Source organism: Choloepus didactylus, chromosome 4 (genome assembly GCF_015220235.1).
Source record: "Choloepus didactylus isolate mChoDid1 chromosome 4, mChoDid1.pri, whole genome shotgun sequence".
Taxonomy (NCBI): Eukaryota; Metazoa; Chordata; class Mammalia; order Pilosa; family Megalonychidae; genus Choloepus; species Choloepus didactylus.
In genome coordinates this window covers 66,544,911-66,666,806 of record NC_051310.1, presented here as the reverse complement: position 1 = coordinate 66,666,806, position 121,896 = coordinate 66,544,911, and the positions used below count along the sequence as shown (strand labels likewise).

The 121,896-nt window shown below is 45.4% G+C and overlaps 1 protein-coding gene and 2 pseudogenes across 5 annotated transcripts; all 3 read right to left on the bottom strand.

Moving 5' to 3' along the window:
- Positions 1–302: 302 nt before the first annotated feature.
- On the bottom strand, positions 303–67,821 carry CYFIP1 (cytoplasmic FMR1 interacting protein 1). Of its 5 annotated transcripts, none has more exons than XM_037832796.1 (30): positions 67,455–67,821; positions 67,286–67,375; positions 65,935–66,012; positions 65,695–65,796; positions 63,569–63,750; positions 62,807–62,903; positions 62,584–62,712; positions 61,083–61,187; positions 55,741–55,832; positions 54,533–54,650; positions 48,319–48,441; positions 47,123–47,248; positions 44,246–44,412; positions 42,825–42,972; positions 41,852–41,999; positions 40,280–40,436; positions 37,852–37,948; positions 36,604–36,680; positions 36,394–36,502; positions 34,324–34,443; positions 24,305–24,504; positions 18,216–18,303; positions 11,652–11,795; positions 10,378–10,468; positions 9,586–9,749; positions 5,398–5,470; positions 4,706–4,800; positions 3,729–3,967; positions 3,114–3,261; positions 303–1,095 (listed from the first exon to the last, which is right to left on the bottom strand). In XM_037832796.1, exons 1-30 carry the CDS (start codon positions 67,569–67,571, stop codon positions 931–933), a joined length of 3,789 nt encoding a protein of 1,262 aa, XP_037688724.1. In that variant the 5' UTR covers positions 67,572–67,821; the 3' UTR covers positions 303–930. The 5 variants fall into 5 exon arrangements, with proteins under 5 accessions (XP_037688724.1, XP_037688723.1, XP_037688727.1 ...); XM_037832795.1 differs by lacking the exon at positions 41,852–41,999 and adding an exon at positions 41,422–41,575 and having other exon boundaries at positions 67,455–67,820; XM_037832799.1 differs by lacking the exon at positions 41,852–41,999 and adding an exon at positions 41,422–41,575 and having other exon boundaries at positions 9,586–9,716; positions 42,750–42,972; positions 67,455–67,819.
- Positions 13,053–14,553, bottom strand: LOC119531494 (annotated as a pseudogene).
- A 53,404-nt stretch (positions 67,822–121,225) lies between the features above and the next one.
- The window catches only part of LOC119533227, an 843-nt pseudogene continuing 172 nt past the window's right edge, over positions 121,226–121,896 (bottom strand).

The following is a 121,896-nucleotide window of genomic DNA, read 5'->3' as shown; positions in this document are numbered from 1 at the left end:
TGCCTACCTCTGCAGGCCATGGGAGCCTGTGAAGAGTGGCATTTGGTATCCCCTAGCCCAACACACCTTCTGTCTGTCACTTTATTTGCAAGCCTCTTACTTCATCCCTGTGGACACCTGAGTGTGAAGCTCAGTGCTGCATGTGCTAGTGAGAACAGTGGTGGTTGAGAAGCGTCAGTATCTTGCTGCAGCTGACAGACCCATGTTCAAAGTGACCTGGTCTCCAAGCCCCTGGGGGCCCGGCTGACAACTCTGAGAATCAGAGAAGGACGCCTTGCCAAAGCCAGGTAGCAGAGAATGAATAAACAGGTTCCATTCGTTTTATTTCTATAACCTTTAAATCATACCTCACAACTTATATTTTGTCACAACTGGAGTAGAGGCAGAGGAATCAGGTTCACTATTTTCCAAAACACTGACATGTAAAAGGAAGGGAACAATGACTTAGAAAAGATTATTCATAAAATACCATCAGAAAAATCCCTAAACAAAAGCTAAATAATCATTTAAGTTTAATACTAATTCATAAGGGGTTTTATTACAATTAGCTGGTATTAAGTTCTTGCTTAACTTAGTGTCCCCTAAACAGTATCCATCCTTGCTAAGGGGTAAGTGGACAGACTTCCGCACTGTATGACGTACGTTGGAACAATCCGTGGGAGAGCTTGCAAGAATGTAAGGACGCAAGGACAACACAGCAGCCAGTATTCTCAGACTTCCTTATTACGAAAAGCATATAACAATTTTAGTCTAGAAAAATAGGTCAATTTTATAAAATTAAGCTTTTAGATTGAAAAGCACAGCTTTTTAACAGGCCCAGAGAAAAATACTCCCTAAAAATCTCACTAAATAGTTCACAGAAAGAGGAACATGCTGTTACGGTTATTAACTGCGGCCGGTGCTGGGACTCTTGGTGTGGGTGGGAGTGCCTCAGCTGCTGGCCAGGGACTGGTGGATGGGGGGCTGGAAGCAGCGCACGTGCTCCACGGGCGTGCTCTCCCCGTCCCCCAGCCTCAGGTACTTGTCCAGGATCATGATGATTTCATCATTGAGAATCTGAAACTTGCGAATTCGCTCCACCATCTTCTTCAAAGGCTAGAACGATTAAAATTAGAATGTTATACTATTAAAACATTTATTGCTCATGTTTCACAATGGCAAGATTTTCTTATTTTCTTACAATTACAGCAAACTATTGACAACACATATGCAACTACTGGAATAATGAGTATATATTTTGAATACAAACAAATTTCTTTGTGGGTTTCATGCTACTGATGGCATTAAGTACCTGTTGCAGGGCAAGAACTGGGAATGCAAAGATGATGATGACAAGGTCAGTAAGTAAGACCTGTAAACTAATACAGTGCTAGGTTTAGACTTCCAGTGTGGCAATACTGTGGAGAGGATTCTTTGACAGACCCTCCTGTGTTATGCTGTGATAGATCCTGGATAAGGAACACACACACACACACACAACACACACAACACACACACAAAAAACTGGAAAGCATTGCTGGATCTGCCTGTGCACGAGGTAAAGGAAACTCTAAGGCAAAGCAAAAGCCAGGGCTGCTTCTAGGGGCAGATGCCTGAGGCTGGGTTATACGGAAACTGGAAGATACCTGGGGACTTTAGATGTGCAGAAGCAAACGCAAAAAATTTGGAAAGCAATCCAAATTAAGTTCAGATAAGCTTGCAAGTAAAAAAAGAAAAAAAAAAAAATCCAATACACAAGAAAACATGTCAGTAGAAATAGATTTAGATAGCCACCCCACCCCCAGGCATTCAAATACTTGAACTATAAGATATAGAACAAAATGCATGGAGCATGTACAGAAATAGAAGATGGAATAAGGAAATTCAGTGAAGAAAAAATTACCAATGTCACTGAGAGCTGAGGAACCAAAGCAAATCTCAGAAATAAACTGATTGCTGAAAGCAAATCTTCAGCAGATTGTGACACAGCTGAAGTGTATCAGTTAGTTGAAAGACATACAAAGAAAAGTACAATAGATACAGCCCAGACAGACAAAGAAATAAAGTATGACAGGTGTGGGAGAGAGATGACTCCCCAAAGGTGAGTACATCCTCATCCCTGGACACTGAATGTTACTTTACACGCCCCAAGGGGCTCTGCAGATGTGGTTAAGGTTCCAGATTGAGCTGCATTGCTAGTAGACCCAATCTAATCACATTAGCAGAGAACTTCCTCCAGCTGGAGGTAGGATATGGTGGCAGAAGAGAAAGCCTGAAGTGTGAGAACAAACCTGACCTTTTTGTTGCTGGAGGGGAGCCACGTGGAAAAGCATGAGAAATGCAGAAGCTTCTGGGAGCAAAGACCACTGGCTGAGAGCAGGAAAGAAAACAGGGATCCTCATCCTACAACCACAACCAACTGAAGTCAGCCAATGGCCTGCGTGAGCCTGGAGGTGGGGTTCACCCCCGGAGCCTTCCGGACGGAACACAGCCCTGCGGGCACATGGGTTGCCTCCTCATGGAGGGTCTAAGCAGAAGACCCAGCTGAGTCACGGAGTACCCAGACTTCTGACCTATAAAACTGAGATGATAAACGGGTGCTACTTAAAACCATTAAGTCTGGGGTAATTTGCTATGACCGGAAGAGAAAACTAGGACAACCGGGAGAGAGACATGGAGAGCTGAATAAGGCCTAATATATGCCCAATTGGTGTCCCCAAAGAAAGAAATAGAATGAAGAAAGGCAATATTTGAAAAGATAATAATAACTTGGAGTACTTTTTAAAATTCAACTACAAGGGATCCATAATATGACAAAGATGAAAAGATCTAAGCAGCAGCCCAAAGAAGACAACATGCTCGGCAACAAAGAAGGAAGAAAACCGAAATGACATGCCAATAAATCCAAGTTCCCTGAAAAGAGAAGGAAAATGGAACAAGTATTTTAACTGCCAGACTGCTTTACTTCCCAGGTATATTTAGACTCATTTTTGGGAATGAAAAGAAAGCTTCCGTTAGCGTTACCTTATCTACTGGGATGAAAAACATTCCCAAGGAATGAAAGTTTTAAGAAATCCGAGGAAGTGTGCTTTTGTGAAACTTCTACATTTGTTGCATGACTTTTTCCCACATACCACGTTTTTGATAATCTCATCTTTGCCATCATGCTTCTGGACTTTAAGGAGATGGTAGCAGAAATCCAGCACAGCAAAGCGCCGCTGTTGCCCCAGAAGCACGATGATCATACAGCCAGCCCAGTGGAGCCCGTCACCAAAACACTGCCTAAAAAAGAAGCAATAAAGACAATGGGAGATCCTATAGAAATGTGTGAAGTCCTTCGTGAATGTGTCTTTATATGTCAGTGACCACGCTGTCTGCAGCCCTGCTCTCGGCACACAGACACTTCCACAGCCAGCTCTGCAAGTGGGTCAGGGAGAGAAGGCTAAGCAGCAGGCAATTTCTCCCTGTTTCTACTCAGCTCTTTTTCTAGGTTCCTCTGGACACTGTTTCCTAACCTGATTTAGATCACAGACCCGCCATGAGTATGACTTCATGAAGCCAGGGACTGCCTACTTGGAAAAATGCACTCATTGGCATACAATTCCCTTGGCCCTGATTCACCTCTTTGGCATCGAGTAGTGTTAAAGCAGCCAGGACAGCTCTGGTTTGGGTCCACTTCCAGGGGACTGCAGTCTTCCACCTCTGCCGATCTTTACCCTATGCCCAGTGTGAGACTAGCACACACTTACTCAACCGTGAACTCGTGTGTCCCCACAGGGATGCAGTAGACAAACTGCATGGCACTCCAGAGCCTGTGAAACTCCACACACTCGTCCACATGCATGACCCCGTTGCTGGGGAGGGGCCCACGCCAGATGGGGTCATCCAGAAAGGTCCGGATCCGCGTCAGGATGACCTCAAACATGGACAGACCGCAGCAGAGACGCTCCTTTGTCAGCAGGTCCCCCTCCCTCGCTATGGCAATTTGCTGTAGAAAGAAAGCGGTGGAGACGTCATCGGCCACAGCTGGAAGCTGGATTGCTGAAACCAGACTACTGGGGTTTGGTTATGGAAATGGAAAAGTTAATGGAAAAGTATCTTAGCTTGTAGGTGAGGATGTTTAAAAATAAGCATCAACAAAACAAATGTCAGCAGTTACCTATGTATCTTATAAAATGAAACATTTCACAGTCAAGGGGAATCATCTAGTGCAGCTGATCTCAACCGAAAGCAATTTTGTGCCCCTGGGAACACTTGACAATGTCTGGAGACAATTTTGGTCGTCACAGCTGGGGGTGTGCTACCGGCTTCTAATAGGTAGAGGCCAGGGATGCCACTAAACATCCTACAATGCACAGGACAGTCCCCAGAGCCAAGAATTAATTTGATCCAAAATGGCAACAGTGCCAAGGCTGAGAAACCCTGATCTAGCAGAAGTTGATATAGAATCATAGAACTCGAACCTGACACCTTTCCTCTTGTTTTAGAAACTTCCACAGCCTTCTTCATGAAGCAGTGGTTACTGGGCACATCGTACGTGCCAGGGGATGCTACACGCACCTCACACATGCTAGTTCGTTTAAACTCACAGCCACCTGGGAAGAAGTCCTACCGTGGCCCCTTTGACCCAGGCGCAGTTACCTTCGCTCGCCAGCCTCCCCCCAGCCGCCGGTGCAGGCAGCCCCATCAGAGCCCACCCAGACAGGCTGAGACCGACCCACTTTACCTGGGGGGTCCCCAGTCTTTCAATCAGAGGGACAAGGTGCAGGGGGGCGTACTTTGATTCTAGTCTTTTCATTTTGGCATCAAGTCTCTCTCCCTCTGCAATGGAAAAATATTTTATACTCTGTACTTTTGTACAGAAAAACGACTGCAAAAGTTCAATTTTTAAAAAACTCAATAAATGAATGAAAATGAAAAAAATGATTTTTTTAAAAAGCAAAATGTTAACATGTATACAGATTCTCTTGGAAAATTCATTCCTAGAATTGGCTGATTTGATATTTTAACTTGATCTGACAGCATTTTCTGTTCAATACTCATGTTTTAAAACTTATTGCAATTTTCAAGTGTAATCAAAAGTTGAAAACAGTACTATGAACCTCCTTATTGTTCACTCCCACAATCACCAACTCACAGTCAAGCTTTGTTTCATGTATACACCAGGCCTCCTGGCCCTTGTGTTATATTGAAGCAAATCCCAGATACCAAATCATTTCAGCCCTAAACACTTCACTTATCCAATACTCATTTAACAAGGTTATATAAACCTTTCCCAGTTATTCCTGGTTCAGACTGAACAGGTACCAAACTCACAAATAAAACTGGTATTTGGTTCTCTGGCCTGGCTCTGACCATGAACGGCCATCACGGAGGGCAGTCCGGACCCTGCGGCCCACAGAGCAGACGCACACTCACCCTTCACGTGGACTCGAGGCAAGATGTTCTGGAAAGGGGCCGCATGTAACAGGTCACACACTTCCTCTAAAGACTAAGAGCAAAGATAGGGAGGTTCCGTCAGTAAGTTGCTCTCCTGGCGAGGACAGAGAGAGCTGGTCCCGCGATGAGGCACGTCTGTGCAAGGCGGTGCCAGGCAGAGGCTTTCAGGAGTGTGGCCCAGCAGAGCCCTCTGCGGCCAGGGACATGCTCTCTCGTCTGTGCCGTCTCACACAGTTGCCATGACAAATGTGGGCTCTGCTTTCCAGCATTTACCAGTTGCAACCCTCCCGGCATCCCTTTCCTGCCAATCTGCTACTAGCCTTGTAGGAGCTTTTAATAAGACGTCTCTGGCAGAGGGGAGAGCACCTCCTTCGCACACGGACTGGGGGCGGAAAGGAAGGCTGAGCCTCGCCCTCTCTCCATCGATGCGCTGCCCGCAGAGCCTAAAACAAGTTCTGAGCCCTCATTCTGAACCTTTCTCTGGATCACAAAGTCCGTTAAAGACACAACAAAAGCTTGCACAAAGGTCCTTCCTCCAGAATAATGCACATGTAAAAAGAAAGTTTACCTCACATATCACAGGGGTTGCAAACCCCCCAGAACCCCACCACAAACCCAAAGATGCTCAAGAATAAGGCAACTGCTGTCCACCTAAATGAATCTAATGATTCTTAAACCAATGAGGAGAGCCCTTCTCAGAGGCAGGCAGAATGATGGCGAGCATTCGAAGCCTTCTATTCCATACCCACCCCTGGATAAAGCTTCTGGAAACGTCAGAGAAATAAAATGAGTCATTAAACAAAGAAACTGCTATCAGGCATACACTGACAAGAGATTCTGCCTTCTGGAAATAAATCTTCTGAGGATTTATTTCCCTAACTGACAAAACTCAGCCCCAGAGGAGGAAGGGAATCCTTTTCCGTCCCACGGGGGTCCTCCGTCACTGAGCACACGTCCCATGCCCTGTGGCAGCCAACCTCCCTCGGTCCCCAGGACGTGCCAACAGGAGGCTGACCCTGTGAGCCCTGCTGCTGTTTCAGAGGCCAGCGCCCGGCAGCCGCTCCTGAGTTCTGCATCGGATGCACATGGCAGGGGCCAGCTCGCGGCCAGGACACGTGGGAGGGAGAGGAGGAGGAGGAGGAGGTGGTGGTGGTGAGGGTCAAGCAGAAAACAGGGAGAGGGATCAGAAGGGAATGCGCAGAGCAGGGACAAGTCATTGGAACATGGCACGGCTTACAGAGGGACGAGGAGGGTGGCCGTGGCCTGGTCTCCCAGGCACCCTGCCAAGTGAAGAGAGCCAAGTGGAGGCAGCACCTAACCACAGACTCACAGACGGGGAGAGGGTGAAGAAAGCAATGGACGCTGAGAAGGTGGCCAGGCCGACGGGGGGAGGACAGGAGGTCTCCATAAGGGACCGGGCTTGCTGGAGGGGACCGTGGCGGGCGAGCCTGGGTGAGGAGGAAGGCCCTGATGTCTTTAAGTCAAGACTTTGCTGACAACCTCCCAATCAGCAATCTGGAAGCTTCCAGTTTCCATGTCAAATGAGCTCCAAATTTGCCCCAAACCAAAACCAAAAAAAAAAAAAAAAAACCACGAGTGGCTTAAAACAGCATTAAAAATAAATGAATAATCTAAAACTATTCTAAAATAAAGAATTCATCAAAAAACCAAAACTAAAGACCTAAAAACAAAACAAAAACCCTATAATACTAGAATTTTCAGGTTGGTTTAGGAAACAGGATTTAAAAAACAAAGAAACAAAAAAATAAACAAGCCTTCACAAAGCTAGAAGATGTATATACCCAACATATGGACTCAGGATAAGATCAGCATTCTTGGTTTTAAAAATGAACCGAGCCCTGTGGCCGCCCTGGCCACCACAGCAGGGCCAGTGGACAGGCCCTGGAGCGGTGTCCAGGCACCCAAAGGCGGTGGTCCTTGGTGTCAGGCTCCTGCCGTTGGGCAAGGGCCACCGCTTTTCTTACAAGACATGACGATGTGAATGACAGTTTCACCCTTAGCATCTCCCTTTATGATACTCGGTCACACAGATCCAAAAGGGGCTTCATCCCACCCTCCTCTGAGAGACCAAGATGGCCACCAGGAGCTGTGCGGGCACAGGAGGCCGCTGGGAAGGCCCCGTCCATCACCAGAGGGCCACCGCTCCCTCCAGGGAGGCTCCCATTTTTGGGCAACTACCAGGAACATGACCCCTTATTTCCAAAAGGTAAAAGCAGAGGGACAAACTGGGCTTGGGGCAGAAGCGGCCCAATGCAGGCACGTCCCTTCTCACCACCTCCACGGGCACCCGGTGGAGAGGGTGGGGGCTCAACGCGGACGGGGCGAACCAGGGTCCACGGAGGAGCCGAGCACAGTGCCTAGCGCCTCCATGCAGGTCCAAGGGTCCAGGGGACAGGAAGAGTGTCCCCAGTGGAGTCAGGAGACGGTCGTGTTTCATTTGTGTTTCAGACATAGCCCCCCACTCATACGCCCGTTTCAAGGTCAACTGGCAATTGTGCCTTCCCTGTGTGTGAGGGGAGCTGGGCCGGGGGAGACTCTGGATGGGCACCTGGTCTCGGTCTCAGGAATGGTTCTGAGAAGGGAGAGGCACTGGGGATCAAAAATGGGCGCCCACAGATCGAGAGAATCTTCTAGACCAACAGGGGGAAGTGAAATGAAACAAAATAAAGCTTCAGTGGCTGAGAGATTCCAAATGGAGTCGAGAAGTCACTCTGGTGGACATTCTTATGCATTATATAGACAACACTTTCTAGGTTTCAGTAAATTGGAATAGCTAGAAGTAAACACCTGAAACTATCAAACTCCAAACCAGTAGCCTTGACTCTTGAAGACGATTGTATAACAATGTAGATTACAAGAGGTAACAGTGTGATTGTGAAAACCTTGTGGATCTCACTCCCTTTATCCAGTGTATGGATGGATGAGTAGATAAATGGGAACAAAAAAACTAAAGGAAAAATAAGGTAGGACAGGGGGAGGATGGAATGTTTTAGGAGTTCTTTTTCACTTTTTTATTTTTATTAATTTTGGAATAGGGAAAAGGTTCAAAAATTGATTCTGGTGATGAAGGCACAACTAAATGATGGTGCTGTGAATAACTGATTGTACACTGTGGATGATTGTAGGGCATATGAATATATCTCAATAAAACCATATTTAAAAAACAAAACAAAACAAAAAAACTGGGCGCCCACAGACACACAGATTCACCCATGTCGCTGTAGCATCAGTTCCCACGGAGCAGTCGTGAGCCTTCAGGAACACGGGACAGTAGCCAGATGGGTTTGCTTGTCTCGAGAAACAGGGTGTGGGTGTGCCAGGGTCCCACCAGAACACAAGCGTCTTACACAGCGTCCCACCCCACCCGGAAGCCCACACAGCACGTGGCTGCCTCGGCGATGGATACAGACGGCTTCTCTGAGCTCTGCCCCTCCAGTTCAAGCCCCTGGGGTCTGCGATTACATGTCCCCATGACACCTGCATCGCATCTACTGACCAGCTGCAGAAACGCTTCTGACAGTTGATCTTGTATTTTAAAGGGCAGCTGGGCCAGGAGACGAGGAACCAGCCTTCCAGCCGCTCCCTAAACCGTCCCTCCGGCAGGTCCTGCCTCAGTGTCTCACCTGCCCTGTCTACTGAGCTGCTGGGAGGACCCGAAGGGCCTCCTGAGGGTCGGGCACACGCAGGCTGGAGGTAGACCTCACTGGGCGGTGAGATAAAGTCCCATAAAATTTAGAAATCAGCAACCTGGTCACACCAAGCCACAGTTCAAGTGCTCAACAGCCACGGATGGTTCCAGTGGGCAGCCACGCCTTACGCCTCACATATACGTCCCCTACGTTGGTTTGGATGCAGCAGATATTACACAGACATTTTTATGATGCCTGTATAAAAAAGCCTTTTTGAAACAATGCACTATACTGCAGTTTCATTTTTTAACTGTAGTGAACAAATTCAAATTAAACTCTAAATAGTCATGAGAAAAGAATGGTGCTTTATGGCATCCCATTCTCCCAATTAAATAACCCCCAATAAATCCAGTCTGTAAAGACAGCCTTCCTCTGTTACCAGTGGGGGTGGTGGGGGTCCCAGTGCCCCCAGACCCTGTTATCTGGGGACAGACCAGGGTGCGGGGGCAGCACTCACCAGGCCCTGCTCGACCAGCAGACAGAAGAGCACAGCGTTGCCCACCTCCCGCAGGTTCTGGAAGCACACGGTCTTCAGCTCTGCATACTCCACGATGTCCTTCAGCTGGTGGTGAAAGAACTCGAGGATGCCTGTGGCAGCGAGCACAGCACGGGGTTGGGGGGCTGGAGGAGGAGAGCCCGGCGGGCCGGCTGCAGGACACTCCGATGTGGCCGCACGCCCTGTGCCCTCCCCTCCCTGCAGGCACTCTGCAAACCACACGTCTGTGGGAGGGAGGGATGGGGTCTCTACCCCAACAGCTGTTTCTCAGTCAACCCCATTCTGTCAGAGGAGGCCATGGTGAAGGAGAGGGAGAGGAGGGATGGAGAGGACACGGAGGAGAGCTGTCCCTTAGGCTTGGTCCCTGTAAGCCCCCGTGCTGGGGCTGGACCTGGAGATGCTCTGCTCCCTGGCGGTGACTCCAGCAGTGTCCCAGGGAAGCCGGGGTGTTGGTCTTAGCTGTCATTCCCCTGCTGTCCTGCCCTTGGTTTCTCCACTTGCACAATGGGGGACCCTGCCGCCCGTTCCCGGCTGTATCTTCGGTTGGTTTGTTTTATTGTTAACACTCAGGCTTGGGTCTGGGCAAATCCTACCCTGCCCTCCTGGGGAAAGCACCTCAGTTGTTACTTCCCACTTGATTTCTTCTGGCTGCAGCCTGAGAGCTCCAGCACTCGCTCCCCTGCACGATGAGGGAGGAGCTCCAACCCTGTCGGGGGACTCCAGCCCCCAGCCTGCCCGCCGGGCTGTGCTCACCAGGGGAGCCATACTCGTGCCGGGGCAGGCGGCAGATCTTGGGCATCACCTCCATGAGCGTCTTCACATACTGCAGGATGGTTCCTTGCAGCTGTGGAGAGAGGGCCTGTGTGAGCCACAACCACCCTGGGAGGGACGGTGGAGGGCGGCGGCCGGTGCACAAGGTGGCCCCGTGACCTGCAGGTGATGGGACTGCAAGGGCACTTTGGCTGGGAAAGAGAACGTGGCCTTCGCCAGGGTCTCCACACAGCACCTGAGCCCACGGGCCAGAGCACAGCTCCCCTTTCAGCAGGCAAGCGGCCTGAGAGGTCAGTGAAGGAAGCCACGTGGCTCCCTGCATCCTCCTCCCTGGGCCGGGACGAGTGGACTTCGGGATGTCGGTCCGTCTGTGGGTGAACGGGGCGATCCGTGAGCAGGACCTGGAGGGAGAGGGGCCCAGGCGCAGCTGCCTGACCACCGGGCGGCAGGATGGCAGGACGCTTTCTTTGGATATCCAGGCAGGTCCACGGCATGCTCCTACCACCCTCCCCAGATGCTGGGGCAAGAAGACGCAGAGGACCCACCCTGCCCCTGCTGACCTCAACCCCCCACTGCTGTGAGGACGGGCTGGGCCCAGGCCGAGCGGGGCGAGAGGGGGTCCTGTCACCTTTGTCCACACCATCCGGCCAAGCACAGCGGGGGCTGAGGGCCACGGGATGAGGTTGTGCCAAGCGACCCAGCTCCTTCCCGCCCCAGCCAGCCCAGTGTCCTGCAACCCCATCACTGTCCACAAGAAGGTGGGGACGCCTGGCCTTCCCCATCCTCATTAACCCTCCCAACTCTTCTATATGACACAGGGAAATGGGAGTGCAGCAGAGCTGCGCCTTCTCACAGACCCTCCCAACCGAAACATGGGGAGAAGAGGGAAAGCTGGTGGAGGCAGTGACCCCCCTGGGCTCCCTTCGTCTTTCATTTCGAAAGCACTGTTTCCTCCTACACGGCTGGGCAACAGCTGCAGTCATTTAAAAGCGGGGGGAGGAGCAAACTGCTTCTGCATCATGTCAACATCACTATTCTGTTACAGGGAGGGCAGTATTGTGGTCAAAACTTTCCTCCATGAATCAGTCAAACATGGGTCTGCTCTCTTGAATTAGTAAACATGGAGGAGAAAATCAAACCACATGTGGTCAGGAGCGTCAGAGGCTACATTTACTCTCCATCTGTTAGAGAATCCAGTGCAGACAGAGGGAAGGCCCCGGCTTACCCATCCTGTGAGGGCAGCTGAGGGCACATACCAGGCTCTTGACGACCTTGAGCAGCTCCTCCATGACCACGGCGATGCCCTGGTACCCGAGCAGACGGCAGATGACCTTGAAGTGCGGCGGGCCCACGAAGTTCCTGTAACTGCCGTAGATGCTGGAGTAGGCCAGGTTCAAGGCCTGGGGGACAAAGAACACCAGTTTTCATCACGGTCCTTATGCACACCTGAAAGATGAAGAACTGCTGTGCAAAGCATCAGCCACACACGACACCGTTAGGTAAGGTATCCGGGAAACTCACTCATACGTCTGCCCAAGTGACTGGTAAGTCTTCAACCTGTTACAAAAAGCAATGCTGCCAACATAGAAAAAAGAAAATGAAACCACTGCTTTCCAACATTTATTGAACTTCCAATTCTCCAGAAGTCCTTGTGCTGGTCCGGGAGTGGATGGGAAATGAATAGCCCTCATCATAACCATAGACACAACCTTAACTGCTGCTTTCATGGAGCTGCTCCCCAAATCCGGGGGACGCTGAGGACAGACCCTACGGGGCAGTGGGAGACCAGCGTCCCCAGGAGTCGGGGAGAGCAGCCCCGACAGGACGGGAGGGCCAGCAGGCGGGTCGGGGGCTTCCTGGGGAAGGACCTCTATGCTGGCCTTCGGGGATGGCCAGTGTGCAGCCAGGGAGACCCCCAGATGACAGGGTGCTCGATGCAAACCGAGGTCCCCCAGGGACCCACCCATCTTCTCAGCCTCTGCAGCCATGGCGCCCCCAGCTTGCACTGAGCTGGCAATCGATCTCTCTCTGCTGAATAAACACACTCTTCAAGCAAACCAGAGATGGGCCACTGGGAAACAACTTAAGCAGACTTTTCAGTGGTGTCTTGGCCCTGGGTGGAAGATGGAATCCAAGCAATGCCCCTTGATTTCACCTTTTCTTCCATTTCTGGTGCCAACTAACAACTCACTCAGTTGCAGACGTTTATCGCCCGGCCAGGAACCCCCGAGGGCACAGGGGGCTGCTGGTGACTCCAGTTAAATGAGGCCGAAGGCTGAGACCTAGGAGCATTTTCCCAAGTCCGTCTTCTGTGAGCCACAGCCCTCACTGCAATGGTGCCCTTGTTGTGGGTCATTCCTGTGTCTTAACAACCTATGGCTGAAACAGTGCCACAGCGACACAAGGAACATAAATAACATGATGCAGGACAACCGTGGCAGAACTTAATAGCTTTCACACCCCAAGGTGGGTCAAACGTACAGGTGCGTGGCATGAACCGCCTTTGAAGACACTGAGGACATTTTTAAAATGTTCCACCCATGAGCTTTAGGGGTCCTGCGTAGACGGTGTCTCTGTGGAGTGGGCTGTGAGCCCCATCTCACGTCAGAGTTTTCTAAGAACTCTGCTCCTTAATCTGAGGCCAGGTACAGCCCCAGAGCACAGAGGGCGAATACACGCTGACAAAGCCTCAGACTGCGAGGACATTAGTCCATCGTCTGCACCAGGTGTGTTTCTTCCCATATACCACCCCATAATTAACGCCTTGTATTAGTGATGTACTTTTTTTTTCCAATGTTCAGTTTCCTTTAATGACCCCCATCTCCCTGAAGGGCAGGTGCAGGCAGCTATGTGACGGCAAGAGATGTTCACTTGAAGATCTTGCCCTGATTGAAGGCTTTGCCCACATGCTGGAAGGCCCCCTCCCAGGAAAACTACCCTCGAACCAGCGTCTGGGTCTCCTCGCTGCCAGGATCCAGCTTCTGCCATGTGAATGACTCATAGTCCACCTGCCAACCTGGACTCAGTGGACAGGCAAGCTCCTGGCCTCGGAAAACCCACACTCCAGAAATGGAGCTGCTGTTGTTGGTTCCAAAGAGGATGACACTGGCAAAGGCATTCTTCCTCAGCTTGTCTAATTGCTGGAACATTATCAGTGATGAGGCTGCAGCTCATGAAGGTCTGGGTGAGCTCCTCAGGGAAGTGGTACTCAGAATACCACGGGGACCAGCCCAGAAATATGGCAGCACCACCAAAAGCGTGTCCTCATTGGAATACTTGCACTTAAATTCATCCAAGAGAAAGATACTCTTCGGCAGGTGAGCAAAGGGGTCTTTGGCCTTTGGCTCAGCAGCCAACGCCTGCTCACATTCATCCATCTCGTCCTCAGGAGCAGGGGCAGCCGCCTCTTTCTCCTCTTTCCGCTCAGCCTGGGGCTTCTGCTTCTCCTCCCGTGGGCCTTCCGCTTTCCGTGGGGTGTCCTTTTTAGACTGGCTCTCTGCAAACTTCTTAGCATCAAACTGGGCCATCTTCTCACAGAGTTTCACCTCCCCCAACACAGCCCAGAACTGGGGCTGGTTAATGCAGGTAAGGAAACAGCAACTGGTGTCAGGGAAGGCCCGGCGAAAAGGCTCAAGGACCTGTTTGTAGAGCCACAACAGGGTGCAGACAACCGTGATGTCAGCCAGTGTCACACGTTCACCCACCAGGAAAATCCTCATCTTCAAGTGAGCAGCCAGCAGCCCTAGAATTTGCCTCACCTCCTCCTTCGTATTCTCTGTGGCTGCTTGTTGTGGTGTGTGGTGCCCGAGGTGGGGAACACCTAGGTACTGGCTGGGGGGACTTTGTCGCTGTCAGCAAAGCTTACCCACTGTGCCCCCTGGGCAGCTGCCTCTGGAGAACTTCCCCACAGCTCCTCACTGCTCACATAGCAGGCAATGGCATTGCTTTCAAACACACACAATCCATCCTCACCCTCAAATGCTGGAACCTTGCAGCAGGAAATTTGTGGAGAAATCCCAGAGTGTGGTTAGTTTGGCCAGCATGGAAGTGGGGTGGAGCGGAGAACACGTGGACCTAAGCCCCGCTGTACTGAGCAGCGGTGACGGCCTTGAGGGTCCTCTAGTTTTCCAGATATGTGTACAGGGTCCCAGCCACCATGGTGATTTCCTAGTGATGTACTTTTGTTATAGTTCATGGAAGAACATTCTTGTATTCGTACTCTTAACCCCAGTACTATTTTAATATCCCTTCATCAATTATTACAAAGGTACCACTTATGCAAAATGTCAACAATAGCACGGTATATGGGAATGCTGTATTTTTTACACGACTTTTATGTAAACCTTTACCTTCTGTAATTTAAAAAAGTTAAGATAATTAAAAAAAAAACATTATGCTAAGTGAAAGAAACCAGAAAAACAAACAAAACTGTGAGATGACTTTATAATCAGTCTGAACAAATCCACCCAACTGCATTGCTTAATTTAAAAAAAAAGAAACTGAAGTCACAGAACGCGCAGAGCTGACCACGATGTCTGGCTTTCTTTACCCCAGTCCTCATCATAAGGCTTAAAACAACCAACAAAACCCCAACTGACCCGGGCAGCATCATCCTCCAACCCACCCCTCCCCAGTGCCCCAGAGTCTCCCCGATTTCAGCACCCGGCGAGCAGGAGGCGCAGGGGTCAGCCTGGCTCTGTCTGGGAAGTGTCCCCCCCGTCAAGGCCCGGGTCAGGGGCATCCCCCTGCACAGAGCTGGCGGCATGACCAGGCCCCTCCATGGCAACCCAGGACGCCTGTGCTTCGGCCCATCGGCACAGAGGACAAAGCCTTTCATTGCTGAATTTTGTTTGCAAACATGTTTTACTAAAGCAAGAATACACAATGCAGATTAGCGATTCCTAATAAAATAGTCTGGTTCAGAAAAGGTTACCTGTCTGCAAGCCCTCGGCCTTGCAAATGCCTCTTTTTGGCCCCTGCACACCCCCCATCCTCCACGGGTCACTGGGGGCGGCACCAGGGGAGGGCACATGGAACAGTCCCCGGGGGCCCTGTCGTGGAGACAGGGCTGGAGGGCAGCTGCCACCCAGGGCGGGTCTGCTCCACCTCAGGCTCCCTCTACCGCCTGGTCCCCTTGTGCACAGAAAAGGGCTCACAGAGCAGGCCCAGGGCTACTGCCCCCGGGTGGCGAGTGGGACTTGGGTTTCAGGGTTTCCACAGTTCCCTAACGGGTAAAGGCGGCTCACTGTGCCAGTTGGTTTGCACGAACAAGGTGCTCTGTGCTGGCACTGGCTGTCCTGCTGGGAGCTTTAGACCGTGCCAGGCAGCGGGTGCCCATGTGACTGAGCCCTGAGAAGAGCCCTGGACAGCTCGACTCAGGTGAGTGCCCCTGGTGGACAGCGTATGCATGTACGCTGTCACACCTGTCACTGGTGAACTCAGCGCATCCTGCGTGACTCCACGGGGAGAGGATGCCTAGAAGCTTCTCCCCGGACTTCACCCCTGTGCCTTCTCCCTGTGATTTTGCTTTGCATCCGTTCACTGCAATAAATCATAATCATGACTAGGGCTGCATGCTGACTCTTGTGGAGCCTCCTAGGAAGCATCAAACCTGGGGCAGTCTCAGACCCTGATCCACTGGGCTGCCACTCTCCTCCCTTCCTACCCTAACTTCTGTACCCAAGCCAGATGAAAGTTATAAAAACTTCCCTTTGCTCAAATACCTCTAAAAGCTTCCCTCTGCTGACAGGCTGAGCTCTCAACCCTGTTCTGATTGTCAAAATCAAATCTGCAAAGAGAGCACTCAGGGGTGCCACATCCAGCCCTGTGTACAGAGCCAGGGCTCGGCAGGCTTTCCTGACAGGTCCCTCATCCCCTCCACACCCACCCAGGTGCACCCCCCGAGCCAGCTCGTCCCTCCTGAAACCCTGTGCATTTCTGCAGGACAGCAGCGGGAAGACACATCTGAAGAGCTGAAAGCAAAAAACTGCCACCCAAGAATTCTGTATCTGGCAAAACTGTCATTCAAAAATGAGGGAGGAGTTGAGACATTCTCCCAGATAAACAAAAGCCAATGGAATCTCTCACCACTAGATCAGCCCCACAAGAAATGCTAAAGAGAGTTCTGCCGGTTGAAAGGAAAGGACGCTGGGTTATCAACTGAGCCACACAGAAAGAACTAAAGATCTCTGGTAAAGACAAGGACATGGGTAAATACAAATGCCAGTACTATTGTATTTCTGGTTTGTAACTCCACTTTTTACTTCCTACAGGATCTAAAAGGCAAATGCATAAAATGTAATGAGAAATCTATGGTTTGGGTCTCATATGAACAGGAATGTCATAAAGGTGGGTGGATGGGGGAGTCAGGAACTTTGGCAATAGTACAGAACACAGTTTAGGTATGCTATTTTACGGGCAGAGAGTCGAGTATAAGTGGTGGGCAGCAAGTAGAGGAGTAATGGGAGCTAATGTAAAATGAGCGTAAGGTTTCTGTTTAGGAGGAAGGTAAAGTTCTTGTAATGGATGGTATAAGGGTACAATGTGAATGCAATTAATTCCACTGAATGGTAGGTGTGCCAGTTTGGATGTATTATGTCCCCCAAAACGCCATGTTCTTTAATGCAATCTTGTGGGGGCAGAAGTGTTAGTGTTGATTAGTTTGGAATTTTTGGATTAGGTTGTTCCATGGAGATGTGACCCACCCAACTGTGGGTAACACCTTTGATTAGATTATTTCCATGGAGATGTGGCCGCACCCATTCAGCATGGGTCTTGATTTAATCACTGGAGTCCTATAAAAGAGCTCAGAGAGAAGGAGCTCAGAGCAGCTGAGAGTGTCATTTTGGAGATAGCCGTTGAAAGCAGTTTCACTGACTTTTTGAAGATGCTATCCCAGTGTTTGTTCCCGAGAAGCCAAGAGAGGACAAAACACCCCAAGAACAACATTTTGAAGAATGCACAGGAGCTGAAAGAGTAGCTGGAACACAACCCAGGATCAGGAGATGCCAGCCACGTGCCCTCCCAGCTAACAGAGGTTTTCCAGACACCACTGGCCTTCCTTTGGTGAAGGTATATTCATGTTGATGCCTTAATTTGGACATTTTCATGGCCTTCAGACTGTAAATTTGTTACCAAATAACTCCCTTTATAAATGCCAACCATTTCTGGTATTTTGCATAAGGGCTGCATTAGCAAACCAGAACAGTATGCTTGAGAAGGACTGGGATGAGAATATTTATGTTGTATATATGTTTCCACAATTAAAAAAAAAGAAATAGAAATTAAAGACATAATGACAATTAAATGTAATATATGATATTGGATGGGATCTAAGAATGGAGTAGAAAAGAGGCAAAAAGACATCATTAGGTCATAAGAAAAAACTGGAATATAGAATGTAAGCTTTATGTTAACATCAAATTTCTTGAACTTGATAACTGCACTTAAGATGGTTACATAAGTGAATATTCTTGTTTGTAGAAAATGTACATGGAATATTATGTATACAAGGAGTATGATATGTACAACCTCAAATGTTCAGAAGATTAGATAGACAGATAGATAGATGGATGAATGGATGGGTTGAGAGAGAGAAAGGAAAGATGGAAGGAAGGTAGAAAAAGAAATAGTAAAGGGGGCAAAGTGTTAAAATTGGTGGAGCTGGGTATATGGGGGATGGGGGAATGCTGGAGTTCTCTGTATGGGGTTTGCAATATTTTTGCAACTGTCCTGAAGGTTCAAAATTATTTCAAAATAAAAAGTTTAAAAAATGCTTCATTATGAACTTAACTATGTAACACAAACAAAAAACAACTTACCTTTGATCCATGTAAATACTGGGGTTGTGCATTGGGCTGTTTATCTCTTTGAAATTCCTGAGAAAATGGCAATACTGTGCGAACAAATCTAAATGAGAAAGATTTAAAAATAAAAATGTAAAAGTGGTTTTTTAAAATTCAAAATTTTTCCATACTCCCATCTATATAAATCTTCCTCCCAGTTATCAGATATAATCACAAAGCAGGAAAATTCTGGTAGATCAAAAACCATAGCATGAATCAGATATAAATAACTCTGAAATACAGTATCCCTTAAAATCCAAAGCTCGGTGAGCAGAGTGAGCTCAGCCAGTGCCCCTCTTTCCACCAGATACTCTCCAGCCCAGGAGAGACGCACAGCGAGGCCACCTGCTCCAGAGCCACTTCCGATTAACCCACCCTTGGACAACTGATGATGAAGGCAGCCCTCCCGGGCCTTTCCTGCTTCCAGATGGGGCTTTAGGAGGGAAGCAGACACTGGCGGTGTGGTTACTCAAAGGGCTCATTATGAGCTAACAGGGAAAACCAAGGCAGGAGGAGCACTTATGACCATATTCCTTTAGTCCAGAGATTGTGTCATAATGGAGTCAAGGCCAATGAAACAAATGCTTGAATTTTAAGGCAGAAATGTCCAACTCAGCTAGCACTTTCAAAGCATTTAAACTCATAAAACTTTTGCAGAAAAGTACCATAAAGAAAACACATGGATTTGCTAATTATTTAATTCCAAGAACCCGATTAACACTCTAAGAAATTAAAAAAAAGGTCGCATCTCAGGACAGGCCAGCACACAGAGCGGAAGGCGTGCACATCTGAGGGCGAGGCCTGCACCCCCGAGCTGGTGTAAGCAGAGGATGCTTACTGGGCAGGGACAGTGCCCCCAGCCCAGCAGCTTACTGCCCTGCTGCACAGAACACCAACCACGAGAAGCACCTAAATTAACGCCCCAGGGCAAAGCAACACATTTCCCTCCATCGTGTATGTGTGAATTTTCCAAAGGGTCCAGGTTACCATGCTGCCAATATGTCATCATCCCTGGTGCACATCGTGCTCTTGACACATGTGTCTGTGTGCGTGCCTGTGCGTGTGCACACACGTGTCAGTGTATCCATATGCGTGTGTCTATGTGTGTGCCTGTGTGTGTGTACACACGTGTCAGTGTATCTATCTATACATGTGTGTCTGTGTGTGTGTCTGTGTCTGCTGGGTCTGTGCTCACGCCCCTGGCTACATGAAGGTCACTCCTTCAGGCATGGGCTCCCCGGCGAGGGCACTGTTCAGTGGAGGGAGCCCCGTCCTCGACGGCATCACAGCTGCAAAGGCACTGCCCACACGCCACCTCCACCCACCTTTGACGGGCAGACAGGAGTGAGTGGACAGCAAAGAGCCGAATGTTAAAACCAAAGCACAAATCACCCAAACGAGGCACAATTACTTACACTGCAAAAGTTTCCACCAAGTCTGCTAAGAACAGAAAATGTTTTCCCAGGGAGAGAATCTTCAAAACGCTGGTTGGATTTCGAAAGCAGGCCTTAATTTATTTAATCTATGATACAGCTGAGATGCAAAACTATTTCAATATAATGTAATCACTCCCTATAATGCTATTTAATATTAAAATGTTTAAACAAAATAATACATAAATTAAAAAGCTGAATGACATGTTGCAAAGCTTCTGAAGAAAAAATAGTCTTCTGTTACCTTTCTCTGCCTTCTCGAAACACTGTTCACCATTTCTTCTAGTGTTTCCTTAGATACTTCTAAATAATACACTTCTATAACTCTTTCTTGGTTTATCAAGTTTAGTTATTTACTGATTCCCTAATAGGAAAACAAGGCTTCAGTACTCTCATGGCATCCCCTGCCCACAATTCACACTTTTCAGCTCACCAGACACTCAGTTTTCATCTTATGATGCCCCTTTTGAGGGTCTTCTTATACAGTCCTCTCCTTTGGTGGCTGATTACCTCATTTTGTCTTCTTGATTATTTCTATATCACTATAACGTTTCTTTCTAAACTCTAAAGCACAATCTTTAAAAAAAATTTTCCCTTAAAACCAACTTTTTAATTGTAATTTAATGCAATAAAATGCATCTATTCTGACTGCACAGCGGATGGTTTAGACAAACATCTGCATCTGTGACATCACCGTCCTAATTAAGACAGAACATCTCCACCACTGCACAAAGTCCCCTGTGCCCCTTCGTGTCAACTCCCACCCTCAGGCATCTACCACCTTCTTTCTGTCACTACCCTGCCTGCTCTAGGCGTTTATATGACAGGATTATACAGTGTGTATCCTTTGTATCCAGTTTCTTCCACAGCTTTTGCAATTCATTTGCATTCTTTCTTGTATCAGTCAGCTGTTTCTTTTTACTGCTGAGTGTGGTGGTTGATTTTACGTGTCCAGTTAGTGAGGTTATGTGCCCAGTTATTCACTCACTCACTGACCTAGGTGGTACCACGAAGGTATCCTGTAGATGTGGTCAGCATCCACCATCAGTCGACTTGGTAAAGAAGTTGACCCTCAATAAGGCAGGTGGACTTTATCTAATCACTTGAAGGTCTTAAGAGCAAAAACTAAAGTTTGCAAAAGAAGAAATTCTTCAAGACTGCAAAATAAAAACCCTGCCCAAGACATGGGACACAACTCCCAGGAATGAGCCTGGCCCTGGCATCGAGGGACTGAAAATGCCTACTTCACCCAAAGGAGGAAAAGAAAGGTAACAAAATAGGGTCACAGTGGCTAAGGGATTCCAAATAGAGTTGAGAGGCTTTCTTGGAGGTTACTCTTATGCAAGGTCCAGCCAGACATCCCAAATGGCCACAGTATGCCAAGCCCTAACCAACAGTAGGCCCCAAATACCTAGGTCCCTATCTGAGATTCTATAAATGTTTCTCTAAGTTTATCTCTAAAAAACTTAAATCCACCCGAGTGTTCCTAAGCCAGACAAGTCCTAAAACCCAGAGGCAACAGCCTCTTAAAGAACAAAACAGATGCGGCCCTCCTCCCCATACTGTCGACACCCCTCTTCAATACACCCCTGAAGATGGAGAAAGTGATTAAATGAGAGGAAAGGTAGCAACAGACAAGACAGGATTTAAGAAAGGATTACCAATACTGAATCATTATATAAACATATATATTTTTAGATGCTAGGGTATTAGAATAGCTAGAAGGAAATAATTGAAATGGTGGAACGGTAACCCCTAACATTTCTTGAAATTAGCTATATAGCTACTCGTTAAATTGTACTTGAAAGTTATCATCTTTTTGTATATATCTTGTAAGGAAAGACCTGAAACTGTGGAACTGTAATCCATGACATTCTTTGCAATTTGCTTTATAGCTTCTCATTAAATTGTATTTTGAACGTTATTACCTTTCTGTATATATGCTATACTTTATAATAATGAAATAACTGAACTTTTGGAACTGTAACCCATAACATTCTTAGAAATTTACTCATTAACTTCTTTTTAAATTGTACTTTGAAAGTTATCACTGTTATGGATATAATGTTAAATTTCACAATTAAAAAATGCATTAAGAAACAACAACAACAACAACAAAACCCTGAGTTTCCAGCCTGCCTGGCCTCCCCTATGGATTTTGGACTTGCCGACCCCGACTGTGAAAGCCAATTCCTTAAAATAAATGTACAGCTACACCACAATTTGTTTACCCATTTTCCTATGGTCGGACATTTATATGTTTCCAGTGCTTGGCTATTACAAATAAAGTGGCTATGAACATTCTGGATCTTTTTATGAACATGTTTTCATTTCTCTTGGGTGTTGTGCCAGTTTGAATGTATTAGGTCCCCCAAAACGCCATTATCCTTGATGCAATCTTGTGTGGGCAGACCTATCAGTGTTGATTAGATTGTAATTCTTTGATTGAGTGTTTCCATGGACGTGCAACCCACCCAACTGTGGGTGATGATCCTGATTGGATAATTTCCATGGAGGTGTGGCCCCACCCATTCCGCGTGGGCCTTGATTAGTTTACTGGAGCACTATATAAGCTCAGACAGATGGAGCAAGCTTGCTACAGTCAAGAGGGACACTTTGAAGTATGCACAGGAGCTGAGAGGAGCTGCAGATGAGAGACATTTTGGAGATGGCCTTTGAAAGCAGACTTTTGCTCTGAAGAAGCTAACAGAAGACAAATGCCCCAAGAGTAACTAAGAGTGACATTTTTGAGGCACTGCAGCCTAGAGAGGAATGACCTGGGAGAAAGCTATTTTGAAACCAGAACTCCGGAGCAGACACCAGCCACATGCCTTCCCAGCTAACAGAGGTTTTCCAGACACTATTGGCCATCCTCCAGTGAAGGTACCCAATTGCTGATGTGTTACCTTGGACACTTTATGGCCTTAAAACTGTAACTGTGTAACCACATAAACCCCCTTTATAAAAGCCAATCCATTTCTGGCGTTTTGCATTCTGGCAGCATTAACAAACTGGAACAGGTGGATTTGCTGGGTCATATGCTAAGTGTCTGCAGGGTTCCTGGGGGCCCTGCAGGTCTTTAGGAGGGTTCCAAGTCGCCATGACCCACGGGAATGGTGTAAGGGCAGAGAAGAGGAAGCCGGGAAAGGGCCTTTTTGTTTGAGGGTGACACTGATGATAAAAATAGTTGACCAAATGCCACCATTTCAATCACAGAGTGGCATACGATTATTAGGCCTAATTCCCTGAAAAAGAACCACTAAGACAGGGGCCCTCAAGCCAGGGATACCTCCCACCAGCACTTTCTCAGCCTCCACCAACTCAGGGCCAGAGCAACTGAGAGAAGGAGGCACCCGTGACCCTCCATCCTGCTGTAAAAGCATTTTCAGAAAGCAGAACAAATACGCACGCTTCTGCTCTAACACGGCAAGACCCTGTGCACAGACAGTGGGCCTAATGGTTTTATTTTTGCAAAATTAAAAAATACACATGTATAGCTCACCACATGGGAAAAAACTCTAAAATGTAAACATGTTTTTTGCAAGGGAACTCCTTGGGTGATCTAATTACCTTCCCCCCTCACCTATGTACACAGGATTTCTAATTTTCCTTCAAGTTTGACATACAATTTGCCTAACAAATAAATTTTCACCATTAATTCACACGTTATAACAACTTAAAAGAATGTCTTTTTTTAGAAACTGGGCACCTTAACGCGAAATCAGCGTAGCCGGGATGGAGCACTCCTACCTGGGACGCAGCGGAGGAGCCCTGCCTCTGCGGCTCGGTGCAGGGCTCAGGCCCTGGCAGAAGGCCCCGTAAGGGGGCACTCTGCAGCTGGGGAGACCCTGACCCCACGGCCAAATCCCAGCCGCCCCCACACGTCCCCTGCCCGGCCTCACTTCTCTCCTCACTCCCCAGAGCACAAGATGCATGACCCCGGGCCTAAAACCAGTGACTCTGCAGCCGACAGACGCACGAGCATGTTCCACAGGTGGGATGCAAAGTCTACCAGCAAAGCTAAAGCAAAACAAAACCAAAAGCAGCTCAATTCTTCTATGGTCTTCATAAAAAACACGCACAGCCACTGACAATTCCGCCGCCCTCGGCCGGGCACGTGCCTCATCCCCTCCACGTCCCTGACCCGCGCTGACCCAGAGCAGGGCCCTCAGGAAGGCGGGCCGCGGGCCAAACCAGGCCATGCCGAGACCAGCTTCCATCCGAAGCGGGACCTGCTGCCGGTCGGCCGGTGTTCACCCACAGAATCAGCAACTTCACGTGCTCACCGTAACAGTGAGACGGGCAGCGGGTGGGGAGGAGGCTAACCCGCCCCAACACTCCAGCGTGGAACCACGGAAAGCACAGAGGCATCCACCGCAGCCGCGCACCAGGCACAGTTAGGAGGGTGGACATCGCTCGCAGGCTGCAGTGGTCACCCCACACTCTCGGCCTGGGCCCATCTCCACACTCACGGCCACGGCCCCTGCCCAGGGCTTGCTCGGAGCGGACTGGCCAGTGCCAGAGCCTAGGCTGGGGAACGGGGGAGCAGAGAAGGGGACAAGGAGCGGAAGACGGGGGTGCGGTCTGGGGACAAAGCGCCTCCTGCGTGCGCAGCGGAGCGGGCGAGCTCACCGGTTGGTGGACCCGTTGTAGCAGTAGTTGGGCAGGAAGTCGTAGTTGAGCTCCCAGAAGACGTGGAGGGTGATTCTGCCATACGGAGCCGACACGTTGTGGTTGGCTTCCCGGAACATGGCGTCGAAGCTGTCCAGCGTCAGGAACTTGCTGAGCAGACTGTGGGTCATGCGGTTTATTTCCAAGAGGCCGTCCAACTCCTGCAGGACGACAAGAGGCAGGGGTGTGAGATCAGGACTGAGGGGGACACGTAGGCCCTGACCTCCCACACAGGCAGAGGGCGATGGCCCACCCGTGGGCACCTCAGGACAGCAGGGAAGGGAGGGGGCTGGTGCAGAGACGTCCAACGATGAAACTCAATTTGTCAGTGAGGTTACGCCATGAATCCAAAGACTGGCTTCTGCTGGGGATGTAAGCTTACTCCTTACACCTGAGTTTATCACCTTGTGGTGTTCCTTCCCACAGTCGCCTTCTCCACTGAGGTCGCTGCTGCGCTGCCCGCCCTGCCTGCCCTCCTACCACGGGGCAGAGCCCACTTTCAGAAGGCAACCCGGACCTGCCACCTCCTCTTCACCCCCATCCCAAAGCCCTCCCAGGGGGCCTCTTCCCCACCTCCCCTGCCCGCATCTGAGCTCCCCCCACCCTGGGCCTGACACCCACCCTGGCCGTGGCCCCCCCTTTCTCCCTCTGGGAAGCTCCTCCACCCCAACTCCCCACCAGCCATCCCAGCGAGTGCCTCACAGCACGCAGGAGAGACGGCGTCTCGCACCTACTCACGGGATTCTCTGATTCTGGTCAGAGAAAGCTGAGTGCGGTGGCTTGGAGTTATGTGCCCCAGAAAAAAACATGCTCTTAAACTTAATCCGTTCCTGTGGGTGTGGACCCATTGTAAGTAGAACTTTTTGAAGAAGTTACTTCAGTTAGGTTGTGGCATAAACGAATCAGCTTGGGCTTTAACCTGGGTTACTGGAGTCCTTTATAAGCGGAGTGAAAGTCAGACAGAAATTAAAAGCCACAGAGGTAGCCAAAGGCTGGAAGTCACCAGGCATCAAGAAGCCAGGAGAGGCCGCCATGGCACTGCCATGTGACAGAAAAGCCAAGGACCAAGGATCACCGGCAGCCAGCCCAGAATGCCCCAGTCTTCTGGGAGAAAGCATCACTTTGATAACACCTTGATTTTCGACATCTCCTAGCCCCAAAATCATGAGCCGAAAAATTCCCATAGTTTAAGCTGACCTACTGCATTGTATTTTTTGGTAGCCAGGGAACTAAAACACTGAGAGATCTGCCTTTGTTCCCCCATTCTTCACTGCAGCCCCAAGGCTGGGTTACAATACAAACTAGAGGTTTAAATCAAATGATAAATAGCCTCTTACTATTTCTTATCATACCAGCTACTCCTTTTACTGAAATGCCTGCTCTCTTGGTCTAGCATGGGGCAAGTTTCACACACAAGGAAGATGGCAGAGCAGAGTGGAGCCAAAGGACATGCATCCCCAGGGCCCTGGAGATGTGTTTCTCCAAGGGGATCCCAGATCGCCCGGCAGATTCTCCCCTGCCCACTCAGGCTTGTTTGGAAAAATTTCAAGTGATTCCCATCGTTAGGAAAGTTTGGAAACACTGAACTAGGCCATCTCTAAATTAACACGTTCTGTGTAAGGCTGTACGAGGTTTGTAATGAAAACGTGCAGCCCACAATGTACTTTCTTCAACTAGGTAGGCCATAACCAACATTTAATAGTTTATAATTTTTGTTTTTACAAAGAAACATTAAATGTAAATATTTAAAAGAAAAAGTTGATAAAAGTTATGAAGTTGCTCCAACTAAATTGCTCTTAAGACAGTATGGATTTTCTCAAAGGCTTCACATTTTATTGTGTTTAAATAAGCCCTCTGCAGTTAGGAAGAGAAATTGCACAGCCTTCTATCATAACCACATTTAGGCAACAAACTTTCAAGTCACATCCTGATAGTTTTCCTATTTTTCAAATCAGACTATTACTAGGTCTTCGGGGATTTTTCAGATGTGAAGGACTGAAAAAGTTTTATTTGACTGCATGGGGTTTAGAAGAAACAAGTCGTACTTTTGCCAGGCACATGGGCTGAGAAGACTTAACTAACAAGGTGGGCCGGGAGTTATTTGAAAGTACGGCTGTGTGGTGGAGTGGGCAAACACAGCCACACAGGCTGCTAAAGGGCTTCACGTTTACTGCTCACAAAACTCGTCCAGCGCTGCACCATCCAACACGGCAGCCACCCCTGGTCACTGAGCACTTGAACTGTGGCTGGTGCAAACCAAGATGTGCTTTCCAAGTGAACCACCCACCAGATTCCAAAGGCTTACGAGTGAAGACAAAGAATGTAAAATGTCTCCAGAATTTTTATATTGATTACATGTTAGAATGGTAATTTTGCGATTTACTGGGTTAAATAAAACATATTGCTTGAACTAATTTCACAGTTTCCTTTCACTTTTTAAATAGGACCATTAGTACATTTAAAATCGCATCTCTGGCTAGCATTTTGGGCTCATGTTATATTTCTACTGGTCCATGCGGGTCTAGGTCAAAGCCTTAATCGATGAGTTTAATCAAAAGCAAGTACAGCCAAGGACTAAATTAAAATTCCATGGTACCAAAAATTTGTATTTTCTGTAGCACACTAAATAATTTAACTTGTACAGTCAATTTATTCAAATACCATAATTACATGGAATTTTGAATAGGGAGTGGGATCTGGTTGGTTTGTACAGGTTAGTGTGAAACCCCGACACATCCCAAAATAATATGGGCAGAGGATAAAAGTGTTTTTGCAAAGCCCCCTTGAGGGACTGGGGAAAAATGCAGAAATATTAAACTTCCTCACTTGGGGAATTCCTGAGATTCTCACAAGCATTGGGGGCCACGAATTTAGAAGGCCTAGACTTTGATCTTGGGGCTTGCCCTTAGGAAGCTTGTTACTGTAGAGAACAGGCTAAGTCTACTCATAATTGTGCTTGAGTCGCCCCCAGAGAATCTCTTTTGTTGCTTAGATGTGGCCGCTGTCTCGAAGCCAACTCTGCAGGTGAACTCACTGCCCTCCCCACTATGTGGGACATGACTCCCAGGGGTGTAAATCTCCCTGGCAACATGGAACATGACTCCTGGGGATCAGCTTGGACCCGGCATTGTGGGATTGAGAAAATCTTCTTGACCAAAAGGGGAAGAGAAATGAAGCAAAATACAGTTTCAGTGGCTGAGAGATTTCAAATGGAGTCGAGAGGTCATTCTGGAGGTTATTCTTAAGCATTATATAGACATCCCTTTTTAGATTTTAGTGTATTGGAATAGCTAGAAGGAAACACCTGTAACTGCTGAACTGCAACCCAGCAGCCTTGACTCTTGAAGATGATTGTGTAACAATGTAGCTTACATGAGGTGACAATGTGATTATGAAAAGCTTGTGGATCACACTCCCTTTATCCAGTGTATGGATGGATGAGTAGTAAAATGGGGACAAAAATTAAATGAAAACTAGGGAAGATGGAGGTATGGGATGTTTTGGGTGTTCTTTACTTGCATTTTTTTTTTTTTTTTTTTTTACATTTTATTCTGAAATAAATTCAAAGTTATAGGAACAGTTGCAAAAACAATACAAACCCCATACACAGAACTCCAGCATTCTCTGACCCCCCCCATACAATGATCCACTAACTTTAACATGTTGTCACACCACTATTTCTTTCCCTCCTTCCTTCCCTCCCTCCCTCTCTTCCTATCTATCATCCATCTATTGCTCTGTCTTCTGAACACATGAGAGCTAGCTGCACACATCCTTGAACAAACACTATAATTCACGTATACAATTCCCATGAACAAGAACATTCTTTTATGCAATCTCATTAAGTGCAGCTAAGAAGTACAAGAGATTCAACAATGATACAAAGCTTACATTCTATATTTCCTTTTCCTTATGTCTCAACTGTGTCCCTTTGAGCCTCCTGTCCTCCATCCTCAGATCCCATCCAGGGTCATCCTTGGCATTCAATTGTCATCTATTTAGACTTTTTTTTTTTTTTTCCTCAATTGTGGAAACATATATACAGCCTAAATCTTCCCATTCCACGCCCTCCCTAACATTCCATTAGTGGGATTAATCACATTTAGAATGTTGTAATGCTATCACCTTCCCACCATCCATTACTAGAAATTTCCCTTCACCTCAAACAGCAACCCTACACTCATTTCTTAACTTCCCATTGCCCCTTCCCCCACTTCTCATAACCCATACTCTACTTTTCATCTCTATGGTCATATTCTCTGATAATTTCTTTGTGTTTACTGTGGGGCTTAAAATTAAACTCTTAAATCCATAACAATCTTGTTTTTCTTTGATATCAACTTAATTTCAATAGGACACATAAACTATGTACCTATACTCCTCCATTCCCCCACCTTTATATAGTTCTTGTCAAAAATTACATATTTTACATTGAGTTCAAAACCACTGATTTGTCATTACAGTGTGTATTTTATATCATGTAGGAAGTAAACAGTGGAGTTACAATTCAAAAATCTACTTCTATTTGTATTCCATTGTGGTCAGAGATTGTGCTTTGAATATGTTCAATTGTTTTTTATTTATTTATTTATTTTTTTAATTTATTGAGGCTTGTTTTATGTCCCAGCATATGGTCCATTCTGGAGAAAGATCCGTGATCACTAGACAAAAATGAGTGTCCTGGTGATTTGGGATGTAAGGTTCTATACATATCTGTTAAAATTCTCTGTATCTCTTTCTCCTTTCTTTGTTTCTCTGTCAGTAAGGCTCCCTTTAGTATCTGAAGTAGGGCAGGTCTTTTATGGGCAAAGTCTCTCAGCATTTGTTTGTCTGTGAAAAATTTAAGCTCTCCCTCAAATCTGAAGGAGAGTTTTGCTGGATAAAGTATTCTTGCTTGGAAATTTTTCTCTCAGAATTTTAAATATGTCATGCCACTGCCTTCTCACCTCCATGGTGGCCACTGAGTAGTCAATACTTAGTCTTATGTTGTTTCCTTTGTATGTGGTGAATTGCTTTTCTCTTGCTGCTTTCAGAACTTGCTCCTTCTCTTCAGTATTTGAGAGTCTGATCAGAATATGTCTCGGAGTGGGTTTATTTGGATTTATTCTATTTGGAGTTCACTGGGCATGCTTTGTGTATTCATATTGTGTAGGTCTGGGAAGTTTTCCCCAACAATTTCTTTGAATACTCTTTCTGGACCTTTACCCTTCTCTTCCCCTTCTGGGACACCAATGAGTCTTAAAATTGGACGTTTTATTTTATCTATCATATCCTCGAGATCCTTTTCGATTTTTTCAATTTTTTTCTCCATTCTTTCTTTTGTTCTTTCATTTTCTGTTCTGTGGACCTCTAGGATACTGAGTCATTTGTTCAACTTCCTCTAATCTTGTATTATGAGTATCCAGAGTCTTTTTAATTTGGCCAACAATTTCTTTTATTTCCATAAGATCTTCTATTTTTTTTATTTATTCTTGCAATGTCTTCTTTATGCTCTTCTAGGGTCTTCTTTATGTCCCTTATATCCTGTGCCATGTTCTTCTTCATGTCTTTTATATCCTGTGCCATGTTTTCGTTCCTTGATTGTAATTCTTTGATTAATTGTGCCAAGTACCATGCCTCTTCTGATATTCTGATTTGGGCGTTTGGGATTGGGTTCTCCATATCGTCTGGTTTTATCATATGCATTTAGATTTTCTGTTGTTTTAGGCCTCTTGGCATTTGCTTTGCTTGATAGGGTTCTTTCAAGTTGTAAAAAAAATACCAATCTAATTTTTCAGAAATACAAGTTGGTGGCGTACACTTTCTCTAACTAACCAGCAGATGGCTTCTGTGAGTCACCTATACCCCTCAAATCAGTTCTCCCCAACTCTGTCTCTGTGGTGTGTGGGGAAATGATTCTTGTGGGATTCGGTTCGTGAACTCAGTTTGGTTGTGTTGCTGGAGCCATCCACCCCGAGTGTGGGGCGTGTGTCTGGGTGGTTAGGGAGGGAGGGCAGCTTTAATATTCAAACCTCCCAGGTGTTCCCGGAGATTCAAGGCTGTTTCAAGAGTCTAAGCCTTCATTTCAGTTTTGCTCCAGATTTTCTCTGTCGCTGACTCACAAACCACTGGCATTGATGTAGCGTCCCTGGGTTTTCCGAGTGGGCCCCCCTTCTCAGCTGTGATCTTCCTGAACCTCTGCTGAGGGAAGGCTGTGCTATGTCACTAGTGCGCATCGTCCGTCAAGGGAAGCCCCGGGCCGCCGGGCCGTGCAGGGGCGCTCTCTGCCTGATGCAAAGATTAGCCTATAATTCTTGACTGGTGTAAATTCTGAACGAAAGGCAGGTAGTAGAGCTGGGCCCCACCCCTTTCCTCTTAGAGAAGATAGACGCCCTAGGGGGAGGTCATTAGCATTTCAGTGGTCTCTCTCTGCCTGTGCTATACCCTTGTCTGGGTCACAGAACTGGGAACTGAAAATGGTTGAGGCTTTCTCCACTGAGTCGAAAAAGGAACAGAGCTAGTCCGAGGTGACCCTCCAGCTCCCCAAGGTCAGTCGTCACCCAAAGCCTCTGTCTACCTGTTGGGGATTCATACCTCGTAGTGAGCAGTTCACACTCGCTAATTAAAACTCCAGTTGGAGCTCAGCTGAGCTATATTCGCTTGCTGGGAGAAAGCTTCTCTCTGGCACCATGAGGCTTTATAGCTCAGGCTGTGGGGGAGGGGTCTCCCGATTTGGATCCACTTACAGATTTTATGCTGTGATCTCGGGCAATCCTTCCAATTCAGGTTAGTGTATGATGAGTGGATGGTCACGTTTGTCCCCCTGAAGTTAGTCCAGATTATTTACTAGTTGTTTCTGTTTTTTTTTAGTTGTTCCAGGGGGACTACTTAGCTTCCACTGCTCTCTATGCCACCATCTTGGATCCTCGCCTACTTGCATTTTTATTCTTATTATTTTTTTTTGTTTTATTGGAGTAATGAAAATGTTCAAAAATTGATTGTTGTGATGAATGCACAACCAAACGACAGTACTGTGAACAATTGATTGTACACTGTGGATGATTGTAGGGTATGTGACTATATCTCAATAAAACTGAATTGAAAAAAAAAAAATCCCACAACAGCAGAACAAATTATATTGGTAAAGAAAGCCTGCTGGATTCTGCAGAACCTGAAGGACACTGCTCTCCTGACGTACAGAGGCTGTGCCGTCTGGGGACCCACTGCCCTCTGGCCTCTTGCTGAGTGAGGCTCCCGCCCTCCAACTGTTGGACGCATCTTTTCTGGTAGTGAACAATCTTCCTTGGGTTCCTGCATGCCCATCACACTTTGTCTGCAGCTTTTATCCTTGGAAGATCAATTTGGCTTGATAAAAACTCCTTGATTCACATTCTCTTTTCTTATTTTCTGGTATCAAGAGCTGCAGTTAAAGATCTCAGGATAATCTAATTCTCTTTCCCTCATAAGTGACAATCATTTTGCTTGGGACTCAAAGGATTTTTTCTTTTCCTTTATTTTTTAATTTTATTTTTCTTTCTCTGTGCCCCCATTCCCCTTCCCTTTCGAGGCCCAAGATTTTATTGCCATATTTCTTGGTATTGTCCAATTTGGGTCATTTTTCCAAGACCCATGATGTTTGCTTTTAATATATACTTTCAAGTGCTCTTTTATTTTAACAATGTTTTCCTGAAATACAGATTTTTAATATTTGTTCTGCTCTGTTGCCTTGGTTTTCTTCTTCAGAGACCTCTACAATATCTAACATGTAGGTTTGATCTTCACTATCTTTCTTATCATTTTCCCTCAAATCCTTTTCTGTCTTCATTTCTTTTTGATTTTTAAAACTCTCCTCCTTTCAATCTTCCCTTTCCGGTTTAGTCTTCACTTCTGAAATGATTTGTTCTTGTTTCTAATTTGTTCATGAGTTCCATAATCTCTCTTTTCAAAGCTCTCTTTTCTCCAATCACCTCTTTTCTTGAATTTTTTTTTAAAATTCTGATTTATGTTGTGTTTTCACAGTAACTATCACTTTCTTAATTATTTTCAGCTCATTTTGAAAGATTAGGTTATGGCTTTCCTATGTTTCATGAGTGTCTTTCGACATGCTCCTGTTGTCCATAGGGCTTACTCTGCACTTACTCTCCTTTTTATTATAATAGTTAAATGGGATTTGATCATGATCCTTATCTGTTGCTCAACTGTTAAGTGAAATGAGGTAGTTGCTCATTCCATTAATTCCATTACTAATCCTGGGTCCAAAGTGCTACAAACTGAAGTTCTTAATTTCTAATTCTGCACCATTCACTTCTAGATTATCTATTTGGTTCTTTTTTATAGATTCTAATTCACAGAAGAAATCTCCTTCTTTTCTTCCATTTTAGCCATCCTTTCCTCCATTTTCTTGGGGTGAATTAATCATGATTTTTGTAAGTCCTCATTTACTAATTCAATTTCACAGCATGGTTTGTTTCTGTTGTCTCTTTTTGCTACTGGTGTGGTCAGCACATCTAGTAATTTTCAATTGAATGCTAAACATTACATACTAAAAAAAAAAAAAAAGCAAAGGCTCCCAGTGCGGTTGTTTTCCACACAAAACACCTCCCTCATGCACACCTCTTTTCCCTGCAAGGGAGAACTGGGAGCTGACCACCACCATCCAGCCAGGAGCCAAGCTGAGGCTGGGTTGCAGTTTTGCAAGACCCTGTCTACTCTAATTTGCCCTCCAACAGGTATTCCATTAAGAGCCCAGTCTTTGCCTTTCAGCATGAAGAAACTATGGAAGATTCCTCTCTGCTTTTAGAGATTTTACTACCTGCTATCCTTGCAGCACGAGATTTTGACAAATTTCTCAAGTAGGACCCAGGCATGTGTTTGAGTGCCAACAAGCCTCCGCGTCGTTACTCGCATTCCTCGTACATACCTAAAGCGCCATCCCCTCTCAGCGGCCACTTCCTGGACACACATTCAGTCACCCAACCTTAGCCCCACCGAGGGCCCGCAATGCCCTGTGGAGAGCAGCTGCAAACTCTGAGCTGCCTCAGGGACGTTTCTCCCACTGGAGTTTAGCTCCTTAGTTCTTACAGACTCCACACTTTGGTGAGATGTTTTAAAGTTTGGTTTTTGTATTTTGTTCAGTGTTTCTGGTTTTTCCCAGCAGCTTTGCTGGCCTGCCAGGGGCTGCTCCATCTACTCTGAAGCAGCAGTCCCAGGGGTCTCCCAGCAGCTTGATGCCTCTCCCACTTTTCCACTTTTCTGTTCTACTGCACTATATTTTTGCTTTTGAGAAAAGACCACACTCTTTCATTTATTACTGATGTATATAACATATTTAATACCTGATCGGCTCAGTCCTCCCTTATTATCCTTTTTAAAATCAGAGTATCCCTATGTAATCTTCATAGTTTTTTCACCAAATAAACTTTAGAATTTTCTTATCAAATTCCATAAAGTGTTTATATACTGGTGGTGAGTACAAGAAATCTATGGACTAATTAGAGCACTTATTTTCACTAAGCTTAATCTATCCATCTGAGAAAATGCTTTCTTTCAATTTACTCAAATCACCTTGACTCACCTTGGAGTCTGTAGATTTCTTTGTACACATTTTTATCATACTAGATTCGCGCCCAAAAATACAAATCTTTCCATGATTATTGTGATAAACAATTAAGAATTTTCATTGGCTAGCTCATTACGATTAAATATAAGCATTTTATTTTCTTGATAAGGTACAGTGCTATGTGTTGCCATAGTTGAAGGTATAGCTTATTCAAGATTGGGATTATTTGTTCTTCGAAATCAATTCAGAATCTAAGAAAAGAGGCTAAGAATATACCCAGGATATGTCAATCTCATTCAATGCCTATCTTTTCATTTCTAGAAAAGAACTGGAACTATCGTTCGTTCACTTTATCAATAATGACAAAAGTAAAATTGGTTTCAGTCCTCATGACCAGTCTACCACAAAATCTGTGGAGCCTGATAAAAGAGCGAGTACTTACAACTATTGACGTCAGGTCTTCACTTTCAAATCTGCCAATCGCCAGTTCCAAAGACTTATACATAGCTGCTGAGACCCGCTGAGTAATCAGACGGTTGAGGTCTATTGATCTGCCAAGAAGCTGGGGGGGATGAGGATGCCAGGAAAGGAATAAACAGGAAAATTGCAAGAACAATGAAACACAAACACGCAAAGATAAATATATACATTCTATATTTATATATAAATTCTATATTTTATATACATATATCTCCAGAAACCTTTTTCAAAAAATAAGACAAACGAATTTGCTAATAGATGGTGCAGTAAATTGAATAGTATCCCCCAAAAAGATATGCCCAAGTCCTCAACCCTGTCACTGTGAATGCAACCTTACTAGGGAACAGAGTCTCTGCAGGTGTCATGATTAACTTAAGTACGTCACGGGGAGATCATCCTAGACTTAAGGTGGGTCCTTATAAGAGAAAGGAGAGGGACACATGGCAGCCTCAGGGAAGAGCTCCAGGTGGAGATGGAGGTGAGATCAGAGTGACGCTGACACAAGCCACAGAAGGCTGCAGCTACCAGAAGCTGGAAGGAGCAAGGAAGGGATCTGCCCTAGAGCCCTTGGATGGAGGACGACCCTGCTGACATCTTGATTTCAGACTCCTGTCTCCAGAACGGCGAGACAATAAATTTCTGTTGTTTTAATCTGCTGTGGTAATTTGTGTCAACAGTCCCAGGAAACCAATGCAGAAGGATAAAGTAGAAACGTAAATAATTCAGAAGCAATTCTATATATGGGTGTTATGACCAAACACCTCACTTTCTTGCAGCTGTAATTCCGAAAGCCACAGCCTTAAAGGGACTTCTGTAGCATCCTTTGTATTGAATTTACACTTGAATCATGGGCACAAACCCTACAGAATCTGGGTCTGTCAATTGTCACGCACCTTAGTCCAGGACCCATCTCCCACCACTGAGAGTGCCCCAACATAACCTAACTTTCACGCATGTTACACGGAACTGTGGTGGTTTGGAGCTGAATGTACCCCAGAAAAATATGTTCTTAAACTTAATCTATTCCTGTGGGTGTGAACCCATTGTAAGTAGGACCTTTTCATGAGGTTGCTTCAGTCGAGCTGTGGCCCAGCCCAATCAGGATGGGTGTTAATCCTCTTACTGAAGTCCTTTATAAACAGAATGCAATGCAGATACATAGAGAAAAGCCATGGAAAGCAAGAAGCTGAAATTCAAGGGACTGCAGAAGAGAATGTGGAGGCCAGGAGAGGCCACCATGTGCAATGCCAAGTGACAGAGGAGCCCAGGACCAAGATCACCAGCAGCTGGCCCAGAGCATCAGTCTTCAGGAAGAAAGCCATCACCTCGATGATACCTTGACTCGGACTTTTTCCCAGCCCCCAAACCTAATAAATTCCCATTGTTTAAGCCAACCCATTGCATGGTATTTGCTTGAGCAACTCAAGAAACTAAACAATGATAGAGAAGAGAAAATTACTCCATCTCTATTTCACAGTCCTAAGAACACATCTGTACTGCAACATTATTTCAGCAACATAAAAATACGAATGGAGAAAGCACCAGTGAAAAATGTCCCAAATGTGAATGGTGATTATCTTCAATTAGAATTATATGGAGAATTTTCCCTACAGTTTTCTGTATTTTCCTAATTTCTTATGATGCATATGTATCACTTAAAAAAAAAGTACTATATAACTTTTAAGTTTTTCATGTTGGCCAGGAGCAACCCTTTCTCTGACACTGAGTTAGCTGACAAGCCTTCCTCACTACCCTTCCCTTCATGTTTTTGCCTTTTGGATTCCTCGGGGGTCTTGCCTGCCTCTAGTAGAAAAAGACAGGCTGGGTGCAGAAGGACAGATGAGAAAATCTCCATGTATTCCTTTGGGTTTGAAGTTCCTCAGCAGAGACTGTTTGTCTTTAAAATTCTAACACTTTACAAGCACATTCATAGTCACATAATGCACTTAAGTCTGTGAAGACCTGGTTAGCTACAACAAGCCCCCGTCTTCCCCTGTCCGCACCTCTTTGCGGGGCTCTTGTGCCCACTCACCTGCACGTGTCTCTGTTTGAGCAGCGTCTCATAGCGGTTAGACGGCGGGAGGTGGATCGTTGCACCCTGGTTCTTGCATTCCGATCGTAGCCGCTTATCAAGAAGCAAACTAATAAAGGGAGGAAGTGTTCCACGCACTGTAAATTTTCATGGAATTGTCAGACCAAATTATCCAAGATTTTGTATCAAAATCACCAACCAGATACCCACCTTCCTGCCATAACCTTATAATACGCAAATATCTGGTCTGCTAACTTGTAAACAAATTGGTCAAAACACAGGTTCACCTGCACAAAAAGAAAGCACACATTAGACTTTTGATTCCCTAAATCAAGATTGAATAACACAACTTAAATTTTTTAAAAAAGTTTCATTAAAGCACCTAATCAAGGCTGTTAATAGAAAAGAGTAACTAGAAACATACTACTTTATAATAGCAATGAAATAAACTATGGTATATCCAAGCGTGATGAGCACCAGCCACTAACAATCACGTATCAGCACCTTCTTCGTGACAGTGAAACACGTTCCTGTTCTCTTAAATGCAAAGGAGTCTTTGTCTTGGGCTCCCAGAAGGCTAATCTGTAGGCTTTGGGGTCTCTGCCCTGGGAGACAGCTCCTGCACCAGCCTCTGCTTCACGGGGGCTCCTGCCACGGGCACATCTGCAGGCCTCCCCTCCACAGTGGGCACGGTGGTCAGTCGGACGCCTTAGAGTGGACCCAGCCCTGAGACTGCACCCTGAGGTTCACACCCTACCTGGTGGGCTCGGAGGGGAGCTGCCCGAAGACCTGTGGCAGGCCCTGGCAGACAGAAGAGGGAGGTTCAGCCCTCTGATGTGGGCCCAGGGAACCCGGGACATCGACCCCAAAGAACAATTTCAGGTGATCTTTCTGAGGAGGCAGGAAAGGAAGCCTAGAAGCATGAAGTCCATGTGGTACAGAAGCAATTTGTTGAGGGTAAATTCTCTTATTCCCTTAAATACAGCTATATAGTAAGACTCGTCTTCCTGGCTGTATATACACTGACTTACAATCCCATTTGTGGGAACCTGTCCTTGAGAAATAACTGCAAATAAAAAAATCATGAGTGAGAAAGTCCACCAAGGCATTATTTATAATAACCAAAACCAAAAAGTGAAAACTCAAGAAATAAAATAGGGATTGGTTCAACCCGTTCCATTCAACACAGGGCACCTGCTTTGGATCGTGTTTATGTTACAAAGCAGGGGAGGATGAAAGAAGAACTGCTATGACGTGTCCTCAAATGAAGACGAGGACATGGCACATGCAGGATCTCAGGCTTCACCGATGAAGAAGCGGGGAGAGAACTGTAGAGCGTTCACGCCAAAATCTTTACCCTGACGTTTACGTCGCTGCTCAAGCTCCCTGTATCAACTCCTCTACTAAGCACAGAGAAAGGACACTCAGTGAGCCTCCCGGGAGGTGCCAGGCGCTCACCTCGGCCTCGATCTCGTCGTAGAGGAACTGCTTGCTGAACCGGGTGAGCGCGTAGTGGGCGCTGTCGTTGTACAGGTCCAGGGAGTAGAGAACGTACCTGTGCAGGGAGCGAGCGGCTGCGTCACCACCCAGGGCTGCAGGCCTCCGACCCACGCAGACAGACACGCACCTCGCAAGGCTCCAAACCCGAGAGACGCGGCTCTCACTCCTCCCCTCTCACGTGACATGCTGGTTTGGATCTGTTATGTACCCCAGAAAAAGACTACGGTCTTTTAATCCAGTCTTGTGGGGGCAGATTTATTGCGGGTGGGACCTTTTAATTAGGTTGCTTCCATGGAGATGTGACCTCCCCCATTTACGGTTGAGTCTCCGTTAGTTTACTGGTGTCCTCCCGGAAAGGACAAAAAGCTGAGACATTCTGAAGAGCGCTCAGAGACACTCAGAAAATGCTCAGGGCATTTTGGAGACAACCATTGAAACCAGACGTTTGGAGATGCTAAGCTATGAGATGAAGCCCAGAGTTTGCCCTGGAGAAGCTCAATAAAAAGCCACTGGAATCAGAAGCTGAAAGCAATGCAACCCAGGAGCAAAGGACCAGCAGATGCCAGCCACGTGCCTTCCCAGCTGACAGAGGTGTTCTGGACACCACTGGCCCTTCTTCAGTGACGGTATCCTTCTGTTGCTGCCTTGGTTGGGATACTTTCTTGGCCTTAGAACTGTAAATTTGTACTAATAAACCCTAGTCATAAAAGCCAGTCCATTTCTGGCATTTTGCATTCCAGCAGCTTTAGAAACGAGAACACATGAGAAAATCTTTTCTTATTTTAACACCAAACTGTGTTCCTGCTGACTTGCACGAGGGGCTCTGGGGCCTGCAGTTACCTAGTGCCCTGGCATCACTGTCCCGCCCAGCCCAAGAGCAAGTTGGGGCCAATCCAGAGATCCACAGGGGCTGATCCATGGCAGGAGGATAATCCACCAGGGGCCGATCCACCCAGGGCATCGATCCACTGGGCACAGATCCACTGAGAGGGCCAATCCACAAGGGAGGGGCTGATCAACTGGGAACCCATCCACCCAGGACACTGATCCACTGGGGACAGATCACTGGGGGCAGATCCACCCAGGACACTGATCCACTGGGGACAGATCACTGGGGGCAGATCCACCCAGGACACTGATCCACTGGGGACAGATCACTGGGGGCAGATCTACCCAGGACACTGATCCACTGGGGACAGATCACTGGGGGCAGATCCACCCAGGACACTGATCCACTGGGGACAGATCACTGGGGTCAGATCCACCTAGGACACTGATCTACTGGGGACAGATCACTGGGGGCAGATCCACCCAGGACACTGATCCACTGGGGACAGATCACTGGGGGCAGATCCACCCAGGACACTGATCCACCAGGACCACACGTTTGCTTCAGGCCACGCCCACCAAACTTGCTCAGCACACAAGTCACCTTCCTCCCACGTCTTGACACCCTCTCTCAGGTGTCAGGGTCCTTTACCTCGAGTCTGCAGTGTCTCTACTAACAAGCAGAGTGATTCTCTTATGCTAAAGAATGAAACGACTCAACGAGAAAGGAAAACGTACTAAGGCCCAGGCCCCACGCAGACCATGAGTGTGGCCCACACATCGAGCCCGAGAAAAGCCTGTGTCCTCTCGGCTCCGTGTTGGGAGAGGCCTGGGCTGCCCTCCGAGGGCTCCCACCTCAAGTTCTCCAGGAAGGGGGTGAAAGGCCGCTCCCACTCGCTTCGAGGGAGAACTGGGTGCGCCAGGCAGGTCCAGCAGCGACCGAGCAGCTCCGTGGGGGCTCCGCACAGCAGCGCCAGCGGCTGCCCCCTCCCGGTCTCACACACACAGACCCCGGCGAGGGGATGCCTGTCGCCTCACCAACCACCCGGCCGGGCGTCCCGGGGAACACCCAAGGACCACCGCCCTCAGTCGCAGCGCAGGGGCTCCCCCGGCTCCCCGGCCTGCTCACCACGCGGCACCCGCTTACTGTTTCTCATTCCACGGGCTCTCCCCGCCTGCCCCGAGCCCTGCCCCCAAATCAAAGCTGTCTAATCACATTCACCCCCCAATTTCACGTGGGTCAGGGGTCCTGACACAAGTGAGACACAGAACACAGGGGGAGAACTTATCCCTCGTCCTGGCCAAGCCCCCGGGCACAGCACAGTGGCCATATACAGTAGGAACTTAATACATTCTACTGCCCAAGTCCCTGGTTTCACTCCAAACCCGGGAAACACGTCACTTTCATCAGTCTCTGAAGCTGTACCACAGGAAACACGACTGCACAGGGAACGCTGACACGGGTGGGCGCCCATCGCCGCCCCCAGCTCCCCAGCGCCCTCGAGGACCCCGTCACGCACGCGGAGGACCACGACGCCATGGGACGGCCCGCGCTTACTCCATCATCGACGCCTCCTTGGTCTCCAGGATGTGGTCCGTCAGGATCCAGGGCATGGACATCTCGATGGGGAACTGGATCCTCCGGCCCATCGTCAGCTCCAGGAAGAACTCCCTGAACCACAGCTGTGACAGGTCGCAGCACTGCTGCAGCGTCTCTTCAGGGATGCAGACACACCGGGGTTAACCTTCCCCAAAGCAGCAGAAACGCACCAGAGGCCCGTGCAGGCCTGGCCAGGCCCGGCGCTCCCTGCCCCGGACTCTAAGCCATGCAAGAGGGGACGTGAGCATGGGGAGGGGTCACCACGCACCGGGCACCAGGGACAGAGCAGCTATGCCCAGGTGCGGGCGGGCACAGCCCTGTGAGCAGACGGCCCGCCGGGTGGGAAGGCACCCGCATCCTGGGAGCCGTGCGGAAAAATGCCATTTGAAAAACAAGGAATAAAAACAGGTCACTTTTACTTAGGGTAAAAACAATCCACGATCTCCAGGGTGCACCACCATAAGCACCATCAGGGAGGTCTAGCAAATGCCAAAGGACAGACGAGACTCAAAAAGATGTTTCAAGCCTTTCACAGAGTTTAAAACAAATGCGTTCAGCCTCCAACAGCTGCAGCGCCCTGTTAGCATCTTAGATGAGAAGCGTCACAGCCAACGGAGAGAGGACTCCAGCTCTGAGCACTATGCTTTGGCAGAGGCGTGGACAGACTGGTGAACAGACGTCGCCGTGACAGGCAACAGGCCTGAGTCGAAGGCCCCCCCCCCCAACTACCACCACCGCTGCCTGCTGGGCTGTCTCTGAGGTTTTCATTGCCACCCGGGTCTAGACACAGGAGGTGGGTCACATTTGTCTGCATCTGTGGCCCCGCTTGGGTTTAAAGATGTTCGGCTCACATGGTGGCACTTGCCACGGCCATACACAGTGCTCGGCCAGGGAGCCTCTGACCACTCGTGTGCTTGAGGGAAAGGCGGGGGGTGGGAGCGAGCCGAAGGGCACAGAGACAGCCACGCGGCCAGCGACATGCCTCCCCGGAGTGGGCACGTGAGGGACACAGCGGGGAGTGGCCTGGTGGCCGGATGCTCTGGGTGGTGTTAGCGGTGTTAGAACATGCTGGGCTGGACACTGCCATCGGTGTCTCTTACCACTGAAATTTATCAAGTGAGTGTAGAAGAATGACTCCCGATGGAATTTTTCTATGTCCAATATGGTGGGCCCCTCAAGGCTACTTCTCAGAGTTTTCTTGGAACCACTTTTGTCCGCAATGAGGGACTCTAGCATGGTTCTCACCATGTAAAGCTGTGTTATCCGAGGAAACATTTGCAGGGGAGAAAATATACACAGTACATTAGTTACGCCCGACTCGGGAAGCCACGAGAGATCGACTGCTCCGCTACCACCTGGCCGGTGCCTGAGCTGCGGTGGGAACGGGCCGCTCAGAGGCCCTCAAGGGGTGGCTGGGTGCGTGCAACTCGGCCAGGTTGCTGCTGCTTGGGGGAAAGAACAACCTGCAGCGGAACAGTTCTCCGTGCCACAGACGTCAACAAAAAACAAACAAACAAAGTCATGTCTTACCACCAAAGGTTAAAAGAGGTGGATAGGTGTAGGACTGCCTCAGAAACGCGTTTACCACATGCAAGAGCCTCTCCATCCCCAAAGACTTGAGCTGCCGCAGCAGCTCGGCAGAGCCCAGCGACTCGGCCATGGTGCGCACCATGTACAGCTAGATGCCGACAGACAAGGAGAGGTGGGAGAGAGCCGTTAGTCACAGAGCACACACGCCACGGGGGGCAGACGGGGACAGGGACAGGGGCTGGAGGGGGGCAGACCCCAGGGAGGGCACCACATCTCCTCAGAGACGGGCCCAGACCTTCCCCTGAGATTTCCTAGAGGTTTTGTAGAGAGCCCACAATGTGCTGTGCTGGAGATTTTCTATAAAACATACAGAAGACGTTAGAAAAGCTCCCAACACAGAGCAGGTGGAGTAGGAAGTCCCAGGTCCCCAAAATGGGAGGGAAAAAGCAGAACAGCATATTAAATCGGGTTGTGAAAGAAAGTGGAAAGCTGCCTCAGGAAGGCTTGCACATACGAGGAGAGAGGACAGTGGTGGAGGTTCAAGACTAACGACGCACAAAAGCAACATCTTAAAAATTCTTAACTTTTTACATTTACGGATACACGTTTGTAGACTCAAAGTAGAAATTCTAATCGTACATTTAAATTAAACATCAATCAAGCAACACAGTAGAAAAAGGCCATGGAGACGTTCACCCACATTTTTAAGATGGGAGTTGAAATGGAGTAAAATAAACACCTGAAATAAATTAAGAAGCTAGAGAATCACAAGTGTGTCTCGGCTATTGATTCAGAAGAAAAAGAAGGGGCAGAGCTGGGCCTGCACAAATGTGTGCTTGTTTGGTGGAGGCAGAACTTGCTGAAAAGAGAGAGGAGATGCTAACTTTGGCCCGGACACACAGCAGCAGCCCCCTCCACTCGAGGACCCTCCCATCCAGGGGGCCAGGGGCAGCGGGCGGGGCGGGGCGAGAACCTGCGTGCTGGAGGGTCCCACGGCGCGCCGCGGCACCTTGATGTCAAACCCGCTCTTGGGGTCCTTCTCACCCCTCAGAGCGGGGTCGTTGAACGGCTCGTGCCCGGCCTCCCAGTCACACACGGTTTTCCTGATGGCCTGCAGGACACTGAACAAACCCGGCCGAGTTACACTCAGTCACTCAGGGATTACGAAATCCTGGCCTCTCTCCACAGGGGTGGGTCATGGGCACCTTCAACACGACATCTTTAAAGTGTATTGTTTTCTTGGGAACGTTATTTCTCCCAGAAGATCAGACTTGGTTGTAATGTGCATGAAATAGCCCGGAAGTCTTTTATTTTTTTTTTAATTTCCTGCACAGGTGGTACTGAATCAGGTTAAGGGGCCAGGGGATGGGCAGAGCACAAACCCCTCCTTGGCAAGCCGTGCACCTGCCCCGTTTTCCAACGTGGACAGAAATCTCCGACACACCGAGGAGACCAGGCGTGTGTTGGCGCGGGTTTGGACCAGGTGCTCTCTGTCTCCAACAGGGCTCCACGGTTGCCCCTCCCCAGGCCTCCCCCACGGGGATTACCTGATGGGGAAAAATTCTGCTAAGACGAGTTATTTTGGACTATGTTACACATTTCGCAGGCTTCGCGGCTTGAACCGGTGACTACACGGTTTGCTCCATGGTAAAGGCAAGACTTCCTATATCTTGTGTGCCTCAGACACACATTATTTGTAGACAGCACCTCTCCAAAGTTGGGCAAACAGCGTCCAAGACACACTGAGCCTTCCCTACAGCAGGGACGGGAGGCACGACTCAAAAGGGAAAGCTTCAGTTAAGGCCTCCAGGTGACAGAAAGGAACTGGCATGCACCACAGTAAAATATTTTTAGTAACACTAAAATCGTACCAGGCCAGGAGACAAATACATACACTACAAGAGCAAGAAAATGAAATGGAGACATCTGTAAATCCCTGTAGGCTTGATTTTATACAGATATCTTTGAAGGATGCTTTTATCCAAAAACTTAACATGAAGAGAAAACAAACTCAAGGTCACTCCTGGTTTCTGCAATATCGATGTGGTTTTCAGCCCAAAGAAAAGCAAAGCAAAAAATCCGACTACCACACATTTCGAGGGGGAAGCGGGAGGGTGCACGGTGCTGTCCCCCAGGACCCAGAGATCAGAAGAGTCCGACAAACTTGACGCCACCCCAGCCCCGAGATGAACGCTGCATTTCCCCGGCTGCCAGACACCTGCGTCCTTTACTCCACGTTTTTCGGGGTAATCGCTGGACCCGCTGCAGCCCACCCAGAGGTCGGGGAAGTGGGGGGAAAGCACTGCGCCTGTTTCATGAAAGCGTCAGCACTACACTGCTAGGAGCGGTTTCCCATGACTCCTGGGCACGGCCGTGGGGGGCAGCGGGTCTGACCTCTGCACGACGTTCTTCTTCTTCTTGATGGCCTGGCGCAGGGGCTCCCGCAGGGTGACCTGTGCAAAGTCCTGCAGCGCGGCGTAGACGGTGTGGCGGACGGCATGGTTGAACACGCTCTCCATCCTCCCCATCAGCACCTGCAGGCCCTTGATCATGGCGATCACCTGCGGGGAGAGCGCGTCCAGCACGGCGGCCCCGGCCCTGTCCCTGCCCAGTACGACGCTGTCCCCAGGAGCAGCTTCCTGAGCACGCGGCCACTGCGCAGGGACAGGCCCCACATCGGACGGTGACAGCCGAGGCCCCCAGACGGCAGGGGCTCGCTGGGCGTTTGGTAATGGACCCAGAGCACACCCGTGGAGAACTTAAAATGGAGACAAAGACTTTACTAGCTTTGTTCTATTAATTTTCCTCTATTAGGAAAGAAGGAGGAAGTTACAAGAGCTGGAGCTCAGAATCCCGCCTGGCACACGCCGAGGGTACACTGAATTAACGTGCATAGAAAAGGCCAGGGGAAAACGCACTAAGCTGTTTACACATGGCCTCCAACTGGCAGCAAAGACACTGTAATTTCTTAATTTCACATTTATACTTCCTGTTAGTTTACACTGGGAATTCTATGATTTTGTGTTGCTTTTCTAATCAGAAAAAAAAAAAGAAAAAAGAAATTTCTATTAAAAAAGCAAAAGAGGAAAACCCATTTGAATGGAAATAGAAATATTATATATTCAAACTCAAGGGATATAGGAAGAGATGTGCCTAAAGGTATAGCTTTAAATGCCTATATTAGAAAAGAAAAAAAGGCTGAAAATAATCTAATATTCATCATGAACTCATTAAAAAAATAGCAAATTACCCCCCCACCACCACACACACACAAAAGAAGGAAATAAATACCTAAAAGCAAAAACTAATGAAACAGGAAACAAACCTATGATACAGGGGGGATCAACAAAGTCAAAAACGGTTTTAGAATAAATAAAATAATAAAATTGATACACTATCCACCCCCACCCCAAGACTGGTCAAGAAAAAAGAGCCAGACATGAATTAGCAGCTTTAGGATTGAAAGGGGGGATGTTACCCACAGCTTAAACATATTAAGAGATTATGAATAAAAGCGAATTAAAGAATTAAAAAAAAAAAAAAGATTATGAGAACATACTCATAAAGGTAGACCTACAGATCAAAGGAACAGAATTGAGAGTCCAGAAATAAATCCTCACACTTGCAGTAAACTTATTTTTAACAAGGGTGCCTGAATAATTCAATAGGGTAAGAATATCTTTTCAGCAAATAGGACAGGGACACCTGGATATCCACATGCAAAGGAATGAAGCTGGACCGATACGCGGAAACGGTTGGCTCGGTGGCCTTGGATGCCTGAACCTGCACATTCCCAGGAAAGGCCCGTGTTTAGGACCCGCTCTTGGCTGGCTCCAGGGAGCTAAGCTCCAAGCCCTTGGAATGTTCCACCTGTGAAGTGTTTTTGTGTGCCTGAGTGCTTGGGGCATGCTGACGAGGGGTGGCTAAGAGAAACCTCAGCAAACATTAGATGGGGAGATGCTGAGAGCTTTCCCTTTGCAAGGAGGAACGAGTCATGGATGCCTGCTGTACCCTCCTATGTAAAAATCAGACAGCCTCCCTGGTGTAATTAAAAAAAGAACAATGGGAAAAATGAATTGTGATCACTTGCAGAGGAGACAAGTATATAAGTAAAAGACCCAAAAGACTCTGTAAGTTGCTTCAATTAATAAGCAACATAGGGCAAGTTGGTAGATATAAGGAAAAATGTAAAAATAATTTGTATTTTGATTTGCATTTTATATACCAGTGACAAATATTTAGAAAATTTTAAAGTACACCATTTATAGTATCAAACACCAAATAAAGCTAACAAAAGATGTGCAAGATTTCCACAGATTATAAGTTACTGAGCAAAGTGAATCTAAACAATTTGAGATATTCACAAAAGAGTCAGTATTATAAATACACCAATTCTCTATAAAGTGATCTATAGATTTATTCAAATCTTAATAAAAAATTCCAACAGGTTTTACTGCGGAATGCAAAAAGATGATTCCAAAATTTACATGGAAATACAAAGGGCAAGAGCAGCCAAGGAATTCTGTTTTACCAGGCCTGGCAGATTGATTATTGAGCTACAGCATTTAAGACAGTGCAGCAACCTGAGACAAGGCTAGAGACACCGACCAAAAGATGAGAACAGAGAATGGAAACACACCACCACACATAAACGATCACCTGATGTACCACCAAGGTGGGGGGAGAGGGGGTTCGAAAATTAACTTCAGGTGACCATAAATAGAAATGTGAAAAGCAGAATAATAAAACACCAGAAGAAAACGTAAGAGAACATCTCCATGACGTTAGGGTATGTGGAGATTTCTTAAACAAGTGCAGAACCACCACAAAAGAAAAGACTGATGAACAGCACAACACGGAAATTAAGAATTGCTGCATCAAAACTCTCACGAAGAGAGCACAGAGCTGAGCCTCGTTTACGACTGCCGGGAGTCGGAGCCCACAGCAGCTGGGACCCACTGCGTGCCCACATGCCCTCCTCGGGGCAGGGACTGCGTCTGGTTCACCCGTGTCCCTGCTCCGAGGAAATGGGGGTCCCCAGTGATGCCTGCCCACAGGTGCTCTCTACAAAGAGACCAGAAACCAAGGGCCAGTTACGTTTTTGCCTATTTTACACTCTGTTCTAAAAACTGACATCGGCAACAAGCCGCCCTATAGAGAAACAAGCGACATAAAATGGTGGTGGTTCATGTTTTCACATCTGCTCTTTAAAGGGAGGGCTGTCTGAGGCCAGAGCCCACCCAGGGGGAGAAAGCAGACCCGCACCCTCACCTCCACCAGCGCAAACTTCTCCTCGCTGGTGTAGTTGTACCGCGTCGCACGCTCGTACTCCTCGGCACTGTCGGGGCAGTCCTTGTTGGAGTACTTGTCCGTTGGGTGCACGAGTTTCCATGAATACTGGGTGGGCCACAAAAGGGAGAAACAGTCCACAATGAAGGCAAGGCGCTAGACTTCCAGACTGCGTTCTGGAAGTCACACACACACACACAATCTGCACACACACAACTCATACACATACTCACACATGCACACAATTCATGCACACACACACTCATGCACGCAACTCACACATGTACACACACAACACCCACACACAATCTGTACACACACAACTCACACACATACACACAATTCATGCACACACACACTCGCACGCAACTCACATGTACACACACAACACACATACAACACACAATCTACAAACACACAACTCACACAAATTCACGCACACACACACTCATGCACACAACTCATACATGTACACACACATGCACACACAACACACTCACACACAACACACACACACATGCACACATAACTCCTTAGCACACATTCACACACATGCCCCTGCTGTCCCTCTCCATAAAAAGGCAAAATATAGTGGCCAAGGGATTTGAGGTTTAAGAAAGATATCAGCTAAAATGTATTTTGTGTTGAATATCTAAGATTGTAGGCATTTCATCACCATTTTAAAAGAGAATTTGCCTTTCAAATGATCATGTACTCATCTGATTTAATAATAATTTATCTAACCAAAACAAACCACAAAAGGGAAAAACCTTTATGGCTTCTTGGTGTTCAAATCTTTGTATCTGAAACAATTTTAGAAACACTAAATAAAAGAAAAGTTCCAACGGCTGGAACTCCCAAGAGAAAATGTTGTTAAAATAACGAGAATTAAAATTCTTCAAAATGGTGAGAATTTAATTCTACCGATATGTTTTAAAAGATGAGTCCCTTTATTTATAAGACATAAATGAAATATACTTTGAGTCATCTTAAAAATATTTTATATTAATAGATATTCTTATTTCTAGGCTCAAAGATTAGAAAGCCAATTCATTCTTGACCCAAAGACTACAGCTAATGCAGAATAAAAATACCACGTAGTCAATTTCTAGATGAGTTCAGGGCAAAAGGCACTCTAAGCATCCACGAGCCTGTGAGTGTGAGAATAAAGCGCCTACCACTTCCATCACGTGGGCACTCCATTGCGATAGCAGCTGCAGACCCTGCAGCGCCAGGTCAAAAAGCTTCCGGTACTCCGCATCCGTCTTCTGGGCCTCCTGGCGGCCAGACCCAGTGACCACCTAGAGCACAGGCAGATATGCACATGGACAAGTGACCCTGTATCTGGAAAACCTATCAAATCCATTCTAGGAATCTCCCCAGGGGAGGGGGGTGGTGCCAAGGGGAACGCAGACTTTATGGAATACGTCTCCTTTTACTGATTTGACTTTGGAACCACATAGATATTTTACATGATTATAACAGAAAACTAAATTGGGGGGAAAACAATCCCTAAAAATGCAAAGCAGAATGGGACAAGTAACTGAACTGTGTGCCGAGCTGACATCACGACCACATGGAGAGGAGCCTCTTCACGTGGCTTTTGAACACCATGATTAATGCAACGTCCCTGGAGGGAGAAACCCTAAGGGCAAAACTAACTGACCAACCAACCTGAAATCATTTTTAGTAACTATCTTGTTACCAGTAGGACTGCTACTGCTGTTTTAAGACTATAGAGTTTGCAGAGTGACATTAATCAAATCAAATCATGCTGGAGTCAGGAAGAACCAGCATGGGAGAAAAAAAAAGAGAAAGAGAAAAAGTTGAGCCAGGAACATCTTGTCATACTAGAAAGTTAGGAAGTGCCAAAGACTATGAGGGTCATGCCCAAAGAACTCAGAAGCCAAGCTGAAGAGGCTCTCGTGACCGAATGTGAGCTGCAGAAAGAATAAAAACTCAAGGGGACTCAGTCAAAAAAGTGATCAAAATAATCAATTTGTTATCTTAGATGATGCTAGGGAACCAATTATTTTACAAACTGATAAAGTAAAGGAGTCAAGCCATCACCCTGTCTCTCTCCTGTGGGAACTACTGCTCTGGGCAAAGCAGTGGTATAGACTTGAGAAGGAAAGACACAACGCAGGCAGGTTCCTCCCGTTGCACCCTAAAGCGAACTCACAAGCCTGGGCTCTGACCAGCGGCTGCCCGCATCACAGAACAACGGCCAGGCCCAGAGGGCTACAGCCACCCGAGTGTGGACAACAGAGGGTCAGAGGGCTGAGAAGAGAAGCTGGGCCTAAGCAAGCTCTGCATCTCACTATCCAAGAGCTGGAAACCACAGGACCCAGTAAATGACAGCACAGGGAGCGAGAGACGGAGGGGGACACACATTAAGAGACAGGTCACCAATCACAGTATAGGGGAAACTATTTGGATCCTGATGCAAACAAACAAGGGCAAATAAATTATTTATGAGTCAATTGGGAACACCTGAACAATGACTAGGTATTCAACATTAAGGAGTACTTGATTTTGTAGGGTTATGTTTGAAAAGAGCCCTTGGCGTATAGAGACACAGGGGGAGGCATGGCTTGCATCTTCAATGTGGCATCTTGGATTTGCTCCAACCTACCCCAGGCCAAGCACGGTGCCGGAGGAAGACGGACGGAAGGACCCTGAGGTGAAATGGAATGACGATACAGAAGCAGTCACTACTTATTTCTCTCCTTTCCTAAGCTTCACGATTTATATAATAGGTAGTTAAAAAGGAAAAGCACACTTTGCCCAGCCTATGGTACAGGTCACTGCCAAAAGGGGACCAGGATGGGGCTCCCGGGCTGCAGCAGCTGAGCAGGCAGCCTCCACACAGCTGTCACTCTCTGCATGACGAGACCCAGCTGTTGTCCCTCAAAACCAGTCCTCACCTCTACTCGATGGAAACTGAGTCAACTACTGGAAGATGCAATTAATAAAATAATTCCACTCACAATAGCATTGAAAGAAATAAAACACTAAGGAATACATTTAACAAGAGAAATACAAAATATGTACTCTGAAAGCTACAGAACATAGCTGAAAGACATTAAATAAGGTCCAAACAGAAAGACATCTCATGCTCATGGACTGGAAGACTCAGGTTGTGAAGATGGCAACATTCCCCAAACTATCTACAGATACAGCACCATCCCTATCAAAATCCCAGCTGCCTTTTTTGCAAAAACTGACAATCTGGTCCCAAAATTCATATGGAATTGCAAGGACCCCAGAAAAGCCAAAACAATCTTTAAAAAGTACAAATTGGGAAGTAGCACATTTCTCAATTTCAAACCTTACTACAAAGTTGCAGTAATCAAAATAGAGTGGTGCTGTTATAAGGATGGGCCTACAGACCAATGGAGCAGATTTAAGAGTGCAGAAATAAACCCATCACATCTATGGCTAACTGATTTTCAACAAGGATTCCAGGGTCCTTCCCTGGTGAAAGAATAGTCTCTTCAAAAAATGGAGCAGGGGCAACCGAAAATGCAGATGTCAAAGAATGAAATCACACCCCTACCTCACACCATACACAAAAACTAATTCAAAATGGATCACAGATCTAAGTGTACGAGCTAAAACTATAAAACTCTTAGAAGAAAATAGGGGTAAATCTGCATGATCTTGATTTAGGTGATGGTGTCTTCAATGTGACACCAAATGCATAAGCAACCAAAGAAAAAGAAATGATAGACACAATTGCACAATTTAAAATCATTTTTCTGAGAAGGGTCTGATATCTACAATATATAAAGAACTCACACAACTCAACAGTAAAAAAGACAACCCAATTCTGAATAGACATTTCTCCAAAGAAGATATACAAACGACAAATAAGCACATGAAGAAAGGCTGAGCATCATCAGTCATTAGGGAAATATAAACCCAAGCCACGATGTGACACCACTTCACATTCGCTAGGATGGCTAGAATAGAAAAGTCAGACACTAACAAGTGTGGGCGAGGATGTGGAGAAAGTGGAGTCCTCGCTCACTGTTGGTAGGAATATGAAGTGGTCCGGTAGCTTTGTTTCACTCCAAATGCTAAACACAGAGTTACCATGTGATGCAGCAATTCTACTCGTGGGTCTCTACCCAGGAGAAATGAAAACCTGTGTCTGCACAAAAGCTTGTACACAGATGTTCACAGTAGCTTTATTCATTATCCAACTGTCCATCAATTAATGAACAGGTAGACAAATGGGATCTATCCACCCAATCGAATACTATTCAGCATTAAAAAGACATGAAATACTGATACATGTTACCACATGGATGAAACTTGAAAACGTTAAGCTAAATGGAAGAAGCCATATATTGTACGACGATTCTATTTAAATGTCAAGAAAAGCCAAATCTATAGAAACTGAAAGTAGACTAGTGGTTTCCAGGGGATAGGGGGAAGGGGGGAGTGGGGAATGATGACTAATGGTTATAGGGTTTCTTTCTGGGGTGACAAAAATGTTCTAAAATTAACTGTGGTGATGGGTGAGTTGTGCAACTCTGTGAATACACTAAAAGCCACTGAATTACACAATTCAAATGGGTAAATTGCATGGTATATGAATTATCTCCATAAAACTGTTGAAAAAACACACTGAACAAAGCATTCAATGATAGATATTTTTCTTTTTAAAAGCATCATCTTAAATTAGAAAGATACTACAGCAAAGGCCAGAAGAAGAAAGTTATGCAGGCATACCTCCTTTTATAGTGCTTTGCTTTACTGTACTTTGCAGATACTGCATTTTCTTACAAATTCAAGGTTTGTAGCAACCCTGCATTGAGCAAGTCTTTTTTCCAATAGCATGTACTCACTTTGTGTCTCTGTGTCATATTTTAATTAAAGTGTGTCCACTGGTTTTTTAGACATAATGCTACTGCTCACTTAATAGACTACAGTACAGTGTCTACTTCATATAGTTTTATATGCACTGGGAAACCAAAAAATTCGTGTGACTGGCTTTATTGCAACAGCCACCCTATTGCAGTGATCTGCAGCCACACCCTCAAAATCTCCGAGGTGTGCCCACATGAAGTACATGCTGTCAAATGTTCTCACTCCAAGGGGCACAATCCAGCTCTGCGTGTTGCTGAGAACTTCCCGTGACCTCAGTTGGCAACTCCATCCTCCAGCACAGGCGGCTGGCCCCTGGCACCCACCCCGCAGGCTGTGCTGCTGTGGAGGAGGGAGGGGGTGGCCTCCCTGCCCACCAGGGTTCCAGAGCTGCCCCTAGGCTCATTGCAGGGAGCACGGGCCCCCGAGACACTTGTAAGATGTGGGCTCTTTTTATTCGTTTTGGTTACACGGTGTGCCAGTTTGAATGTATTATGTACCCCCCAAATGCCATTATCTTTGATATAATCTTGCGTGGGCAGACGTTATCAGTGTTGATTAGATTGTAATTCTTTGAGTGTTTCTTTGGACTGTGCCCCACCCAGCTGTGGGTGATGACTCTGATTGGATAATTTCCATGGAGGTGTTGCTCCGCCCATTCAGTGTGGGTCTAAGTAGAGTCACTGAGGCCATATAAATGAGCTGATGGACAGGGGGAACTCAGCGCAGCTGAGAGTGACATTTTGAAGAGGTGCTACAGCCAAGAGGGACACTTTGAAGAAAGCACAGGAGCTGCAGATGAGAGACAGTTTGAAGACGGCCATTGGAAACAGACTTTTGCTCCGGAGAAGCTAAGAGAGGACAAATATCCCAAGTGCAACTAAGAGTAACATTTTTGAGGAACTGCAGCCTAGAGACGAACATCCTGGGAGAAAAGCCATTTTGAAACCAGAACTTTGGAGCAGACGCCAGCCATGTGCCTTCCCAGCTAACAGAGGTTTTCCGGACACCATTGGCCATCCTCCAGTGAAGGTACCCGATTGCTGATGTGTTACCTTGGACACTTTATGGCCTCAAGACTGTAACTGTGTAACCAAATAAACCCCCTTTATAAAACCCAATCCATTTCTGGTGTTTTGCATTCTGGCAGCATTAGCAAACTAGAACACACGGTGACTAATGTTTAGTGGGTAGGGGACAGGGACCTGTACCATCCAGTGGTGGGTGAGAACAACATGAGAATCACCCCACACACATGTCCACAGTCCCCTTAGAACCCTGAGCTACCAATGACTGCCTGAAAGGCTTGTGCATGCACCTGAAGGCCCTCCTGACTGTGTGCGTCCTGCTCGTCCATCATCTCTCCACTTGGACTCTAAACACTCAGCTTTGGCCCAGAAGAGGTCAGAGGGCACACTCCCCAGCCCCTCTTTGGGTCAGACAGCCCCGTACCGCCTCCACCCTCCTCCCCACCCGGGAGCCATGCTTGAAGGTATAGTGAAAATGTGACTGGCCCCAACGAGGACATGGTAAGCCCTGCTGCAAACCTGGAAGGAGTTCTGAAAAGGCTTTGACTGCCAAGGAACATCCCCTGCCTCCTGAGGCCAACTCCACACCCACCTCCTGGACATACCAACTCCCCTGCCCTTGGGGACACCCTCTGGCTGTGGGATTTTCTTCCCTTCTACACCTTGAGCTGCCTCAGACCCCAAAGGGGCCAGAGGTCAAGAATTTCCCTTTCTCTTTCCAATGTTGTCTCTTCTTTTCACCCCTCTTCAAGCTGCTTGGAATTGAGAGACTGCATACACAAACAACGGCCAGAACATACATGAAACTAGAGCTCTGACCCACTATTGGCAGTGACCAGACCAGGAAACTCTGATCCAACTGTCCAGGAAAGTAACCCCTATCTGCAAACCAGTCCAGGAAACCAAACCACCATCCCTGTAACTACTGACCCAAGAGAGGCAGGACTTCCTGATAACTGATAGCTTTCCTAACTGTGCCCCCACTTCCAACTCAGGACCAACCGGAGAAAGCCAATGTGCTCCGGTAACCCCCAAGTAGGCCGCCCAGCCTCCGGTCCGGGCACCCACGGCATCTCCCCTTTCTCCCACTATAAAGCTTTCCCATTCCCCTGCCTGGCTTTTTGTCTCTGCCAAACACAAGTGATGGTGGCCAACTCCCTTGCCCTGGCAACCTCTGAATAACAAGCCTCTGCTTGTTCCTGTTTGGGTGGTTTCCACTTATTTCCACGGAACCGTGGTACTGGATTAGAAGCCATGCCAGTAAAGGTCTGTCCTCGGTCATTTCTTTGGGGACCCCTATTATGTTTTACTAGAAAAAGAAGATGCTGTGGGTATAGCTGAGCAGAGACAAATGACACGACTTTCACTGCCCTGTCAGTGCTTTTTAAGTAGTTGGTCCTAAATTATATTTTCAAAGCAATTAAAAGTAGTATCTGGAAGCAAAAGAAGTACAATGCCCGTGTCTCCATGTACAGACTGGGGGTCCCACCTCGTTGTTGCTGTAACGAGCCAGCTCAGAGATGAAGCGCATGTGGTCCTCTCGGATCTGGATCATCTGCTCGCAAATGTTGTACTGGGGGCTGCTGCTCGGGGACGTGCATGTCCACCTGGGTGGAGGGAAAGCGCCTGCATCACCTGGAGAGGGGCCCCAGGGCACCTGCATGAATCACCACAGCTGGAAGAGCTCATGGGAGGTAACTCAGTGCAGAGGTCTGCAAACTACAGCCTGGGCCGAATGTGGCCAGTTTATGTACAGCCCTAGAAAATGGTTTTTACATTTATAAGGCGTTGTTAAAAAAAAAAAAAAAAAAAGGAAAAAGAATACAAGACAGACAGTGGTCCACAAAGCCTAGAATATTTACTATCTGGTCTTTGTAGAAAAAGTTTGCCAACCCCTGAGCTAACAGATTGGAATGTGACTGCATTTGTCAAAGCCAGGGTTTGCAATGGTGCAGTTTGGCAGATGTCAAAAAAGCATTCTAAGGGGCTTAAGTGGCTCTGTGGAATGTACCACAAAAAATATTGCATACTTATTGTCACTGATAATTGTGGGCTACAGAGCCTTCAAAGCAGGGATCAGCCAAGGTTTTCTGTAAAGGGCCAGATTGCATACACTTTAGGATTTGTGGGCCTCACTGTCTCTGCCCCATCTGCTGAATATTTTTCTTCCCCTCCCCCTTCTTCTTTTTTTAAATAGCCCTTTAAAAACATAAAGACTTTCTTAGCTCCAGGAACCTTCCAAAAACAGACCTGGGCTGGACTTGACCCTCAGATGATGGTTTTGTAAGTCTGTGACTGACATGCACACATCCTGCCTCCCCACCACAGCTGGCTGTCAAGCATTTGCCAGCTTATTCATGGGCCAGAGAATGTTTTAACATCTATATGTTCTTGATAAGTTCTGCTCAGTAGAACTCTCGGGAAGGACAGAAATGCTCTGTCTCTACCTGTTCCCCACCTTTAATTAGTGAGGCTCTGAAAGGTGGCTGTGCTACTGAGAAAACAAATACTTAATTTTATTTTTTAATGAACTGTAATTTAAATAGCCATAGGGGCAGGGCTACCATATTGGACTGTGTCGCTGCAGACAGTGAAGAATGTCAAAGGTTTTATCTCTAGATAAACACGTAGGGCGTTAATAGCCATGCAATGAACACACTGCAAAATCTTTGACTGGGCAGTTTATGTTCCTCCTACCGAGATTTGTTTTCCTCATAGTGGGCACTGGTCTTGATGTATCTTGCCAGTTCGATTTGCATGTCCCCAAACAGTGGAACCACCTGGAGCTGCTGTATTCAAAGAACAAAACAAAATAGGGTCATTATGTCACCAAATGTATAACCACAAGAAGAATGGTTGACACTAATAATTACTTTGGGTTGAATGCTAGCTTTGCAAATCATTCACTTTGAAAATAACAAAATACAATTTCTTTAAGAACCAACATACATAGTCATTATTCAAATACCGGAATTAACCTACCTTGTGGCTAGATGCAAGGTCATAAACAAAAATGAACTCTAATTCTATATACCAGCAACAAACAATTCAAAATGAATATTTGAAAAGCAACGATTTGCCACAGCATAAAGGAAAATCAAATGTACCCAGGAACAAATCTAACAAAACATGTGCAAGACCTTTAAACAAAAATACTACCAAAAGTTTTAGAGAAATTCTCAATGTTCTAAACAAATGGAGAAATGCCATGTTTGTGTACTAGAAAACCCATAATTTCTAAAATAGTCATTCTCCCAAAATTGATCTAGGATCCAATGCAATCCTAAGAGGACAAGTGGTTTTGGGGGAGTATGTATATGTGTGTGGAAGTCAGGAAGCGAACTCTGAATACATCTACCAAGGTAAAAGGTAATGTCCATGACAATCGCGAGGAAGAACAAAACTGGACGACTTATGCTTCCAGATGAGCAGATGTGACTGAGGCAGCATGGCCTGGAGGGAGATGAGTGGAGAAGGACAGAGAATCAAGAGCAGAGTCTCCCATTTACAGACACAGGTGAGGAGGCAGAACATGGGGAAAAGAGGCTCTTTGCAAGAAATGGACAGGGCCAAATGGATCTCTATAATGGGGAAAAAGACCAGAATGCTAGCCCCCAACCTCATCATCCACAGATGCCAATTACAGAGTCATTACAGATCTGGATGCAAAAATAAGCACAGATGACCCTGATGTAGACAAAAATTTTTTAAAGTAGACACTGAAGAAAAGATACACTGAACTACACTGAAAGTAGGAACTTGTGCTTTTCATCAAATGGCACCAATAAGAAAGTGAAAAGATGAGCCATGTAACGGGAGAATGTACGCATCCAATGAAGGACATGTATCCAGAATATACAAAGAACTGCAAATCAATAGGGAAAAAAGAACAAACGCTCTAAGAGGTGTGTTACGGAAGAGAATACACGGAAGGCTAGAAACACGGAATGCCTTCAAGGAAACATAAACTAAACCACAATGATAAATAATAAATACATGCCCTTCAGAATGGCCAGAATAAGAAGAAATGACCATGCCAAGTCTGACAAACAAGTGGCGTGACAGGAACTCTCATTCACTGCTGGTGGGAACGCAAATCAGGGCAACCACGTTGGAAAATTGTTAGGTGGCATCTACCAGCCCTGAAAATATATATATGCTCTCTGACCCAAGCTCTACAACTGTGTACATATCCAACAGAAATATGCTCAGATGTGCAATAAATGCACTTACAAGATTTTAAGAGCATCACTACTTGTAGTAGCCCAAACCTGGAAACGACTTAAACTCCATCAACAATAGAAAGGATAAATTGTAGTCAAATCATAAAATAAAATACTACAAAGAAAACAAAAGGGTTACAGAGGCAGGGATGACTCTCAATAAACATGAAGTTGAGTGAAAGCAGCCAGGTGTAAAGGGTATAAATAGCATGATCCATTTACACGAAGTTCACACCCAGGAAAATCTAATCTAGGTAAAAGAAGAAAGAGAGCTGGTTGCCTTTGGAGAGGGTGGATGGGGTGACTGGGGGCACGAGGAAGTGCTGGCTGGTGGCAAATTTCCCCCCACCTTCCCATTATTTCTTGGTATAGATCATGATCATACTGAGAGTTCAGGTAACAAAAACTCAAGCTGTACGCTTAGGTTGGGTGCATTCTTCTGTGAGTACGCTATAATTGAATAAACAGGTTTATTTGAAAAAAACAGGAGAACCTAAAATGGCGGCTAGGTGAGACAGGGCAAAAAAACACCTCCGTGAAAAATACTAGATAAAAACCAGAAGGTGATCCAGAATACCGGTTTCAGCGATGCACCAGCTGGACACGGTCTGCTAGAACCACAGAGACTGTGCGCTTGGTGAAACCGGGAGTCTGCATTCTGAAACGAGTGAGTAAGCCAGCTGAAAGTCCCGCGGCCACGCTGCGGTGTGGGGAAGCCAGGGGTTGGCGTTTGGAGATGGACTGGTTCTTTTAACAAAAAAAAAAAAAAAAGGGGGGGGGGGGACCCAGGAGCGGCTGCAGTTGAGACAGTGGGAACTGCGCAGTGAAGCTCGGCAGGAGTGGGCTGAGCCGGCCTCTCGGTGTCTGGTGTGGAGGACAGCCCGCTGCAGATTCCCTCAGGGCCAGGGGAGCAGAGGGGAGAGCCAGAAGGAGAAAGAAACCCCGCTGCTTGCAGCTGGCTCCCCGGCGGGCTGGAGAGACTCCTGCCCGGGGCCCTGTCCACAGCCCAGAGCGGCGCCAGTTGTCCCAGAGCTGGGAAGGAGGAACTGTGCGAGGAGAGGGGTGGGTTGCAATGCACCATTCAGCCATCTTTGCATCAGGCTGAGAGCGCCACTGCACAGCCTGGCAGCCCGGGGCTTCCCTTGAGGGATGGCATGCACTTACGACGTAGCACGGCATTCTCTCAGCAGAGGTCCTGGAAGATCACAGCTGAGAAGGGGGGCCTGCTTGGAAAACCCAGGGATGCTACGTGAATGCCGGTGGTTTGTAGGTCAGCGACAGAGAGGGTCTGGGGCAGAACTGAAATGAAGGCTTAGACTCTTGCAGCAGCCTTGAATCTCTGGGGACACCTGGGGGTTTTGAATATTAAAGCTGCCCTGCCTGCCTCACCACCCAGACACAAGCCCCACATTCAGGACAGACAGCTCCAGCAACACACCCACACTGAGTTCACCAACTGAACCCCACAAGAATCATTTCCCCACATACCACAAGGACAAAGTTGAGAAGAACTGACTTGAGGGGAACGGGTGACTCACAGACGCCATCTGCTAGTTAATCAGAGAAAGTGTACGCCACCAACTTGTATTTCTGAAAAATTACATTGGTATTTTTGTTTACAACTTGGAAGAACCCTATCAAGCAAAGCAAATGCCAAGAGGCCAAAAACAACAGAAAATCTTAATGCATATGACAAAACCAGATGATACGGAGAACCCAATCCCAAACACCCAAATCAAAATATCAGAAGAGACACAGTACTTGGCACAATTAATCAAAGAACTACAATTGAGGAACAAAAACATGGCAAAGGATATAAAGGACATGAAGAAGACCCTAGAAGAGCATAAAGAAGAACTTGCAAGAGTAAATAAAAAAATAGAAGATCTTATGGAAATAAAAGAAACTGTTGGCCAAATTGAAAAGACTCTGGAAACTCATAATACAAGATTAGAGGAAGTTGAACAACGTCTCAGTGTCCTAGAAGTCCACAGAACAGAAAATGAAAGAACAAAAGAAAGAATGGAGAAAAAAATCGAAAAAATTGAAATGGATTTCAGGGATACAACAGATAAAATAAAATGTCCAAACTTAAGACTCATTGGTGTCCCAGAAGGGCAAGAGAAGGGTAAAGGTCTAGAAAGAGTATTCAAAGAAATTGTTGGGGAAAACTTCCTCAACCTTCTAAACAATATAAATACACAAAGCATAAATGCCCAGCGAACCCCAAATAGAATAAATCCAAATAAACCCACTCTGAGACATATTCTGATCAGACTGTCAAATACTGAGGAGAAGGAGCAAGTTCTGAAAGCAGCAAGAAAAAAGCAATTCACCACATACAAAGGAAACAACATAAGACCAAGTTGTGACTACTCAGCAGCCACCATGGAGGTGAGAAGGCAGTGGCAGGACATATTTAAAATTCTGAGAGAGAAAAATTTCCAACCAAGAATACTTTATCCAGCAAAACTCTCCTTCAGATTTGAGGGAGAGCTTAAATTTTTCACAGACAAACAAATGCTGAGAGACTTTGCCAATAAAAGACCTGCCCTTCTTCAGATACTAAAGGGAGCCCTACCAAAAGAGAGACAAAGAAAGTAGAAAGAGATATAGAGAATTTTAACAGACATATATAGAACCTTACATCCCAAATCACCAGGACACTCATTTTACTCTAGTGATCACAGATCTTTATCCAGAATGGACCATATGCTGGGACATAAAACAAGCCTCAATAAATTTAAAAAAAAAAACAACAAAAAAAAATTGAATATATTCAAAGCACATTCTCTGACCACAATGGAATACAAATAGAAGTCAATAATTTTTTATTTGTAACTCCACTATTTACCTCCTACAGGATATAAAATACACAAACTCTAATGACAAATCAGTGGTTTTGAACTCAATGTAAAATATGTAATTTTTGACAAGAACTGTATAAAGGTGGGGGAATGGAGGAGTACAGGAACATAGTTTATGTGCCCTATTGAAATTGAGTTGGTATCAAAGAAAAACAAGATTGTTATGGATTTAAGAGGTTAATTTTAAGCCCCACAGTAAACACAAAGAAATTATCAGAGAATATGACCATAGAGATGAAAAGTAGAGTATGGGTTAAGAGAAATGGGGGAAGGGGCAATAGGGAGTTAAGAAATGAGTGTAGGGTTGCTGTTTGAGGTGAAGGGATATTTCTAGTGATGGATGGTGGGAAAGAGATAGCATTACAACTTTCTAAATGCAATTAATCCCACTAACGGAATGCTAGGAAGGGGGTGGAATGGGAAGATTTAGGCTGTATATATATTTCCACAACTGAGGAAAAAAAAAAAAAAAGACAGTCTAAATAGATGACAACTGAATGTCAACGATGACCCTGGATGGGATCTGAAGATGGAGGACACGAGGCTCAAAGGGACACAGTTGAGACATAAGGAAGGAAAAAAAAAAAAAAAAAGGAAATATAGAATGTAAGCTTTGTAACAATGTTGAATCTCTTGTACTTCTTAGCTGCGTTTAATGGGATTGCATAAAAGAATGTTCTTGTTCATGGGAATTGTATATGTGAATTATAGTGTTTGTTCAAGGATGTGTGTAGCTAGCTCTCATATGTTCAGAAGACAGAGAAATAGATGATGGATGATAGGGAGGGAAAGAAATAGCAGTGTGACAGCATGTTAAAGTTGGTGGACTGGAGTATCAGGGGAGGGGGGTCAGGGTATGCTGGAGTTCTGTCTATGGGGTTTGTATTGTTTTTGCAACTGTTCCTATAACTTTGAATTTACTTCAAAAAAAAAAAAAAAAAAAACCCACCTTGAAGAACTTGTCAATTTTGGGTAAGTTTATTCTTTTCTTGGCATCGAGTTTATAGATATTACTGACACTTCCATCCATCAAATATAGGCCAAATCCCATGACCTGAAAATCCACAAAACATTACAATAAAACATAGGTGTGCAAATTTAATTACCCATGAGCACTTTTACAAATACAGCTGATAATTCAGAAATGACAATTCACTATCCTTTCAAAAACACTTCTACAATTTTCTAGGAAATAGCTATCCCTTCTTAAAAAGCTATTCTTTTCTTGATGTCATTTACTGTGATGATTTCGATGTCCTCCTATGGCACACAACACAAGTGCGATGTAATACTAAGCCTGCACAGTCACCATGATAATTAAGAGAGGGTTCCCAGACACTGTCCCCAGCTCTTAAACCAGCTACCTAGGTTTTCAGTAGTAAGTTCACACCAACTAAAACCAGGAGCCAGGTTCAAACTAAGGACAGGCAAGTGTTTAGGATACGGAACAAGCATATGAGTCAAGGTCAGATTCGAAGGTTACTGAGCTCACGCTGAGATCTGGCGTGTGTGTGTGTCTTGAATGATGTAAAGACTGAGTCAAATGCTGTTTTACTTCTATCAGCAGAGGTCTGCTAATAAACTCTACATCCACAGAGTCCTCATTTGAAAACCAATCCCACAAGGGTTCATTTTGGGCTGGGTGTCTGGCACTTGGAACACATTTTTCCCACTGAAATCACACTATGAAGTGGCTGGGCTTCCAGGTCAGCAGATAAAAGCTGAAGAAGCAGACCCTCTGGCCTGACCTGAGTATTCTAGAACTGCCCTGTCCAATACCACAGCCACATGTGACTATTTAAATCTATGTTTTCACGTGGCACTAGCTGCCTTTCACATGCTCTGCAGACATTCCCCGTCACTGAGGGCTTGCTGGATGGCAGGCACGGAGCAGGAGGCAGTGGGCTCAGTGCTGGGCCTGCTCCTGCAAGGACACCCAGCAGAGGGTCCCACCGGGCTGCCTCACCAGGGGTACAGAGCAGAGCCAAGAGAACAGCAGAATTGCATCTCATCTTTCCAGTGAGAAGTACAGTCCAAAACCTCCCAAATTCTAAAATGTTTTAAAGATGCCCATAAGGAATATGGAGAGTAGCCTTATTTCCTGATCAACAAAAGTCTACTTCAACTATAGTGATACAATGTATCTGAATTCTAGGAATCATATCCTTAACAAGCAGAAATTTGTGTGACCCATGTCAACAGAAGCTTGACGAAACCCAGCACGTGACCCAGGACCTCTACACCCGTAGCCCACATCTCCAAGATGGACGCAGAATTCGCTAAAATGGGAGTCAGGCCAGCACACGCTCCTCCCAACACGCCAAGAGCCTGTGGTGGAGGCTGCAAAATGCTGCACAAACCATTTCAAGCAGGAAAGCAAGAAAACATTGGCAAAGGATTCCAGACCCAGCTTAGCCGGTAACAAGAGCACATCACCCCCCACGATGTACCTTGAGGAGCATGTGTTTCTCACTGGGCGTCAAGTACATTTTGTTCTCGTAGTAATCCACACACAGATTCACGATGTCTGCAAGGAGCTCTTCATAGCCAGAAATCACTTCGAGCTGCTGCTGCAGAGACTGAAACACAATGTGTAAGACACATTCTCTGCAACGGCCAGCCAGCCACCCCGCCACACCTGCCCCAGCACCTGCCCCCAGAGTGAGAGCCCACCTGGGTGATCTTGTTGTGGTTGGCCAGGAACATGGACAGATTCTGTGACTCCTGGATGGACTGCGGATCTGCCATTTTACGCAAAAACTGAGCAGCCCTTGGAAAGCAAAACTAGAGTGAACCCCAAAATGCACAAATATGTACAACCATTAAAAAAAAAAAAATCCTGGGACAATGCGGATGACTTTACTCTCTATGGTCGTCTGTAGGAATTCCAGCCTTAGAGACTGTCACAATTTCATCTTCCCGAGCTCCTCCAGCTCTGGATTCTCACACTGCTCTGGACGCCCGCAGCCCTGCGTGTCTCCCGTGGGGGGGATCACTGAGCACGCGCCCACCCACAAACGGCCCTCTCCCTGCACTGGTGGACAACCCCTCCGTCGCTGCAGGCTCCTAGTCCTCAACTCCGAGGAAGGCGCAGCCCCTGTGAGCAGAGCAGACTCCGGCGAGCCGGTGACAGACACCCGGAACGCCGCGCTCTCAGCCGGTGCCCTCGGGGCCACCACCCTCCCTGCCAGGGGCACGCACGTGCTTCCGGGCGATCACGCAGCTTTAGAACCAAAAGCCCCGCGACAGAGTCCTGGGTCCACCCCAGCTTGCAGCGCCAACTTGGGCGAACCTGCCTCCTGCCCTGCACCTCACTTGGAAACGGCCCCACTGATCTGTGCGAGGCTCCGGGCTCAGCGCGGCGCCCTCCGCGGCCCAGGCCCGGCGCGCGGCAGGGAGGTGGGGAGGGGCTCCAGCGCGCGGGGCGGGGCGCACCTCTTATACGCCGAATGGTCGTTTTTCACGCTGCACTTCATGTTCTTCAGCTCGTCCAGCACGGCGAACATGTTGATGAACTTGCCCAGCGTGATCAGGTAAGCCTCGGACACGAAGTCCTTCCTGCGCTCGGCATGGCACAGGCGCCGCACCTCCCCGCAGAACCGCTCGATGGCGTTCCTCTGAGCCAGGAGGGAAAGGCAGGCGAGCCCCGACAACCAGGGGTCACTTCACCCACCAGCTTCGACGCAGTTACCCGTCGAAAAATATCCAGCCCAGGAGCTCCCAGGACCAAGTCTCTGAAACTCAGCTAAAGAAACTCATTTCTATAGAGTAAGTTCCAGAGGCCTCTGTTCTGTAACAATAATTACTTATTTGCACTTACCAACCACCTCCCTAAAGTAAAAGGATTTTATTGATCAGACAAAGTTACCGGGTAAAATGCTCCAATAAAACATCTATAAAATAAATGTTTTAACTTTCAGAGCTGAAAAAGGGGGCAGGGTCATTTTTCTTCCCGACAACCTGTAAGTTAAAACAAAAACTAATCTCCCACGACTCCTGGGATGAGCCTGGACCTGACATCGTGGGATGGAGAACATCTTCTTGACCAAAAGGGGGATGCAAAATGAAACAAAATAAAGCTTCAGTGGCTGAGAGATTTCAAATGGAGTCAAGAGGTCACGCCGGTGGACATTCTTATGCACTATATAGTAACCTTTTTAGATTTTGGTGTACTGGAGTGGCTGGAAGAAAATACCTGAAACTAGCAGACTGCAACCCAGTAGTCTTGACTCTTGGGGATGATAGTAAAACAATGTAGATTACAAGGGGTGACCGTGTGATTGTGAAAACCTTGTGGATCACACTCCCTTTATCCAGTGTACAGATGGATGAGTGGAAAAATGGGGACAAAAACTAAATGAAAAATAGATTGGGATGTGGGGGATGACTTGGGTGTTGTTTTTTACTTTTATTTTTTATTCTTGTTTTTATTCTTTCTGGTGTAAGGAAGATGTTTAGGGATGAATTGGGGTGATGGTATTGTGAACAACTCATTGTACACCATGGATGATTGTATGACATGTGAAAATATCTCAAAAAACTGAATTAAAAAAATAAACTCCAAGTAATAACATCCCTTTGCTAAAGGAATCTATAATAAAAATATTCGATATTTGCAAAGTACTTCTTCAAAAAGCCCCTTCCTGGAAGTTTAGAGTCATGTATGTCACCAGAAGGAAAGCTGGAGGTTTAAAACATGGGGATGTTTAACACAGTGAATCTTGCAGTAGACAGTGTCTGTGATTAACTGCACAAATATAAAAAAGTTCTTTCATGAACAAGAACAACTGTTCAACACTATTACAAGCAGTTAATGATAGAGTGGTATATGGGGAAAAATGTATCTATTGCAAACTATGGACTATAGTAAACTAATATTTAAATATTCTTTCATCAACAGTAGCAAATGTACCACACCAATACTAGGGACCAACAATAGGGGGCCATAAGAGGTATAGGAGGATTTGGGTTTTCTTTTTTCTTTTTATTTCTTTTCTGAAGTAATGAAAATGTTCTGAACTTGATCATGGGGCTGTATGCACAATTATGTGATCATATTGTGAGCCAGTGACTGTACACTTCAGATGGTTTCTATGGCGTGTGAATAAATCTCAATAAAATCGCATTAAAAAAAAAGCCCCTTCCCGATGGCCCCTCTTTGTCTAGCTAAAGGGCCACAGTAACTGTCAAGGTAAGATTAAGAGAAAGGGAAACACCTGAAAAACCAAATGGACCCAAAGTGCCAATTGGTAGAAAGACAGAACTTTGTACTTGGTGCTATGAGAAAACAGTCTTCATGAAGGAAATAAGGATTCACTCCCAAATTGAGAAGAGAAGTGAAACCCAAAGAAGTACTTTTCCCGAGAGGGTGAGGAAAGCTTTGAATGTCTGCGCTTTAGTTCCTTTTTGTCTCAGAAATGGCTGTGGTTGCTTTAAATAACATGTGCTTTGTTTGATAAGTTCATGTTCAAATAAAGGCAATTGTGGTGATGGTGACAGGTAAGAAAATTTTAGCATCCTAGTCCCCTACATTTAATCTCTAGGTCTATTGCTGTTTTTACCTGGAAGTACATAAAATTCATCAGTTTTGTGACTTCCGGTTCGAGGACCTCCACGGTTTTCTCATAAATTTCCACTCTATTAGGCTGCTCATTACACTTCACCTGGGAATGAACCAACAAGTGTGACGTCAAGTAGAGGCCTCAACCCAGCAGGGCTGGGGGCAGGTTTGCTCCCCTGGAGGGGAGCTGGAGCAGGGACGGAGGCGGGGGCAAAGCGGAGGGGCACTGAGGGGCTGGCACCTGCGGGATGGCCCGGGAGCAGCTCCTCCAGGTGTACAGCATGACCGCGTACTCCTGGCCTTCCTCCAGCATCTCGTTCTGCAAGGGAACACGGCAAATCAAAGGCAGGCACGGGGCGGGGGCTCAGAAGGAGTAGGGGAACAATCATAAAAAAGATGCACAAAATTCAGACAAAGAGCCATCTGTGATCCTGACTCTCCTCTTGGGGTGGACAGACAGGAGGAGCTGTGACCTGCATCTGCTCAGGGGCTTAACCCTGAGGGCGGCCATGTGGCCACAAGGATTCCCAAAACACGCCTGCGGAAGGGGCTCTGCGCAGAGCACGCAAAGCTCTCTGGCTGGGCCGCCCCTGCGTTCATTCTGCGCCTCACTCCCGGCGCCACTCAACCCCTGAGCAGCCTCTGACGACTACAGACCTGAGCTTGGGGGCACCCAGGGGAGAGCCTGGGGAACATCCTTGGGGGGAGCGGGGAGGAGGGGAGGGCCCTGCCCTACCCTGCCCTACCCTGCCCGGCTGGTGAACCAGCAGGGGCCTCGCTCCCCTCGCCTGTGCGGGAGCCTCCTGGGCCACAAAGACTCACAGGCAAGTCTGCCCATCAGAGCTGCAAGCGTCTCTGTGGAACTTGAAATCTAGGAAAAGTAGACAGGGAGGGGGGAAGCAGAACTTCTAAAAAAGGCTCTAGCATGGTTCTAGTCTTTCCTTAATGGTTTTTGCTTCAGTAAAAACTATAAAAACTACATAGATGTTCTTTAATAGGTCAACAACAATTTAATCATGCTTTTAAGATGCTTTAAAATGTTCACAACCTTTGACCCAGTAACTTCACTACTACAAATCTAGCCAGTGGGCATAATGATATATTTAGAAAGATGTTCATCAGTGCACTTAAGATAAATAAAAAAGGGAAATGAAGGAAACATGCAGTCACAAAATGGATTAGGCGGCCTTAACAAAGTATGTTATTTTTCTGACATACTTTAATGACCTGTGAAAGTGTTTGTGAAATAAATATAATGACAGGATTCATGCATAAAATGTACAATTACATGCTATGTACTCCCAGCATGTCAGGGCTATAGAGGGGAGAGAATGAGAGCTAACAGGGGAGGATGGGGTGCCTCAAAGTGCCCACTACAACTTTCTCTGGGCCAGATTCTAAATTTTCAGAAAACAGCATGTATGGTTTTATAATAAGAAAAGCAAAGGCTTCTAAAAAAAAACGAGCTATTTAATTTCTTTTTCCTCACTCCATATTATATCAGGATAATCCCAAAAGTGTCTACACTTGCCATTGGACAGGCCATTCCCCTGGAGAGAGGTACAGACAGACAGACACGCAGACAGAATTACCATGCTGGAGTGGACAGTGGCTTGTTCAATGTATCTGGCGATGCCGGTGACGAAAGCATTCCTGTCCTCAAAGTTCGTGTTGAAATTTGGCTGGAGGGAAGAGGCGGCATCAGGTGGAGGTTGGCGCTGGCAGCCGGGCCCGCGCCCAGCAGCCCACCCAGATGCCCACCTGGTAGAGCAGTGAGGACGGCGGGGGCTCGATGCAGGGCTGCTGGTCAGGCAGAGGCAGCTCCTCCAGGAGGTCCACATTGGACAGCGCATCCTCCAGCGTCACCTGGGCCGCCATGCTGGAGGGGCTGGCTCCCGTCAGGAAGGGCCCTCCAGCCAAGGGCCCGTCCCCCGTTCCCTGCGTCCTCCTCGTGCCACGCGGGACACTGGACGCGCCACAGCCAGGCCCCAGGTCCGGCGTCCATCCCCGGATGCCAAGAAGGACTGGCAGGAAGGCTGCTGCCCTGGGGCTGCCCGGCACCAGGATCTGCCGTGGCCTCCCCCCTCCCCATCTGCAGGAGCAGTGGTGCCCGCTCTGCCCCCAGAGGGTGCCAGCAGGGAGAGGGAATGTACAGTCGCTCCCCACTAGTGCTCCCTCCTTGGGCACCGCCCTCCGACTGCGTGAGAGGAGGCTTCCTTGGAGGTCGGACCAGCCCCCGCATGACGGCAGAGGGGCAAACGCTTGGCCGGCAGACCCTGGAGGAGCCGGACAGCTCCTACAACTGCTGCCCCGCTGGACAGAGAAGCAGGACGCCAAGGAAGGACCTGGGCAGCCTACGGGGAAACCACCATAGAGGGGGAAGAGGGTAATAGCTGCAGGCAGAAGGCACGGAAACCACAGCTTTGTCAAGAGAAGTGCAGGGAAAAGGCCCAACACCATCCAAACACTTCTTCTGTACCTGCCCCAGCCACCCCCAACCCCCACCCAGGGCAGCTACCACCCTGGACAGACACAGGCAGCAGCTACACAGACGCACAGGGAGTGGAGGACCAGGCAACGGGGGATAAGCTGTTTCCTCTGCCCTTCCCACCCCCTGGCCCAGGCCCAGTGCGTTACAGAAGCCCCAAAGCACCCACTGGAGAACCAAAAAGGGGAAGCTCAGGGAACCAGCAAGTCTCAGGGACAACATGGAGAGGAAACCGCTCAGAAAGGCCAGTCCACCACTTTACGGACTCCTGGGGCCATCCTTAGGCTGCACGTGCTCCCCCTGACGCCCCAAACACGGAGCACAGAGCTCAGCAGCCCCACCAGGTCCCAGCCTCAGGACGGCACACACAGGCAGGTCCAAACAGCTCTGCAGAGGCTCTGGAAACAGAACTGATAAGGAACCACACAACCTGCAGAAGACAGGTCAGAACTTGCAGCCTAAATCTAGCCAGGTTGTTTGCCTGCTAAGATAAAAATATCAACATGTTCATGGGATTCAGATAAGACCCAGAGTCTCATAACATAATATTCAAAATGTCCAGATGCAGTCCAAAGTACTCGGCACAGAGAGAGCCACGAATAGCTCAAGGCTTGCAGGGAAAGATGCCAATGCTGAAATAATACATAAGATGTAATTACCTATCAAAGACTTTAAAGCAACTATTGTAAAAATACTCCAAGAAGGCATCCCAACACTCCTGAATTGAATGAAAAACAGCAGTTCAGCAAAAAAAATGAATGATATAAAGAAGACCCAAATAGAAATTTTAACTGAAATAACAAAACTCTCTGCATGAGCTCAAGAGCAGAATGGAAAAGACCAAGGAAACATTCAGTGACCTTCAAGACAAAGAATAGAAATTATCTCATCGGAATAGGAGAGAGAAAAACATTTAAAAAGAGTAACAGAGCCCCAAGGACCTGTAGGACAAAAGAGAAGGTCTAACATCCACATCATCATAGTGCCAGAAGGAGAGGAGAAAGAGGGAAGGGCTGAAAAACACAGTTGAAAAAACAATGACTGAAAACGTCCCAAATTTAGCAAATGACTCAAGTCTATAGAGTCAAGAAGCTCAGTGAACCCCACACAGAAAAAACAAAAGAAATCAACACTCAAGACATATCATATTCAAACTGCTGAAAACTAAAGACAAGGACAAAAAGTCTTGGCAATAGCCCGAGAAAAATGACATCTTACCCATGGGAAACAAAAATTCAAATGACTGGATTTCTCATCAGAAAACGGAGTCCTGCCCATCAAGATGGCGGAGGGAGAGGCCTCAGGGCTCCGACCCTCACAGAAGCTTTGAACAACCAGCAAGAACTTGCAGAAACATATTTCTCAAAGCTCCAGAACACAGTTAAAGGATTGCAGTAACAGGGCGAGCAGCAAACCAAGGAAAAGGCTACTTAAAAGCAGTAGGATCTCTTGGCGCCCCGGCTGCCAGCAACCTCCACCCCAACAGCTCACGACGCCTGGCAGCTCGCTGGTCCCAGTTCTGGAGGGAGCAGAGTCACCCTCAAGCACATGCTGGGAGCATGTATGTCCGGCCCAGTATGTCTGGTGGTGGCCATGGGACCCCCGTCCCAGAACCTGCCCTGTGTGTAGAAGGCGGGTGGTTCACAGAGCTCTCCTGCAGAAAGCCGTGGGACGGCAGTCACATTGTGCTGCCTGGTGCAAGGGACACACACTGGATCGCCCTAGATCGTGAGGAAGCTGCTTCCTAGGGAAGAGAGGACACAGGTGATTGTGTAAATGGGAGAATTCCTGGGGCCACACACGCATGACCAAATGATACAAGACAAGCGCATGTGCAGAAAGGGTCAGGGAAGCACCTCCGTGTGGGCCTGGAACTATTCCCCAAACTCACTGTAGGCACCAACCCTGAAGGAGAACACTCATACAAGACAGTTTGCAAAGAAAGGGAAAGGTGTTTCTTTTGTTTCCATCTTCATTTCTGTTGTTGCTAACAACTGGCATTCAAGGAAAACTCTGCCACACTACCAGCTGGATACGGGCTTACAAGTGTAAGGAACAGGCCCCACAGAATCTTCCAGCAACAACACATTGAATATCAAAATGTACAGGTTTCAACAAAATATTACAAAACATGCAAAGAAACAAGAAGAGATGGCACTTGCAAAGAGTAAGGTTAAATCATCAGAAACCATCGATGAAGAGTACCAAACTTGGGACATTCCAGACAAAGCCTTTTTAAAAATGGTCCTATATGAAAAACCTAGACTGACCAGAGAAGAAATAGAAGACCTCAATCAACCCATCACAAGCAAAGAGATCCAATCAGTCATCAAAAATCTTCCCACAAATAAATGCCCAGGGCCAGATGGCTTCACAGGGGAATTCTACCAAACTTTCCAGAAAGAACTGACACCAATCTTACTCAAACTCATTCAAAACATTGAAGAAAATGGAACACTACCTAACTCATTTTATGAAGCTAACATCAATCTAATACCAAAACCAGGCAAAGATGCTACAAAAAAGGAAAACTACCGGCCAATCTCCCTAATGAATATAGATGCAAAAATCCTCAACAAAATACTTGCAAATCGAATCCAAAGACACATTAAAAAAATCATACACCATGACCAAGTGGGGTTCATTCCAGGCATGCAAGGATGGGTCAACACAAGAAAATCAATCAATGTATTACAACATTAAAAATTCGAAAAGGAAAAATCAAATGATCATCTCAATAGATGCTGAAAAAGCATTTAACAAAATCCAACATCCGTTTTTGATAAAAACACTTCAAAAGGTAGGAATTGAAGGAAACTTCCTCAACATGATAAAGAGCATATATGAAAAACCCACAGCCAGCATAGTACTCAATGGTGAGAGACTGAAAGCCTTCCCCCTAAGATCAGGAACAAGACAAGGATGCCCGCTGTCACCACTGTTATTCAACATTGTGCTGGAAGTGCTAGCCAGAGCAATCCGGCAAGACAAAGAAATAAAGGCATCCAAATTGGAAAGGAAGAAGTAAAACTGTCATTGTTTGCAGATGATATGATCTTATATCTGGAAAACCCTGAGAAATCGACGATACAGCTACTAGAGCTAATAAACAAATTTAGCAAAGTAGCGGGATACAAGATTAATGCACATAAGTCAGTAATGTTTCTATATGCTAGAAATGAACAAACTGAAGAGACACTTGAGAAAAAGATATCATTTTCAATAGCAACTAAAAAAATCAAGTAGCTAGGAATAAACTTAACCAAAGATGTAAAAGACCTATACAAAGAAAACGACATAACTCTACTAAAAGAAATAGAAGGGGGCCTTAAAAGATGGAACAGTATTCCATGTTCATGGATAGGAAGGCTAAATGTCATTAAGATGTCAATTCTACCCAAACTTATCTACAGATTCAATGCAATCCCAATCAAAATTCCAACAACCTACTTTGCAGACTTGGAAAAGCTAGTTATCAAATTTATTTGGAAAGGGAAGATGCCTCGAATTGCTAAAGACACTCTAAAAAAGAAAAATGAAGTGGGAGGACTTACACTCCCTGACTTTGAAGCTTATTATAAAGCCACAGTTGTCAGAACAGCATGGTACTGGCACAAAGATAGACATATAGATCAATGGAATCGAATTGAGAATTCGGAGATAGACCCTCAGATCTATGGCCGACTGATCTGTGCTAAGGCCTCGAAAGTCACTGAACTGAGTCATAATGGTCTTTTCAACAAATGGGGCTGGGAGAGTTGGATATCCATACCCAAAAGAATGAAAGAGGACCCCTACCTCACACCCTCCACAAAAATTAACTCAAAATGGACAAAAGATCTCAATATAAAAGAAAGTACCATAAAACTCCTAGAAGATAATGTAGGAAAACATCTTCAAGACCTTGTATTAGGCGGCCACTTCCTAGACTTTACATCCAAAGCACAAGCAACAAAAGAAAAAATAGATAAATGGGAACTCCTCAAGCTTAGAAGTTTCTGCACCTCAAAGGAATTTCTCAAAAAGGTAAAGAGGCAGCCAACTCAATGGGAAAAAATTTTTGGAAACCATGTATCTGACAAAAGACTGATATCTTGCATATATAAAGAAATCCTACAACTCAATGACAATAGTACAGACAGCCCAATTATAAAATAGGCAAAAGATATCAAAAGACAGTTCTCTGAAGAGGAAATACAAATGGCCAAGAAACACATGAAAAAATGTTCAGCTTCACTAGCTATTAGAGAGATGCAAATTAAGACCACAATGAGATACCATCTAACACCGATTAGAATGGCTGCCATTAAACAAACAGGAAACTACAAATGCTGGAGGGGATGTGGAGAAATTGGAACTCTTATTCATTGTTGGTGGGACTGTATAATGGTTCAGTCACTCTGGAAGTCAGTCTGGCAGTTCCTTAGAAAACTAGATATAGAGTTACCATTCGATCCAGCGACTGCACTTCTCGGTATATACCCCGAAGATCGGAAAGCAATGACACGAACAGATATCTGCACGCCAATGTTCATAGCAGCATTATTCACAATTGCCAAGAGATGGAAACAACCCAAATGTCCTTCAACAGATGAGTGGATAAATAAAATGTGCTATATACACACGATGGAATACTACACGGCAGTAAGAAGGAACGATCTCGTGAAACATATGACAACGTGGATGAACCTTGAAGACATAATGCTGAGCGAAATAAGCCAGGCACAAAAAGAGAAATATTATATGCTACAACTAATGTGAACTTTGAAAAATGTAAAACAAATGGTTTATAATGTAGAATGTAGGTGAACTAGCAATAGAGAGCAATTAAGGGAGGGGGAACAATAATCCAAGAACAGATAAGCTATTTAACGTTCTGGGGATGCCCAGGAATGACTATGGTCTGTTAATTTCTGATGGATATAGTAGAAATGAGTTCACAGAAATGTAGCTATATTAGGTAACTTTCTTGGGGTAAAGTAGGAACATGTTGGAAGTAAAGCAGTTATCTTAGGTTAGTTGTCTTTTTCTTACTCCCTTGTTATGGTCTCTTTGAAATGTTCTTTTATTGTATGTTTTGTTTTGTTTTTTAATTTTTTTTTTCCATACAGTTGATTAAAAAAACAAAAAAACAAAAAAACAAGGAAAAAAATATGTAGAGCCCCCTTGAGGAGCCTGTGGAGAATGCAGGGGTATTGGCCTACCCCACCTCGAGGGTTGCTAACATGACCACAGACATAGGGGACTGGTGGTTTGATGGGTTGAGCCCTCTACCATAGGTTTTACCCTTGGGAAGACGGTTGCTGCAAAGGAGAGGCTAGGCCTCCCTATAATTGTGCCTAAGAGCCTCCTCCCGAATGCCTCTTTGTTGCTCAGATGTGGCCCTCTCTCTCTAGCTAAGCGAACTTGAAAGGTGAAATCACTGCCCTCCTCCCTACATGGGATCAGACACCCAGGGGAGTGAATCTCCCTGGCAACGTGGAATATGACTCCCGGGGAGGAATGCAGACCTGGCATCGTGGGACGGAGAACATCTTCTTGACCAAAAGGGGGATGTGAAAGGAAATGAAATAAGCTTCAGTGGCAGAGAGATTCCAAAAGGAGCTGAGAGGTCACTCTGGTGGGCACTCTTACGCACAATTTAGACAACCCTTTTTAGGTTCTAAAGAATTGGGGTAGCTGGTGATGGATACCTGAAACTATCAAACTACAACCCAGAACCCATGAATCTCGAAGACAATTGTATAAAAATGTAGCTTATGAGGGGTGACAATGGGATTGGGAAAGCCATAAGGACCACACTCCACTTTGTCTAGTTTATGGATGGATGAGTGGAAAAATAGGGGAAGGAAACAAACAAACAGACAGACAGAGGTACCCAGTGTTCTTTTTTACTTCAATTGCTCTTTTTCACTTTAATTATTATTCTTGTTATTTTTGTGTGTGTGCTAATGAAGGTGTCAGGGATTGATTTAGGTGATGAATGTACAACTATGTAATGGTACTGTGAACAATCGAATGCACAATTTGTTTTGTATGACTGCGTGGTATGTGAATATATCTCAATAAAATGAAGATAAAAAAAAGATTAAGTTTATAATACAAAAAAAAAAAATGGTCCTAAATATGTTCAAAGAGCTAAAGGAAAACAGGGACAAAGAACTAAAGGAAATCGGGAAAATAACAGATAAACACCAAGTTAGTATCAACAGAGAAATGGAAATTATGAAAAGGAAACAGAGCTGAAGACCACAGTAACAAAAAAACTAAAAATTCCCTACAGGGGTTCAATAGTAGATTAGAGCTCATAGAAGAAAGAATCAGAGAACTTCAGATAAGACAACTGAGTCTGAGGAGCAGAAAAAAGGTGAGCAGAACCTGAGGAACCTGTGGGACACCAACAAGCATATATGCTCTGTGGGAGTCCCAGAAGGAGATGAAAGAGATAGAGGGCAGATAGAATATTCTAAACAATACTGGCTGAAAACTTCCCAAATTTAGCAAAAGACATGAATATATACATCCAAGACACTCAAGTGAACTCCAAACAGGATAAACCGACATAGAACCACTCCAAAACACATTATAACGAAACCATCAAATGCCAAAGATAAAGAGAGTATTCTGAAAACTGCAAGAGAGAAGCAGCGTGTCACGTACAAGGGAGCCACAGTAAGATTTCATGCCAACTTCTCATCAGAAACCATGGAGACAAGAAGGCAATGGGATGACATATTTACAGTGCTGGAAGCAAACAAAGCAAAAAAACTGCCAAACCAGAATTCTCTATCTGGCAGAACTAACTTTCAAAGATCAGGAAGAGATTAAGGCATTCCCAGATAAACAAAAGTTAAGGGAGTTCATTACCACTAGAAGAGCCCTACAAGAGAAGCTAGAGAGTTCTGCAGGTTGAAAAGAAAAGACAGTAGACAAAAAGATCAAAACAGCATGAAGAAATAAAGCTCTTCAGTAAGGGCAATGGCATGGGTAAATATAAATGTCATGACTATTGTATTTTTGGTTGGTAACTCCACTTTTTACTTCCTATATATTTAAAAGGCAGGTGCATAAAAGGTAATGATACAACAGTCGGTTTGGACTCATAATGTATAAACATGTAATCTGTGACCAGGATGGAGAGGTATAGGGACATAGTTTCTGCATACTACTGGAGTTAATTTGGAATCAAAGCACACAAGACTGTTACAGATTTAAGATGCTAAATTTAAGCCCCTTGATAACTACAAAGAAAATACTGGAGAATATGCAAGCTCATAGAGACAGAACTTAGAGTACCAGTTGCCGGGGTTAGGGGGCATGGGGAATGGGGATTTAAACTTAATGGGTATAGTTTGTTTGAATAGATGGGAAAGCTTTAGTAATGGAGGGTGATGAGAATACCTTTGTATTGTGAAGGTTATGCATCCCACTGAATGCTAAGCTTGGGGGTGGTTGAAACAGGAAAAGTTTATATTGTTTAAATGTTCCCACAATTAAAATGAAATAAATTAAAAAAAAAAAAAAAGCAACGGAAACCATGGAGGCAAGAAGGAAGTACCATAAATTTTTTTAATATCTGAAAAGAAGTATCAACCCAGAATCCTATATCAAATGAAAATACCTTTCAGGAACGAAGTGGGAAAGAGCATTCTCGGATGAAGCAAAACTAAGAGAACGCGCGGCCAGCCTGCTCAAGGGGGTTCTTCAGACAGATGGGATGCGGGACATCAGCGATGGGTGAGAGCAGCAGACACAGGCAACACCATACCAACAGAGTGGGTGCTTCTCCTCAAGAGGTTTTTAAAAGGGTGAAAGCAAAAACCCTAATGGGGTTTTTTGGTATATATAAATGTATAAGACAACTATAGCATCAGGGAGGGAGTTTAGTAAAGGGACCTATGAGGGGTTTGATTTTTACCTTCCTCTGGAAGTAGTAAAATATTGATTCTAAGTAGACTATGAAAAATTAGGCATGTGCATTATAATCCCTAGAGCAACCACTAAAATACTACACAAAGCAATAGAGATAGCTTATAATTGACAAATTAAAATGGAATACTAAAATATGTTCATATTATTTAAAGAAGACAGGAAAAAGGAAGCAGAGGAATGGAAAAAGAAAAAGAAGAATCTAAGAAGAAACAGAAAATAAAATGTAGACCTACATCCAAACATATCAATAATTACACTAATCATAAATAGTCTAAACTCACCAATTTAAAGACAGAGATTGTCAGAATGGTTAAAAAAAATCCTGACCCAACTATATGCTAGCTACAAGAAACTCACTTCAAATATAATGAAATAGGAACGCTAAAAGTAAAAGAGGGGGGAAGGATACACCATACAAACAGTAATCAACAGGAAGCTGGGATTTCTATATTAATATCAGACAAAATAAACTCCTGAGCAAAGAAATTACCAGGGATAAAGAAGAACATGACGTAATGATAAAAGGGTCAATTCATCAAATGACAGAACAATCCTAAACGTGTGTGCAGCAAACAACAGAGCTTCAGATACACTAGAGGCGGAAACTGGCAGAGCTGAAAGGAGAAACGGGAAATCTACAGTTGTACGCAGAGACAGCAGGAGATGAGCAAGAATGCAGAAGAGCTGACAGGTACCATCAGCCAACCAGACCAACCTGACGTTTAGGGAACAGTACTCCCTACAACAGCAGAATATTTATTCAGCATGTTTCTAAATTTAGAATGCAGCAGACAATTTCCTAATAACAGACACTGCCTTTTTCCTTTATCAGCTTGCTTCCAGCGTCACCACTTCCCGTTCCACACATCCACAAAAGGAGGAGCCCCGGGACGGCACTCCCACCTGCAGTGAGGGCCCTGGGAGGCACTGGCCCGGTTGCTGCAACTCGGCCACTCCCCTGCAGGGCCAGCGCAGGCGTGTCAAAGCCAACAGGCACCTCCAGGGGCCCACGCTGCCCGACGTGCACCCAGCCCTCAGCCTGCCCAGGGGGCTCTGGCTCTCACAAGACTCAGCTCCAAGTCCCATGTTCTGGCCTGACCCTGCCAGGAAGGCCTCAAGGCCCCGTGCAGCCCCGCATGCCCCTAACCCCGCCACTGGCTGATGAGAAAACGGGTCAGGCCAAGCACCCTTGGACAGCACACAGCACATGTGCTCAGCCCACCCCGCCGTCCCACACGTGGTCATGCCACCCAAGTCCGTGGGGACCCTCATTGCTCCACCTGCCCAAGGAGAGGCCACAACGACGTGGGAGGTGAGAAAAGGAAGGCACGTGGACAGGCGTGAAAGATTCAGTGAAAACCATTAACTTATCAACTGTGATTCACATTAGTGACAACATTATGTTGGAATCTTACACCCATGGAAAGATGTCAAATGCTCAACTTCTTTTAAATCAGTGTTTATGGACATCTTTCTTCATATAGAAACAGCAACATTAGCTGTAGATTAATCAGAAAACATGGAAAAAGGGAAAGAAAAAAATATCACTCATAAGCCCACCATCCCTCACCAAATCAAAATAATATGATAAAACTGTTTTCAAAGCTGCTTTTTTCTTCCAACGTATTACATCATAAAAATTTTCAAGCTATTAAACATTCTTTTGCAACATCTTTTTAGCTACCACATAACAGTGCTCTGTGCAGGCTGAGCCCCTGCTGTCGTAGATTGTTGTTCTTTCATATTTTCATGTTTTTCACAGTTAGACACACTTCTCCAAGAAGCACACCTGAGTGTGAAACCACACAGCTGACACGCACACAACCGATAATCTAAGGGCGAGGCGCACAGAGCTCCATGGCGCTTCTACTGCCTCTTCATCCTGTACCTCTCCCAGACCGATGACTATCAAGATTACCTTTGTAAGCAAACTTGGAATAATCAGCTCTGAATTCAAGTCTCCAAAGTTCCCATCACATCTTGTTCTTTGATATCTCACACTTCCACTTCCAAAATTTCTCTCAAATCCACCTCCTCTTCTCCATGTCTAACTGCTGCCAGTGAAGGCTCAGTCTTCATCGGCCCCTGCTCTGGGGATAAAGACCACACTCACTGCACCTGACCTCAGCTCCCACGGGCTCCAGGGTTTGCCATCTGAGGTCCTGGCACTAGTGGATCCACTACCTCCCGTGAGTGCTGGACGTCCCAGCTCGTCCTCCAGCCTCTAGACTTTTTTCCAAGAATGGATCCCAACCACACAGCTCCCTGTTGCTCAGTTGTTGGTTTTTCATTCCACTGCAAAATCCCCCACCACAAAATCTACATTCCAGGGAGCAGAACCACCTCGTCTGTCCTGGGCACTGCCATGACCCGTGTCTACAACCTGAGACACAGCCACAATTTTAACTGAAGGACTGACTGCTTTCCAGGAAGCCATCCTCACCAGCTTGGAGAGTGCAGCTGTCCAGCAGCATAAATCAAACCGCAGGGTTAGAATGACTCCAAAACATGCCGACTCTGCTACCTAGTGCTTTACAATCTAACAGCTCAGTCGCATTTCTGCCTCAACTTGTTCCACTCGGACTGACACAGAGAGATACATAAACCATTTGGGGCCTTGTCTTCACAGAGTGCCATTCAACCCACATGCAACGAGGGAGCCAAGAATGGGGTTCTGGAAGAATCACACAGAAACTGTGCTCTTGAGTTGGCTATACAAAACTAACATGTGCTGGTATTTTCCCAGTCATGAAACAATTTGTGCCCAATGCAGGATGGGTTGGGGGGGTCTGGAAGCAAAACACAAGCCAGCTGGGCCTACTAAAACAGTCACAAAATGTTACAAGTTGGCACTTCTGGCCACCCTGGACAAATCTACCCACAAATCACAGTGTTCTCCCTACATTTACATAACTTAGCCACATAATGACCGATTTCTATCAGCAACAGTTTCTGACCAGACCCTACAGCCTGTCAAATTATAAAATGGATTTTAAAATGTTAGGGGAACTGCTGTTGTAACAAGCTACCAACTAATTTATTTTGCAAATGTAAGACTATTTTTTTTTAAAATAAGGATTTCAAAGGAGGATATAACTGATTTTTCTTTGCAGCTCTTCAAGTGACTTTCCGAGTGCCCCTGAATCAAGCACAGATGATCTTCGTGTTTCGGGGGACAATCTGTCCTGTGAGACCCTGGCCAGGCACGCAGCATCATGCACAAAGTGAGCTATAAAAATGGGTCCATGAGAGACAAGCTGACTACTCTGAGCTCAGCTGTACACCTCCCACCACCTGCTGATTCATCCGCTTAGCAGGTGTGTCTGTGGCTCCTGTCTGGGGTAGGTGTCGTGCTGGGTGTGGGGTTTACATGGTGGGCCGTGGGCCCTGTAAGCAAGCAGGAGAGGAGGGCAGAGTGAGGGGCAGGGCGAGGGAGGAGAAGGAGGCTGTGCTCCGACACAACTTGAGGAGACCCAGCAAAGCCCCTGGAGGACCCTGCTATTTCCTTCTCCTGAAACCTCTTCTGACCCAGGAACCGCGGTCCAGCCCCGAGTCGGCACGCTCTTCAGAACTCCTGCTGCATGCCTCCTCACGGAGCTTCTAGAAACAAAGAATCCCCACTCACGCCTGGAAGCAGCCCACTGGGCCACCCCAGGCTGCCTCAGCAGCTCTTCTTTGTTCATTCCTGTCTTCTGCCTCCTGGGGCGTCCAGCAGGGCGCGGCCTTGCCTGCTTGGCCCCTCTGGGACCACCACCTCCAGGAAGCCCTCTGCACCTGAGCTAGGACATAGCCTACCCAGCACCATCTGGGTCCGGCCTAAAGTGGCCACACAGCACACACATCCTGGGTCTATCAGCTCCCAGCCCTTTTATCAAAACGAAAACAGGATAAAACAGCCCAGTGGTGGGTCACACAGGCCCCTGCTCTCCCCTGCAGTCAGTCGGCACTAGCACGGCCTCCAAGATGCAGCAGCTCACCACACACAGTCATTCCTTCCACCCCTCTCACCGTCTCAGATCTGTTGGTGACCAGCGCAGGCTGAGGACAGCACTCCCGGCACCTCCCACAGCAGACTGGGGGCTCCAGGCCAGCCTTGCTCATCCTCCCCTCCCCCGACCTCACGCTGTCCTACGAGGTCACGAGGGAGAGCCATGGCCCAGCACACACCCTCAGGTGGGCATCGGGCAACCACAGGTGGACACGAAGTGGCACAGGTGTGTGGGAGATAACCGGGAATGCATAGCAGATAGCACAGGTGTGTGGGAGGTTACCACAGGTGCATCCCTGGCGACACAGGTGCGTGGGAGGCCAGGGTTCCCAGCCCCCAGGTCGGACTGCCCCATGCCTACCCCTCAGAGAGCAATGCCTACTTGGCATGCTGGAGGGCCCACAACCGCCAGTGTCCTTCCTTCCTTCCTTCCCCAAGTCACTTAGTGATTCTCGGCCTCAGATGCACCATGATGCATTCTCAACAAATCATTCTCATGGACCCCCTTCTGACAGATGAAGAGCACGAGGCTCCGAAAGGTCAGCAGGCCCACCCAGGGCCACTGAGTGCCCCACTGGGCACCCCCAGGGCCCCCACTTGGTGGTCCCCCACGGTGGCCCCCTCCCCCATTCTGTGCCCCCAGGCAGGGCCTCCACCCAATACCCCTGCCTGGCACAGGTGCCCCGGCCCTCACCTATCAACAGGTTTGTGCACCCGAACCTGCCAGGGTTCCTTCACAGGGGAGTGCGAGGGGTGGGGAACCAGCCCAGTCCAAGCACCCTGCAGGGCAGGCAGTGGGCCCTGCCCACCCAAGGCAGAGCTGGCTGGCGGGGTGAGTGCAGACGTCTCCCACAGCCAGCCTCCACCCATGGCAAGGAACTGAGAACAAGGATCAACTGGCTCCCCTGCCCACTGCCCCCCACAGAGTCCAGAGGCTGTAGGAGGGCAGGGGTGGGGCATGGGCCTGGGGGACAATATGCAAGTCCCATGGCAAAAGACAGAGCATGCAAGTGTGGGTACCACACAGAACAGGAAGCCTGGAGCAGCTTCTTGCTAGCTCCTTTCCAACCCAGACTCCCAGTCCTTGATTCATCCAAGCCGTCGCAGCCCCCAGCATCCCAAATCTCACTGAAACCCCTCAGGGAACCCACCACCCAGAGGTGCCCAAGGCCTCACTTCTTGATACAAATGCAAAGGGTAAGACGATTGCCCCAAAAACGTAAGTCACCAAATGCTTTGAAAGAAAGAACAGTGAGTAACAGAACCTTTCTTCTTTTTTTAAAATAAGTATGACTTAATCCTTCCCACCAGCCCAGCCCACCACCCCCTCCGCTCCTGGGCAGAAGGAGCAGGAGCTGCTGAGAAGAAAGCGGTGCCTCACAGTCAGCTGGCAGTTCAGGTACAAGGTAATGACAGACAAAGAGTCTTTATTTAACTTGACAGGGTCCTAAAAAAAGCGCTTATGCTGCAAAGAACTAATGAAAATTAAAGCAGCAAGACTGATTTTCAATCTGGTAGCGGGAAGATGCCAAGAGATTAAAAGGAAAAAGACAAAAAAAAAATGTGTGTGTTTTCAATAACCAAGTAACCTGGAGAACATTGCAGAGCAGTTTCCCTCAGTCAAAAAAAAGAGTCAGTTGCAGACACAGGACAGAAGGAAGAGAAAGGTAGAGGCAGGCCCCCCAAAGGTGGGCCCCAGGGGTGTGGGGGGCAGTGTGAAGTGAGCCTGGAGCAGGAGGCTGCCTGGGAGCCTCCAACGACCTGATGTCCACACTGCGAGCACTGCCAGAAGAACCCAGTTCAGGTCCTGACCGGCCTGAGTGCAGCCAAGGGCCACGTAAGCTGTGGCTGCCTCACAAGCAGGGGCCTCTGCACAGCATCCCAGGTGCCCCCAGCCCCAGGTGCCCCCAGCCACAGGTACACCCAGCCCCAGGTGCACCCAGCCACTGAGCCCCAGAGACCACCTCAGCCTGCCCTACTTGCATGGGGCTGCTGGAGAGCTGCCTGCAGGCACCAGGGGCAGCCAGGCCTGTTCTCCACCCAGATGGCCGGGCCCCTGCCAGCCGCCCCCGGCCGGCCACTCTCTGCCACTAGAAGCAGCCAAGTTCCCCCAGATTAGAGGATGAGCTTCTTGAGACGGCGTCTCAAGAAAAAACAAATTAATAAATAACGCCATTTCTCTAGTACCATGCTGGAAACAAAACACATCTCACAACACTTTCTGGCTGAATAGTTAGCATATAGTTGCAATACATTCATCTAGCAGTGTATGAGAACAAACAGCAAGAGAAAATAAATATCAACAGAGGCCAGAACACAGCGACAAATGACATCAGTTTGAAGAGGGAGATCAGTTTAGAAGTCCTGGGTTAAAGACACCAAGTAAACAACTCAAGGGTAAGCAAACTGTAGTTCTGGTAACTTCTTTAGACTTTAATTAATAGTACAGTTATTAAAAGGTGCTATCAACAATCGTAACAAATGGTATTGGTGGTGGGGTGGGGTGTGGGAATCCTCTATTTTATGCATGATTGTTCTGTAAACCCATGACTTCTCTTAAAAAATTCAAACCTTCGATAAGTCGAACATTTAAATCCAGTAGGTCTTACCACATCTATAAAGGAGCTCAGCACACAGTTCCCCAAAATCTGTAACTTTTATCAAAGCAAGGTCTTAACTAAATAAATCATTGCCCTCAAATATAGAAATGGAAGACAAGCAGTTATCATGCTACACATATGCCTGTTAATAAATCCTAGCCTTCCAGGGGTCTGAACCGACTGGGAAAAGGGCATGAGCCAACAGGTGAGGCCACGAGGACATGGGACTGAGCACTGACCCCAGGAGACAGCGGTCCCTGCGGCTGGGGGCTAACGGGATGGGCAACGGTGCGGGGCGACTGCCCAGGCACAGGGGGAATGAGGGCAGCAGGGGAGGTGGCGCTTGCTCAGCTGGGGCACCCAGAGGGGCACTGGCACAGCTGAGCAAGTGGCAGGACAGGCACCTGGGCCGAGGGCCCCAGGACCTCCTGCGAAGTCTGCTGGGGAGACGGCAGCTGGGGAGCAGCAGAGCTGTCAGCCATAGATTACAAAGGGCTCATCCCACAGGGACTGAAAGTAGTAATTTGTGCATCTGTTTAAAATACAAACTGCCAGAGCAGTTCAGCACTTAAGGGTGCAAAACATGGTATCTTTCGTTGCTCAAATGTGGCCTCTCTCTTAGCCACCTCGGGAGGTAGACTCCTGCCCTCCCCGCTGCGTGGGACATGACTCCCAGGGGTTTAAATCTCCCTGGCAGTGTGGGACATGACTCCCAGGGATGAGCCTGGACCCAGCATTGTGGGATTGAGAAAGCCTTCCTGACCAAAAGGGGGAAGAGAAATGAAACAAAATAAGGTTCCAGTGGCTGAGAGATTTCAAATGGAGTCAACAGATCACTCTGGAGGGCATTCTTATGCATTATATAGATATCCCTTTTTAGTTTTTAGTGTATTGGAATAGCTAGAAGGAAATACCTGAAACTACTGACCTGCAATCCATTATCCTTGATTCTTGAAGATGAGTGTATAACTTTATAGCTTATATAGCTTATATGGTGTGAACATGTGATTGTGAAAAGAAATAATGGCGGGGAGGGAGGTATGGGATGTTTTGGGTGTTCTTTTTTTTTCTTGCAATTTTACTGAGATGTAGTCATAAACCATACAATTATCCAAAGTGCACAATCAGTTGTTCACAGTATGATCATATAGTTGTGCATTCAGCATCACAGTCAATTTTTGAACATTTTCATTACTCAACAAAAAATAATAAAAGTAAAAAAGAACACCCAAAACAACCCATCTCCACCATCCCCCACTATTATTTCTTTACTTTTTTGTCCCCATTTTTCTACTCATTTGTCCATATACTGGATAAAGGGAGTGTGAACCACAAGGTTTTCTATAATCACATGGTCACACCATATAAGCTATATAGTTACACACTGGTCTTCAAGAAACAAAGCTACTGGGTTGCAGTCCAATAGTTTCAGGCATTTCCTTCTAACTATTCTAATACACTAAAAACTAAAAAGGGATATCTATATAATGCATAAGAAGAACCTCCAGAATGACCTCTTGACTTCATCTAAAATTTCTCAGCCACTGAAACTTACTTTGTTTCATTTCTCTTTCCTCTTTTGGTCAAGAAGGCTTTCTCAATCCCATGATATCAGGTTCGGACTCATTCCCAGGAGTCATGTCCCATGTTGCCAGGGAGATTTACACCCCTGGGGGTCATGTCCCATGTAGGGGGGAGGGCAGTGAATTCACCTGTGAGGTGGTTTAGAGAAAGAGGCCACATCTGAGCAACAAAAGAGGTTCTCTGGCACAGTTATAAGTAGGCTTAGCCTCTCCCTTGCAGCAACAAGCTTCATAAGGTCAAGCCCCAAGATCAAGGGCTTGGCCTACTAAATTGGTAGTCCCCAATGCTTGTGAGAATATAAGGGATTCTTGGGTGTTCTTTTTTACTTTTCTTTTTATTCTTTTTTGGAGTAATGAAAATGTTCAAAAATTGATTATAGTGATGAATGCACAATAATATGAGGATACTGTGAACAACTAATTGTACTTTTTGGATGACTGTATGGTATGAGAATATATCTCAATAAAATTGCACTTAAAAAATGGTGAATAACCACAAGCTAGAAAAAAATGCAGAACCAAGGGAGTCACCTGTAGTTAGGCTGTCCACAGGCAGACACGCCCTGGACACACTTCAACATGCCCAACCAAGGTCTTCCCAGAGTTTCCAACCTTGTTACATTTTACTTTACAGTTAAAACACATTTTACTTATCAAATGACACTGTAGTTCTTTAGAACAGGCCTAATATCAGCATGACCAAAAGGAAGACAAGGGATGAAATGTTTCTGGCTAACTTGCACAAAATGCAAGTTATTTCCAGTATTTCTTTGCTCTCTGTTCACATGTAAAACAAATCATCTGAGGAAGAAAGTCAAACCTCATTTAGTTGCTCCTTTCTTTTTCACTTGAGAGAATGTGCCCCTTTGCATTGCCAACTATCAAGAAATATCAGCATTTCTGCAATTTGTTTTCCTCAGATGCAAGAGAGACTCAGGGCATTGCCAGCATGCAAGTGGGTGCTATGGTGATGAGGCAGACAAAAAGTTCTTAATTACAAAGCAAAACAACTTCTTCACAGCTCAGCTTTACCACTGAAGAAATTCCGCATTTTTTAATGAACAAAAAATTCAAATTCTATTCTCAAAAGCAGCACTGGTCATTTCTACAATCAACACAAAAGAACTGCTTCATCAACCGACAAAGAGATATCAAAATAGCTTCAAAAACACAGCAGAAAGGTGTCACAGTCTGAGATGGAGCTTGCTGAGGAACCTCCAGCCTTTAAGAATAATCGTCCACTTGCCACACCTCGTCACCTCCAGAAGGTTCCCACTGACAGCCTGTCTCCCCGAGCCTGGGCCCCACAGCAGGCCCCACCGCAGACCCCCCAGCACTGGGCATCCCCATCCCCACCCCACCCTCCTCTGGCCTCCCCTGGACATGCTCTCCTCCCTCCCTCATCCTGGGTCTGCAGACCCTGTAGCTGGCATGAGGCTGCTGTGGAGACATGTCTTCCCAGAGTGGTCTCTCTGCCCCTCAAGGTCCAGCCTCCCCGGGCTAAGTGCCACTTCCCCACACAGCCCCAACTGGCCCTACACCAATCTGGAGCCCCCCACCCCCACCCCAAATCAACACTCACGACTGCACTGTTCTTTTTAATTATTTTTAACTGTGCAAAGCACAACTCTGACCATGTCACTCTCCTGCTTACTTCTCCCCTGGCTCCCCTCTACCGACAGCTGTGGTTTTCAAACTACATTCCATGGAACCCCAGGGTGCCCCGCGACAAGGGAGAACAACCCTGTCTGCATCTAGTTTATGTATGCTGGGACTCTTCCTGAGATAAGGGCAGGAAAAGGGTCCAGTGCTCCTCAGAATAGTCTAAATCCCTCATTAGTTCTCAGCCTTCCAGCCTCCTGCAGCTCCACCCCACTCCCAAGCCAGAACCATTCATGGCACCAGGGCGTCCCTCAGGGAAATGGAAATGCTCCTTGCAGCTCCCTCAGCCCACCCACTGCCAAGGCACAGGTGCACTCCACACACCGGACTTGACATCTGTTGGACAAACGCTTGGATCGCTGGGATTCTCACTGGTGGCACAGCTGCTTTTCTCCATGATCTGGCACCAACGAGAAGGGCTGATTTCCTAATTAACGCATGTTTCTCTATTACCATGTCTTCCTTTCCTCTTTCAGACAGAATCAGATGCATATCTGAGCCACAGTGGAAAGACAACCCTATTTCCAGCTCGAGTTATTCCTTCCAGCAAAACAGACCCCATCGCCGGGTCTCCAGGGAGCTCCCAGACAGTGACGCTGACAGCCCCTGGGGGAAGAGGGAGACTTGGCCGCACACTACGGCCTGCACCCATCTGAGGCTCAGCAGCCCTGCGCGAGTGTCGACGGGGACCCCTGGGCGCCTGCTCCCGCCCGTGGAGCGCGGACTCCACACCTGGACGGAATAACGCTGCACTGCTCGGCCGGAGGATGACGCAAATAGTGGCGCACCGGGCACTTATCTGAGGCCCTGATGTAACCCACTGTTCGTCATCCCCACTTCAGATTCCAGCCTCCGGAAGGGTGACGCAGCACCTGTGGCTTGCGGCACCACGTGGCGGGCGCCCGGGGCCGAGCATCTCCACAGAGCTCCAACACCCGGAGGGGCACACCCGGGGCGCCCACACGCCCTGCCGGGTCTCCACAAGTCCCTCCCGGGGCAGACAGGCAGCGGAGGGGCCTCACACCTGCCCTCAGTCCCGAGCACTCCCTACTCTGCACGCCCCATGCCGAGGCCCCACCCAAACCCAGCGAGGACCCCGAGCCCCGTCCCCATCCGGACAGCACAGTCCGCGAGCTGCTGGGCGCGGGTGGGAAAGCTCTCCAGGGGCGGGTTCCAGTGTCAGGACCACCCCTCACAGGGGCTCAGGGCGAACCACATCCGAAGCGCACAGGCCTCCCCTGCCGGCTCGGGTCACCACCGCGAGGGGCTCCAGACCCGCTAGGGTCTCCCCGTGCAGCCTGAGATCAGCCCTACAATCTTGCCACCGCCTGACGTACGCCATGTCCTTATTTCACCACGGGCCCTCCGGCTACCAACCTCTGCACCAGCTGGGCAGCCTTCCTCGCCAGCCGTTTGCACTGAGAAACCCCCCTTTTCCCGTGCAGCGAACCTGCCTTTCCTGCTCATTGCTTCCCCACCCACCAGCGTGGGAATGGGGGTCAGGCCAGGGTGCGGAGGCGATATTAGGGCAAGGGCCAATGGAGGTCAGGGGGCACAGCGGTGAGGGGTGGGGTTTGGAATTGGGGTCAGGACAGGGTCCAGCCAGGTTATCAGGGTTGCAGGGAGGCCCTCCTGCAGAGCAGCAGCCTGGGAGGCAGACCCAGCTCACATCCCAACAATTGCTTAAACCAGGGGGGAACTAAAGAGGAAGAACTCTCAGGTGAAGCAGAACCCTGGTTCTTCCGGCCAACTACCTCTTCTTCCCTCCCAGACCTGCTGGGAAAGCTCTCCACGCCCAGATCTCAGACTCCACAGAAGGAAGCAGGGGCAGTCCTGCCACCAAGCCCGTGCTTATGCTTCCCACTGATAGTGTGAGACCTGCAAAAGGCACCAGTCCTCCCACCGTCAGGCTCACCCGCTCCCCTCCGCCGTGCCCCCTCTTGCAGAACTGCAGCTGTAATGCAGAGCAGGGCCTCCAGGGCTTGTTCTAAGTCTCCCAAGCTGGGAGGTCAGCTTCATCTGCATTTTAAATAGTCTGGTCCTGTAAATGGTCTAACTAGGACACAAATGCACCAGGCTGTTCCCTTTAACCTTCCCTCGGTGTTAATCAGTTAAGTTGTTAATTTTTCTATTTTAGAGAAAACCCTAAGATTACGATCTCTGGGCAGAAAGCTTCGAATTCAGATTACCCTCCTGGTCGTGGATCCCAGGCAGGTGGGTTTCAAGCAAGAGGCCCTCCCACCCCAGCTCAGTGCTCCACCACCAACTTCAAGGAACCACTTTTATTTTCTACAATTTAAAAGTGAAATGGTATCTAAATGTTCTTTTGTTTTTTAGAGAAGCTAGAGGTTTACAGAAAAATCATGCTCCCATATACCTCCCTATTATTATTAACACCTTGCATTAGTGTGGTACATTTGTTAAAACTGATACAAGAATATTATTATAATTGTACTATTAACTAGAAAAAAATTTTTTAAGCATAAGGCTGCACAACATAGTGAATCCTAATGTAAATGTATTTTTAAATTTGCATTTCTCTCATTGTTACTAAGGTTGAAGACATTTCAGTATGTTACGCAGTTTTGTTTTGTTTCTCTTTTGTGACATCAGCTTGGGTTGTTTGCCCTTTTCTTTATTCTTTGAAATCTTGGTATTTCCCTCATCAATTTAATTTTGCCCAGGTCAGGCTACTTCCCTTTTTATTTCCCTTACTTTTTTTCTTTGAAACCTAAGTTTTAAATTTTTACAATATCAAACTGTTCAGCCTTCCCTTTGGAATTTCCTCTTTCACGTCTAAATTTACCAAGCGTGAAGAGCTCTGCCCACCCAGGACAGGAAGTCGTTTCTAATCTGCAGTGCCAAACTCAGCAAGTTGCTGCCACTACTATGAGAAGTCAGACAATCATCCATGTGAGAAAAAATTCTAAAGGAACTGGTAATCTCAAAGAATTAATTCAAAACTAATACTTAAAGCCATAAAAAGTTCAGTAAACTGATGGTGGTAATTTTTTTATTAGACCTCACATGCACAACAATTCTTAGAGCTTGACCCACTCTTATCTTAGCTAGTTATGTTTAATAATGTCATAAATAATGTATAAAGATATGTGGACCCACTGCTCACAAGAGGATCTACACAAAATCTATAAGATCCTATGGCCCCACAGGCCCCCCATCCCCTCCCCCTGGTCCTGAGGCCCAAAGCTACCAGTTTTCTACTTCCTTCTTTATAAGCTGTATTTTCAATTCTATATATACTTTTTTTTTACAGTGGTAATTTGTAACATAAAAATTGCCATTTTAGCTATTTTTAAGTGTACAACTCAGTATCATTACTTTTACAATGTTGTGCCACCATCCCCACCATCCATTACTGACCTTTTTCATCACCCAAAATAGAAACTCTCTACCCATTAAGCAGAAACACTCCATTTCCCTCTCCACACAACTCCTGGTAACCTTCCAATCTACTTTCTGACTGTATGAATTTGCCTATTCTAGCTATTTCATGCAAGTGGAACCATGCAATATTTGTCTTTATGTGTCTGGCTTATTTCACTTAGCATACATGTTTTCAAGGTTCATCCATGGTATAGCATACACAAAAACATCATTCCTTTTTTTAGCCAAATAATATTCCATTGCGCATATAGACCACATTTTGTTTACCCATTCATCTTTTGATGGACACCTGGGTTGTTTTCGCCTTTTGGAAATTGTGAATAATGCTGTGTTGAACACCAGTGTACAAGTTCAAGTCCCTGCTTTCAGTTCTTTGGGGTATATTCTTCAGTGTGGAATTGCTGGTTCATCTCTATATTCTTAAAAGACACTTTTTAAGCTCAGTCTTTTGCTTTATACAAGGGATATCATGCTACATATGGTCATTTCACTTCCTTTTTTCACTGTTACATTACTAAGATTTGTCCATGTGGTGACAGGTCCCCCCAGAAGCATTTGTTTTGGCTGAAACACAGATTCTACGGGATGAAAGCCCCACAGTTAATGCTCGCCGTCTCCTGCCGAGTGGCCCTGGGGGTGTTTACAGGATCTTCACTATCATGAAGAGTGAGGAAAATTCAGTGCAATACATTCTCTAGGGCAGGGGTCAGCAAACTTTCTCTGTAAGGCTGATAACTGTCCTGTTGGTATTGAGAGAACATCCTTATTCTTACAAAATACACACTGAGGAGTTTAGTGGAAAGGGACCTCAAACTGGTGAAAAAAAATTTGCATGTGTTCTTTGTGCTTTTATTTTTGCGATGTTTTGTAAATTTGAAATTATGTAAAAAGACTAAAAGTGGAATATCTCCGTGAAATTCTTTTTGAAAATAAGGGGAAAGGAATAAAAAAAAAAAGATCTATCCCTATTCTTTGCACTGAAGTGATTTCTTAACTGCATCTCATTGTATAACCTATGACAGGTTACAGATCTCTGCATCCTCTTCAGAGAAAAAAAAAAAAGATTTTCCCAAGTAGAGCATCTGCTCAGGAAATCCCTGTGTTTGCCCATAATGTTTTGTCCAGTGAGCCCCATACTCTCATGAAAAAAGTGCTGACAGACCCCATCATTCAGTGGAGCTGGGCCTGGGAAGCAAAGCGTGCTTAGAAAGGGCTTTTCCAGGTCAAGCCAGCCTCCAAATAAGGCCACTGTTTCAGTATTATAATCGGAATGCTTCAGAGCAATTGCAGAATCGCTGATTTTTGTTAAAATAAAACAAACTCCAAATTTTTAACTTCAACTGTCTAATAATTTTCCATATCCCAGAACTTTAGGATCTGAAAGAAACCAGCTTATGGAAAATGGTGAGATCTTTAAAAAGCAAAACCATTTCCATTTCTGGGCCATAAAAACACAGCACACAAGACCCCAATAACACATTTTTAAAAAGAACTCCTACCTCTTAGAGATATATACTAAGGTATTTATGAATGAAATGAAATGCTATGCCTGGAATTTGCTTCATAATAGTCCAATGTATGGGGGAGGGGGCAGTATAGACAAAACGAGATCATTCCTGGGGGCTTCTGTACATTTCGAGAAACTGGAGTTCCAGGCAGGACTTGAATTTCGCATCCCCATCCTGCAGACCCCCACCACAAAGAAGGGTGGCCAACGGACGCCTAAGCCAGCAAACATAAGGCCTGTGGATGCCTCACACTTCGAACTCTGAAGGTCCTTCTGGGGGTGTTAAGTGTCTATTTATTCCTGTGGTAATTAAAAAATCTTCCAGAGATAAGAACTGTTTGTGAATAAACATTTCCAGGCCACTTTACAAAGCTGATAAGGTGATTATTGACTTTTGCTGCATTATTTAAAGACCTCTAAAATCCTGAGGGTCACAGAGACCTCCCCAGGGGTCCTGGGCCCCCAAGGGCTCGCTAGGGCTCCTCAGGCCAGGGCTTCTCGGAGACGGCCAGGCTGACGGTGAACTGGGTGAGAACACCATCCCATCCAGCATCCTCAGATTCCAATTCTCAGATGCCAGGGAGCTGGGGTGGAAACTGCAGCTAAACACTGAAGAAAAACTGCCAGGCAGCTTCATGAAAATAGCCATTCTCAGCTGTCATCCGCAGCCCCAGCTCCAGCTCAGTAGTTGCTGGGGTGGGCAGGGCAGCTGCATTTTAACAATGCCCACCCACTCCCTGACTCTGAAGTTAGAATCCCCAGCCTACTATAAGACAGCTTCTTCAGCATGGGGTGTACCACATAATCCCTTGGAATGGAGGAAGAAATTACGGGAGCATCTGTGTTTTTATCTAACAAAGATGAGGAAATAAGCTTTTCAAGGAGTTGATACACCCAACACCAGCCTCCTCCATCAGTCTGTGATGTCCCAGGGAAGAGGGAACCCAAGGCCAAGCCCAGGGGATCAGGGAGTGATAACAGCGAATTACAACTAAACATACCCTCAAGGAGACCACTGCAAAGATGCTGCATCAGCAGATGACAAAAGCAGAGCCAGAGCCAGCCAGATGCAGGACGGCAAAGGGTTGGCACCATCCTGAAGATACCCAAAATAAGACACCTCACCCGCCACATCATCAACCTCACTCTAAGTGTGTGGATGTGAGGGTGGACGTGATGGCGAGTAGAAACCCACCACAAGTAGCAAGGCAAATACAACATGGCTCACCACATCTTGCTGTCAGCGTGTTAAACATCTCCTGGGCATACTTTAGGATAGATCCTATGTGCTAGAAAAGACATACAGTTTACATTTACAAATAAATACATAGTATGGAGTATATGCTCAGAAATGTTTTAGGGATAGAGTGAGCCATTAAGAAGTACACGGCAAGTATGTGGGGGCCCTAAGGTCCTGCAACCTCATTATGGGATATATGCTTGGAAGATCTGAGAGGAAGGGCATGGGTGGACATTTGCACACTGGTGTTCACTGAGGCAGTATTCATGATTTGCAGTGGGTGGAGGTGACCTAAGGGTACGTTGACTGAGCAACAGAATGGTGAACTGTGGTGTGTGCACACAATGGAATACTGAGCAACTGAGAGAAGAAGTGAAGCTGTGAGACTCACAAGGAGGTGAATGGATCCTGTAGACAGCATGTTGAGTGAAGTATGCCAGAAACAAAAAGACAAACATTATAAATCCTTACTAACATGGACCAACTATGATGTGTAAACTCTGAGAACTCAATCTTAGAGCACAGCTTATCAGGGGAATGCTTATTGTAATGGTCCCTAGATTGTAAGCTCTTGCAGCAGTCGCATCTATTCCTGAGTTGTAATGGTTATCTCCAAATTCTGAGATGGTGATCCCTTTGTGTATAACCTGGTTAGTCTCTGGAACTTTGGGTATCTGTGTGACACCTGAAACTCAGAGCTAGAGCTCAGCAGATATGAATGTCAGTATTAACACATACAGCAACTGTTAAAAAAGCTGGAAAAGTGTTCAGACCTCAGTTCGAGATATGAATGAAGCTGATCTGGTTAGGACTAAGGCAAATCAGGCCAAAGGGTAAAGGACAATGTTAACTGTATTTAAAACTTCAACTTCTGTGTGAGACCAAGGAAAGAGATGTTTATTTGGTGAAGGATCTATATTTTCTGCAGCACACTAAATAATTTAACTTGTACGGTCAGTTTATTCAAACACCATAATTACATGGAGCTTTGAATGGGAAGCGAGATCTGGTAGGTTTGTATAGGTTAGTGTGAAACGCCAATGCATCCCAAAGTAATTTAGGCAGAGGATAAGGATGTATTTGCAGGGCCTCCCGGAGGAATTGGAGAGGAATGTGGAAATATTGGACTTCCCCACCTGGGTTATTGCTGATGTTCTCCCAAACATTAAGGACTAACAATTTGGTAGGATGAGCCCTAGATCCTGGGACTTGCTTGCCCTTATGAAGCTTGTTGCTGCAAAGGAGAGGCTAAGCCTACTTAGAATTGTGCCTAAGAGCCACCCCCAGAGAACCTGTTTTGTTGCTTAGATGTGGTCCTCTCTCTCTCTCTCTCTCTAAGCCAACTCAGCAGGTGAACTCACTTTCCCTCCCATTTATGTGGGAACTGACTCCCAGGGCTATAAGTCTTCCTGGCAATGCAGGATATGACTCCATAGGGATCAAACTGGACCCGGCATTGTGGGATTGAGGAAATCTTCTTGACCACAAGGGGGAAGAGAAATGAAACAAAATAAAGTTTCAGTGGCTAAGAGATTTCAAATGGAGTCAAGAGGTCATTCTGGCGAGCATCTTATGCACTATATAGATATCCCTTTTTAGGTTTTAGTGTATTGGAATAGCTAGAAAAAAATACCTGAAACTGTCAAACTGCAACCCAGTAGCCTTGATTCTTGAAGATGACTGTATAACTATGTAGCTTACATGGTGTGACTGTGAGATTGTGAAAACCTTTGTCCAGTGTATGGACAGATGAGTAGAAAAATGGAGACGAAAACTAAATGAAAAATAAGGTGGGATGGGGGTGGTGGAATGTTTTAGATCTTCCTTTTTCCTTTTTAATTTTTTTTGAGTAAGGAAAATGTTCAAAAGTTAATTCTGGTGATGAATGCACAACTATATGATGGTACTGTGAACAGCTGATTGTACACTCTGGATGACTGTAGGGTATGTGAATATATCAAGGAAACTATTAAAAATAAATTTAAAAAAAACAGTACTGGGCAACTATAAATGGGACAAGAAATATTGTGCTTCCCCAAACACCTCTCATTTTTTTTATTTTTGTTCACCTTGTGGAGAGAATTAAAAAGCAGCTGAAAAAAGAAGGAAGGAGAAATATCAAGTAAGTATGTACAATTCATTTAAACCTTTTCCAGAAACCTGGGTACCTGGAGGCATCAACGCCCACATGTGGCCAGGGGACACGGACCCCTATTAGACACACAGGGGATAACACCCTGTCACCCCTCCAAGAGCTGCCAAGAGAACAGGTCGGGGCTGAGAGCAGCAGGACCAACTCTTCCTGTGCTGGAGAGAATATGGTGTGCACAGTCTCGGCTGACACCTGCTTGCTGTGGGGCTTTGGACAGGCAACTCGGCCTTCAGGTGTCCATTTGCAAGAGTTCACCTGGGATGTACAGGTGCACACAGCCCTACACCCCAAATCAACAGGAGGTGTCCACTTGGAGTGCACACCCCAACTTCTAAATGAAATCAGTGATGCTATGAAACACTCCCATATTCTAAGCATACTATAAAATGTACAATCTTGGATCACTTTGCAGAATGCACCTGATTATGCAAAAAGGAGGAATTCAAAGGAAACTTGAGTCTCACATCTCAGAGTCAGCTGGGGACGGATGCACTCTTGGCTACCCCTAGGAATTGAAGGGAATTTCCTCAAAATCACAGAGTGTTCACCAAATACCCACAGGTAACAGCACATTCACTGATGAGACTGAAAGCCTTCCCCCTAAGACAAGGAACAAGACAAGGATGCCCACGTACATCACTGCTAGTCAACACTGTACTGGAAGTTTTAGCCAGAGCAAACAGGTGAGTAAATGAAATGAAGGGTATCCAAACTGGGAAGGAAGAAATATAAAGATCTGGAGAAACTGGAACCCTTATACATGGCTGGAAGCATTTTTTAATGGTGCAGCCATTGTGGAAATCAGTTTGGCGGCTCCTCAGAAAGTTGAAAATAAAATTCCCATAGGACCTGGCAATCCTGCTTCTTGGTATATACCCCAAAGAATTGAAAACAGGGACTCAAAAAGATAGATATTTGTGTACCAATGTTTATAAAATATGGAAATATTATGACAAAGACAGACAATAACAAGTGTTGACACAGATGTTAGGAAACTGCTGTTGGAAATGTAAAATTATGCAGTTCCTCAAATGGTTAAATAAAGTGACCATATGACCCAGCAATTCCACCCCTAGGTGTATTGCCAAGAAAAATGAAAACACGTGTCTGCATAAAAACTTGTGCACAAGTGTTCATAGCAGCATTATTCATAATAGCCAAAAAGTGGAAACAACTCAAATAACCATCAGTTGACAAATGAATAAGTAAAATGCGGTATATCCATAAAATGAAATATTACCCAGCAATAAAAGAAATGAAGCACTGATATATGCTACTACATGGATCAACTCTAATAGCATTATGCCAAGTGAAAAAAGTCAGTCACAAAGGATCACATATTGTATAATTCCATGTATATGAAATGTCCAAAATAGGAAAGTTTATACAGACAGAAGGTAGATTTGTGATAGGACTGGGAGTAGGATAAGAGCATTAGGAAGTGATGGCTAAGGGGTACGGGATATTTTTATGGGGCAATGAAAATGTTCTAAAGACGACTGCTATAGTTACTCATATCTGTGAATATAATAAAAACCACTGAATTGTAAAATTTAAATTGGAAACTTCATTGTATGTAAATTATATTTCAATAAAGCTATTTTAAAAATTAGATAAGCTGATTCTCCAATTTATTTTTCTTTCCAAATATTCTTTTAACTATTTTAGTTCATTTTCCCTTTCACATAAATTTTAGAATCAGCCTGCCTTTTATCTATAAAAACATAATACTGAGATTTCTTAAAAAGTTAAACATTATAATTTCCCATATGACCCAGCAATTACACTACTAGATTTCTACCTAAGAGAAATGGAAGCAAATGTCCACATATGGACTTGCAAGCAACTTGTTTGCAGCATTGTTTATAACGGCCAAAAAGCAGAAACAACCAAATGTTCATCAACTGGTGTATGGATAAACAAAATACATCCATACAGTGTACAGACTATTTAGCAACAAAAAGGAATGAAATAGTAATACATGCTTCAAGAAGGAACTTCAAAATCATTATGCCAAGTGAAAGAAGCCTACACACAAAAGACTATGCATTGTGTAATTCCACTTATATTAAATGTCCAGAATAGGCAAATCTATCGAGACAGAAAGTAAATTAGTTACTACCTGGGGCAAGGATTAGGAATAGGGGTTATAGGCAATGGAGGTTCTTTTTGAGGTAATGAAAATATTCCAAAACTGGACTATAGTGATGACTGCACAACTTGGTAAACTTACTAAAAATTATTGTACATTTAAAGTAGGTGAATTTTATGTGCTATAAATCTCAATAAAGTTGTTTAAAAAATTTTAGTAGATAATGAGGTACCCAGAAATAAAATGGACAGTCTACTGAATTCTTACTTGAAGCAGAAGAGTCCTAGTTCAAGTGAACAAAAGTCTAACTTGAATGATAAAAACAGAGTCACGATGCCCCAGTCAATTGCCAGAGTTAAGACAGCTTACAGACCCAAAGACCCTTGGGGAAGGACCCCGCCACACTGCCAAAAATTTACAGTGTTAATCTTCCTCCCAGCCTTCCCCAAAGGGACCTACAGCCTTTTACCAGGGTAATTGTGCACTGGGGAAAAGGAAATGGTCAGACATTTCAGGGATAATAAAACAAAGGCTCAAAAGTGACATTAATTCCAGGACACCCAAAATGTCACTCTGGTCCACAAGTCAGAGTAGGGGCTTATGGAGGTCAGGTGATCAATGGAGTTTCAGCTCAGGTCCATCTCACAGTGGGTTCAGTGGGTCCCTGGACCCATTCAGTGGTTATTTCCCCAGTTCTGGAATGCATAATTGGAATAGACATACTCAGCAACTGGCAGAATCCTCACATGGCTTCCCTGACTCCCCACATTGGTTCCCTGACTCATGGAGTGAGGGCTATTATGGTAAGAAAGGCCAAGTGGAAGCCACTAGAACTGCCCCTACCTAGCAAAATAGTAAACCAGAAGCAATAACGGATTCCTGGAGGGACTGCAGAGATTAATGCCACTCTTAAGGACTTGAAGGATTCAGGGGTGGTGATTCCCACCACATCCCCATTCAACTCTCCTTTTTGGCCTGTGCAGAAAACAGATGGGTCTTGGAGGATGACAGTGGATTATTGTAAACTTAACCAGGTGGTGACTCCAATTGCAGCTGTTGTTCCGGATATGGTATCATTGCTTGAGCAGATCAACACGTCCCCTGGTACCTGGTATGCAGCTATTGATATGGCAAATGCTTTTTTCTCAATAGCTGTTAGTAAGGACCACCAGAAACAGTTTCAGCTGGCAAGGCCGGCAGTATACATTCACTATGCTATCTTAGGGTTATATCAACTCTCCAGCCCTATGTCACAGTACTGTCCACAGAGAGCCTGATCCTTTCTCCCTCCCACAAGACATCACACTGGTCCATTATATTGATTATATCATGTTGATTGAACCTAGTGAGCAAGAAGAAGCAACTACTCTAGATTTGTTGGTAAGGCCTTTGCGTGTCAGAGGATGGGAGATAAATCCAACAAAAATACAGGGGCTTCCACCTCAGTAAAATTTCTAGGTGTCCATGGTGGGGGGCCTGTTGAGATATCCCTTCTAAGGTGAAGGATAAGCTGTTGCATCTGGCCCCTCCTACAACCAAAAAGGAGGCACAACACTAGTTGGCATCTTTGGATTTTGGAGACAACATATTTCTCATTTGGGCGTGCTACTCTAGCCCATTTAGCAAATGACCAGAAAAGTTTCTAGTTTTGAGTGGGGACCGGAACAAGATAAGGCTCTGCGACAGGTCCAGGCTGCTGTGCAAGTTGCTCTGCCACTTGGGCCATATGATCCAGCTGATCCAATGGTGCTGGAAGTGTCAGTGGCAAATAGTGATGCTGTTTGGAGCATCTGACAGGCCTCTATAGGAGAATCACAGCACAGACCCTTAGGATTTTGGAGCAAAGCCCTGCTTTCCTCTGCAGAAAACTACTCTCCTTTTGAGAAATAGCTGTTGGCCTGCTACTGACCCTTGGTAGAGACCAAATTCTTAACTATGATCCACCAAGTTTCCATAAGACCCGAGTTGCCTATCATCAGTTGGGTGTTGTCTGACCCACCAAGTCATAACTTTGGACATGCACAGCAGCACTCCATCATAAAATGGAGGTGGTATAATGAGATAGGGTTTGAGCAGGTCCTGAAAGTATAAGTAAGTTACATGAGGATGTGGCCCAAATGCCAACAGCCCCCACTCCTGCCACATTACCTTCTCTTTCCTGGCCCACAGCTGGAAGTCCCCTATAGTCAGTTGACTAAGGAAGAGGAAACTCGCTTCTGTTATACAGATGGTTCTGCAAATAATCAAGTGGAAAAGATGACCCGTTCTGTGGATATAGTCATCCTCTTTCCCCAGCAATTCCTGTCATTTCCCAGCAGGATCTTTTTAAAACTGGCCACAGTGATAGGGATGGAGGTTATAGGGATGGGGGCACTCAGCAGCATGGACTGCCACTCACCAAGGCCAACCTGGCCACAGCCCCTCCTGAGTGCCCAATCTGCCAGCAGCAGAGATCAACACACAGTATGGCACCCTTCCCCAAAGTGTTCATCCTGCTACCTGGAGACAGTTTGATTACATTGGACCACTTCCATCATGGAAGGGGCAGCATTTTGTTCTAACTGGAGTAGACACATACTCCAGTTTAGGATTTGCCTTCTCTGCACAAAAATGCTTCTGCCAAAACTACCATGAATGAACTTACAGAATGCCTTATCTACCATCATAGTTTTCCACACAGCATTGCTTCTGATCAAGTGCAGGAATTGGCGCACATGCTCATGGAATTCATGTTCCCCATCATCCTGAAGCAGCCATACTGATAGAACTGTGGAATGGCCATTTGAAGACTCAATACTTTTGGGTGGCAATACTTTGCATGGCTGGGACAATGTTTTCCAGAAAGCCATAAATGCTCTAAATCAGCATCCATTCTATGGTACTGTTTCTCCCATAGACAGGATTCATGGGTCCAGGAATCAAGGGGTGAAAATGGGAGTGGCATCACTCACTGTTACCCCTAGTGATCCCCATTAGAAAAACTGTTCCTTTCTGTCCCTGCAACCTGAAGCTTTGCTGGTCTACAGGTTTTAGTTTCAAAAGGAGGAGTGCTTCAACCAGGAGATACAACGATTCCACTGAACTGGAAGTTAAGACTGCTACCTGGCTACTTCGGGCTCCTCATACCTCTGAATCTTCAGGCAAAGAAGAGAATTACTGTACTGGCTGGGGTGACTGATCTTGACTTGAAAGGGGAAACAGGACTACAACTACACAATGGAAGTAAAGAAGAGTTTGCCTAGAATACAGGAGGTCCCCTAGGGCATCTCTTAGTACTGCCATGCCCTGTGATTAAAGTCAATGGAAAACTGCAGCAACCCAATCCAGGCAAAACTACAAATGGCCCCAAAACTTCAAGAATGAAAGTTTGGGAAATAGGCAAAGAACCATGGCTAACTGAGGTGCTTGCCAAGGATAAAGGGAGTATGGATTGGATAGTAGAAGAATGTAGTCATAAATACAAGCTATGACCATATGACCAGTTACAGAAACACAGACCACATGACCACGTGGTTATGAATATTTCACCCTTGTTTTGTTATGAATAAGTCTGTACATATTATCTTTGTTCTGTTCTCTATCTGTGCCGGTTTGGATGTATTATGGCCCCCAAAATGCCATTATTTTTTATGCAATCTTGCGGAGGCAGACATGTTAGTGTTGATTACATTGGAATCCTTTGATTGAGTGTTTCCATGGAGATGTGTTACCCACCCATGAGGGTGGATGTTAATTGGATCACTGGAGTCATATGAAGGAGTTCACAGACAGAAGGACCTCAGAGCAACTGAGAGTGGCATCTTGAAGAGGAGCTGTAGCTAGGAGAGGACAAAATACCCCAAGAGCAACATTTTGGAGAATGCCATTTTGAAATGCAACCTGGGAACAAGTGGATGCCAGCCACATGCCTTCCAAGCTGGCAGAGGTTTTCCGGATGCCAATGGCCATCCTCCAGTGAAGACACCCTGTTGTTGAGGCCATACCTTAGACCTTTATGGCCTTAAGACTGTAAAACTTTGTAACCAAATAAACTCCCTTTATAAAAGCCAATCCATTTCTGGTATTTTGCAAAATGGCAGCATTAGCAAACCGGAACACTATCTTATCCCCTTATCATATAACATAAGTTTTATTAAGTTTATGTCACTCTTTTTAAGTTATAGGATATCAAGTTTAAGAGTGAATATTACCCAAGGACTTGTACACTATTCTGGAGAGATTTAGTGCGTTTCCAGTTGTACACAGGACAGTTGAGTACTGTTAGGCAAAAATATTGACTGTTATTGTTTTTATTTAGAGATTAAGTATGATTTAAGGAGATCCGTATGGGTGCCAAATTGTCAAGGGGTGGACAGTAATGGTTAAGTTCATGTGTCAATTTGGCCAGGTATAGTGTCCAGCTGTTTGGTCAAGCAAGCACTGGCCTGATTATTACTGTGAGAGTATTTCATTGATTTAAATCATCAATAAGTTGATGCATCTATGGCTGATCGCCTCTGCAATCAACTAAGGAGATTGCCTTGGAGAAAGAGAGAAGTCTCATCCAATCAGCTGAAGGCCTTAAAAGGAGAACTGATGATTTCAGCAGTCAGAAGGAAGAATTTCCATCTCTGCTTCAGCCAGCCAGCTTCCCCTAGGGAATTCATCAGAAACCTTCAGGTGAGTTCCTAGCATGTGGCCTGCCCTAGAAATTGCCTAGAAATTCACACTTGGCCATACCCACAATCACTTAGGCCAATTCCTACAATAAATCTCATAATGTTATTTGATATGCATATATATCGGTTCTGTTTCTCTGGAGAACGCAAACCAATACAATCAGAACTGTGTTAAATCTATAGATCAATTTGGAGAGAACTGGCATCTTTTCTTTGTTGAGTGTTCCAACCCATGAATACCATATGCCTCTTCATTTATTTGATCTTCTTTGATAATCTTTCATCAGCATTTTATAGTTTTCAGAATACAGACCCTTACATTATTTTGTTAGATTTAAACCTAAGTATTTGATGTTTTTGCAGCTATTGAAAAGGGTATTTTTTTAAGCTGTTTTCCAATTATATATTACTAGCATACAGAAATAAAACTGACTTTTGTATGTTGACTTTGTAATCTTGTCACCTTGCCAAACTCACTTACTAGTTCTAGGGGCTTTTTCATATATACCCTGGATTTTCTACACAAATAATGTTATATGCAAATAGGGTCAGTTTTACTTTTCCTTTCTAATCTGCATGCCTTTCATTTCTTTTTCTGACCTTATTCCACTGGCTAAAATAAGGTTTCTTAATTACATGAATGTAATTAATCCTCCCTCTATACCTGTGGCCAATAAGGGCCGGCTAAATTTTGGTAACAAAGATAGTGACAGCAGCTGGGACACATTAGTTACTTAAAACTTCACACTATAAAATATTCTTCAAATATAAAAGCTTTAATAAAGAATAGCATTTGGGAGCTGGTATTTGGTAGCTTATTTCAAATTTTTAAGCTTGTTCTTATGAGTGGAATGTCCAAGTCTGGGTTAAAAGACTGGCTCTGCCACTTCCCAGGCAGATAACATCGGTGACATACTTTATCTCTCATGTCAGTTTTCTCATCCATAAAAAGAGAATAAAAATTGCCCCTATTTTGACAGCTGTGAGAATGGTTAGTATGTAAAGTACTGAGAAGAGGGGTGAGCAAACTACAGCCCACTGCTGATTTTTGGAAATACAGTTTTACTGGAATACAGTCACACCCATTCATTACATATTGTGTATGGTGGCTTTGGTGCTACAAAGGCAGTGACAGATACCAAATGGCCCCCAAAGAGTTAAATATTCACTATCCGCATCTTTACAGAGAAAGCAAACCCCAGTTCAGGACAATGCTTGGAGCATTAGGACTCAAGAAATGTTAACTGTTATTTTAACCAAATTTCACTTCCAGAATGATAATCCTGGATATGTACACAGATACAGGCACAAGCATTGACTATAATTGTGAAAATGGGAAATAACAATAATGTCAATTAACATTATTTAATTAATTAAATTATGGTACATCATACTGTGGAATACTATACAGCCATTTAAACAATGATAGAAATCTGTGTTTATATATACCGTATATACCAACATATAAAGACCTCTAAGATCTTTAGGTGATCAGAGATTACTAAGTGAAAAAGTACAACAATATATGCAATATAATTTCATTATGCTAGTAAGAAAAACCGTATGCTCAGAAAAGGCTATATATTTCTGTCCAAGTATTAAGGAAACTTCACTTTTTAGTATATGTAGTTCTGTATTCTTTAACTTTCTTTTAATGAGCTTGGGTTTTGTAACATTCTTTTCATCACTTAGAACCATTAGTTTACTCTCTCTTTCAGGTTGTATACTATTTAGAGCTATACTTTTCAAACTCTTCTTTACCCCTAGGGACAAATTTAGAGAATGGGTGAATCTTGAATGCATCCTAAGTGAAATAAGCCAGACTCAAAAGCCCACACACTGCATTATTCCTTTTGTATGGCATTCTGGATAAAGCAAAACTATAGGGAGGAGGAACAGATCCGTGACTGCCAGAAGCTGAGGATGGTGAGAGGGGCTGACTACAAAAGGGGCAGCAGAGCCAACTGTTGAAGAGGGTGTAACTGATGTGTATCTTCACCGTGGTCACTACACACCTCTAGGCATTTGTCAAAACTCACTGGGCTGCACACCAAAAAGTGAATTTTACCATATGTAAACTTAAAATAGATTTAAATAAACACACACACCAAGGAAAAAATAACAGTAACTCTGGGCATAAACTTTCTTTGAGGGACACAAGGAAATGTTTCCCCCTCCAATTTTTCCAGGGACCCAGTGAAGATGCCCGCTAAGGAAGGAATGGCTCTTAAGAGGATCGGCACCAGCTTCCTATTGAATTCCGGCAAATGAGGCCTGCCCAGGGCTCGCGTTTAGGTCGTGATTATTTCTCGGCGTCTGTAGACCTACGCTTTACAGGAAAGCGTTAAGGAACTGCATTGGTGAGGGACAGCCGTAGAGGCTCGCAGCTTAGGGGCTCCAGACTCCAGCTGAACCTGGCTAGCACTCTCCAGCACAGTCATCAAGCTGCTTGCTGTACTTGACAGCTCGTGAAAAAAACTGCGATCTGCGCTGCTGTACGGGGTATCATTTCTGCCTCAATCACGAATCATTTACAGAACCACGGGAGAAAATGGCCAAGAAATACCATTAGGCTCACGAGGCAGCAAAACTCTGTCACATGAAATGCCCTGTACTTCAGAAAATAAAAATTCAAAATTCTCAGTGGCTCACAGAAGCACAGATAATTCAAAACAGGGTTTAGTAAGGAAGCATGGTCGATATCGTTTAGACCTCAGCCCGGACGCGGCTCTCGGCTGGCGCTTCTCTCACATCCACCCCGCGCTGCAAATTCAGTGCCCGCATTCCAGGCTTGAAACACACGGATCGTCATGGCTATGCCAAATAGTTCTACCCACATAACTCTCCCGGCTTCTTAACAAAGCCCAAAACTCATCTCTCCAAGAATCCTCCTTCCCTCGGAGAGGAGCACATCGAAACTGGAGATGTCCTGCGCACCCCGCGGCGCAAGAGTAACGAGCGTTCGCTCCTTACTTTCCAAAAATCACGTGCAAAACACAACCTTTACCTTCCCCATGAGAGCCCCCGCCACGTGCCAGGAGCCGGCCGGGGATCGGGGGGGACCAGAGAGTCCGGGCTCTGGGGACTGGAGCAGGGAGCCTGGGGTCCTGGGGCCAGGAGATCCGGGGGAATCAGGGAGCCAAGGGGCCTGCGCGCAAGGGTGGGGGGGCGGGGTAGAGGCCGGGGGTCCTGGGGACCGGGGGATCGGAGCAGCCTACGGGCTGGGGGTCCTGAGGGCCTGCATCAGGAGGCTCGGACGCGGAGAGGGGGACGGGTAGAGAGGGCCCGGTGGTCCGGGCGTCTGCGGGCAGCTTTGGGTGGACCCGCCCGGGAGGCCGCGCCACCGAGGGCCAGAACCCGGCCGCCCTCGGGGCCCGGATCTCGACGCCGCGGCGCCTGGCCGGGCCGGGATTCTGGGGGCGGCGGGGAACCCACAAGGAGGCTGCGGGCCGGGGCGGGGGCAGCGGCGTTCCTCACCTGGGTCGGCAGCGGCTCGAGGGTCCCGGGCGGGCCCTGGGAGTTTCCTGCTTGAGTCACTCGGGCCGGCCGGGAATGCGCCAGGAAACGCCCGGCCTCCTCCCCTTCCTCCTGGGGCGGGGGCTCTCCCGGCTCGGCCCCTTCCTCCCGGCGCTCCTCCCTCCGCGCTCCGGCCGCGCCCCCGGCCTTCCCGGCTGCCAGCCGCAAGCTCCACCAGGGCTCCCACCTCCTCCGGGTGGGCTCCACGCCTCTCTCCCCGCAGCCTCTCTTCCCACCCGCTCGCCCGCAGCCCGCCCCTGCCGGCTCCACGCCTCTCGCACACCCGCTGCCCCTATCCCTCTCTTCCCCTACCTAGTCTCCAGCCTCCGCCCAGCCCCGCTACGTCCCCTCCGCGCTTCTCTCTACCCGCCCTCTTGCCCCTGGCTCCAGGAGCCAGTCGAGCTTCCTTCCTCAAGGTTGGGACGCGCACACCAGACCCGGGTCGGCTGGAAGGAGGCGCCTGCGCGGGCCCAGAAGGTGCTCTCGGGCAGAGAGTCCTAAGGGCCACCTGCCGGCCTAGGCGACATCAGCTCTGAACCGGACAGCCCAGGCACGCCGGCCGGACCCGAGGGAGCCGCCCGGCTCTGGGCGCTGGAGGAGCCGGGTCTACACCCTGCCGCCGGGGCCAACGGGGTCAGAGTGGTGGGTGGGACGTACTGCAGAGGGACTTCCCGCCGGGAAAGAAGCTGGTGGTACCGAGCTCGGGTTCCAGGTTCAACAGGTACACACCGCTAGAGCTAACCAGGAAAAAATGATCATGAAGACCCCTGCAGTGACCCCATGTCTACAGCCCCATCTCCCCTCTGAGTCATGGGCAAAAGCCTGTGCAGACCCGTGGAAATGGCTAACAGAAGAACGCTTGACTAGAGCTAGTCCCCAAAGCCAATCTAGAGGCAGGTTAAATAACACACATCATACGGAGTGAGCTTGTCACATGCATGCTTAGAAGAAAAGTTGCCCTAAACCACCATCTCCCACCACCACCACCCACCCCGCCTTCCTATGGAGAACTATAATGATGGGACTCAGATATTCCAGTTCGGCCACTAGATTTATGAAAACCACAAGAGGTTCAGTTATGTCCTGGTTGTGCTCTGATTTTTGCAAGAAGTTACAAGGAAGGAATGATGACAGAAACACTCTACCAAATGTCTAAATATTTAGAGAACCCTTTCTCTAGAAGCTTCTGGGTCCCTTATGCTCCTGCAAACATGGACTTTGAGTGACTTTCTGGTTCCCAGCCCCATTTTGAATCAGCAGACTACTGCTTTCCTCTGCCCAAGGCTGTCTTAAAGTTAATTTTTTTTACACAGCATAGGTGAAGTGATAGAACACAATTTCAAAGTTGATTGTGATAATTTTTAAATATTGTAACTCCTGAGGTCATCACTAAAAAATAAGAAGCATAGCTAAAATTTCAAGAGAGGAGGTAAGAGTTGTAAAATATACTCAATCCAAAAGAAGGCAGGAAAGAAGGAACACAAAGCAGATAGGACAAACAGAACCAAAAAGCAAGCTGGCAGGCTTAATCAACCGTATTAATAATTACATTACATGTAAATGGACTAAACACTCCAATTAAAAGACAAAGGTTGTCACGTTGGATCAAAACAAGACTTAAATATATGCTATTTAAAAGAAACATGCTTAAAATATAAGAACACAGCAGGTTGAAATTAAAAAGATGGAAACTGATATGCCATACCAACAGAGTCATGAGAAAATTGGAGTGGCTATAATAGTATCAAACAAAGTAAATTTCAAGACAAAGAGCATCACCAGAGACAAAAATGACATTTCACAAAGATAAATGGGTCAATTCATTAAGAAAAAATAACAAGTCTCAGTGTGCAGACACTGAGTTTAAAAAAACCTTCACAGTTAAGGTTAAATTAACCTTCACAGTTAAGGTTAGATTATCGTTTCCCTTCACTAGTTGCTGTCTGTCTCTAGTCCCCTATATTCTACAATATAAGACACTTGTTTTACGTTTTAGAAAATACGTTGAACTAAACGATAATGAAAACACAACATTAAAATGTGTGAGATGCGGCTAAGAGTACCTAGAGGGTAAGTTTCATGTGTGAAAAGCATGTAAAACAAAATGCCAAAGGTTTAAAATCTGTCATCTAAACTTCTACCTCAAGGAAGTTAGAAAAACAAGAGCAAATTAATTCCAATGGAAGTAGTGGCAAGGACATAATAATAATAAGAGCAGAAATCAATGAAATAGACAAATGAGAACATTTAAAAAGCCAAAAGTTGGCTTTTTAAAAAATTAATAAAGTTGTTAAATTCCAGCAAAACTTGTTTTAGGAAAACATAAATTAACGACATCAGAAATATCAAAGCCACATCAATAGTTTCCTATTTAAAAAATAAGGATAAAGGAATTTTATGAAAAAATATATGGCAACAAGTACAACAAGTTAGAGGGAATAGATAAATTCCTTGAAAGATGCAACTTTCTAAAACCAACACAAGAAAAAAAAAAAAAAAGAAGAAAGAAAATCCCCAAAGTCCTATTTGATATAGATGAAAGAAATTGAGTCTGCAATTTGAAATCTTACCACATTAAACACTCCAAGCCCACATGGATTCACTGGAGAATTCTAAGAAACATTTAGGGAAGAAACTAAAGCAATTTAACAAAGCCACAATAATTAAAATAGTGTGGTCTTGGCATATGGATATATAAATAGATACAATAGAATATAATGGAATAGAACAGTGAGAAACAAGCTCACACCTGTATGGTCAATCGATTTTACATAAAGGTGCTAAGGCAATTGAATGGAGAAAGGAAAGTCTTTTTTAATTGTGTCAGAATAACTGCATACCATATGGAAAAACTGAATCCCAAGCCCTTCCCTCAGACCACACGCAAAAATTAACTTAAGGTGGTCAATAGACCTAAATGTGAAAGCTAAAGATACAGATCTTCTAGAAGAAAACAGAATGATTTCACAACCCTGGGATAGAGGTAGGCAATGATTTCTTAGAACAAAAAAGGGAACTAACCTACAGTTAGTGCCTTTAGAAAAAAAATTATAAGTTTACTTCATTAAAATTCAGTGTTAAAAAGTGGAAAACCAAGGCACTGACTGAAAGACAATATTGTGATACATATAACTGTGAAGGAATTGTATCCAGAATATATAAAGAACCCCTACAAATCAGAATGACAATACTGTAAAAACAGGGCCAAAGACTTGAGCCAACACTTTAGAAAAGAAGCCACTTTGAAAGTCTCTTATAAAGTTAAGTATACATATGCCCCATGACACAGTAATTCTACTCTAGCTATTTCCCCAAGAGAAAATAAAATATATTGCCACACAAAGACTTGTATATGGACATTATTAATAGCCTTTATCATAATGCAAAAACTGGAAAGACCCCAAATTGCATAAACAGGAGAATGGATAAATAAATGTGTTAAATTCATACACTGGAATATTACACAGCAATAAAAAAGAAAGGACAACTGATGCAAGTAGTATCACAAAAAGGATATATCTCAACATTGTTATGTAATGTTATCAGACCCAAAAAATAACATGTATGATTCCATCTACATGAAGTTCCAGGATAAGCAACATTAATCAATGATAATCGTTCTAGTTTGCTAATGCTGCTGGAATGCAAAACACCAGAGATGGACTGGCTTTTATAAAAGGGGGTTTATTTGGTTACACAGCTACAGTCTTAAGGCCATAGTGTCCAAGGTAAAATTGGGTACCTTCACTGGAAGATGGCCAATGGCAGCCAGAAAACCTTTGTTAGCTGGGAAGGCACATGGCCAGTGTCTGCTCCAAGTTCTGGTTTCAAAATGACTTTCTCCCAGGATATTCCTCACTAGGCTGCAGTGCCTCAAAAATGTCACTCTTAGTTGCTCTTGGGGCATTTTTCCTCTCTTAGCTTCTCTGGAGCAAAAGTCTGCTTTCAACGACTGTCTCCAAAATGTCTCTGTAAGCTGAAGCTCCTCTCTCAGTTCCAGTGCATTCTTCAAAGTGTCCCTCTTGGCTGTAGCTCCTCTTCAAAATGTCACTCTCAGCTGCACTGAGTTCCTTCTGTTTGTCAGCTCATTTATATGGCTCCATGATTTAATTTAGACCCACCCTGAATGAGTGGGGTAACACCTCCGTGGAAATTATCCAACCAGTCATCACCCACAGTTAGGTGGATCAGATAAACACTCAAAGAATTACAATCTCATCAACACTGATACATCTTCCCACACAAGATTACATCAAAGATAATTGTGTTTGGGGGGACATAATACATTCAAACGGGCACAGTAATAGAAGTCAGAAAGTGTGTGGGTGAGGTGGTAAGGAAAGAGTGGGATGGACTGAAAGGGGCACATAGGAACTTTCTAGGGACTTGAAAATGTTCTGGATCTTTATCAGGCTGGTAGTTTTACAAGCATTTTGTATTGGTCAGTTTTCAACCAGAGAAGCCAAACTGGTAGGAGGTATATTTTAAGTTATTTATTTCTAGAAATTGGCTTATGCACTTGTGGGGACTAGCTAGGTGAATCCAAAGTCAGAAGGGCAGGCTCTCCGAAAGGGCAGGCTTTCAATTTGGGGAAGGGGCTAAAGCTACTGTCCTGTATTAGTCTTCTATCACTGCCATGACAAATTACCACAAACTTGCCTGTGGTAGGCCAAAAATGACCTCCCAAAAGATATCTGTATCAAATCCCTAGAACTTGTGAATGTGAGCTTTTTTGGAAAAAAGAATATCCTGGATTATCTTGATGGGTCCTAAATACAATGACAAGTGTCCTATAAGAGACACACCGAGGAGAATAGGCACACAGAGGAAGGGGTGGTGCTACCACAGAGGCAGAGGTGACTGGGAGGCAGCCCAAGACCACATTGCAAAGCCAAGGAATGCTGCAAACTACAAGAAGCAAGAAGATGCAAGGAACAGAATCTCCCCTAGAACAGCTAGAGGTACTGTGACACCCCCTGAGTCCTTGATTTCGGATTTCTGACTCCAGACTGTGAGGGAATAAATATCTGTTGTACAAAGCCACCAGGTTTGCAATGAGTTGTTGCAGAAGCCCCAGGAAACTATATAGTGTCTTAAAACAACACAAATTTATTATCTTACAATTTTGTAGCTCAGACGTCCAATATGTGTCTTACTGGCAGGGCTGTGTTCCTTTCTAGAGGCTCTAAGAGAGAATCCTTTTGCTTGCCTGCTCCATCTTCTAGAGGCTGCCCACTCTTCTTGGTTCATGTTGCCTTCATCCATCTTCAAAGCCAGAAATATAGCATCTCTCTGACCCTGCTTCCATCATCACGTCTCTCTCTGGCTCCCTGCTCCTTCCCTCCTCTTCTCTGTAAAGGACTCTTGTGATTACAGACTCTCCCAGAAAATCCATGATAATCTTTCTATTATAAGGTCAGCTGGTTAGCAAGCTAAATTCCATCTGCAACCTTAATCTCCCTTTGCCATACAAAATAATATAACTTGTACAACCTAATATATAACCTAATATAACCCAAATAACAGATTTTGAGCATTAGGAAGTAGACATCTTTGGGGAACCATTTATTCTATCTACCACATGTCCACAGGTGGAATTTCTTGTTCTCTCGTGGAAGGCTCTGCTCTGCCTTTAAAGATATAATCAGGCCTATCCAGATTATCCAGGATAATGCCCTTACTTAAACTCAACTGATTATGAGCTTTAATCACATCTACAAAATACATTCACAGCAACAAGAGATTAGTGTTTGATAGAACAACTGAGAACTGTAGCCTTGCCAACTTCACACATCGAAAACACTAACACAGCTCACCTCCTATCAACTTAGCACCCATACACATTTCCTTAAACCATACTTAATATCCAAATAAAGTCAACAGCAAAGTCATACTTCCACCTAGCATGATACAACTATCCTACATACAACCTTAAACATGGAAACCCTTTCCCCAGAAGAGGATGCAAAATTCTTGGGTGATGTTCATTCTTCTCCTTTGGTATCCGGTAACTTAAACACTGTCCTGTAGAGTTAACTATTATTAATAAATTATGTTAGATGATAAGTGGATAAAATCGGGAAGAAAAGAAAAGTATTTGTTTAGATTATTTAGAGAAGTAACGTCAGCTCCGATGGCTCATCCCTCTGCAGAAACATTGAGAAAATGACCAAATACACTCAGAATCAAGTTCGACAGAAATCTGGAAAATAGTCAAAGGTTTACAGCAACCAAGCAAGCACTGAATCAAGAAAAAGGCAATTTAAAAATGATAGGAGATCACTGCAATATTTTCATTTGCTCTTGCACCACCAATCTCCTCAGCTCAGTGGTGGTCTTAATGACAGCTGCCCCTGCCCCAGTGTAGGAGCCTGGTCCCTCATTCCAGAGGGAGCAGAGTAAAACTTTTTACCAAATAATTGTGCTTGCTTGGAGCTGTCTGATGGCTAGCTGAAGGAGTGACACTTAACTTGGCCTTTGTTTCACTTAACTTGGAACCATCTCAATTCAGAAAAGAAGTTTCACAGGAATTGTTCCTCAAAAACATTGAAAAGGCAAAATAGTGACTACCTGGAGCAAAATATTGCACTTGAATCAAACAATACCCCTGCTAAAGGCCTGGGAGGAAAAGCTGGGGAGAGACATTCTTCAGGGAGTTTGGGCATCGAAAAGTCCCCAATTTACAGGGAAGTTTATAAAGCTGTGCACATGCCAAACGTAAGATGACGACACACAAAAGAGCTGTAAAGACCTTAAACTTTCACTAATGGCTGATCTGTAGAGGCTCAGTGAAAGTGGGAGGTGAAGCCTAAAGCAGATGTGTGGGTGCCCTGGCTAAGTTTTGAAGGAGTGCCCCAAACAAAGCTAATCGGCAAAGACTGGGAAAATAATTTCTTGTTGTTTCTCTTTACATTTTTTTTTCCTTTTTGACTCTAGGCATTAAGGGAAATCACTGTCAAAATGCTAGCTGATTACAAGATAATGAAGCAGAGATTTCAGAGACCAAGCATGATGAAGAATGTAATCTTTACAAAATACTTTAGAAATGTCACTAAACAAACAAATACAACCCACAGCATGTAATAAAAACAAAGGCTGAAGAGGGGGAAGAATCTGATATCCATACTTACCATATTATAATATTTAAAATGTCCACTTTTCAAAAAATTATAAAGAAATGCTAAGAAACAAGAAAGTATGGTGCGGGATACTGATTACGTGCTTCAACTTGGCGGGCCTGGGCTGGGGGACCTGATCAGCCCCTGGGGAGGGTGGTGGGCACGGGCGACAGCGCCCTCCACAGCCCCCCAGGCCTGAGAAAGTGAGGCCGGAGGCAGGCCCCATTTCCTCACCCAAAACACCACCGTTAGGGGAGGCTTGCCGGAGAGAACCGCCTTTTCCCCACCCCCTTATCTTGCCTATACACTCCCCCGTTGCCAGAGCAACTCCCGCCCGCTGCAACAGCTTCTGCGTCCTCTCAGAACCAATCCTAGCCTTTCTCCCCTCAGCATTACCATTTAAGGCTCTTACACCCCCACTCCGACCCCGCCCTTCTTACCAGCCTATATAACCTGTGCTCACCCCTGAATAAAGCCCTTTTGTCCTTTTGTTCTACCCCTACTGGAGGAAGAGTGTCTTGTCTTTCCCTTCTCGCCGCCCTCCACACCTTGCACGCCACCGCCGGGGACCTGGCCAAGTCCCCCGCCTCGCCTTCGCCTCCGGGAAAGAGCCCCCGCCACCGGTACCCTCCGAGCAACGCCGAGAGCCGACAGTTCAGCAACCGGCCGCCATCCCCCCAGACGATTTAACTGTGACCGCAGTATGGCCTCTTCCAGGAGAAATTAAAAGAAACAGTCCCTAAGAAGTACTGACATCGGACTTTCTAGACAAATACTTTAAATCAACTGTCTTAAATATGCTCAAAGACCTAAAGGAAACCATGGACAAAGAGTTAAAGAAAACCAGGAGAAGGATGGCTTGACAAACACAGAGGATCAATAAACAGATAGGATTTTTCTAAAAGGAACCAGAAATTCTTGATGTAAGAAACACAATACCTGAAGTGAAAAATTAACTACAGGGCTTTAAAAGTAGATTTGAGCAGGCAGAAGCAAGAATCAGTAACTTGAAGATAGGTTAATTGAAATTGTTATGTCTGGGTAGCAAAAACAAAAGAGAATGAAGAAAAATTAATAGAGCATGAGAGATTGTGGAAAACCACCACTTGTACCAATATATGCATAATGGGAGTCCCTGAAGGAGAAGAGAAGGGAAAGTGGGCAAAAGAATACCCGAAGAAATAATGTCCAAAAACTCCCAAAATTAGATAAAAGACATGAATCTATACATCCAAGAGTCTCCATGAACTCTAAGAAAGATAAATGCAAAGAAATCCACATTGACACACATTATAATCAAATAGTCAAAAGCCAAAACAAAAAGAGAATCTTGAAAGCAATAAAAGAAAAGTGACTCCTTAAATAAAAGAGAGCTTCCATGAGATTTGTAGCTGATTTTTCAACAGAAACCACAGATTCCAGAGGAGAGTGGAATGACAGTTTTAAAGTGCTGAAAGAAAAAAAAAAAAAAAACAAACCCCTGTCATCCAAGAGTCTATATCCATCAAAACTATCCTTCAGAAGTGAAGGAAATAGGAGGATTGTGGTAAGATGGTGGAGTAGGAAGCTCTAGGATTCAATCTTTCCACCAGAACAAATATTAAACAGGCTGGAACTGTCTGAAACAACTATACTGAAACTATGGAAGTAGAACACTGTACAGCATCCAGAACAGCAGGAGAAAGAGGCTGTTCAATGATGGTAAACACCAGTGAGTAGCTCTTGCTGCACAATACCCATCTCCCACTCTCACAGCAGGCTGCCATGGGGTTCAGCCCCTAGCTAGCTCACTGCTGACAGAAAGGGACATAAAAATCCTCCTCCCCAATGGGCACTACAATCACTGGTCATGGCATTTTATTAGTAACTTTGGATCACTGTGGTACTAGCTCTGAGAGTGGCCCTTGTTCCAACCCACCCCAGATAATGGTGGTGGCCGAGGAGATTTAAAGAAGCTACCCTTCCACAGGCCTGCAGGGGACAGCTGGTTGAAGGGCTACTGCTTCTGGACAGGTGAGAAAAGCTCAGCTTTGGGGAGCTGCAGAAGAAGATCTTGGAACCTTTCTTGATCCCCTCCCAGAGCACATTAGATTGGTCTGAGATCCCATTGTAAGTCCTTGGCCCTGCTTTGGCTGAGAAAGACTGACTTGGGAACTCCTCTCCAGTGTGTTCACTCTCCCTGAATTTTCCCTTTGGGCAAAAATAGCTAGAGACAAAAAAAAAAAAAAAAAAAAAAAAAAAAAAAAAAAAAAAAAAGGAGTGTAAGAACCTATAGAGGATGACAGGCTGGGGCAAAAACTTGCCTGTTTTAAACTCTCAGGAGAGGGAGGACTGTCTCATGGGAAATTGGGGCGGGGACATTCAAACTCCTGGAAGCAGGGTGTGCCAGTTTGAATGTGTTATGCCCCCCAGAAAAAAGCCACGTTCTTTGATGCAACCTTGTGGGGCAGTCATATTTGTGGGGATTAAGTTAGAACGTTTGGAGTAGGTTGTTTGAATGGAAATGCACCCCACCCAACTCTGGATGATAATTCTGATTAGAAGATTTCCATGGAGGTGTGGCCTTGCCCATTCAGCATGGGCCTTGATTAGTTTACTGGAGCACTACATAAGCTCAGACAGAAGGAGCAGGATTGCTACAGCCGAGAGGGACACTTTGAGGAACACATGGAAGCTGAGAGAGATGCTGCAGATGAGAGACAGTCCAAAGACTGCTGTTGAAAGCAGACTCTTGCTCTAGAGAAGCTAAGAGAGGACAAATGCCCCAAGGGCAACTGAGAGGGACATTTTGAAGAGGAGCTGTGGCCTAGAAAGGAACATCCTGGGAGAAAGCCATTTTCACACCAGAACTTGGAGCAGATGCCAGCTATGTGCCTTCCCAGCTAACAGAGGTTTTCTGGACACCATTGGCCATCCTCCAGTGAAGGTACCCGATTGTTAATGTGTTACCTTGGACACTTTATGGCCTTAGGACTGTAACTGTGTAACCAAATAAATCCCCTTTTATAAAAGCCAATCCACTTCTGGTGTTTTGCATTCCAGCAGCATTAGCAAACTAGAACACAGGGGAATTCCAAAAAATTAAGAGGACAAGCTCTGAACAAGATACAGGCCAAGAACAGAGAATGAAGACTCTGAAGACTGCATTTGCCTTGGGAAGACCTTCCTGAAAGGAGGACTGAAGCTCGAGAAAAACTCTATCTTGTCATGAGCTGATTACAAAACCAAGAAAAAGATGTCTCCAGAAATGAGTCCCAAATGTAACATTTTAAAATATTAAGATGTTCAATGTGCAGCAAAAGAACAAAACTCAAAGAATTGGCATCTTAACTGTATTTAGCCTTCCAATCAATGAACATGGTATGTTCTTTCATTTTTTTAAGGTCCTGCTTGATTTCTTTTAGCAGTTGCTTGTAGTTTTGTGTGTGTATGTCTTTTGAGGCCTTGGTTAAGTTTATTGCTAAATACTTGATTCTTTTTGTTGCTATCGTAAATGGAATTTTTTTTCTTGATTTCCTCCTCCTGTTGTGCATTACTTGTGTATAGGAACATTACTGATTTTTGCATGTTGATCTTGTAGTCTGCCACTTTTCTGTATTCATTGACTAGTTCTAGAAACTTTGCTGTAGCTTTTTGTGGATTTTGTACATATAGGATCATGTCATCTGCAAACAGTGAAAGTTTTTTTTCTTCCTCTCCAATTTGGATGACTTTTATATCTTTTTCTTGGGTAATTGCTCTAGCTAGAACTTCCAGCACAATGTTGAATAACAATGGTGACAGTGGGCATCCCTGTGTTTTTCCTGATCTTAGAGGGAAAACTTTCAGTCTTTCCCCATTGAGTAGCATGTTAGCTGTGGGGTTTTTTCATATATTGCCTTTATCATATTTAGAAAGTCTCCTTCTATTCCTATCCTTTGAAGTGTTTCCATCCAGATAGTCTGTTGAATTTTGTCAAATGCCTTTTCTTCATCAATCAAGATGATCATGTGGTTCTTCTGCTTTGATCTACTGATGTGCTGTATTACATTATTTGATTTTCTTGTGTTGAACCAGCCTTGCATACCTGGAATAAACCCCACCTGGTCATGGTGTATAATTCTTTTAATGTGCTGCTGCATTTGATTTGCAAGTATTTCGTTGAGGATTTTTGCATCTATGTTCAATAAAGGGATTGGTCTATAATTTTCTCTTTTTTATAGTATCTTGTGTGAATTTGGCATTACTGTGATCTGAATTCATAGAATGACAGGTAGCTTTCCCTCCTCTTCAATTTTTTTAAAGAGTTTGAGCAGAATTGGTACTAATTCTTTCTTGAATGCTTGGTAGAATTCACATGTCAAGCCATCTGGTCCTGGGCTTTTCTTTGGGGGGAGATTTTGATAACTGATTAAATCTCTTTACTGGTGATTGGTTTTTTGAGATCATCTATTCCTTCTCAAGGCAAAAATGTTGTTTGTTCATGCTTTTCTAGGAAGTTGTCCATTTTGTCTTTGTTTAGTTTATTAGCATATAGTTTCCTGTAGTGTCCTCTCATTATCTCCTTTATTTTTGCATCTCCCTCATTTCTTTAATTCAATTTTTTGAGATTATTCACATGCCATACAATCATTCAAAATGCACAATCAGTTGTTCACAGTATCATTATATAGTTGTGCATTCATCACCACAATTAATTTCAATTTCAGAATATTTTCATTACTCCACAAAAGAAATAAAAAGAAAAAAGAAAACTCAAATCCTTCCATACCCCTAATCCCCCTCCATTATTGGCTCATAGTATTGGTATAGTACATTTGTTATGGTTGATGAAATAATATTAAATATTACTAACTGTAGTACATAGTTTAGAATAGGTACATTTTCCCCCATATACCCCTCTATTATTAACTTCTAGTTATAGTGTCATACATTTACTCTAGTTCATGAAAGAATTTTCTAATATTTCTACAGTTAATCATAGACATTGTCTACCACAAGATTCACTGTGTTATATATTCCATGTTTTAACCTCAAACTTTCCTTCTGGTGACGTACATGACTCTAAACTTCCCCTTTCCACCACATTCACACACCATTCAGCACTGTTAGTTATTCTCACAATAATGTGCTGCCATCACCTCTGTCCATTTCCAAATGCTTAAGTTCAACCTAGTTAAACATTTTCCTCATAACAAGCAACTGCTCCCCATTCTTTAGTCTCATTCTATATCCTGACAACCTATATTTCTTGTCTGTGAGTTTACATTTTATAATTAGTTCATATCAGTGACATCATACAATATTTGTACTTTTGTATCTGACTCACTTCACTCAACATAATATCCTCAAGGTTCATCCATCAACCCATTTTTGAGATGGTTTTATTCACATACCATATATTCCGTCCTAAGTAAACAATCGATTGTTCCCGGTATAATCACATGGTTATTCATTCACCACCACAACTATCTATATAAGGACATTTTCATTTCTTCCACAAAGAAAGAAGAGTCAAAAAAGGTAGTAAGACAAAAGAAAAAGAAAAAATGACAGCTAAAAAGCAACAGAAGAAAAGATAAAATTAAAATAAGGTACAATAAAAAGTCAGACAACATCACCAATGCCAAGAATCCCATAACCCTCCCTTATATCCGCCTCTTATAGGCACTCAGCATTGGTATATTGCCCTTGTTACATTAAAGGAAGCATAATACAATATTTCTGTTAACTATAGATTCTAATTTGCACTGATTGTATTTTCCCCCAATATCACCCCATTTTTAACACCTTGCAAGATTGACATTCATTTGTTCTCCCTCATGTAAAAATGTATTTGTACATTTTATCAAAATCTTTGACCACTCTAGGTTTCACTAAGTTTTACAGTCCCAGTCATTATTTTTCATCTTTCTTCTGGTGTTCCACATGGCCCTAAACTTCCTCTTTCAACTATACTCACAGACACCTTTGTTCAGTGTACTTACATCATTGTGCTACCATCCCCCAAATTTGTGTTCCAAACCTCTCCTGTCTTTTCCTATCTGTCTGTAGTGCTTCCTTTAGTATTCCCTGTAGAGCAGTTATCTTGTTCATAAACTCTCTCACTGACTGTTTGTCAGAGAATATTTTAAGCTCTCCCTAATATTTGAAGGACAGTTTTGCCAGATATACGATTCTTGTTGGCAGTTTTTCTCTTTCAGTGTCCTAAGTATATCTGTGCTGGTTTGAATGTATTATATCCCCCAAAACACCATTATCTTTGATGTAATCTCTTGTGGGAAAATGTATCAGTGTTGATTAGATTGTAATTCTTTGAGTGTTTCCATGGAGCTGTGACTCACCCAACTGTGGGTATTGACTCTAATTGCATAATTTCCATGGAGATGTGGCCCTGCCCATTCAGTGTCAGCCTTGATTAGTTTACTGGAGCACTATATAAGCTCAGACAGAAGGAGCAAGCTTACTACAGTCAAGAGGGACACTTTGAAGAATGCACAGGAACTGAGAGAGGAACTGCAGTTTACAGAGACATTTTGGAGATGGCTTTTGAAAGCAGACTTTTGCTCCAGAGAAGCTAAGAGAGGACAAATGTCCCAAGAGCAACTGAGAGTGGTATTTTGGAGAGAAGCTGCAACCTAGAGAGGAACATCCTGGGAGAAAGCCATTTTGAACCCAGAACTTTGGAGCAGATGTCAGCCACATGCCTTCCCAGCTAACAGAGGTTTTCCAGACACCATTGGCCATCCTACAGTGAAGGTACCTGATTGTTGATGTGTTACCTTGGACACTTTATGGCCTTAAGACTGTAACTGTGTAACCAAATAAATCCCCTTTTATAAAAGCCAATCATCTCTGGTGTTTTGCATTCTGGCAGCATTAGCAAGCTAGAACAGTATCACACCACTGCCTTCTTGCCTCCATGGTTTCTACTGAGGAATTTGCACATAGTCTTATCAAACTTCACTGTATGTGATGGATTGCTTATCTTTTGCTGCTTTCAGGATTCTCTCTTTGTCTTTGATGTTTGGTAATCTGATTATTAAGTGTCTTGGCATAGGTCTATTCAGATCTATTCTGCTTGGGGTATGCTGCGCTTCTTTGATCTTTAATTTTATGTCTTTCATAAGAGATGGGAAATTTTTAGTGATTATTTCCTACATTATTACTTCTGCCCCCTTTCCCTTCTCTTCTCCTTCTGGGACACCCATGACACATACATTCATGTACTTCATGTTAAAACTCAATTCCCTGAGACGTTGCTCATACTTTTCCATTCTTTTCCCTATCTGTTCTTTTGTGTGTAGGATTTCAGATGTCTTTTTCTCCAGTTTCTGAATCCTTTCTTCTGCCTCTTGTAATATGCTGTTGTGTGTGTCCATTGTGTTTTTCATCTCTTGTGTTGTGCCTCTCATTTCCATAAGTCCTGACAGTTTTTTCAGACTTTTGAGTTCTTCCTTATGTTCACCCAATGTTTTCTTTATATCCTTCATCTCTTTTGTCATATCTTCCCTAAACTTGTTGAGTTGATTTAGCATATTTATTTGCTAAGATCTTTAATTAGTTGTTTCAGTTCCTGTATCTCAGTTGAAGTGTAAGTTTTTCCTTTGAATTGGCCATATCTTCATTTTACCTAGTGTGATTTGTAGTTTTCTGTTGCCTGGCCATCTGGTTTCCTTGATTTCCCCAATCAGATTTTCCTAGACCAGAACAACCTCAGGTCTCGGGGAGGGGGGCAATATTCAGTATCGGGTTTCCCTGAGGGTGTGTCTTAGAAGATTGACAGTCTTCCTGTGAGGTCTCTAGCTGCTGTGCTTTTCCTAACCTGGCCAGCAGGTGGCACCTGTCAGCCTGTCACTCTCCACTGGTGTAAAGAAGTGTGGTCCCTTTAATTCTCAGCTTAAGTTGTTTCTGGTTTGATTGTTTTCCCCCAGGCCCTTGGGTCCTGAAGGGAGGGTGGGCACATGAGCTGGGCCCCACTTTCCTCCTCTTGGGGAAGATACACCCTCTAGGGAGTTATCTTCTGCACTTGAATTACTCCTATGTCTCTCTGACTCTGTTAACTCCACCCCTGCCTAGGTCAGCATGCTGAGAACTGAAAATGCTGGTGGCTTTCTCCACTGAGCCACTCAGATTGAGAGAGCAAAAATGGGGAAAGAAGGCCCATTTTCATAGCCAGTCCCCAGCCCCCCAGTTTCACCTATTGGCCAGAGATAGTCCCCATTCTTCTGTGCTCCTTTTCTTGGGACACAACCATTTTCCAGTATTCTAAGTTCAGCCATCTCCAAAGCATCTGTAATTTTTTTCTGTCAGCCCCACCTCCTCTCCACTAGGAGCAATCTCAGGGTACTTTGCTGCTTGTTAGGAGTTTATCTATGTTTGGGGCTTGTATTCAGCAGTCCACATTTGTTAATTAGAACCCCAGTTGGAGCTAGGTTGTACTATATTCGCTTGCTCCTGGCAGGGACTGCTTTCACCCACAGCAAAGTTTTGCAGCTTAGCCTGCTATGGGGGGAGGGGGCTCCTGGCACAGTTCCACAGTTTTTACTTACAGCTTTTATGCTGCAATCTCAGCCATTCCAGTTCCAGGCTGATGTGTGATGTGTGGACAGTCATGGCTGTCCCCCAGCAGTTGTTCTAGGCTGTTTTCTAGTTGTTCCTGGCTATTTTCTAGTTGCTCTAGAGAACTAACTAAATTCCACCCCTCTCTATGCCACCATCTTGCCCCATCCTAAAGTATCCCTCATTTTTTTGAGGTTTCAATATTTTATTCAAGTTTTATTTAAAGTGATGTTAATTACAGCATTTGAAAGGGATGATCTAATTCCACACAAAATGTAAGACTCTAAAATGTATCCATTAAACTGCTAAAAAATAAATTGAGTGGTGAGAATACAACAGAAGTCCAATTTAGATTCCAAGTGTTGTCACTATGTGATTACAGTCACAGAGACCCTTGCCAGCTTGCAGCTGGAGCTCCTGGAAACTATTTAGTAGTGGTGCAAGGGCACAAAACCACAACACAAGAGAGAATTGAGTCCTGAATTATTGACTTTATCACATCCACCCTCTCCACCCCAAAACAGCACAAAAGAAACAGCTACCATGCCCTGCAGACTACTTTTGATGTAAAAGAGATGATGGACTGGGGTGAAAACAGGTCATGAAGATCTGTCTAAAAAAGTCCTTGGAGATGAATTTGTACACACCATTAAGCAATGAGCCTCTCCACAACTGGGGTTAGGAAACCTAGGTTCAATTCTCAGGAAATCACAATTTCATTCATTTATTCAATAGGAATTTACAAAATGCCTACACATTATCAGCTTCCACTTGCAGCCATTTCTAGATAAAAAAGAAGCCTGACATCTCAAGAGGGCCCACTAAATTCCCCCCACAGTCTACAGCTTAAAGGACCTTTTTTGGAATTGAGTTTCTTCTGTACCTCTGAAAGGATAACACTTTAAAGCTGAATCATCTTTAAACCTGGAGGTATAACATGATATTTAGTAATACTTGCATCCCAGACATACAACATTAAAAGGCACACAAAATTCTGAAGGTAGTTATGCTGCAAAATAGTTTAAAATTAAATGATTTTACGGTATTCATTTATGCTTGAAATTCCAGTCCTAGACCAAGCTTGTGGCCACTGGCATTGACATTCTTGCCATCCATCAGAGCTGACAGCATCAGTTTGATACCTGGCTTTAGGGTCTGAATGTATCCTAAACCTATCAGGCTGGAGTTGTTCACTTTAGCTGAGAAGCATGTTTCAGGGTCGATCTGGTACTTGGCTGCTATTCTCAAATGAGTGTTACTATTTCCTGCTGTCCAGGTGAGATTGATCACAGTCTCCAACTTCTTGTTCACCTTCTGGTAAATGGAACCACTGAACTCTGTCCCGTCATTCACATTAGTGTGAAGCTGGAATTCATCAGTCTTGTAGCCAACTGAAAAATTGCTCTGTGTCACTCAGGACTTTGCAGTCTCAAATCTGGTAGCCAGCCAGCCACCCCTCATAACCCAGTACCAGAGCACCCCAGATTGAAGTCCTGGCAATGTCAAAATCCACATCACAGCCCAGGTTGATGTGCTCTCATTTGTACTCTTCTTGATTTTAGCATTTTTCCCCAGTGTTAGTTGAGAAGGATGAATCAAAGGTCAGCTTCAGTCCACATGTGAGCTGATCTTCCATGGTAATCTCAGTGCCTAGTGTGTTGTCAGTGTTCCATTTCTCTGTAAATGTCAGACCATAGTCTGTCCATCTGTACTTGGTTTCC

What these genes read in the sequence shown, in the direction of transcription:
- CYFIP1 (XM_037832799.1), bottom strand. Translation starts at nt 67,571, where the DNA reads ATGGCGGCCCAGGTGACGCTGGAGGATGCGCTGTCCAATGTGGACCTC. An exon ending in ACCACAACAAGATCACCCAG is followed by an intron (nt 62,713 to 62,806) that starts GTGGGCTCTCAC and finishes ATTGTGTTTCAG; the next exon opens with TCTCTGCAGCAGCAGCTCGA. An exon ending in TCAAGGTCGTCAAGAGCCTG is followed by an intron (nt 10,469 to 11,651) that starts GTATGTGCCCTC and finishes CTCTCTCCACAG; the next exon opens with CTGCAAGGAACCATCCTGCA.